The sequence below is a fragment of the Phoxinus phoxinus genome (assembly GCF_949152265.1).
Source record: "Phoxinus phoxinus genome assembly, chromosome: 12".
Classification (NCBI taxonomy): Eukaryota; Metazoa; Chordata; class Actinopteri; order Cypriniformes; family Leuciscidae; genus Phoxinus; species Phoxinus phoxinus.
In genome coordinates, this window is record NC_136887.1 from 8,807,507 (window position 1) to 8,951,685 (window position 144,179).

Here is a 144,179-nt window from a genome sequence, read left to right on the forward strand (position 1 = left end):
TATGAACAGCTCGTGCTCGTGCAAGCGTGCGTGTGCGTGTGGTCCATGAGCGTGCACATCTCTGGCTGCAGTTTTGCTTGCCGCCAGAGGTGGCATAGTTCTGCAAAAACTCAGAATCTTGCGCTATGCACCTTTAACTAAACTAAACTAACGTTAACTAAACTTAATATTTTAAGTCAAGCATGAACACATACTTTTTAAATTTGAAACAATGTTGGATTTTAAGTTGTGATAAATAATCGCAGCAATTTTGTTTTTACAGTGAACCAGTAATGTTTCTTTTTTAAAGCATGTTTATAAAAGCTACTTAATTGTCCTAATTGAACTAAGGCCTAATCCTGGCTTAATCTAAGCCCTGTCTGTGAAACCAGGTCTATATGGCCAAAAGTATGTGTACAGTACACCCTTTTCTGATTAGCAGGTTTGGTTTTTCTGGTAATTCAATTGAAGCCTAAATCATTAAATATACACCATTCAGTTAAATTCTAAATAATTCTTCCAACCTTTTCAGTAAGATCATTTAAAGATCACATGTTGAACTCACATTCACTTGTCCCTTGATAACCCATCACAATATGGCATTTAAGCAGTGACTGTCATACAACTCTGACAAAAATGTAATCTGTTTGAGAAAACCATAGAAATGATTGGGAAGTGTCATAAACTAGGTCCTGTCTGATGCCAAATGTTCTGTTGCTTCTTATAAAAGATTATTTAGGTGTAAACTACAAAACTATTTTTTTTTCTTTTTTTTATAAAGTAAAGTAAAAAAAAAAAAAAGTTGAAATGGCAAAAATGCCTCTCCTCCATTGACATCCATTAAAAAGAGTCTCTTGTCTCTTTTCCAGTAACTCTGAGGCTTGCCTAAAGGGGGCTCTGGTATTAGTGTGTTGTAAATTGTTGAATTGTTCTATATTGCTAATATCCTAGCAGAAACACGTGCCACAGAACAAGCTATAAGCATGTATAGAGCATCTGCTGCTTGAAATTCTGTATTCTCTGTCAAATAAAACAACAATAATATCCTGGCCCTAGTTATATTATAGTTTACTTTGTCAATAATGACACCTAGTGGTCATCAGACATTTTGGATTTTCAGAGCTGAGCTTTGTCATGGTGCAGAATATAGAGGTGAATCCATGTCCATCCTTCTTATTTTGCTCTTGAAAATGCACAATCTGTAGTTTAACGATGTGCATTTTATAGGTGCGTTCACACCATGTTGTAATTACCGTAATTAAAATGAGATTTCAACTTGTAAAAAGTTTTCACGTCCTTGTAGAGCTCTTAATTTGTAGTGTATAAGATCATGCAACAGCTGTTTCAGTCCAGCAACGCCAGACCTGCAGCCACAAGACGGAAGCCACAAGATTTGCTCTGCAAGTCAGTCTGGCCAAGAGCCCATTTAAGCCCATTTCCAATTTTTCCAAATCGAGGCAGCAATCGCAAACGCTGAGGCGGGCTTTACACGATGACTGGTTTTAGGTCTATCCAATTGCGCCCAGAGGCATTTGAGCAACGTCCATTGGTGACGCCCCTTTGGAAATGGTCTGTGAATGAACCTTCCCCAGACCCAATCTTACGACTGAGAAGGTTCTGGTCTCAACCAGGCTAGTGCTAGTGAATATGACCTGTTTTCACATATTTATCTATATGTCTACAATATTTAACAACAATAGGCTACTTTTAAATAAAGTTTTCTGTTCATACATGCATAATATACAGAATCATGATGTACAAAGAGCAATATTTTAAAACATAGCCTATTAATAAAGTTTAAAGTTAATGGATACAAACACAATAGTTTATTGTTAGTTCAACTCTGTTTAAACAGCCCTTGTATTCTCTGGTTCTCTGTCGGTCATTGTTTGATGTCATGCAGGGGCCTGTACCATGAAGCCGGTTTAGGTGGCTAGCCAGCTATGTTTCAGCTTAGTTTCCGCCAACCCTGGGTTTTAGGTACTATGAAAGCAGCTCGGCTTTAATCGGTGTTCGTTGCCATGGTATCTTACGCTGCACGGCTAGCCTGCTCCGGGGCAGGTTAAGTTCTGGATTCGAGATCTCAGACTGAAGTTTGACCAATCAGCTGTGAGCAAAGAAACATATAGGTGACGTAACTAATTCCCAGTGTCTGTTGCAATGGCTTTACATTTTCTTCCAAATCCTGTCGACATCTCAGCGCAAATTGTTAGACGAGCACATCGTAGAGAAAGAGTTTTTAGCCAGACAAAATCCCTTTGCCTTTCCTGATAGTTTGTATGAAAGATACAGATTTTCTGCGGAAGGAATATCTTATCTTTGCGAACTTCTTGCGCCGCACATAAAGAATTTAACACGTCGAATTCATTACTGTACCGCAAATGGTATTGTGTTGCGTTTTTTTGCAAGTGGTAGGCTACATACTTGCACGATCGGTGATGCACAGAATCTAGGGGTTTGTCGAACTATTCGCAAGGTGGTCCTCGCTCTGCAGGAGTGATAGTTTCATTAATAATGTTCCCCGGACATATCGACCATGTCCATAAAAAAGGGCTTTTATAAAATTGCGGGTAAGATATATTGATATGGTGACATCACATTAATTTTTTTTTTTTTTTTCAAAAAGCTAATTTCACAAATGTAGGCTACTACAGTACATAAGAATTATTTTAAATATTTTGTATTAGGGCCTATTATTCAGTTAATCTTATGGATTCCTTAGAGTGATTGGAGCAATAGCCTGCACACATGTTGCAATCTCCCCTTCTCTAAGAGAACATTAGGCAGATTATGTTAATAGAAAGTCCTTTCACAGCCTTAATGTTCAGGTAGAGATGATGTGAACATGTGAAATTATTATTTTCTGTGAGATGAATCTTTAAATTAATAGTAACATTAATATAACAAGGATCTACTTTCTGTGAGTCTGTGTTGTGTCAGCACTTTGAGGAAAGCAAGTTAAATTTGGTACAGTACAAAACACTGTTAATTTGCAACCTACAATATAACCATCATGATGACCCTCAGACAGGGCCACTTGACCACCCAGCTGGTGCCGGTGTAGATGCAATCACCATACAATATTACACTTAATAAAAGCACATTGAAACTGCAGATAGGTCTCAAACTTTTTATTGGTTTTGTGGGATGGGGGGAGAAAGAGACAAGATGAAGTTGCATTAATAAATATTCATGCTAAAGTGTTACTTGGTTAAATAAGTTCACATACTGAGATCAGTTTAATCCAGCTGTTTGATCTCCAATTTATTTATTATTTGAACGTGGAGCCTCCTCAGCTCACAGTCAGGCTCCTTTAGTGTGCAGTCTCTATAGGCTCCTTTAGTGTGCAGTCTAGCTCCATAGGCTCCGTTTGTAAAGGGCCCTGACTGAGTCTGTTTCCACCTGAAACATAATTCCACCACAAAAAAGTTTACAAGTTTACACCACGATCATTACAAGTTTTCTGGAGGCTAATCAACTCACAAAAAGTTCCTTGACAAACACCTGTAATTTATGTCAATGGTTTTAAATCCTTAACTTGTTCACATTTCTTCTGAAGCCTATTGAGGTAGAGGCTTCAGTTTCTGGGACAAGTTGTGAAAAATACTACAATAAAAGAGATGTGTAAGGGCCAGTCCCTGTTTTATGCCACACATTCAAATGTTTGCCTTAATAAAAAGCCCAGTACATTCACCTCAGCAACTGTCTCAGAACACAGACAGAGTGTCTTCATCATTTCCTCCACCCTAATAAATAAAGGTAGGGCAATATAAAGCATAACTGTTATAAAGCAGGTTATGTTTCTGGTGTTCTGTCTGCTGCATACTGACCTCTGTGTGGGGGACTGTGTGTGTGTGTGCTGGCTTCAACAGGGACACTGCATTTCCCTCTACTGCAGAACATACAGTCAGCCATATCTAAAACTTAAAATAGTAATGTATCGCATTCGCACACGTACCCAGTGTTACTTGCTTAGAGGAGCCAGCACCAGGGTCAGATTGTACAGCACCTGTAATCCCATCCATAATCGGCCGTCCCTTATTGCTACTCAGAGCAACTCAGTGTATTCTGGAGGAGTGGCCCTCCACTGGTTTTCTGAATTTCACTCTTTTTTCTAGAACTAGAAGTGTTTGTGATCAAATGTTTACAAAAAATAATAAAAGGTTATGTGTAAATACTTACTACTTTGAATTATATTTTTATATTTTGTCTTTATCTGCTGCCAAGAACGTTTGGAGTTGCATCTAAAAATCAATGAATATTAATCTTTATTAGTAGCTATATACATGAACATTTTTATATATTATAAAAATATAGGCTATATTTCACACACACATACATTCATAGCCTACATATATAGCCTACATAATTTTACATTAATATAGAACGTAGCCTATTTGTTTAGCACATTAACGCAATCAGCAATCTTTCTCCAACTGTCTTCTCTTGCTTTGGCAGCAGAGACCGTATTGTTTCGAGCTTGTAATACATATTTAAATGAATCGTAATTCTGAATGATTATCTCTTGCTCCTCCGCGGAAAAAATATATCGCTCTCGCTCTATCCATATCGAACGCGATTGGTTGTTCGGTGCCAACGTCACTTTGGTATGTGCACGCGCTCGTGGATTAATCATAGTTTAAGATCAAAGCCTGAGTTGACAGAGAAAGTTGATGAGCTGCGTCATGGTACCAATAAAGCCTGATTGCATCGGTTTGGTTTTGTCAACTCAAAACTAATCCTGTAACCCCGAGTTTGTTCAGCTACCTTCATGGTACAGGCCCCAGGTGTCTGCGGTTCCCGTGTTTTCGTTGTTTTTCTCAGTGTTATTTTGTTCCTGATTTGTTATAATTGTTTATTTTCATTCAAATCTCCCTCATCTCTGCCTGACGTCTTATTCCCCCGTTCCTTGACAGCACGACCGACCCATGATGGATCCAGCAGGGAGAATTGCGCGTCTCCGTCAAGGAGATTTCTGCATTAAGGATTATGGTCTGGATTTTATTGTGTAGGCTCATTTGACCAACATGAGCAAGGGAGGCCTGATTATTTTTATTTTGGGGAGGGCTGTCTTTATGTGAGTAATTCATGACAGAATTTTCATTTTAAAAACATAGAGTATGTGATTTAATGTGAAATATACTGTAGACCCACTCAATAATATAACATTCTAAATAAACATTTAATACAAAGCCTTGAACAGGTGAAACGTGCATTTTTCTGTATGAAAAGCAATAGAACATTTGAAAAATATAGCTAAAATAACGTTTAAAAAACATTTAAATGCATCATAATTTAAAAACAACAAATAATCAACATAAAACACAAAAACTGTTGACTTTTAAGCCCATCTCATCTGCATAAAGACCTTAGTCATCCCTGAAAACGAAATTAATATGATTATAAATAATATATTTACTTTGACAAATGCCAAAAAAAAGTGCTACCATTCTGTAAGATTTAATACAAACATACAATAAGTTCATCGCAAAGGCCATTTACAACAACCGTTACAACTTCTGAAAAGTAATGGAACTGACCACAGATGGTTTTCACGGAGCATTGTGGAACTTTTTAGGCAGCGAACGTTTCAGTGCACTGGAATGGTTTTGCGATTGAGACTCCCTGATGCCGACTACTGAACTAGAGAGCTGATTGATGCCTTGTCCACACTAATACGTTTTTGTTTTAAACAAATATTTTTCTCTCTGTTTTAGCCTTCTGTTTTGAAAACACTTTCCCAAATGGATACATTTTTAAATTTTCCTTTGTAATGTGGACTATGAAAATGGAAAACGCTGACGTATGTTTAATCATGTGACGCATATTGAACCATAGATATGTTTATACTGCTGTTGTGTCTGTTATGTGCTATTCACTTTCACACTGTTGCTAAAGATATGTTATTTTGTGTACGCTTCTTTTCACAGTCCTGCAATGATGACAGAAAATGTACTCGCAATTTCTGCGGCAAAACATGAGAGCAGTTGCTTTCTGGTTAATGAGTGCAACCTAGATGCATCAGTAAATGGTGTGAAATGAAAGTAAAATGATCCTGCAAGAAGAATAGTATGATAACTTTATTATGTCTGTTCCTTTAAGTCTTTATTATGTTTGTTATGAGGTTTTATGCATGCTTAGTTAGGTGAATATAGAGTTTGCAATGTTTCAGGGAAGAGAAACTTTTGGATAACGCTTGAAAATGCTAGTGTGGACGGAGAGTGTTTTTAAATGAAAACTCAGTTTTCAAATGTATCCGGATTTATTGTGAACGTAGCCTAAAATGCACTCATACACTCACACACTTTCCCAAGCACTTCTTCTTGGGGGAATCCCCACCACCATTTTGAAGTGTGTTCAACTCTGTCAAGTGAATGAGGGAAGTTTATTTGGACAGACCCTCAACTCCTTGATTTTGACAGAGGGAGTGAGTCTACTCAACATGTACACTTCAGGCAGACCCATAGACCACAATGCAACATGATACTATATATATCTTTGGCATACTTTCCTTATGCGGGCTTCTAGGTTGCTAGCACCTTTATTTGACACTAACACATACGTGTCAGCTTTGCCCGACCGGGACGAAAACACTGAAATTTTCTCTGTAAATAACCTCACTCCGTTCCCACGGCTCTCGGCCTCGCCCTGCTTGCCACATACCCCCATAGTCCCCCCAGGGGGCAGCACCTCTGTGTAAGGAACGAAGAGGCAAGAGAAAGGGATGAGGAGAGACAGAGATGAGAGAGAGAGAGGAGAGAGGAGAAAAACATATTTTGCGGGATGATCTGAAAAACCTAGAACAAAAAAAAAAAAAAAGATAAGATTATGGGTGAAAAGAATATATCAGCACACGTGAGCAGGATTGTCTGTCTACAGATAGAGTTGGAGGTGAGTAAAACATGTTTATAATGGAAAAGTTGCTGCTGCTGTTTTTCTTCCAGTTACCTCAACCTATGCCTTGCTCTCTCATTGGCTGTAGCTCGTCACGACACTTGACACCACATGATGTCGAGTCGTCCAACAGCTCCAGATATTTATTATGCTATATTTGTCTGGTGTTTGTGAGGTGTCGGCGAGCCTCTTTGATGCGTTGTTGAGTAGTTCACACATACAGTAAATATTGGCTAGCGCTGATCACCCGCTGATTTACCCCTGATCACAGTCCAACCTGTCTGCAAGCTCATTGACTTGCAAATCAGGCTTAAATCAGGCTTAAAATCCTGTAGTGTGAACTTGGCAGTTTGTTTCTCTTTTTTTTGTTGCACATAGAGGAATTTATTTGGTATCATGGTTTATTTATGTCTTCCTATCGGATAAACAAAAAAATATCCTCCTTTATTGAGTGCATTTATTTTTATTCATTTTGAGATTTTATGCATCTTGTTATTTCCATCCAGCATTTATGCTATATCCCAAAATATGCATAAAAATATATGGATGGAAACATAGCTAGTGATAGGGGAGACCGGGGACAGTTGCAACACTTTTTGCATTTGGCTCTGTTACTCAGAGACGGTTTGGATTAGGCAAACCAACTGTTTATACAATAAACTTACATCTGTCTGTTAATAGTCTAAACCATTTAAAGATAATTACAGAATCTACATTTTTCACAATTTACATTTGAATGTAAGGAGTCAGATGTTGTGCCCGGGGACAGTTCAACATTGTTTGGGGATGGTTGCAACATGTTACAAATACAATATATTACAATATATGTCAGCGTTAGCAAAATTATTATTATCAAAAATGTAAGTTATAATAATATTACAGTGTTATTTATTCATCAGCTTTGATTAGATGATAATTATATATTTGTCTAGATGAGTAGGCCTTATGTGCAGATGTCAAATATTCAAACTGATATAAAATACAGTATCCAACTGAGCATGTGCAGTGTGAGTGTCATCACTCTAGCTTGTTTATGATTGGAGAAAAATGACATGTTGCAACCATCCCCTGATGCAACTGTCCCCAGTGTCCCACATCAAATAGCAATTAGGTTCTCACTAAGCCATATTGCTATAACAAAACATTACAGTCATGTCAAATGATCCTCCATTACACTAAAATACGTAAATCCAACTACTGTACCCACAAAGTACACTCAAAGCGATATATAGGCTTTTAGCAAATCTCAACTGCTTCATTGTTTATATTATCGCCATGTTTAAACTATCAGCGCCAAACTTTTCAGTGTGGAGATAGGTATATAATATAACTATTAAAGTCATGAATTTCTATAAATCTACTTTAAAAACAAGTTTGTGGAAAACACTATACAGTGTTGACTAGCATGACAAGAGTTTATGTCCAGTTGTAACAAACTAAATGCAAATCAAATGTGGTAAATGATTGTTATAGAACAAAATGAATGACAAATAGTATCTGAAGTGATGTTTTGAGGCATGACATCATTTATTATGCAAAAAAGGCAACTTGAAGATATTCTAGAGGCAGAAATAAAATAAAATACAATTATTAACTTTTTCATATAAAATAATGACATTTTTAAATAATTAAAAATAAAGTAATTTTTGAGTTTGACAACAAACACAGCACAAACACAGCTATACAGCATAGTTCAAAACATAATGATAATTCATAGTTTCTGAACATTGACTCTCAGTCTTTATTCACCTTTTTCAAATGGTTTCTCAATAGAACTCATAAAAGTATGGAATAGAATGGCGTAGATCTGATAGGGGCACATTGTAACGCAGTGTTACAACGTTCCCCACCTGCGCAACTGGGATCCATAAACCCGGCTAGTGTCTTCTGCAGGTGAGATCATTAAATAGGCTAACTATCTCAACTGTTAAATAACAGATATATGATTAAAATAATATCAGATTTCTCTAATTTGAAATAAACACAAAAAAAGAGATATGAAAAATTTACTTTTGCTATGGTCAGTGATATCTTTCAAAGATTTTGTTTTATTTTGGCACAATTTTTCCTCTATATGTTGAGAACATATAATATATCTACTAGTTGATACGTCAACTGATCACACTAAGTTTTGTCATGCTAGCATGTGTGGAAAGTTTTAGACCATGTGTGTTACCTAACCATGCGTTATATTGTGCCCCGCTCAGCCCTGCAATATAACTGATACTTCATAAATAGATTTTAGTCTTACTTGTTGGATTTTTTTCTGATCTGATCTACTTAAAGGATAATTCTGGTATTTAACACCTTGAGTCTATATTGTAGTTTGTTTTGGATGAACAAGAGTGGTGGACAACATTTTTTTGACAATGGTTCCTCTCTCGAGTTTTTGACTATAAAAGAATTGGCCATGGACCCATTTAACATTGGAGTCAATGGGCATGTCCGAAAATGTCATTAAAACAGCCAATAATGTTCGTTTACAAAACTGTTAAACTCACTGAGTGATTAGTGATGTTAGTTGATGTTCCAGAAACAAAAAGTGTTGCGAAATACAGTTTCTGTCGTGTTTTATTCGTCATTTTGTAAAATACCATTGAATTCTGTTGAAGGACTGAGTGCTCGTTAATATAAATGCGCTACCGGAAACGGAAAGGGGGCTGTTTACATTTGGTCGATGTAGTCTTTTTGCTCGCTTCCGTTTCTCATAAGGCCAGCGAGCAGAGCAACTGTGCTCCGGGAGAGTAAGCGAAATAAACAAACAAAACCTTGAAAATATTGAAAGACGTGACCACTGACCAGTGCAATATGAAGTTGAACTCGACTGTGACCGTGAGTGTCCCACGAGACATAAACATCGGTTATCGCCATCAAGTGGTCGGGAGTGTGCTAACGCTTCAGATTCAAATATTGAGCGGAAGTTACACAGTTGTGAAGTGTCTGAAAAAATAGTTCCACTATAGCAAAATAAACGGATTGGAATCATATATTGCGACGATATATTGTTTATAATCATCAACGAACACCACTAACCACTCAGTGAGTTTAACAGTTTTGTAAACGAACATTATTGGCTGTTTTAATGACATTTTCGGACATGCCCATTGACTCCAATGTTAAATAGGTCCATGGCCAATTCTATTATAGTCAAAAACTCGAGAGAGGAACCATTGTCAAAAAAATGTTGTCCACAATTCTTGTTTATCCAAAACAAACTACAATATAGACTCAAGGTGTTAAATACCGGAATTATCCTTTAAGTCCTTATACTTCAGTGCAGAGTAGACTAGGGGTGTCAATTCTGTCAAACTCCGCTTGTGGTGAGCGACAGTCCTGCAGCAGAGGTCAGAAGCAGCTCTGCATTAAAGATAGTTCACACAAAATTCATACAGGGATTCATACAGGTTTGGAACAACTTCGGGGTGAGTAAATGATGACAGATTTTGGGTGAACTATGCCTTTAACAAACCTGCCACTAGCCAGAATTAGGAAGTTTACATGCCTTGGCAAGCTGATTCAACCATGGAACAGAAACCATCTTGTCCAGGGTCACCACAAGACAGTAATCATTTTAACCATTAATGCTGCATTACATCCACAAAACAAGAACCCAACCTACTGTGTGAACAAACAAATTTGAAACTCTTTTCATTTGTTGTAATAACCAGATATTTATAAATTATTTATTAAAAATAATAAAGACATTCCTGTATAAACCATTATAGAATATTTAGATTTCTTAATACAGAAAATATTAAAAATATTAAAAATCACAACATTTTACAAAAAGAGAAAATAATATTAGGCAAATTGTAAGTTGTGTATTCCACATTAGAAAGGAAATGTAGGGAAATCAGGATACATGATTCAAATAGTTCTTCAGTATTTTTGGAATGTCCAGACAATCTATGGAGCACATTTTGTTTTCCATGGGAAGAAATCTCCATAAAGCAAGTCGCGCCTGAGACATCAGTGGTTTTGGACAAACTGTATGTAGAGAGGATTTGGTGTTACAATCACATAAGAATGAATGACAAAATAAAAACAGATACACACAAACACAAACAAACAAACACAATCTTTGAGGCTGTATTAGTGAGGACCTCTCATAGAATCAGTGGTTTTCATTCTTGGCTACATGCTAATTTCTACATCTCTGGTTTTCAACTTCGTCCAAGGGATCCACCGCTCACCACAATTTTTACTGTATTCTCTCTTATATGACACACTGGCTCTGTCCCAAATGGCACACTTCATATGCACTTTAGGTCTAACAATGGCCGCCGCGTGCGAGTGTCCGTTAAGTCAACCGTAGGGTGTCCCATTTGATTATTTTAGGTCTAAGAAGGGTGCTCGCGAGGATGCACTGCCGAAATGCGCCCTCGATGCGCACTTTTGCCGAGCCCGCACTGAGGAAAGCTCCACAGCAGACTTCTTCCTGACAGTCAAAGCGCCGTTACGTCACGAAAGTGTGGACTCGTAGGAAGACCGCAGGCATTTCTCAATACAAGTACGCAAAGTTTGGACATGTCAGGTTTACTCAGGAGAATGAACTCCTGAGGAAGGAGTTCTCAATTCTGTCGGCAAAAGTCCGGCAATTCTGTAAATGGTATAGCAGTGTACTTGAATACTTAATATTAAACATATTAATGTGTGGTTCAGGCAATATGTGCATATGTACTCTGATTATCTTCACTGTAAAAAAAATAAATATGACATAAAACACAACCCTGCCTCTTTTTGTCAAATGTCAGGTTTAATGATCAATAATAGCCATTATAAAAGTATAAAAGGTATAAGAAGCAAAGTCAGCACTCTAGTAGGCTACAACGGTATAGCCTAAATAAATATATAAAGCTATCCAACTCATCTTTGCCCTCAGCCAAAACAATTTGATCGCGAACAAATTATAGATGAGATTCAAAGATCGTCCGTTATACACAAGATTAATTATATCTCATGTTTAAGCACTACAGAGACATCAGAGCCAGCGCCTCGACTAGCCGAGGAAAGGCAGTTCTAGACGGGGTACATGAGTGCTGAACGCCCGGTGATCGCCTGGATCTCACAAAACGAAAACATCACATCAAATTTTCAAATAGGAGTCGATAAGTTTTAAACGATTGCATCCTCACTTGAAAACTCTTAAACTAAATATTGTGACACAATAACAGTAGTTTTAAATAACGTGGGTTTTCTCCTCTGCTATTGACGCTTGCTGGTTAGTGCGAGATGCATTCTGGGATACCTGTCTTTCTCAAGTCCGCACAAGCCACCTCTCGATAAAAGCTGCGGATCCAGAACACATACAGGGATCTGAGCTGTTATTGGCTAGATGTGAACTTTGAATTGGAACAGGACTTGGGCAGCGACTGATGACGTTTCACAAGTCCACAAGAACACAAGTACAGACAAGAACGCATATTGAGAAACGCTCGCGAGTGTTTATGGTGTTATTTGGGACAGGGCCACTGGCTGCATCCGAAAGCTTAGGCAGCTGACTTGTTGCAATGACTGCAGGAACCGTTTGTGCACAGAGACACCTCACAAAGCCACTTTCGGACAGGCTTCTGAGGCAGGCTAATGGTTTATTGATCTACACCAACATAGAGAGAGCTTTGGTGAAAACAAAGTGAATATGTATTTATAAAAATAGTAATTTCTCATTAGAAATTACATCAAAAGTGGAAAACGTCAGTCAAAATGTTCTATATATTTAAACACAAACTGACCAGCAACCGCAACTTTCAGATGCCATCTTTAGTTTATGTACTGGAATGGAATGCACAGGATTGTGGGATATTTGCTGCCTTTAGAAATCGATCAGATGAAGGTATCTCAGGAGACAGGAAGTGAAGCTGTGAATTTGGATGTGTCTTGATGCCTTCCTACCTTTGAATGCATCCTCCAAAGACATAATTTTTAAAATTCAAGATGCAGCCACAGTTCAGTTCGTGGAGCTTTTCCCTATCGAGCTGATGATCATAATCATGTGTGTTAACTGCTTTACATGTTGTTCAACCCTAAACTATGGGTGGCTGATTTTTGGTCTGGGAGGGTTGGGTGAATTACTGAAAAGCACAAATTCTATAAAAAAGCATGTAAATAATTAATGAGGCAAAAAATAATAATAATATATAATATATAGCCTATATATTATCATCAAATCATTATGCACAGTAAAGCTTTAGCACAAAAACATACCACAACATTTTTTTTAGGATACAATGTGGTGTCCTATCTAGTTATAAGCCTTATCTTTAAATCTATTTATGCACCACAACTGTCAATCAACAATAGCCTACTGTCTTGAACTACCAAATCAGATTCAGCTTTAATACACAAGCATGCAGATTTTTTTTGGAATATTTTTTATTATTATTATTTATTTATTTTTGACATATGAATTAAATTACTTAATTTTGGAGTTACAAAATTTGTTTTTTATTTATTTATTTATTTATCTTTAGTAATATATGTTGGCCTTCCCACAAGTTACGTCCATGCACTAAATCTAAACCTACCCCTCACAAACACGTAAGATCAGATTTAAGTGCATATTGAGTGATAACAGTGAACTTAAAGGATTTCTTACAATGTTGAAACAACAGGTCTTAAAGGGATAGTTCACCCAAAAATGAAAATTTGCTGTTTATTTACTCACCGTCGGAGCATCCAAACTGTAGGTGACTTTTTTTTCTTCAGTAAAACAGTAAAGAAGATTTTTAGCTGAAATAGTTTGTCATTGGTGATTCATAAAATGCTGTCAACGGCTACTGTCACTTTGCCTGCCAAAAATCATTGGCTGAAAACTGTGTTAACAAGAGAGAGGAAGGACATATACGTGTTGCTGTTATCTCACATTCACCACTATGGAAGTTTACCCTATTAGTGTTTAACTTCCGCATAACAATGAAATTTGTTAAAAGGGTACATTATATATACATACATGTACGTCATAATGCGATAGGAAGCAAGAGCTCCGGACTGCCGTGAACATGCTTAGGACCATTGCCAAGGCTAAATAATGTTGTAAATAATGTTCAGTCTTTTAAATGGACCGATCGTTTCTCTTCTTAAGATCTTGATGTATTATCAGGAGCCACGGGTATTCATTTTGACTCACCAAGGACCATGGATTCAGCTAAAAATATTCTTTACTGTCCTACTGAAGAAATCACTTGAAGGGGAGTAAATTAACAGCAATTTTTATTTTTTGAGTGAACTAGTGAGATATCACAGGCGAATGTATTACAGACTTACCTCTCTCTTTCAGCAGAAGCATTACTGCTTCATTTTGTCTGGTTGTTTTGTCAACAATTAAAGTGGGTAGAAAGACATTTGCTCCAAAGTCTATGAGCAGCTGAATGTATTCCAGCCCACAGCCGTATCTCAGACACATCTCCAGGACAGTTTTAGGCTGTTTGATCCTGGTCAGCATCTTCTCCTCAGTGCAGTTGTAGTCTGGGTTCGCTCCATGCTGCAGTAACAGTTTGAAGCAATCCAGATGGCCATAAACAGCTGAGATGTAGAGTGGTCCTCGGCATGTCGTGGCGTTCGAGGCCCAGTCGGGCATTTTGGGCTTGACGTCTACGTCAGCTCCGTGTCGCAGAAGCTCCCTCAGGATGTCCACGTCACCCTCTCGAGCCGCGGTGAGCACCGGGGAGCAGTTGTTATACAGGCTACCGTTAGGGTTTGCACCAGCTTCTAATAAAGCAACAACACAGTCTAGGTGTTTGGCGGCGACGGCCGTGAAAAGTGGAGTCTGAGCTTTGACGTCTAGGCTGTCCACCTCTGCCCCGTGAGCCAGGAGGACCTCGAGACAGTGCAGGTGACCCTGAGCCGCGGCCGTGCGCAGTGGAGTAACCGGGATGCCCCAGCCGCTGCGGTGGTTGATGCATTTCCTGTACTTATCCTGAGACAGGAGATCAGTAAGGAGTTTGTCGTCATCTTTAAATACAGCTTGATTCAGTTCCTGGCAACAGTTTGTGTCTTCTTCCTCATCCTCTTTGGGTTGAAGAAGAGAAAAGATCTTAGAGATGTCCATCAAACTCATGCTGGTGGACTTATCCAAAAGCATTCTTCAGAAAACTGCTCAAGTCTCCATTCGACAACAGGAAAGAAAGAATTAAAATTACTCTCAAGCTCTACAACATAAAAAAATATATCAAAATAGTTGTTACATTTAATGCAAAGCACACTCAAAATCATGCTTTTGTTTCCTAGCCCACACACTTAATAGCCTTGCTGATATTCATAGCTTGACAGCTTTCATAAACAAAGTTAATATAGATTAACTGTATTTTTAGACACAATATTTAATTGTCTGTCTGTGCTTTAGTTCCAAACGAAACAGGATCAACCGTTGCATGTCTCTGAGCAGCAAAGTATTGGTGTTTCGTTACGGAGACAGTTTTTTTTAGCAAATCGGTTTAGTGACAGTCACTCGTTGCCACCTGGAGAAGTGACTCGGTCACATTTGTCCTTGCACAGCGAGATTCTGTGGGGGAAATAATCAGTCTTCTACAGTCATCTGGACTTCTGATAGCGGAAAAAGCTAATTTTATATCGCATTCAAGTTTGTTGAACTTTTAAAATCCCTCCACTAATGCAGAGACTGATTGTCTATCATCTGGAGTATGCAAAACACAGATAAGTGAAGTGATAGCAACAGTTAAAAGTCCCAGTGCTGTTGGGTTTAATATCAGCAACCGAGTAGTCAAATGTGGTATTTGGGTCTACTGTTGGGTATATTAGGGTTTGCCCCAACTCATAAGGATGCTTTTGTTAGAACTGTTCTCATGCCTGGATTTATATATCTCTTAATTATTTTTATTTATTTATTTATTATATATGATTATTTTACTCTGATCATTTTTAAAAATATTTCTAATGTATGCTTATATATGCTTATATCAATCCCGGAACTTACAATGCAACTAATCATCCACATATCTGCCAATACATCCTTTTTACATATATATTATGACACAACAGTGAACGTTATTATTTATTATAGTGCTGCTGCATTATTGTTTGTACTTTTTACCATCATAATATAGTTTTATCTGTTTTACTATGAACAGTGTTTACAATTATTTTGTAGAACATTTCGTTGATGTGTACTACTGTGTGCAATGACAATAAAGATGCTTATTTTATCTTATATCAGCCAATATGTTTTTTTTTGTGTGTGTGTGGAATTTATGCTCTTAATCATTTTCACACTGGCTGTGTCCAGAAACTGAAAAACGCTGCCTCTGCAGGCAGGATACGGAGGTAGGATGTCTCCTGAGATACCTTCATCTGATCGATTTTTGATATCCCACAATCCTGTGCGTTCCATACTCTGACTGTTGAGCTTTAAAAATAAAGATGGTGTCTAACATTTGGGGTTGGTGGTCAGTTTGTGTGTAAATTGTACATTTTGACCAACTTTTCCCACTTTGGATGACTTTTCCACCGTTCACTGTTATCGATCATTAAATCGTTACGCTGCCTCAGAAGTCTGTCTGAAATCAGTTTTGTGAGGTGTCTTCATGCATAAACGCTGCCTGTTAAGTCATTGCCTGACAGGGCAGGGAAGCAACAAGTCAGTTCCTGGCAGCTGCCTATAGGTTTTTGGATGCAGCCTTTGTCCCACCACCAGAGCAGTCATAATGGGAGCACATATTATTACAGTGTTACTGATCACACTGGATATTTGCCTGATTTTCTTAGCTTTCAAACATATTTGCATGTCCCAAAAGATAATTGTTCATTAGGTGAATGAAAAATGTATATTTATAAAACAGACACAGTTGATGATTTCAAAGAATTTCAATCTATTCACAATAAAAGAGGATTAAGTCAATTTAAAACATAACGTCGGCATTAAAGGAACACTTCACCCATTTGCATTAGACTTTGTATCTTTAGAAACCCAGTCACATTTTCGAATGGTCATGGTTTATTCCCTTATTTTCCCCTGAGATGGGAGAAATAAGGATTTAAGTGTTCCACTTCCTGCTTTTTATGACGCAAAAATCGTCAATTTGCGTCATAAAAAGCAGGAAGTCAAATTTCTTTGAATAAGGGTAAGACTACAAACACTAGCTCATCATTTATCCAGTAGAAGGCGCTGTTCCGCATGTTTTCAACCCGCCCATAGAGGGATCTCACTCACAGAATGTAGTGTCAGCCATTCTTTATTTGGAAGCTAAGCTAACAGTTTCTTATTCTGTGGAGAAAGCTGAGTAGTAGCGGTGACCATTCTCTTTTTCCCGGACATGTCCGGCCGTCGAGATCGTCCAAAATGTCCAGGATTCGGCTTTTGCTTTCTGCAGTCGCATTCATAGTTTACATGCACACCTTTTGTTTCAATCTAACTGAATTTATTCCGATTGGTGAATCTGAATGTAGTGTTTACATGAACGCTAAACAAGTGATCGTTTGATGTGCGTTTTAACATTGCTAGGAAAATTCCCGCTCCTCTGTGAGAGATACGAGACCGGTGCGTGCGTCTCACAGGCGCCGGCGCCACTCATCAGTAATCACGCCACCGGGCTCGCATCGTTCTCCGCGGCCGTCAGTCTCGTTCCTGCTCGTCACAGTAAACATGAGGAATGGCGACTGTAGAACGCAAAAGCCGAATCCTGGACATTTTGGGCGACATAAAAATACTGGGCAGACTCGGCAGACTCACGGAGACTCACTAGTAGCATAGCCTTGTTGTTTACTGCGATCTCTTACCGGTAGGCATGGCCTCCTAAGGCAGCGAAGCAAGTGCATTCTGGGAGTTGTTGTCTTTCATCCCCATAAGCCAAAAATACATTTTCTGGCTTTTCTCAGTCTAGAAGGCACCAAATTCAAAAATAATTTCACATTTCTTCTACATAAATGACCCATTTTAAATACACATTCATCTTTCCAGAGGTGAAGTGTTCCTTTAAAAATGTTTTGCAGGTATTGTGGACTATGCGCTAATGTGAATGTCTGCACAGAATATGAAAATGACTGTCAATGACACTTTTACATCTGTTGTACTCGGTAACAACAGTACTCAGTCTACCCTTTATACTTAATAAACAACAGCTACTGTTTATAGATAGTACAGTACAAGCCTATGCTGTTGTAAATATCTCAAAAACAAAATATTTTTATTTGTGGGGGGTTGGGTTTAAGTAACAATTTTTTTTTACTATTTTGTTTTAATTTGGTAACCTGACATTAGATATAATAATAACAAGTATGACGTACAAAGCAGTTGATAAAAATTATAATTAAATATTGCCCTGATCTGACAATGAAAATATTCTTGTTTTGAAAACTGTTCAATTCAAATCTACATATTGACTTGATAAAGTCAATATTATTTTGATGTTAATTTGTTAATAAAAAGATTTAGTTGATTATAGTTATGATAGAGACAGGATGGGTTTTCATTTTTTGCATTGAACTGGCAAAACATATCATAATTTAAGACTAGCTGTTGGAAATCATTGCTAGAGAAAACTAAATTTGTGTAATTGGACATTTGACTCAAAACCAAATATTAACTGAGATATTGCCCTCTGACCACTAGCTCTGGTGTCCATTATATTTAGCATGTTTGAGTGCAGTCACAGTCTACCAAATGGCACCCATGAGCAGAAATCTCCAAATTAAACAAACTTATTTATTCCAATATACGTCACTGCTGCTGTAAATACTTCAAAAACAAACTGCCTATGTAATTAGTTTTAAGTGAAGTCACAAATGCCATCGTTAACAACAGTTCATATTTACTTTAAATGACACTTAATGCAATGCTTCTGCTAATAAAGTACAATTTCGAGTGTAATTGTAGCTTACCTGTACAGTGTGTAGTATCCACAGAGAGAAACACATGTAAGCTTTGCAGTACTGAGGGTCAGTGTGACACAAACAGATCTGAGCAGCCACAGGGGCTAAGTTTAGGCCACAAATGGATCGGACCAAACTTCCATTCTTGGAGGGCCAGAGGATGGAGTTATAATTAGAAAGGTGATAGACCTGTGACAGTCACAGACAGCTCGAGCTGTTAGTGCAAGTTTGGAATGTCATTGGAATGTGGTCTATAAATGGATAATAACCATTGAGAACAATTGCAAAACAACAATGTTGTGTTGAAACTATTAAGGCTGTAGTAGTTTATGTTATAGTTGTGTTATAGGAGTCATCTGGTACTGATAACTGTCATTGAGCTGCAGCTGTCCGGGGCTATAGATGACGTCAGCTGCTGATGTACCTAAGTCCCTGAGAGACAAATGCTCTGAAGTTATTTTTGTTTTCTTACTGTTTTGGAGATCAGATTTCTGCTAAGCAGACTATAAAGAACTAAATTAATTGATGGGGAGGGGTTGGGTGTCACTGGACGAATTTGGCCTAAATTGAATAAAAAAAATCTAAATCCACCACTCTCGCATAGTTTTTTCAATAAATTACATTAAAGTTGTCTCAAATCATTGTGAATGTAAAATGAACAATGTTTCTATTTAAATAGCCCTGTTGCACTGTATCATGATGAGGCCATGTAAATACTGCTGGGTCAACAGTGGAATATTAATCTAAATACTGTAGGTCTACATATATGAATATTGACAGTAAAAAGGTGTTGCACAGTGTTGAGATGCACAGTAAAAACATTTAAATATTCATAAAACAAGTGATTTATCTATTGATCAACCATTCATTTATAACAAAATAATGTGTTCTCTTTAATTCAAAGATAAATACCATTGTATTGTGTGTGTGTGTGTGTGTGTGTTTGTGTCATGTCTGTTTTTGGTTTAATTTCATGTACTTGTTTTCATGTTTTTTTATTTTGAAATTTAGTCATGTTTCCTGGTTCTTGTCATGTGATTCCTTGCCCTCATATGATCATGTCTTGTTTTTCCCTAGTCCGAGATTGTCTTATTATAGGGAGATGAGAGGGTTTGGGGTTTTAACATTGGAGAAAGCGTAACGGCTAACTTGGATCACATGAGACACCTCAGCCTATCTTGTAATGTCAGAGACGTTAGTGCCTGCAGTTCAAAGTTTTACGACAGTCACTTACAGCTTACGTGAATCACTTTCTTGTGGATTATTAGCGCGTTGGTCTTGTGAACAAATGTTCTATATTTGGTGTTATATCGCTAGTAAAGGTACAGTAGGACTGCATTGTTTGTGGAATGTGTTTACTGCAGAAAAAAAGCGCAAATATCTCTGTTAGCTGCAAAGTACTTGTCACAATTCTGTAAGAGATAGGATCCAGACGCAAATGAGAAGACAAGCGTTTTTTATTAACAAGTCAGAGTTAACAAGCGTGAACCACAGTTTAAACAGTAGGGCAGGATGGGTGAGCACTGAGACCGTCAGCAAGATGGCTATGACGTGAGTGCAATAGAGGCAGCTCCAAAGGAAAGACCAGGCAGGAACACAAGGCACTCGTAGCTTAATGTAGATCTCAGATGCACGGTAGCATCAGTCTTGCCGCCAGGTAGAGGCTCACAGAACCAGAAGCTTGACACAGGGGTTAGATAGCCCCCGTTAAGCAGTTAAGAGTCAGTGGCCAGGGAACTCAGGACACAGGGCAGGAACACACAGAAGAACATATAAGACGAGACTCAAGACAAGACAGACAAGATAAAGCAACAATTAAGAGAACCAAAATTAAACTGATAAGATCAATGACTAGAGAAACAAAAAGTAGAGAAATACAACAAAAGCAAACTAATGAGAAAAGCTAAGGTCAAAGATAAAAAAACCTGACAGGGAAAATTAAATTCTTAAACAAAAGAGAACTCAAACTAGATTAAATAAAGCACAAGAGCTAAAGCAAAACAGAAGCGGAGAAATAAAAAAATAACTACACGGATACTCTGTAGTTATGTTACGTATGACACTGAAGCTTTGAGGCGCGTATCGAGCATGCAGCATAATCTCTAGTGAATGTATTGGTTTCACAGAGTCACGTGATCGACGGCAAACAGAGCCTCACTTTCTGTCCAATCACGTGCGCGTTACGCTTTGCGTGTCAGAACGGACAAACTCCAGATGTTACTTTAAGAGTCCTCGCTGGCTCAGTCTGGTTGGTGGGTTTGTGAGGAGAGTACTGTGCTTTGTGATAAGGGTTGCAGTTTGTATTTTATTGCACTTAAGTGTTGTGCTGTCCAACAGCTGGCTTCTATTTCTACCATTTTCGGGATATTTGCTTTTTCTGTGCTAATTGTATGGGCGGCCACAGTTGTCCTCCCTCAAGCGTTTGAAAGCATTGTATATAGTGTGCGTGGAAACGTTCAGCTCTCGTGTTCAGCCTCCTCGTGTGAAGACACCTGTAAGGCACTTGATTATTTTATTTCCTTTCCCACTTTTATCTTATTTCCCTTACTCAACATGTGCTTTTAATACATTCCTGTTGTCTCTTGACAACGCTCTCTCATCAACGCACCGAAGGTAGTGCAATACTGCTAAGCTGCGTCCCATTCTCATCCTCACACACACCTCTGTCTCTCTTTCTGTGGGTCTATGGAATTGTCAGTCAGCAGTCAATAAAGCTGACTACATTCCAGCCTTTGCATCTCATATCTTGGGCTTGACTGAGATCTGGATCCATCCAGAAGACTCAGCAACCACTGATACTCTCTCTAACAACTTCTCTTTCTCTCACACCCCTCGCCAGTCTGGGAGGGTGGGGGTACAGGTCTTCTCATTCCTAACAGTTGAAAATACTCAACTCTCTCTTCTCTATGCAATAACAACACGTTTGGATATCATGCTATTACACTTACAACTCCCATTAAGACCAATATTGTTATTATTTATTTACTTGTGTTTCGCGTTTGATACTTGCATTTCAGATCGTTAAAATAGGGCCCTAAATGTAAATGTAACTTCTCGCAAGCAGATGGTTGATGAGGCATTGGTCAATATGGTTACAAAAGACTCTCAACCATTTGCAGTGGTTGAGGATGAGGGTTTCAGGGGGCTTATCCAGGCCCTGGGTGTCACGACACACACACAGGAAAAGGTAAGGTCAAGGCGCAGTATTTATTAGGGGAAATCCGTACTCACAAAACCAGTCCAGGCAAGGGTCAAAATCCAGTAGAGCAATCCAAAGACACAAGACATGAACAACAAACGGGCAGCAACAGGAACGGAAGTGTGGGGACATTAAACAAGGACTCCGTGACAAACACTGAAACAGACAGGGTATATATACACAAGTGCAAACAAGGTGACGAGAAACAGCTGAAGGAAATGAACATTGATGGGTAACAGACAAAGGATTATGGGAAATGTAGTTATAATGTGGATGACACCGTGGGGAAGAGGACATCTAGTGGACACCAGGAATACACAAACCAGACACTGTGACATAACCTCCCCTCTACGGAGCGGCTACCAGACGCTCCAAGACCACAAGAAACAAAGAAAACAAGAGTCCAGGCGGGAGGAGGAAAGGTGGAGGATCAGGGGGTGGGATGGGGGGCCAGGTCCATGGAGGGGAACAGGAACAAGGGGGAACGGCTTAAGCGGCAGCCAGGGCGAAACAGACAGTCCATCGGGCGGCCAGGGCGAAGCAGACAGTCCATCGGGCGGCCAGGGCGGAGACGACCCCTCGGATGGCCACGGTGGTGAAGACCCCTCGGGCGGCCACGGCGGTGAAGACTCCTCGGGCGGCCACGGCGGTGAAGACTCCTCGGGCGGCCACGGCGGTGAAGACCCCTCGGGCGGCCACGGCGGTGAAGACTCCTCGGGTGGCCACGGCGGTGAAGACTCCTCGGGCGGCCACGGCGGTGAAAACTCCTCGGGCGGCCACGGCGGTGAAGACCCCTCGGGCGGCCACGGCGGAGAAGACCAGGGTGAAGAAGACCACTCGGGCGGCCACGGCGGAGACGATCAGGGTGAAGACGACCACTCGGGCGGCCATGGCGGTGAAGACCCTGGCTCAGGAACAGCAACAGACACCACCGGCTCAGGAACTGGAACAGCAACAGACACCACCGGCTCAGGAACAGCAACAGACACCACCGGCTCAGGAACAGCAACAGACACCACCGGCTCAGGAACAGCAACAGACACCACCGGCTCAGGAACAGCAACAGACACCACCGGCTCAGGAACAGCAACAGACACTACCGGCTCAGGAACAGGAACTGCAACAGACACCACCGGCTCAGGAACAGGAACTGCAACAGACACCACCGGCTCAGGAACTGGAACAGACACCACCGGCTCAGGAACTGGAACAGACACCACCGGCTCAGGAACTGGAACAGACACCTCCGGCTCAGGAACTGCAACAGACACCTCCGGCTCAGGAACTGCAACAGACACCTCCGGCTCAGGAACTGCAACAGACACCACCGGCTCAGGAACTGCAACAGACACCACCGGCTCAGGAACTTGAGGCGTGACGTGAAGCTCAGGCTCGCCAGGCATGCTGTGTGTCCTCCAAACACGCAGAACTGCTACTGCATAAAAAAGGAAGACAGCCTTATAGGCCGTGGCAGGACTGATGGTGGACAGCCCCGGGGCGACCTCCAGACCAACAGCGGGCTGTTCGAGGACGGCCTCTGGGACAATAGCGGGCTGTTCGGGGACGACCTCTGGTACTGGAACGGTCTCTGGACCAGCAGTGCTCACGTGTCTCCTCCATGCCTGCAATACAACCCCCACATAAAAAAGGAAGACAGCCCTCTTGGCTGTGGCAGGACTGATGCTGGGCTGCTCCAGGACGACCTCTGGGACGACAGCGGGCTGCTCGGGCACTGCCTCCGGGACAACCGCGGTCTGCACAGGCACGACCTCTGGGATGACAGCGTGCTGCACGGGGACGGCCTCTGGGATGATAGCGGGCTGCACTGGCACGACCTCTGGGGTGAGATCAGTCTCCGGACTGGCAGACTTGCCAGGAGACCTACCCCCTCTCCGTCTATGACGGCAAGACGGTGGCTCCGACCCGTCCCTCACCAGCCCAGAGTCGAAGGGGGACCATGGTGGAGAGTGGTGTTGGATTCCTTCTCTACCAACCACTCCTCTGCAACCTCCCCAGGTCCCACGAAAAATGACCAGACGGGTTCCCTCAAAACGCTCTCTCCTCTCCCGCTCGGTGGCTGGGGCAGAGAAGTTGGCGAACATACTGCTGGATCCTTGTGTTTGACGGAGTCCTTCTGTCACGACACACACACAGGAAAAGGTAAGGTCCAGGCGCAGTATTTATTAGGGGAAATCCGTACTCACAAAACCAGTCCAGGCAAGGGTCAAAATCCAGTAGAGCAATCCAAAGACACAAGACATGAACAACAAACGGGCAGCAACAGGAACGGAAGTGTGGGGACATTAAACAAGGACTCCGTGACAAACACTGAAACAGACAGGGTATATATACACAAGTGCAAACAAGGTGACGAGAAACAGCTGAAGGAAATGAACATTGATGGGTAACAGACAAAGGATTATGGGAAATGTAGTTATAATGTGGATGACACCGTGGGGAAGAGGACATCTAGTGGACACCAGGAATACACAAACCAGACACTGTGACACTGGGCCCTTCCTACATTATCCCAACCAGGCAGGTGAGTATGAATATAGCAGAGGCATAATTAGGTTGTGGTCATCTTTATTTTACTCTTATTTTTGTTGTGTTCTTTAGGCTTTAAAGAAAATGATGGCTTCTAAATATGAAGAAGCAAAGAGAAAGGCCAAGGCTGAGATGGAAAATGCTACTGCTGTGTCTCTAACATCAGATATGTGGACTTCAATGAACATGAATGCATATCTGGCTATAACCTGCCATTATATTGATGACAATGATAAGCAGACCACAGTCTTGTTGGACATTGAAAAGTTCCCAAATAGACAAACAGCGGAAAATATAGCCTTGATGAAAAAAAAGTGTTGTGGAGGAGTGGGCAATCAAGGACAAAGTGAAGTGCCTTGTCACAGATGCGGCAGCAAACATGATTGCTTGTGCAATTTTTTTTGCCTCACTTAAAACTCATGTCTCTCCAGTTCATGCACTGGATTATGAAGCCATAGAGCAAATTCAGTTTGTTCTCTCTCTATTCTATCTGGCCACAGTAGAGCTGTCAGAGGAAAACAAGTGTCTGGCTCCAAAGTCATTCCTTTGCTGAAAATGATAACCAATTCTTTACAGGGTGAACAAAGCCGGTATTATTTTGTATTTATTTAGTGTACTCATTAGCAAAAGTAATCAACGTTTAGATTGTCTTTTTTTTTTTTTTACCCTTTTAGTAACTCGTTTTGTATTTCATAGGTTAACAATGAACATCTCTAAAGAATTAACTGAAAACCTTGATGCTATTGCAGAAGTTGATGGATATCTTACAGAGGCAAACATTCAAAGAGCTGAAGATCCACTAAATACTGGAAAATGCAGAAATATTTATACCCCCATCTATACACTTTGGCATTGCCGTTTCTTTGTACACCTGCCTCATCTGTACCACGTGAAGAGTGTTCTCGAAGGCAGGGGAAGTAGTGTCAAAGAGGAGAAATAGACTTAGCCCCAACACTGTGAAACAGCTCTTATTTCTCAATAAAATCATTAACAACTTTTTTGTCACTTTTCTGTCATACCCAGTTACACAAGCAATATCACTGTCAAGTCTCATAAGCACATTTAATAACCAGATGATCTCATACCTTACTCTCTCTCTGTATAAATATGTGTGAGTGTGTCAAGTTGAATCATATTAGCTTATACTGGAAATTATTGCCACACTTTAATGGGTAAGTAAATTAATTTATTAGATATAGCAATTCAATACACATACAGAGAGTGTGTGGTGGCTGCCTGCTTCATACAAGGAATATTCTTCCACAGACGTTTGCCTGCTATACTTTTTAATAACCAACATTTACCATTCATTGAAAAGCATTATATTATCATTATTAGGCAGACAGCAGGCATATATCATTAAAGTGCAATATTAACTTGGCAGGGATATAAGGGACCCTTCATGTTATATTTTAATTAAAAAACATACAATATAACACAATATTTATAATAAACACTTTATAATAACTGCATGCTATGAATCATTAGTTAAGCATTAGTGAATAATTAATTCTTAATTTATAAAGCATTAATATACATTAATGAGCAGATATTAAATACAGATATAAATGTTTTATTCTTGATGTATAAGCATATCTATAATGTGTTTAATAATTGTAATTTCATACTTTATTAATGATCAATTTATTATTTCTAAATTATGTATTACATTATTTACAAACCAGTTATTTAGGAGTTGTCAGTGGTTCACAAGATCACTTAGAAAGTGCAGGTAAATGATTAATAAACTATTTAAATGTACATTTATACATCTTATTATTTAGACATATAGTAATAGTTACTCAGTGTGTTAATAAATGGGAGATTTAAAGGCTCATTTATCTTCTGCACTGCTTTTCTCTAATGTTTTAAAGTTAGTACTGAGGTAGTTTTGACACTGTGAAATATGTTATTATATTATTATTGTTTTATAAAAAATGTATATGTTGTATTTTGGCATCCAGTGTTTGCACTGGTAAATTTTTATTCAGCAATGTTTACACTTTAAAGAAATGTGTGCTTATAAATCCTATGCTTAGAATAAAGCATTCATAGCTGTATTTATAAACTGCTTAATCATTTCTATTAATGCTTTATAAATGATTAATTAACTATTTACTAATGCTTAACTAATGATCCATAGCATGCAGTTATTAAAGTGTACCTTATTCATTCTCTCTTTATTCATTAAAATGCACAATATCAGCGTCATATTCATACATGCAGTTATAATAGTCATTACAAGTCTTATCATGACTGGTAAAACCTGAAAGCCAAAGAAAGAAAACATCTGTATTTTTTTACTTTCTTTACTATGGTAATGCCGTAAACGAGTCCTTCCTGTCGTGATATTCCTGTCTCTGCCTTCTCTTAAAAAAAAAAAACCTTTTTTATCTCAGTAAAATCTACATATCGTTCCCAATAAAAGTATTTTATAGCGTAAAACATGTTGAAGATTGGTGGACAGTAGTGATGGGACGGTTGATACCGGGGCTGCGATGCTGCGACGCAGTTTTTAAAGCACTATTGTATCACAAACTGTATCGATGCTTATATCGCAATGACAATATCACGTGATTTATGAGGTTTGAAGCTTTGAGCGTCATGCTGTTTCGGAAGGTCAGAACAGCTGGTTTGAAAAAAAAAGAGAATAATTTAACACTTTACTTCCCTATAACATAAATTGTAATAAAAACAAATAAATAATAAAAACAGACCACCTACAACATTTTTTTTCAACTACTCACGTCAAATTACTAACATTGATCACATACTTGTGTCATGATTCTGCCTTAGTGTCCTTGAGTTTCCCTGGTTGTAGGGCAGGATCATGACAGAATCATGTTTTGTGTACAAGCGCATGGCCAATTGTTTGGGTCATGTGCTTGTGTTGTCTCGTTAAGTAACCCCGCCCCCCTTGTTATCCTTGTCTTGTGATTATTGTCTAGTCAGTTTCACCTGTCTTCGTCATTAGTGTTCCTTATTTAATCCCCATGTGTTTGCTGTCCTTTGTCGGTTCATTGTGATTCTTTCCTGTGTCTACTTACCTGTGAATACCTTGTGAGAGTCTTGTCTAGTAAGTGCCTTATCCTGATCCTGTTGTTAGTTTATTGTCAAGTTTGTCTAGTGTGTATCAAGTTTAGTCATCCCTTGTCAGTCTTGCTCTCGTTTTACCCCCTCGTGGGTTTTGTTTTCCCCTGTTTTTCTGTTGTAAATAAACCTTGTTTGAGTTCATACTGTCTGCGATTGGGTTCATCCTTCCACCTCGTGACAGAATGAAACGACCAAAGAAGAACCCAGCAGACTGTATGTCCTCCCTTGCCAAGTGACAATTGGAGCTCCGGGAACAATGGTGGTCGTCGGCTATCTCCGATACGAAGAGTGGCAAGAGTCTTTTCCCCCCTCCTCTGTCTGAAGGAGAGGAGCTGTTTCTTCGCCCATTACGAGATTTGGTGGACCGTTGTTGTCGGGAGGAGCTGCAGGCTTCCTCCATGAGATCTCCACCTGCCACACTGCCAGTGATCCAGGAGAGTCGCATCTTAGGTGTTGTTACGCTGGAGGAACAGGGGTGCCCCACTTCGACTCCTGAAACGTCATCCGCACCTGTAAGTCTCCGCGGCAAGCGAGGGAGACGGATCTCGTGGGAGTCTGCTTCGGAGTCTTCAGCGACGGAGTCAACCCTGCCAGAGTCTGTCCTCCTAGCACCAGTAACGGACCCCGCTGAGATTCTTCAACCGGTCACTAGTCCTACTGAGGTCTCGGCACCGCGACCTAGGAGAAAGAGGAGGAGGAAGGGAGCCCCCCGTCCTTCGTCTCTGCCTGTCCCGGAGCCCGCTGCAGCAGTGAACGCCGTCCCAGAGCCCGCTGCAGCAGTGAACGCCGTCCCAGAGCCCGCTGCAGCAGTGAACGCCGTCCCAGAGCCCGCTGCAGCAGTGAACGCCGTCCCAGAGCCCGCTGCAGCAGTGAACGCCGTCCCAGAGCCCGCTGTGAGTGCTGCAGAGAGGGCCAAGGCCGATTCAGCTGCCGAAGAGGTTTTGCGGTCTGTTTCTGCCCGTCAACGCATGCCTGTCCTTGTCGCCACAGAAACTTTGTCAGAATACCTAAGAACCCTTGTCAGGATCCTAGAGGTCCCTGTCTGTCCAGTCATGTTGCCCTGTCCCGAGTCCACACCTGCTGTGAGCACTGCACCCGATCCTGTCCCTGTGAACACTGCACCCGATCCTGTCCCTGTGAGCGTTGCACCCAAGCCTGCCACAGTGAGAGCAGCACCCGTATCTGCCACTGAAAGCGCTGCACCCAGTCCTGCCCCTTCGCCTGTCTTGTCCCCCGTCAGGAGTCCTGTTTCCTCATCCTCTGTGTCCTCTATGTCGGAGTCTGTTGCTGCGTCCACTAATGCAGTACCCCAGTCTGTCTTCCCGGTCGTCCCTGTCTCCACTGGTCCCCGGACTGTTTCCCCGTTCGTCCCTGTCGCCACTTGTCCCCGGACTGTTTCCCCGTTCGCCCGTCGCCACTTGTCCCCGGACTGTTTCCCCTGTCGCCACTAGACCCAGTACTGTTTCGCCCAAGTTCCCTCCTCGTGTGTCCCCATCCAAGCCTGCCCGGATTCCTTGTCCACAGCCCTCGTCCGGAAGACCCAGGACCACAGTCCCTCCCACCCACCCTGGACATTCCCCCATGAACTCTGTTATTCCTCCACCTCCTCTGCCATGTTTGTTGTTTTTATTGTTCCATCCCAACCCTGTCTTTGTATATTCTTGTCTGCCTTTGTTAGTTTTTGTCATGTATTGTTGGTTTATGTCTTTGTCACAGTCTGTCATGTCCCGTGTTTAATGTCCCATTGAGGAGCGTCTGGAAGCCGCTCCTTAAGGTGGGGGTTCTGTCATGATTCTGCCTTAGTGTCCTTGAGTTTCCCTGGTTGTAGGGCAGGATCATGACAGAATCATGTTTTGTGTACAAGCGCATGGCCAATTGTTTGGGTCATGTGCTTGTGTTGTCTCGTTAAGTACCCCGCCCCCTTGTTATCCTCGTCTTGTGATTATTGTCTAGTCAGTTTCACCTGTCTTCGTCATTAGTGTTCCTTATTTAATCCCCATGTGTTTGCTGTCCTTTGTCGGTTCATTGTGATTCTTTCCTGTGTCTACTTACCTGTGAATACCTTGTGAGAGTCTTGTCTAGTAAGTGCCTTATCCTGATCCTGTTGTTAGTTTATTGTCAAGTTTGTCTAGTGTGTATCAAGTTTAGTCATCCCTTGTCAGTCTTGCCCTCGTTTTACCCCCTCGTGGGTTTTGTTTTCCCCTGTTTTTCTGTTGTAAATAAACCTTGTTTGAGTTCATACTGTCTGCGATTGGGTTCATCCTTCCACCTCGTGACAACTTGTATATTTTATATCATTGATCAATATGTGAATCCGTTGACCAGGCTACACATGACATGGGTTGTTGTCTCATTGGCACAAATCTGTGGTGATTTGTTAGATATGGTGGAGAAAACAAGTCTGACCTCCAGATGTCGCCAAAGCGCATTGTGTTAAAAGCTTCGAGTAATAATCCGCGTTTTGGCACAGTTTGAGGAAAGCCTCAAAAACGTCAGAAAGCTTCGGTTTCCCATCGCTAGTGGACAGGCATGTCGATTAATTAATTATAAGCACAAAAGCAGTTTATTCAGTGATGTGAAGCCTCTTCGTCATTGACATCCATTAAAAGAAACGGCCTCTGCGTTAGCAGAGTGAGAAAACATGTGTCCTGTTTTCTCATTGGTTCATTGTTTAATTGTTCCCACGTGTTAATTGTTAGTTTAGTCCTTGTGTATAAGTGTATAAATTATCGTTCACCAGTGCCGCTGCTAGCCATTTTGGTGCCCTAAGCATAATTGCATAATTCCTTTATGATGCGCTTTACCCTGAGAAACTTCGGCGGCGGGGGCGGGGATGATATTACATGCGCTCGCTTCATGAGGCACACGTGCGCGGTCTCATGCTCTCTCTCTCTCCCTCTCTGGCGTGCACGCGCTCAGACTGTTAAATTGGAAATTAACATGACTAAAACAAAAGAACTTATAATACAAATGAAAGCAACAGGGGCCAGTAACATAAACCCTGTTGTACTTAACAGCCGGCCTGTGGAAGTAGTGGAACATTTTAAGTTGAAGTAGTGGAACATTGTTTAAAAACTGTTATCACATCCCCTACATCAAAAGGGACACAAACATTCTCTCCATTTGTCCAACACTTATTTTTCAAATCCTCAATTTCTAATTTAAAATCATACGTATCAAATCTCATGTAAAAATTATTAAAATCCTGCGATAACGCTGCATCTGAACTGAATCCGTTCAAACTAATTATATTATTTATTTTCCTACTATCCTGACCTGTAATAAATGCATCCCTTCCCAAACAGAACCTAAATTTCCCTTTTTCATTTTAAACTCGAGATCTTCCTTATAAACTGCTTTAGCCCTCTTTATTTCACACTTAATTTCTCTTTTTAGCATATAATGCTCTACAGTATTTCCCTCTTTGAAAGCCCTATTTCTTTTTGACAGAAGAATCTTGAGTGATTTTGTAACCCACGGTTTACTGTTTGGAAATTTCTTAAACGATTTCACAGGTATTAACATATTCTCAAAAAACATCACATAGCTACACATTTCATCTGTTACTTGATCAATGTCCGAACCAGAGTCCATAAAAACCGTCCAATCTGGGACACCCTTTTAAACATAACGTAGCATCTTCAGACCAGTCTTTCGTCTTAATTACCTGTGCATTTTCACGTTTCAGAACAGTTTTGTATATAGGGACAAGTAATACCATATTATGATCTGAGGTTCCCAAAGGTGGTTTACCAAATGACTTATTAGCTCCTTTAATCGATTCATAACACAAATCCAGAATTGAATCCTTACGTGTCAGGCAAGTTACATACTGATTAAAATGGCAGAGTGATTTCTTCACAGTACACTTATTAAAATCTCCCAGAATAAAACAGGGTGCGTCCGGAGATGCAGATTGCAGTTCATGCAGTTCAATCTCCCTTACCGCATTATCCTCATTTGCTCGGGGGTGGATGTAAACAACCGTGATGAACAGCTGAGGAAACTCCCAGGGCAAGTACTGAGGTCTTAGTGCCACAGTCAGTAACTCAATGTCTTTCGTGCACACTCTCCCCTTAAAGTACACAGATTTGCACCAGTTTTCTCTAATATACAGACATACCCCACCTCCTTGAGCTTTACCGGTTACCATCTCATCCCGATCCATGCGAGCGAGCACTCCAAAATCATCCAGTCATAGGTTCGAATCCGAATCCCCCTTGGAGAGCCAAGTCTCCGTGAACGCCATCACGCAAACGTTCCTGAAGTCATGCTGGAATTTCACCATAGCTTGAAGCTCATCCGTCTTTTTTCATAGAGACTGCACATTCATAAACAAAATTGTAGGGAGAGGAAAGAATTTGTTTTTTCATTCTCTGACGAACACCTCCTTTCCGTCCTCTCTTCCGAATTTAGAATCCTTTTGTCCAGAGCGATTTTGTTTTTGCCCAACAGGTGAAAAACTTCCCAAATCAGGATAGCCACATCCCGCGGGTTGCTTCAGCTGTTAGGCTTGTACCATTTTAAAAGAAACTCCCGGGAATATTGGATTCTTGCCGACTCCTGAGGTGATTCGAACAAACACAAACTCAGGTGGATCCTGTTCGCCAAGCCATTATTTTGTATTTGTTCTCTATTGGACTAAATAAACTGCATTTGGGATCCACTCTGCTCCAGTAGACTACCGTTACAGAAAGTTAGACCTTAATCATGAACCCAGTAGTTTGTCTCCTTCGCCTCCGTCAAGGTATACAGAGTATTGAAAACAATGTTAAAGTCCCACTCCGATCATATTTTGAGCTATTTTTAAACATTCCCAGTGGTCTTTAAATTATGATTATGCCATTTTAGCCAAAATCTCAAAACATGTGCTGTTTTCTGGGACTTCGCTTCAGCAGAGCGGCAGTAGCTCATTAGCAATTCTCCTCTGCGTTGTGGGCAGAGCCGTTGGCACGGAGACGACCCTCCCTCTCCCCGTTGCTGAGAGCTCTGATCACCGATCATTATTTCACTCCGAGACGTCGCGGTAAAAAACAGCTCGACTTCGCCTCGATATTTCATCAATAAGGACATATTTAGTATCAGTGGATTGCTCGGAATTTTGGGATTATTATGATGCTAATGTCACCGCTCTATCTGAAAAACTGACTGACTCTCTCACGAGTGATGGGCTTGACACACGAGGGGACAAACGACTGCAACAGGCGAAACTCGACGGTTATTGTTACAGTATGTGTTCCAATTTCAGCGCCACTATCGGAGCTCTGTTCACACTTGTGTGTGTGTATCTGACCCTGCTGCTGAGTAAAATTAAACACAAAACACAACTTCAAAAAAGCCCCTGTAAAACGCATTACATTACATTACATTATAATCTACATCGCTTTAACACAGATGAAGTTAAGTTAACAGAGAGTTAACTTTTTTTAACTAAATAGCCCCGCCCAGTGGAGTTACTACGTCACAATTCGTCTATTTTAGATGGCATTTTAGCGTCTGCTACTGATTCACAGTCATTTGAATGTAGAAATACTCAGAAATACAACTTTGAGCTTATTTTTCTCAAGATATGTTCTCTAACATCAGAAAAATACCACAAGAACATGTTAACACCTAGAAAAACATGATTTTCATCGGAGTGGGTCTTTAAGGAGTTTATTGGACTATCTTACCAAGTTAATTTTAAGTGCTTCTTACCAAGTGCTCCCAAGCCAGTCTGCCTCAGCGCTTCCTAGTCATGTGGTCCCAGAGTTAATGCCTCTTTCGTCTCCCTGTGATGGCAGTATCCATAATGTGTGTTCGGCTGCACACTGCTTTCCATCTCGTCCTGACGTCATCCGTAAACTTCCTGTTTGCTCTGATGCGACCACAGAGATCATCCTTGAACTTGTTTGCCCTTACACGACCACTGAGGCCGTTCACGAATTTCCCGTTTGCCCTGATACGACTATGGAGATTGTTCATGAACTTCTTCTGGAGTCTTCTGCTCCACCCTGGTGGTCCTCAGCTCAGCCAAAGTGGCCTTTAGGGGGGATATGTCCCGTCTGTTTTTGGTTTAATTTCAGGTTCTTGTTTTCATGTCTTTGAAATTTAGTCATGTTTCCTGGTTCCTTGCCCTGTAATTCCTTGCCCTGTAATTCCTTGCCCTCATGTGATCATGTCTTGTGTTTCCCTAGTCTTATGTGTCATGTTCACATTGGTTGTTCTGGTCATGTGTCCTGTTTTCTCATTGGTCCATTGTTTGTTTGTTCTCAGGTATACGTTGTTTAGTGATTAATTATTGTGTATAAATAGTCCTCATGTTACAATTGTAAATTGTCTAGCTTTGTTCCCTGTAAACCGCTGTTTCTGTTCATGTTTAAGTTCATGATGTCAAGTCAAGTCTTTATTTTGTATCGGTTCACTTTTGGATTCAATAAACTGCATTTGGGTTCAACTACGCTTGCCTTCAGTGGACTACCGTTACTGTGTGTGTGTGTGTGTGTGTGTGTGTGTGTGTGTGTGTGTGTGTGTGTGTGTGTGTGTGTGTGTGTGTGTGTGTGTGTGTGTGTGTGTGTGTGTGTGTGTGTGTGTGTGTGTGTGTGTGTGTCCTATCATCTACATTTGATTTGTGCTGGATCTGTTTAACTATAGCGATTACACATGCTTGCATGTAAAATGCTACAGATAAATATTATTCTATTCCTCATTAATAATAGTAAATAACTATTCCTCATAAATAATTGCATACTGTAAATTTGATTTCTATTAATTTCCTTTGTATTGTTTTCCTGAGGTTATTTTCAGGGTTTAATCTGAAAAGAGATTCCAGGGCTGCTATTGGATTAGAGGTACAATGGGCCACATTAACTAGGGGTAATCCTGGCAAATATTGCAAGTCCTTTCATATGACTCTGACGAGAGCAGACCACTACAAGAAGGACACATTCAGGAGCTCTAAAATATAGTCAAATGTCTGTGAGTAAACATTATATATTTATTATTTGCATAATACAGATAAGTTTCCTATTTAAAAATCTTGACCTCATGTAGTACACAACTTTGACTTTGTTAAAGCAGAGTAATTTAATTTAAATAAGAGTCATTTATTGTATATACTTTATCTGGTACCACTTAACAATCAGGTCTATTTTTTTTTACATCAATTAACGTATTAACTGACATGAACTAACAATGAGCAATACACATATCAGTATTTATTAATCTTGTTAATATTAATGAAAATCCCAATTAAATGTTTTTGTTCATGTTAGTTCACAGTGCATTAACATTATCTTAACATTTTATTTTAATGATGAATTAGTAAATGTTGAAATTAACATTTACTAAGATTAATAAATGCTTTAGAAGTGTTGTTAACTCTTAGTTCATGATAAATAATGAAACCTAATTGTAGTGTTACCCTTTATCTTTTAAAATGCTGTCATTTAATAGCCTACATATATTTATACACATGCTGAAGAATATGTGTGTATATATTCTCAACTCACAAGGATTTCTGCCCAGTGTCCATCATTGTGTTAATTGTGATGCTATTGTGATCCAAATAAGGCTAAAATCCTAATCATAATATACTCCAGGTGTGGCTGTAACAAATTGTCCTAGATCTTAATGTGCCTTCTTTGAATAGTATAGTGTATAATGTTTATAATGTAGAAGTTGTAGTGTACTATTTAATTGATTAAATGCTTTTAACCTTATCCATGGGATATTTGCTCTTTTCAGTTAAATGTACGGGTCACTACAATGGATGCTGAGCTGGAGTTTGCCATTCAGCCCAGTACAACTGGTAGACAACTTTTTGACCAAGTATGTATTTAACATGGAATGAAGTCAATAAATGCAACATGACATAGACCCTAAAGAGTGAACCATTTTTGACATCATTACGTTTGTCCTTTTGAAGGTTGTGAAAACTATTGGACTCCGAGAGATCTGGTACTTCGGACTGCAGTATCAGGACAGCAAGGGCTTCTCTACTTGGCTGAAACTCAATAAGCGGGTTAATCTTGATCACACTTGCATATTTGACCATTTTTTTTGTCATAATCTGTCTTATAAACAGGGCTCTGAACTGTTTCAAGAAACAAACAAAACTAGCATAAGATTGTTCTTTGTCTTTTAACCAGTTAACAGTATTATTTTTCCACTCTGTTTGATATTTTTTAATTAGCTAACTATACGTGCATGTGACATTAGTGGCCCTCTTTCATTTGAGGTGTTTTTGTCCTCCACCATGTGCTGACTGAGACAATCACAAAGCGACATCAATCAAATGGAAGATATTTTTAATAAAATGCATTCCCAAATTGATGTACATCATAAAATATATGTGACCCACTCCAAAAGGTCAAAGACCAAGGTCACTTTTTTTATTGTTGGAGTGAAATACAAAGAAATGCATCAGTAGACAAGAACTTAATACAATTTAAAAAAATTAAATAAATCAATAAAATGTGAAAATTAATTAATCTTCAAAAATGGCACATATAGCATCATTAAAGCTCCAAATATTTTCAAAAGAAAGCAGATCATCAATACTTTTATAATAATGAAAATAAATTAAGATTCTAGATTGTACCAAGTTAAAAAACAATACAACAATGTTTTGTATTATATCCTGTTAAATTTTTCTCCTGCTCAAATACATGGCCATTTTTGCTTGTCGCACCACAAAATTAAGCAGTTGACACAAACTTTTTCTTTAGGACATATTTACATCCTAAAATGAAAATCTCTTGTGAAAATACCTCATTACATTTTTTAAAAAGATCTTTTAAAACAGAAAACAGTGGTTCAAGTCTATAACAGTCTAAGAAAAGCATGAAAAATAGTTTATCTGTCATCACAAAAAGGACACTTATCAGTGCTTTCAGGATTTAAAACAGAATTGGTCAATGGTGGTTTGTAAAAGACTCTCCATTCTGTTTTTTTTTTTTTTGTCTTCATTCAACTTAAAAAAACACACGCCAAGGTGTATCTATCCTATCAACCCGATCTCACCAAATGCGTCTATATAGCACGCAGTGTGTTTATCGTGTAATATATACGCGAAAATTAGTTTTTACGTGCATAGTATACGCATGGATAGCACATGGTTGGGTTTAGGGTGGGGTAGGGTGCGTGTGTATTATACGCTTGGGTAGGATTAGTGGTGTGGGGTGCGTGTGTATATCACGAAATTAAGTGCGTATCATATGCACGCGCAAAACTGCGTATCATATCCACGTAAAAACTCATTTTCGCGTATAAATTGCACGATAAACACACTGCGTGCTATAGAGACGCATTTGGGTGAGAACAGGCTGATCCTATTATTCAACTTTTTCTTGTTAAAAACAATTACACAGTACTTATACAAAAGCTTTCTGTCACAGGAAAAAAAATAAACACTTAAAGAATCAACTTGTTCAAGATAAAAACCAGTACACCCATCCAACTTAAGAGAAAAAACAAACCCGGAAAAAACTCATCAGAGTCTGGATTACACAGTTTGTTTTTATAGTCCAATAGCAAAAGTCTCTCTTGATCACTTAGAGCAGATTCCCATCTCTGAAGAAGTTGTGCTATAACGCAAATAGAACTGATTCCAAGACATCGAGATGTTGCATAATAGTTTTTAAACTCAAGTCCAGCTACTTCCAGCAAACGGCCAAGAGTCACTATTGTGTTGTCAATAAGTGCTTTGTTTAGTCCGGGAAGGAAAACAATGTTTTGTTAAGTCCAAGCGCTTCCCATGGATTAAAGGTTCTTCTAATAGCCAGTAAAGAGATTTTGAGTCTTCCACTTTTTGAAAAGTAAAAAGATTCCACACTTTAAAAACATTACTATAAAAAACAGGTATCATAGGAATACTTAATTTCAGTGGATCCATCTAAAAAAATTGTCCTGCCCAAGTTAAAAATACCCAACCTGTTCAAAATCAACCTTGCTACAGCATTCCAGTTAAAAACATCTGAAACAGTTAAAAGTCTTTGCACAAATTGTAATCTGACAGCAGCTATTCTACTTTGCAGATGACCACCTACTTCTTTGGACAGAAATAAAACACTTTGCGGGACCCAATGCAGCTTATCCAAAAAAACAACAAAAAACAACAACAAGCAGTGCTTGTAGTTTTGTTAACAAAGTTAATGGGGGATCTAAACAAGCAAACTCGTGCCACAGCGAAGAAGCCACTAAATTATTAGCGATTAAAACTCACCCTCTAAATTACATTTTTGGAAGCAGCCATTTCCATTTCTCAAGTCGACCTTTAACTTTCTCAATTATGCCCTCCCAGTTTTTTTTTGTGTAACTACTTCATCTCCAAAAAAAACTCCTAAATATTTAAAACCAAATTTTCCCCACTCTAGGACCATAGGAAGTTTTAGTTTATCATTTTTCCAATCCCCTATTAAAAAAGCTTCACTTTTTTCCCCCAGTTTATATTGGCAGAAGATATCTTTTTAAAAGTTTTCAACAAATTTAACAAAGCCTGAATATCACTTTGTCCATTGATACACACACAGTCACGTCATCTGCCGACAGTGTGAATTTATTCCTACTTTCTGGTAAAATTATACCTTGAAGCTTACACCTTATCTGATTTAACAAAGGCTCAATCGCCCCTTGTCAGACTAGTATTCAACACTTCTAGGAGATCTTCTCCTACTGTTGACCAAAAAGACTTGTAAAAGTCCACTGGTATACCATCAATGCCCGGTGTTTTTCCAGACACCATCCCTTGTATTGCCTTCTGTAGCTCACTCATACTCAGAGGGCCAGAAATTCCTGTGTTGATACTTTCAGGCACCTGAGGTAAGTTTTCAAAGAAGAACTCACCCTCATTTTCTAGCTCTACAGCAACTTCACTTTTATATAAATTCTTATAAAAACCAACTGCCCTCTGGCGAATATCTGAAGGATCTGTCAAAAGAATTCCAGATTCAGATCTCAAAGCATGAATGGTTCTACTTTGAACATTCTTCATTTCTAAATTAAAAAGACACCGAAAATTCTCCGGCCAGCAGCATGTGTCCAAATTTTAATCTTAACCGTTCTATTTCATCAGAAACCATCTGAAAACAGGGCTTTAAGTGTAAAATACCGAACTTGTCCTTAAATGTCTTCTACCTCATAATCACGACTGGATGAAGCTCTTTGAGAAAAACTGAGATTTGAATCCGAAGATTTATTGCCACTTTCCATCCCTTCCTTGTCGTCATCATCATCATCATCATCATCAACAGCTTCATCAACAACATTTGTTTTTTTCTGTTTAACACTTTGAACTTCACTTGAACTTTTCCTTTTACCTGGAATTTTTAACTCAGTTGTATCTGATTCTAGATCAACATCACACAGTTCGAACGATTGACACTTCACATTGTCACTTTTATCCTTCGTCAAAAGGTGGTATCACTGACTCCTTCACTCACTACAGCAGTAGCATTCAATTCATCTTCCTGCAAAGACACTACTGGTTCAGTGATATCAGCAACTGCAGAAACACTACCATTATTCTCTACAACAGTCACCTTTTTCACACTCAGAATAGGAGCATTAGAAGTCCCTGCTACAACCTTTTCCTCATCATCACTGTTTAGACTAACCTCCATGTTTTGCCCATCAGTTGATGTATTATCCTCTTTATTCCTTTTAGGGCAAGTCCGAATCAGATGGCCTACCCCACCACAGTTAAAACACTTCATCTTATCCATTGTGGCATAGAAAACATAATCAAAGTTGTCAACCTTAATGTTAAAAGTCAAGTCAAGTTCTTCACTATCTTTCAAAATCATGTAGGCAAATCTTCTAAAAGAAACTACATGTTTTAACAGTGGTGAAGCAGTTCCAATGAGGATTTTCTTGATCGGTGAAACCAGCTTTCCATAGTGGGAAAGGATCTCAACCCGTGTATTATCAGAAATAAAAGGTGGAATATTAGACAAAGTTACTTTTTTTGAGGGTGTTGAAAGCGGAAGAACAGGTGTGAAGAGATTATTTACAACAATTCCCTTTTCCACTAATTCGTTTGCTTTTTCGACTGACTTAAAAAAAAACACAACAGCACAATTCATCTTAGATGCCGACAAAATACTGTCGTGGCCAACAACTTCTCCCATTGCCAAACAACTATCTTCAACACTCAGCACGGCTGCCACTTTAACACCGTGACGACGCATGATATTCTTTCATTTTTGTACTACTGTAAGGGGATACCAGACTCAATGAGAGGAGAACACAGGGGAATATTTGAGTCGTCGCTGGAAATCTTTGGAGAAATACAGTATGTAAGAGATCATTGGATAAAGATGTTGGATTCAGATGAGATCTCTGGAGTAATTGCAAGACAACAAGTAGCAGAATTTCTCAGGTATGTCTTTGGGGTAAGTGAGTCTGTGTCCAAGACAAAGCCAGATGCCAACTGACTGGAGATGTATGCTCTTGTAGTCCTCTGATTATGGCAGTGATGAGGAAAGTCTGTAGGTGATTAGTATTTGGGTGAGAGGAATGGCTGTGTGTGTGTGTGTGTGTGTGGAGGGAGAGCCTGGTGTGACCATAACATTAATGCTCCTGAGGGCCGAGGACCCCAATGCTGTGGCCAGCGTGGAGCTCGACAATGGGGATGACTTTTTAATGGAAGCTGACAGTGAGGGCCAGATCTAGAATGTCGTCCTGAGCAAGCCATGATCTATCTGCAGGTGCATAGACTTCCCAGTCGTTCAAATACAGCGTTCAAATACTAACGTTACAGATCGCTTGGCGGAGAGCGTAACTCTCAAGCGCTCATTCAGTGTTCAGCGAGTGGTAATATATCTATGCTAAACATATACTTGGCATCTAACACACACACTGGCGAGTAAAATCTACGAATTGATTAGCCAATGGCTAATGATATACATTATTTCGTCGCCCAGAGTGAAATTCCCTCGCATATGCGATTGATTTCCTCGCATTGTAGAGGGTTGCACTTTCATTTGAATTTGTTGTTGAATGCACGACAACAAAGCACAGCAACAAGCGCCACTTTGTGGATGCAATACGCAAATGTAAATTATCAGAGTAAACTCAGAGAAAACCAGTGGAGAAACCCCGAAAGTAAAACAGATAATTTTATAATGAAATATTGCGATACTTTGCGCTATTGTATCGATATAATTGGGTGTGCACTGCAAAATATTGCGAAACTGAACAGAATCGATTTTTTCCCCCACCAATAATTTATATATATATATATTAACTACACTATGGGAATTAAAATGGTAGGCCTTATTGTAGCCGATGATGTGCTGTTTTTAAGTCACATGACATTTGAAATTCCCTCCAAAACTCTCTTTCACTGTCAACCTCACATGGAAGACGTGACTGTTGAAGTGCTCCAGAAAATGTTCTATTAAAGGTGCAGTGTGTGATTTTTAGCAGCATTTAGTGGTGAGATTTACGAATTGCAAACAGACAGTCAGTTACGGCCTATCCCTCCCTTTTCAAACTCGAAGGAGAAGCTAAGGTGGCCGATGTAACCAGCACATTTCTCCCCACATAGCACACCCACAACACAGCGAGGGAGAGGATTAGTAAGGATTAGTTCAGCTGGCTAATATGAGCTGTAGGCTAACGTTAGTGTTTTACGGTCAATAGTACTAATCAGCTGATTGTCTCACGAACGTAACCAGCACATTTATCCCCACATAGCAAAGCCATACCACAGCAAGGGAGAAGAACTAAGTTACATGAAACAATATAACTACATATTTTGCACCACTGATAAGGGAAAAGTCACTATGGCTAGCTTCTAGGTAATGCTAACATTATGAAACAACAGTTTTCAAAGTTGGAATACCTTAACGTTACCTATCCAGCAGAAAAAAGCCAACTTCGGAGTTGCTTTGAAAGCCTTTTTCCCCTCATAAGACCCTTCATCTGTGAAAAGCCACACCAATGTTGGCCCGTGATTTTTGCTTTCGTTTCTCCCTTATTTTTCTGGCTTCATCATACTTCCTCTTCTTCGAAGCAGATATACCCTCCATCGGCTCTTGTCCTAAACAATATCTGTGGTCATTCATTTTCGTGGAATTCTCATTCAAGTTAGTGACGAAACGCGCTCTGTAGCGCTGTTTGTTCGCTGTCGGCTACGGTAGAAACATGATGTCACAATATGTCGACCTGTATTTAAGGGGGTGTCCGCGCTTATGTAGATATAAATGACTCATTCTAAGGTAATAAAAACATAACGGTTCATTAAGTAAGGTCTTTATACACCACTGAAAACATAGTTATGGATCTTATATTGCATTTCTGTCAATAGATCCTCAGAAATAATACACATTGCACCTTTAACCTAATTTCTAAACATCTCATCTCAAGGGGGATTTTTTTGCAGCACCTTTGATAAGTACATTAGATATTTGTATTCACAAATCAGCTTTGTCTAACATAGTTTTACTGTAAATTGAGAAAATATCAATGTTTCCATATGGCAACGCTGTCCCACTATGGAAAATAGGTATGTTTCCAAATGCTAACGCTGTACCCCAGTGGAATTGCACTAATGTATTTCCCCATTGGGATTTTTTTTGTTAAAAAAAAGTAGCATCAACAAAAGTAGCATCAACAATATGATTGCACTTATTTATTTATTTCTGTTTATTGTAGTATAGTTGTATTTATGTATATATAACAAATTGATTTCTTAATTTCAGAAAATGAAAACAGCAATATTTTACATAAAGGGCAATAGGAAGAGTATAATCAGCTCTTCCATGTGATGAGAGTGAGGATGAGTTAGACAAATGATTGGGAATGATAGGGATCTACTTGATCCATTTGACTTTGGTTTGCATGAGTTCTACCAGAAAGACTCGAGAGATAAATTGATATAACGAGCGTATATTTATTAACAGCCCAGCAAGCATAAATGTATAAAGTTTTTTGGCGTAGGCCCCGTAATTAGCGAGCAATGCGAGGGTAGCGGAATCTGCATATCCTGCCTGAAGACGAAGGCAGGGGCGCAGCCGACCCCCCTGGTGGTAAAGGAAGGGACCATCCTGGTGGTGGTTGGGGAGGATGAAGGGGAAGGGACCATATTGGTGGTGGTTGGGGAAGGGACCATCTTGGTGGTGGTTGGGGAGGATGGAGGTAATTGGCAGCGTCAGCATCTGCAAACTCAGACAAATGTAAGTACCAATCTTTTATACTGTGAGTGTTAGCACATGATTGGTTAGAAGTGAAGTAATACGTGAGGCGTTGATTGAGTCTTCCTGGCAGAACTTACACTAAAGCTTTAATTTCCAAGTATATAAATCTATCAATTTCTAATTGACATTATCAATGTTTTGAACACTTTCCTATTTGTGTTCATAATCTAAGTATCATTTAATGTAGTAATTTACTCATACTTCTATATTAAAAATGTAAAGATTAATCTAAAAACATTATGCAATTGTAATTGCTATGTCAATGCATTTATGCCCTCTAAGCAGCATTAAACTGTGTAAATGCATACATTTAAATACCACTTTAGATGCAGCTTCTGTGGCACCTCTGCAGTGCAATTGATTATTTTGTTGATATTGATTTCATTTGATTTGGTAACAGCTACTGTATTATTATAATCATTTTAATTACTTATTAAATTTAAGAATTGAATGTACCATGCCCTGGGTTCCTTATTATATTATTATAATTATTCACTTTTTTCAATGTGTGGTATTGCAAATAAAAATAATAATAATTGAGAATATCTGAAAGTGACAATCTAATCTCAGTCACTAGTCAATTTATGTTTTGGGGGCAATTGCTGCCTTTTATTTAATCAATACATCTACCACATCATGAGACATTTAATTCAGTAAGGACAACAGCAATGATTAATAATACAACATTGCTCAATAAATGTGTTCTGGTATTTTGAGAGGCATTTAAACTTATTCACTAAGAGAAGGAAGAAACTTGACTGCACTTATTACACTTCTGCTACTGTCATGTTCTGTTTCATTGCAAATACTTTTAGTTTGAAAGATGTTTCATTGCTTCTCTTTTCTTTTCCTGAGTTTAATTCCCATGTTTGAATAAGTTTCCATGGCTCCTTATTATGTTCAACTGATTATTGTTTAGTTCCTTATTAACCTATGTATATGTTGCCCTGCGTTTGAGTTGCTCTTTGTCTGTGATTGTCTGTAGTGAAATGCTAGCTGTTGCATTTGATTATTCCCTTTGTTGTCGTCTTCTTCATCTTCATGAAGCCTCTTCTTTTTTTTTTTGGTTTAAACTAATTAAAAGCACTGCTGCATTCTGATCATCTGCTTCCTTGCTAAGACTTGACAGTTTCACCACAACATAAATGCTTCTGTCCAGTGGGTCGTGCAGTTTTGCCATGCAGATTTTGATAGCTGGACAGATAAATAAAACAGGCAGTGAGCATAAGAAGTAGGCTAAGGGGTAATGTGTGTGCAGATGTTAAGGACATTAATATTTCTCTGGCACGCATATGTTGCCGAACCTATGCCTTCAGAGAAGAAACCCTAGTCTAGGACTTGCCTCGGAATGTTATGTGTCAAGGATTTGTTGGGTGAGAGAAAAAAATGATATATAGTTGTAATAAATCGGTTCAACTATAGCAGCGGATGACTGTTATTTTGTTGCATGGAACTGAGAAAGAACGGCACAATGACATAAACTGAGCTGAGGGAAATATAGGCCACTGTAGTTTGTCATGTGGTTTTCCTCTGGGTTCTCCGGTTGCTCACACATGCAATATAAGTTAATTTAATTGACAAATTTGCCCATAGGTGTGAGTGAGAGTGTGAATGTGTGTATGCCTGTGTGTTAGCCTTGTGATGGACTGGTTATCAGATTATCTCAACTGTGCCATAGCATCAACATAACACCTCATAGCTTTTAACAAGACAAAATAACAAATTATCTTTCGACATCAGATTTAAGAGCTGGAGACTGACTGCACAGCTAAATGGACTGATTCATAACTGTTTGGAAAGTTGGGCTGGGACAGAGGTTGACAATTGTAACCCCTGGCTTCCAAATCATGCTGTACTACATCACAGACAATATATGAAGCTCATTAATAATTTTTGTATAAGAAACTGCCAGAAGGAAGTCTGCTTTCAAACGCTTTTACTTAAGGTCTGCATCCTTCAACGAATCAAAAGAAGGTAGACAAAGAAACTCCAACACCAGAGGAGAGTCCAACACTGGGGACACACATCCTTCAAAAAACGGCCACCCTTCTCTCCTTAGTCTCAGCCATCACAGTCAAAGTGGCTGAGTCCCTCTCCTTTGTCAAGACCATAGTAGTCCTAGTCCCTCCTCCTCTGGTTGCATCTGCTCTACCATGGTCCCCTTCCATCCCGCCATGGTAGTCCCCAGCTCCCGCTGCTGCTGTGGTGCACTACTCCACCTTGGCCTTGCAACACCCCGGTCACACCCCAGTCCTCTGTCCCTCATGTTCTGTGGCCTTCTGGGGACTTTGAGGTATCAGGTGTCGCCTTTAGGGTGAGGTTCTGATTGCACATATCTGGACATCAATTGTCTGTTTATCCTGGACTGAATTTATACTCTACTCACACACACACTTTGTCTGGACTCGTCATTGTTCATGCAAAGACTGTTCAGACTCCCTTATCAAACTCTCCCTTACCTGCCTCTGCCTCCGAGTCTCATGACAGAGACTGCTTTGAGAAAAGCTGCACTTAATCATGCAGTTAAATACTCCTACATCTGACCTACATCATAACACATATTTATCCATGTGTTTTTATATATACAACTTATTGATTTTAAACTTTGTTTCTGCTATAAAATTGTGGAGAAACAAGTTATATTGTACCATTTATGTACTACACATTTTTACAGCACAAATTATAAATAAATCTGACTGGCTGGTAAATTAACTGTTATTAATCTGTATTTCAGTTATGTTTGAAAATGAAAGCAAGAACAGAAAAAATGAAAAAGGAACCGCTTATGTAAGAAATGTATTTCAATTAATCATAAAATGGCCCTGATATGTCAGTAGACATTAAGAAATCATGTTCATTTCAAATACTTATATCACTGACAACAGTAGTCCGGCCAGGATATTGTCATTTAAAAGTGAAGTTGCAGCCCTCAACTGATGTTGATGTTGTCATGTTGTGTTTTGGCCTGATGCGCCACCCTCCACCTATCTACCAGTCACGAAGTCAGTAGTGTTTCGGCATCCGGGTTGCCAGCTCTGCTCTAGTCTTGCCATTGGAAGCTCTTTGTAGCAGCCTACGTTCCTGCTGGATCCTGCAGCCTATCTGGCAACCTCGAGTCAGGGGGAGGGGGAGGGGATACACCGCTCTACAGTAATTTGAAAGTAATTGCACTACCAGTTTTGGCCACAATCTTACATACGGTTCCTTTAAGCTCTGCTTATAAACAGTTCTGTCAACTCTTGGAGAGATTGGAATGGCAATGGATGTGGGAATGTTAATGTATTTGGTCTTGGCAGAATACGTCTGCTACGCTGCTGCTTCTATTGTTGATTATGGCTTCTACTGCTGCTGAGAGCAAGTACAGAGACTGTAGTGCCAATACATTCACAAACATTGCTGTGAGCATGTAAGACATGCTACTGCTGCACATATAACAAACATGGAATAACAACCCCTAATAAAGCAGGGCAGACGATAATAATAGACAATATAAGCCAATATATGCATGCTGCTGAATGAAGAAAACAAGCTGCTGCATCAGCCAACATGCATACATCTGCACAATGGACAAACATAGGACGGGACAGGACAAAACATCTGAATTTGTTATATATGCTGCTGCTGTTGTACAAAAGTACTAAGAATTGCGATAGCTCAATCTGAAATGTGATACGAAAGCCTATTTCACTTTTAAAGAGTTGACATGCCAGCAATGCTTTGTCTCTGTATCCTTACGGTAGCTACATTGTCTGCTTGCTGCTGCTGCATAAACACAATACTGCATGTTCACTAGCTGCTAAAATACTTAGTAAATCACTCTAAGCATTAAACAGGACTGTTAACATGACATGAGTTTGAACTTATTGTATGGAACTTCATAAGGAACTGACAAAGCAAACTACACAAAAACGCATAGTGCATAAGAAAGACTGTTCACTTATATTAGATGTTGAACATAAGACGATTTCTGAAAGTGTGCTGCAGTTTGCTGACAGCAAACAATGTAAAGTATTTGAATGTTTGAGCAGCAAGCTCATTGGCTGCTGATGCCACTGCATCCAAGCAGCTGTGCTATGTAGATAAAGATGTGATCGCTACAAATTTAATTAAGGACCAGCCTGCGCCATCTAGACTTTCATGACAGAACGTTGTATTTAACATTCCCAACTGTAAGGTCTCTTGACAGTGGAAATTTTATGTGCAAAAAATTAGTTCCTTTGGCTCTCTGGCGAGATCCCAATTTGTCAGTCCGACATAACATCTCTGTTCCCTCCATCAGGGGACGGCGGTTACATTAGTAACATAGACGTTCTTAATTATTTATGTACAGTATATTACAATACTATATGAAGTTTTATGTAACAAAGTTTGGGGGGAGCACGTTCAGGTAATCAACCAATCAGCACAAGAGGAAGCCGGTATAAATAAAGCCTTTCCTCACCTCTGTCCCATAACAGTTTCACAGCATCCCTCCACCACCCCATCACCTCACTCTTGGCTGGTTTCTATCCCAGTTAAAAGGAGGGGAGTACTCTGGGTTCGGGCCAAATTCAGAGCTCGGAGCCCTCTCCCGGACAGCACGCCAAATATGCATAAAATACTAATAATACTAAAAATCTGATTTCATGTACGTGTGAACTCATGAATCTCTGTTCACATTATTCTGTAAACCAAAAAAAAAACTCCCCCTGATACTGATTTGACCATCAATTTAATGCCACTGGAGTAAGCAACAGGGTACTCGAGGCTGTGCCGTATCGTAAATAAGTCACGGCTGAAGGCCATGACTTATTCACGATACAGCACTAGCCTCGACTTCTTGGATGACATGGGGGTGAGTAATTTATCAGGAATTTTTTTTTTGAAAGTGAAACTGATAAAAGGACAAGATATCGCTGCGGACATTCAAACTGATTTTTTTATTACGAATATAGGACTGAGCTGAAGGAAAATGAAGGAACACTCACTTACTCGATCTCTCACAATACTCTACTCTATAAGCTTCAATGACCAATATTAAAGAGAACATGTCTAAGTTGCTAAGCGTGGTTGCTAGGAGTATTGTGTAGTGATTTATAGAACCGTTGGGTGAAGCAGTCATAGCCGTGTTTTATCATGAATAAAACACAGCTATTGACCAATCAGAATCAAGGACTGGAACAATGCTATATAAGCATTTAAAGAACATATTGAAAAACATCTAACAAAAACATTTGTGTTTATATGTTAGGTGACAGCTCAAGATGTCAGAAAAGAAACCCCATTGCTGATTAAATTTAGAGCAAAGTTCTACCCTGAGGACGTGGCTGAAGAGCTGATTCAGGAAGCTACACAGCGCTTGTTCTTCCTCCAGGTGAAAGAGGGAATCTTGAATGATGATATCTACTGTCCACCTGAGACGGCTGTTCTACTGGCCTCATATGCTGTGCAGATGAAATACAGTGACTTCAGTAAAGAATATCACATCCCTGGATATTTGTGCAGAGACAAATTGCTGCCACAAAGGTGTTTCTCTATTCTTTTAAGACCTTAACACCAACTCTGTTCTATTCTTTAAACACTAAGATTACTTTATAGTACTTTATTATGTTTTGAAAGTTGCTGCTTTATATACTAATACATTCTTCTAGAGTTCTAGAACAACACAAACTGACTAAAGAGCAGTGGGAAGATCGAATTCGAGTGTGGCATGAACAACACAAGGGCATGATCAGGTACAATCCATATGACCTAGAGTATTTATAAAATTAAAAAACAACTTCACAACTATGTCCTGAACCTAAACCTAGTTGTTTGAGTATAGTCAATACAGCTTTATCTCTACAGAGAGGACGCAATGATAGAATACTTGAAGATTTCCCAGGATCTGGAGATGTATGGAGTGAACTATTTCAGCATCAAAAACAAAAAAGGATCGGAGTTGTGGTTGGGTGTTGATGCTTTGGGACTCAACATATATGAGCGTTCAGACAAGTATACCATCTATATTTCAGTTTTAAGTCTAAGTGTTTTGTTGAAAATTCTTAGCAATGGACTGTGCCATGTAAATATCGCTGTTTTTTAACAGGCTGACACCTAAGATTGGATTTCCTTGGAGTGAAATACGGAATATTTCTTTCAATGACAAGAAATTTGTCATTAAGCCCATAGACAAAAAGTCACCGGTAACTTAAAATAATAAACTTAATCCCAAATGTATTTCTTAATTTATTTATTCTTTCATTCACTCATGTTTGGAGATGTGGAGGATTTCAGTTGTCTTACACCTGTTGTATTACAGCTGTATTATTCCTGTCTGAAATGTTATGACATGTCCTCTGCTCCAACCACAGGACTTTGTGTTCTATGCACCTCGCCTGCGCATTAACAAGCGCATCCTGGCTCTGTGCATGGGAAACCATGATCTTTACATGAGACGACGCAAACCAGACACTATTGAGGTGCAGCAGATGAAAGCGCAGGCCAGAGAAGAGAAGAACAAGAGACAACAAGAAAGGTGAGAACATTAATAACAAACATATCTGACAGCACAGATAGAACATACACAATGCTATTTTTTTATGATACCAAAGGCACAGTCACTATCTAGTGCAGAAATGAGATTCTGTCTTTCATGCAAATGTACTAATTGTGTATTTTTTTATGAAAGTAAATCAATATCAGAGGAGCGCTGTTCTAAAACCTAGTGAGCTGCCTAGCTACAGTTGATATACAAAGTGTCACAAACTGCTCTGAGACACAAAGATTGAGATCCAAATGCAGTATTTATTGAACAGGGTAATCCAAAAACGTAATCCAAAGTACAGTCAGGGTCAAACACTGGCAGGCAGTCCATACAAACAAACACAACAAGGCAGGGAACATGGGCAAAAGAGTAATCCACGGAACAGGCAAGAAATCTAAAAACCAAGAGACATGAAACCATGGCGAATGCTCGGAAAATCTACAGTGTAACACTCTCTACAGTGTAACACTAAACAAGACTGCAGGGAATAACAGAAAGAACGTCTCGGTTACGGATGTAACCCTCGTTCCCTGAGTAGGGAACGGAGACGTTACGTCGAAATGACGACGAATGGGGTTCGCTTAGAAGCCTATCCTCTTCGAATATTAATAAAACGAGCCAATGGCAAGCAAATGCCATGGGTCTGCTGAATTTGCATAGCGTAACTCCGCCCCACAGTGTGGGTATATAAGGAAGTGAGCCGGCAACATGCAGATATGTTTCTTCGCTGAAGGAGCCAAGCTGAACTCAGGCTGTTCCAGCGGTACAGCGGAAGTGGCAGGAAGACGTAACGTCTCCGTTCCCTACTCAGGGAACGAGGGTTACATCCGTAACCGAGACGTTCCCTTTCGTAGTCACTTCGAGTTACGTCGAAATGACGACGAATGGGGTTCCCAGTCCAATCACGCCACCTCGGCTGTCTTCCAGTGCCCTGCGTAAGTCTGAGCTCCCTGTCGTGAGACTAGCACGGACGAAGGACTCCTACTTAACACAGGAATACCAAGGTACACTGGGAAGCATATCACAGTGGAAATATGCAATCAGTGCCCGCCCGAAGGGGGGGGACTTAAGAAAACACATATGACCCGGAGGGGGGTGCATACGGATAACACTGGGGTGTCCAGCCCGTAGGGTGGAGTATTTCAACCCCAGGGGTGGCAGACTGGCTTGCCAAGGGAAAGACACATGCTCGAAGGAGGCTTACAGTGGAAATACACACGTGGGGGTCGCCCAGCGGGGGAACCATGCACATGGTGGCACCTAGCCAACGCGAAAGCTGCCGGAGGCATAACTCTGGCGTTGACGTCAACAGCGCTGGAGGAACTCAGGGCTTATCAGGCTCACCTGAGGAGAATATCGCACGTATCCAGTCCGTGGAGTGGAATGGCGAGCAAGCGAAGACACCTGAGCGGGTCCTAGCACCGGCTGGTTGAAGCGAGTACTCGGGAGGACACTGGCTCCACTCGGAGATTGTAGAATCTGGCGAATGTGTTGGGTGTCGCCCAGCCTGCAGCTCTGCAGATGTCTGTTAGCGAGGCGCCATGCGCTAGAGCCCAAGAGGAGGCCACACTCCGGGTGGAGTGGGCCGTCACACCAAGGGGGCACGGTCGACCTTGCTGCTGGTAAGCCAAAGCAATGGCGTCCACTATCCAGTGAGACAACCTTTGCTTGGAGAGAGCCCTTCCCTTCAGCTTCCCACCATAACAGACAAAGAGCTGGTCTGAGGTCCTGAAACATTGCGTTCTGTCTACGTAAGCACGGAGGGCGCGTACTGGACAGAGCAATGCCAAGGCTGGGTCTGCCTCCTCCAGGGGCAGCGCTTGCAGGTTCACCACCTGGTCCCGGAAGGGAGTGGTGGGAACCTTGGGCACATATCCAGGCCGGGGTCTCAGGATCACGTGAGAAAAGGCCGGCCCGAATTCCAGGCACGCTTCGTCTACAGAAAATGCGTGCAGGTCCCCTACCCTCTTGATGGAGGCCAGAGCAACCAGGAGCGCTGTCTTAATTGACAGGAACTTAAGCTCCACTGATTGCAGAGGCTCAAAGGGAGCACTCTGCAGGGCAGTTAGTACCACTGAGAGGTCCCAAGAGGGAACGAGAGGAGGGCGAGGAGGCTGTAGTCTCCTCGCTCCTCTCAGGAACCTGATGACCAGGTCGTGCTTTCCCACGGACTTACCATCAACTGCGTCGTGATGTGCGGCGATAGCGGCAACATATACTTTCAGGGTGGAGGGAGACAGCCTTCGCTCCAACCCATCCTGCAGGAAGGAAAGCACGACACTGATCGGGCATGATCTGGGGTCTTCTGAGTGAGAAGAGCACCAAGAGACGAAGAGGTTCCACTTCAACGCGTAGGCATGTCTAGTGGACGACGCTCTAGCGGAAGTGATGGTAGCCACCACCGCTGGTGGTAGGGTACTCAAACCTGCCTCGTCCCGTCCAGGAGCCACACGTGGAGGTTCCAGAGATCGGGACGAGGGTGCCAAAGGGTGCCCCGTCCCTGAGAAAGGAGGTCCTTCCTCAGAGGAATTGGCCAGGGAGGTGCTGTCGCGAGGAGTACAAGTTCGGAGAACCAGGTTCGGGTGGGCCAGTGCGGCGCAACCAATATGACCTGCTCCTCGTCCTCCCTGATCTTGCACAGGGTCTGTGCAAGAAGGCTCACTGGGGGAAACGCATATTTGCGGAGGCCCCGGGGCCAGCTGTGCGCCAGAGCGTCCGTGCCGAGCGTGCCCTCGGTCAGGGAGTAAAACTGGGCGCAGTGGGACGAGTCGTGGGAGGCAAACAGGTCTACCTGTGCGTCCCCGAACTGATCCCAAATCAGCTGGACCGCCTGGGGATGGAGTCTCCATTCTCCAGGAAGAGGCTGAAGCCGTGAGAGCTCGTCGGCTGCACAGTTCAGGTCTCCCGGAATATAAATGGCTCGAAGCGACCTCAGATGCTTCTGACTCCATAAGAGGAGGTGGCGGGCGAGTTGCGACATACGGCGGGAGCGTAGACCACCTTGTCGGTTGATGTACGCTACTGTCGCGGTATTGTCTGATCGGACTAGTACGTGCTGGTTCTTGAGCAGCGCCCGGAAGCGGTGCAGAGCGAGACGTACTGCCAGCAACTCGAGGCAATTGACATGCCATAGGCGGTGGGGTCCTGTCCAGGAGCCCGCGGCAGCATGTCCATTGCACATGGCACCCCAGCCCGTGGAGGAGGCATCCGTTGACACAACAACATGCCTGGAAACTCGTTCTAAGGGCACTCCGGCCCGTAGAAAGCTGAGGTTCGTCCACGGGGAGAAGGTCTGACGGCAGGTCGGAGTAACTGGTACTCGGAGCTTGCCCTGGTGCCATGCCCACCTCGGGACTCGATCGTGAAGCCAGTGCTGAAGCGGTCTCATATGAAGCAATCCGAGCGGCGTTACCGCGGCTGCAGATGCCATATGCCCCAGGAGCCTCTGAAAAAGTTTCAGTGGAACCGCACTCTTGCTCTGGATTTGTCTCAGGCAAGTCAGCAGTGACTGCGCGCGCTCGCTCGTAAGCTGCGCGCACATGGCGACCGAGTCGATTTCCATACCGAGAAAAGAGATCCTCTGCACGGGGCAAAGTTTGCTCTTCTCCCAGTTGACCCGAAGGCCCAGACGGACTAGGTGCCGGAGCACTAGGTCCCTGTGTTCGCAAACCTGGTCCCGAGAGTGAGCTAGGATTAGCCAGTCGTCGAGATAATTCAGGATGCGAACCCCGTGTTGCCGTAGCGGCACAAGGGCTGCCTCGACGACCTTCGTGAAGACGCGAGGAGACAGGGCCAGCCCGAATGGGAGGACCGCGTACTGGTATGCCTGCCCCTCGAAAGCAAACCGTAGAAACGGCCTGTGTCGAGGAAGAATGGAGACATGAAAGTAGGCGTCCTTCAGGTCGATCGCTGCAAACCAATCCTGTGGCTGCACACATTCGAAAATGCGCTTGGCCGTGAGCATCTTGAACGGAAGCCTGTGAAGGGAACGGTTCAAGACGCGCAGATCCAGGATTGGTCGTAACCCACCGGTTTTCTTGGGGACAATGAAGTAGGGGCTGTAGAAGCCGGACCTCATTGCGGCTGGAGGGACAGTCTCGATCGCACCCTTCGCCAGCAGGGTGGCGACCTCCGCTCTCATGACAGGGGCATTGCCACCGACCATAGTGAAGCGGACTCCCCTGAAGCGGGGAGGAGACCGCGCGAACTGAATCGCATAGCCGAGCCTGATGGTCCGCGCGAGCCAGCGGGACAGGTTGGGAAGCTCTAACCAGGCTCCCAAGGACTGTGCCAGCGGGGTCATGCGGACGACAGACGTCCCCGCGGGGGTGCAGCGAAGCGGAATGACCGGCCCGGACGTGGGTGGCATAGCGGCCCGGTGTGGGGGCACGGTCATTAGCCGCGTCCTGCCAGAGGGAGCCAGGGAAGGACCAGCGTTCCACGGGGGCGTGCTCTGGCAGGGGTCTGGCGACAGAAGGGGATGAGAGCGGCGGGGCCCGTGGGCGGCGCGCACTGTCATTCCCTTCTGGGGGCTCAGAGATGGGGATATCAGTTCTTTCTTTAACCACATTAGGGTGCTGCCCACCCGTGGGTGAGCAGCGGGGAGTGGAGAACAAAGGATTCTCCCCCGGCCCTCCACCGGGGGAAGGAGTGGTCCTGCTACCATCTCCTGAGAAGAACTGATGGCCATCTCTGAGCAGCCCGTCTCAGGAGCGCCGCTTGGCCTGGCGTTTAGCGGGGCGCGGGGCTGGAGAGGGCTGGGGCGCCTGCCTGCGGCGTCCTCCACGACGCGGCCCGGGTGAAGGCTGCTGCTGGGGCCGTGCGGGAGGGGCGGGAGCCGCGGGAGGGCGCCCTCGGCGGCGAGCAGGCTGAGGCGTCTGAACCGACGGCTGGGTGGAGGCAGCAGCGGGCCGTCGGGGCAGAATATGACGAATAGCCTCAGTCTGCTTCTGGGCGGTTGAAAACTGTTGGGCAAAATCTTCAACCGCTCCGCCGAAGAGGCCAGCCTGGGATATGGGGGCGTCAAGCAGACGAGTCCGCTCAGCGTCCCTCATATCGGCCAGGTTGAGCCAGAGGTGTCTCTCCTGGACCACACTAGTGGACATCACCTGGCCCAGGGAGCGTGCGGTCACTTTCGTCGCCCGGAGAGCGAGGTCAGTGGCGGCACGCAGCTCATTGAAGAGCCCTGGGTCAGTCCTCCCCTCGTGCATGTCCCTGAGCATCTGGGCCTGGTAGACCTGCAGAGTGGCCATGGCATGCAATGAGGCGGCTGCCTGCCCCGCAGCTCTATAGGTCTTCGCCACCAGGGTCGACGAAAACCTACAGGCCTTGGAGGGGTGCTTAGGATCACCACGGGAAGAAGCACTCTGTGGACACAGTTGCATCGCAACAGAGCGTTCAACCATAGGCACCCCAGTGTACCCGTAAACAGCCGCCTGATCGAGAGGAGGAAAGGCGGAGGAGGTCGCCGAGCGATCACGGGAAGACAAGGGTGTCTTCCAGGACCTCGAGACCTCCTCATGCACATCCGGGAAGAAAGGCATTGGGGTTGGACGCCGACGTGAATCGGCGGCCGCGCCCAAAAACCAATCGTCCAGACGCGAGCGCTCGGGGCAGGGTGGCGGATTGCACTCTAACCCGATGCTCGCGGCTGCCCGGGAAAGCATGGCCGTCAGCTCGGGATCAGGATCGGGCAATGCTGACGCGCCCGGAGGCGGCAGCACAGCCGACCCCTCATCTCCCGAGGACTCCTGCCCACCTTGTGATGCTGTGATCGACATAGCATCGTCATTAGGAGCGCCAGACGGCGCACTCGGTCCGCCGCCGACCGTTGGCCGGGACTGATCGAGCGCATCATCTGGTCGGCTCGCGGGTTGCGGCACTTGAGAGGGGGATGTGGCCCGAGGACGAATCGTCGGTTGTTGTTGCCACACCGTCACCCTCAGGTCACCCTGGCCACCAGCCGAAGTACCAGCTCTATTACTAGAGGGGGTAGATCGGGGTGTGGATGAGGGGACTCTCACTCTTTCGAGATCACTGAGTCTCGACCGTAGTGTCGCGATGGTCATGTTTCCGCAATGAAAACATGAGTCATCCACAAGCGCTGCTTTGGCGTGCTCTAAGCCCAAACACGCAAAACAGCGATTGTGCCCATCTAAATCAGACAGCCAGTGACCACAACCAGAAGGGCACGGGCGATGCATCTTTAAAAAGACGTGCCACGCGCTTTGCTCTTTTAGAGAGAAGGAGAAATCCCCGCAGATGCTGAAGCGACCAGGGAGAGAACACACACACACTGGCAGATCACTGCTCAGATCGCAGGGAATGTGCACTCGCTGGAACTCGCTGTCACACCAACACCTGGAGGGAAGCTCGTCTCGAAGAGGAATAGAGATGATACTCAGGATGGCTTGTGGAGTGAAGGATAAACTTGGCTCCGAAAGCGAAAACATATCTGCATGTTGCCGGCTCACTTCCTTATATACCCACACTGTGGGGCGGAGTTACGCTATGCAAATTCAGCAGACCCATGGCATTTGCTTGCCATTGGCTCGTTTTATTAATATTCGAAGAGGATAGGCTTCTAAGCGAACCCCATTCGTCGTCATTTCGACGTAACTCGAAGTGACTACGAAAGGGAACCACGTTTATATAGGGTGAGCAAACAAAAAGATGAGACACAGGTGAAAACAATGAGTGCTAATGAGTCCAGGCAGAGAATTATGGGTGTTGTTTGTGTAGTTTGTGAGGGAATGACAATAGTCTGTTGTGGAGTTCCCTCTGGTGGCTTTCAAGGGCACTCCAGCTGGTGACCGTTACACAAAGTCTGTTAAAAACACTTGGAATAACTAACTTTAAACTGTCACTGTTACACCTGTCATGGACTTTGTTTTGCCTTCTGTGTTTGTGCACCATGTGTTTAATTGTTAATCAGTTTCACCTGTCACCTGTCATCATCATCATCACAGACATCATCACTCACTTTGTGCAGCAGTTGTCTCCATTTGTCTGTGTATATAGTCTCCCTAGTTTCAGTTCTCCCTTGTCGACTCTCGTCTACACAGTTTGCTAACTTTCTTGTTTGTAAATGAATAGTTTAATCCTGATCCGTCTTCTTGAACGTGCAGCCTCACTAAGCCAAAGCGTGACACAAATGTGTGCAGGCTTTTTTATTATAGCACTCTGTTTGGATAGTAGTCTATCAGCTTGGTACATATTTTCCCATTTCTCTTTGCAAAAAATATTCCAGATCTGTTAAATTTGAAAGGGCCGCACAGGTCACCACACAGGTTGTATGCAGGATTGAGGTCTGGGCTCTGGCTGGGCCATTCCACAACATTCATATTTCTTTGATTTTCAATTTCATTTTTTAGATGTGTGTTTTGGATCATGATGAAAGGTGAAAGTTCTTTTCATTTTCAGCTCTAGCAGACACCAGAAAGGTTCTGTGCTAAAATCGTCTAGTACTTGGAGCTATTCATGATTCCCTACATCTTCACTAAAGCCTTAGTACGAGCTGAACAAAAGCAGCCCCAAAGTGTGATGCTGCCACCATCATGCTTCAGCATAAGTATGGTGTTCTTTTGCGGATGTGCTGTGTTGTTTTTGAGGCAAACATGCCTTTTACAATTTTAGGCAAAGTCCAATCTTGGACTCCTCATACAAAAATCAAATACATTTTTCACATGGCTTGGGAGACTGGATAAATGTTTTTGCTAAGTTTAGCCAGGGTTTGGTGTGTTTCAGTCAGAAATGGATTGAGTCTTCCAGGCCAGAAAATACAGGAGATAGTTGTCACATGTAGGGGGCAACTCTTTTAATGCTGCTGTAGGCCAGTCTTGACATCCTCCATGACCAGTTTTTACTTTGTCTTCTTGTCAATTTTGGAGGGACACTCTGTTCTTGATAACGTCACTGTTGTGCCATACTTCCTCCTCTTGTTGATGACTATCTTCACTGTGTTACATTTATATCTAATGTATTAAAATTTTTATTGTAGCCCTCACCTGATCGATACATTTCAACAATGAGACGTGAAGGACTATAATGCGTTAAGAGCTCGCTCAAGTACTGCAGAGCTAAACCATTTAGAGCATTGTAAGTAATCCGCAATATTTTAAAGTGTATATGATGTTTAATAGGGAGCCAATGCGGTGTTGACAGAACGGGGTTAATATGGTCATACTTCCTGGTTCTGGCAAGAACTCGAGCTGCTGCGTTTTAAACAAGCTGTAGTTTAAGCGTGCAGGGCAACCACCCAGTAGAGCATTACAATAATCTTGCCTTGAGGTCATGAACGCATTAACTAATTGTTCTGCATTTGTCAATGAGAGCATATTGCGTAATTTAGATATATTTTTTAAGATGGAAAAATGCGGTTTTACAGATATTAGACACGTGACTTTCAAATGAAAGATTGGTATCAAAAGGTACCCTTTCCTTTGGGGTACCTTGCACAGTGGAACGCTACTAAAAGGTGGAGCTAGATCACTGCAGGACGTTGATTGGTTGACAGAGAATCGTCACTTGCGCGTGCTACAAGAGGAATGACAACATAAGAAGCGCCATTTTTTAATATAGTTTAATATAATACTACTGTTACTGTATCACGAAATGTAATTTTAAGAGTTTTTCAGGCGAGAATGTAGTTGTTTAAAGCTCAAATCTGTGGTTTATTTATAAAGATGATTATTTTTTCCCCCGGTTGTGAGATCCATGCGTTCAGCGGGCGCTCGGCGCTCATGTTTCCCGGCTGGATGAGCCTTTCCTCGGCTAGTTCGTTGCTGACTCCGACGGATGGTAGTGGTTAAACATAAGATATAATTCGTTTTGTGTAGACCTAACGGGCGATCTTTGGTCTCGTAAATATATAATGGGTTCCCTAGTCAATCGTTTTGGCTGAGGGCTAAGTTTAGTTTAATATTAACGTTATATTTGTGTTTACTTGTAATGTTAGACTAGAGCGCTGCATTTGGATATTTGACTGAATTGTTTGCTTTATTTCTTATTGTATAGCTTCTTGTACTTTACTTAAACTTGTATATAGGCTATTATTGATAAAAACTGAAATTTTACAAATTTTAAAAAAATTTATTACAAGATTATCACTGATGTTTATTGCAACATTTGTACAAATGCATATATTGCCTGGAATATGTTTATTTTATTTATTTTTTAAACGAAAAGAGGTAACGTTAGGGTTGTGTTTTAAATTTCGTTTTGTTATAAATAGAATAACGTATAACATGCAGTGAATAATCAATATGCATTGCGCATGAACCACATTTGTGTCCCTATACGTTTAATTTATGTAAACGAAAACGAAAAGAGGCAGAGTGGTGTTTATAACATATTTCGTTTTATTGTTGCTTAAAATGTACATACCAAGTGACAGAGATAACCGGAGTAGCAGCGCGAGCTGAGTCCTGAGTGACGCTTTTAAGAACGCGCTGTAGCCTACCATTTGCATGTAGTACAAGTACATGGCAAGTACAAACTTTGCGTACTTGATATTGAGAAAAGCCTAATGTCGGCGCTTGTCTTCTTGTGACAAACATCATACATGTCGAGGAGCAAGAACTAGATCTGCTGTATGTCATCCATTGTAGTTTACTATGTTCTTCTTCGCGCGAAAATTACGTAGATCGAAACACCACGCCTATCAAGTAAGGGTACTGTTGGCAGTGGAAACGCTAGCCAGATCATGGTTAACAGACCCGAACCGTACCGTACTGTCCCGTACCGTACCGTACCGCTCAGTGGAAACAAGCCAAAAGAGCACACCTAGGTTCCTAACCGACGACGAAGACTTAACAGAGCAGCCATCAAGTGTTAGACAGTATTCTAGGTTATTATGTGTGGAAGTTTTTTTGTCCAATAATTAGAATCTCTGTTTTTTCAGAATTTAGTAGTAGGAAATTACTAGTCATCCAATTTTTTATATCAGCTATGCATTCCGTTAATTTTGTGAATTGGTAGGTTTCGTTAGGTTTTGACGAAATATACAGCTGAGTATTGTCGGCATAACAGTGAAAGCTAATTCCATGTTTCCTAATGAGATCTAATGGTAGAATGTACAGAGTGAACAGCAGCGGTCCTAGTACTGAGCCTTGTGGTACGCCATACTGAACTTGTGATTGATAAGACATCTCTTCATTTACTGCTACAAACTGATAACGGTCAGATAAGTATGATTTAAACCATGCTAGTGCAATTCCGCTAATGCCAACATAATGTTCGAGTCTATTTAAAAGAATGTTGTGGTCAATAGTGTCAAATGCAGCACTAAGATCAAGTAATACTAATAGAGAGATACAACCCCGATCGGATGATAAGAGCAAATCATTTGTGACTCTAATGAGAGCTGTCTCGGCACTATGGTACGGTATAAATCCGGACTGAAAATCCTCGCAGATATCATTTCTTTCTAGAAAGGAACACAGTTGTGAGGATACCGCCATTTCTATTATATTTGAAAGAAAAGGCAGATTCGAGATCGGCCTGTAATTGACTAATTCTGTATGATCAATTGGCTGTTTTTTTACAAGCGGATTAATCATAGCATATTATCTTTAATCTTCTTTATTCTAACTTCTGAGTACAGTTACTGTACATAATCAAATATAAAAGGGCATGCACACTTAAGTTTTTATTATTACTATTTACCTATATTTCACAGAGGTTTTCAGTGGTATTGCATAGATTGCAAGAGTCCTAGTATAATTTATCTTTGTTTTATTTTGAAAAAATTAAACGGGTGTGTAGACTTTTTATATCCACTGTACTACAGTGTCGTAGCGTTTTAAGTGATCGTAGACATGCTCTTAATATGAAGGCTGTTCCATAGTCAGTAACATTAGGTATACCTAGTTTTGGAACATTTGAAAAAAAAAAAAACATTGAGTCCTAGAATTTAACAAAATTAATGGTAACACTTTACAATAAGGGTGCACTAATAAGCATTAATTCATGCTTAACTAATGCACAGATAATACTGAATTAATGTATTACTAATGATTATCTAAGCTATTCATTAATGATTGCCTAATTAGCAACTAATGAAGAGTCTGTCTGGTTAATATATTAGTTCATATATGAATTGTTATTAATTAAATATGTAATTGTGGATTAATTCCATAATCACTTATTTTATTAACTAATAGTGTTCATTAATTTGTTAATTACCACAATCAGCCTAATATGCATTAATAAATTATTATTAATTACAGCATTAGTAGTGTGTCAATTACTACAATTACTAGATGATGAGTTAATAATGATGTGCCTCAACAAGTAAAGTCACAACATAATGATTGTTAGCTAATGATTAATTCATCATTAATGACCATCACTGGAGTTTATAAAAGCTGTTGATTAAACACTGGTTTCCAAAAACATTGTAGTAATTGACACACTACTAATGCTGTAATTAATAATGTATCAATGCATATTAGTTTACCTGTATTATCTGGAAGTTGAAATAAGGCTTTGGCTCATTGTGGTAATTAACAAATTAATTAACACTATTAGTTAATAAAATAAGGTATTATGGAATTAATACACACTTACATATTTAATTAATAACAATTCATATATTAACTAATATATTAACCAGACAGACTCTTCATTAGTTGCTAATGAGGCAATCATTAATGAATAGCTTGCCTTAGATAATCATTAGTAATACATTAATTCAGTATTATCTGTGCATTAGTTAAGCATGAATTAGTGCACCCTTATTGTAAAGTGTTACCAAATTAATAGATGTTTAGAGAAATGGTGATTGTATTACTGCACTACAAAATCAAACTAACAAAAAAACTGTTATTTACTCAACCCCATCATTCCAAACTATTGAACCTTTTCTTGAAGCCAGCTATGTTGGCTTTCTAAATATGCAAGCAGTATCACAGGTTTGAGACTTGCAGTTCATGTAGCTTAGTCTGAACCGCAAAGAGGTTAAGTTTGAGGTCACTATATTTGCATGAGGTCTGACCTTGAACACAATCAATATTAGCTTGAGGACTCTGCAATATTCTTCCATGAAATCGAGTTCAACTATTTTGAATGGTAGGAGTTATCAAATGCATGCATGAGTGCTGTAAGCTTTACCCTAAGAAATGCAAACAGTCATAAAGAGAATTCTACCTACACATGTAGGCTGTCTTGAATTTCTGGTGAGTCAATTCATGAAGTATTTTCAGCAGATTTTGATCTGCCAGAAGTATGATAGTAGGGCAAGTGTTCACATAGTTTCATGGGCCAATGTGAATAAATCGAGATTTAAATTAAAAGAGAAGAGATAGTCTATGCATGACCTGACATTCTATTATTATCCAAAACAAGACGGTGTGAACATTTTGGAGCACTGAACACTCATGTAATGTCTGTTTCATTTATATTAGAAGCCAGAGGGTGCCCTCGCGCTGAAAGTCTGACTCATAGAAGTAATAACTTATGATGTTCCTGGAAAACCCTAAATAGACAAAAGCATCCATCCATCGCTGTAGCTGAATAAAAACGTTTTGACTGATGAAACGTAAAGAAAATAAACACACAATTGCGACAATATATCATTTATGTTTTTAAGACTTTTCTGTATATGAATAATGTAGTACTAATTATGTTTTAAACATATTTTCTGCCTTATATTTTTTACACTTGTTGTTCAACAGCGTATTTGATTACTTAGCCAGATCAAAGCAAAGATTAGACATGTCAATTAGAAAAAACCTTTATACTAGACAAAAAAAAGATATTGCACTTGACATTTCTGTCCCCCTCACTTCTGAAATGATGGCTAGGCCCCTGGCATTATAGTGCCAAGCATTATGTTGCCAAGCATTTTGCCATTAATAGACTATTCCGAGATGGGCCTAATGGGTTTTCTTTAAAGGGACAATAAGTATCTTTTTAGGTATTTTATTATCTAAAATCAATATTTTTATTCATAAATATGTCCTCAATGGTGTACAAATACCTCGGCCAATTATCTGACTTATCCTTATAAATGAAGAATTTATTATCTTTATATACATGGGACGGGTAGGTCCACGGAGGCTTCCATGTGGTTCCGCCATCTTGCAAAACTATAATAGCAGAGAGGGACAAAAAGTACTAAACCAACGCTTTTCCACAACGCGTTTTCGTTCAGAGCCAGCCGAAACCAGCAGAAATGCAGGTGCAGAGCAGTGAGAGGCGCTTGAAACTGCACCGGCAAGTTTAAAAGTCTGGATTGCATTGTTATTATGGACCATACATATGCCAAGCCACAGGAGAAGAAAACATCGGGAATGCGTGGGATTTCCCCCTTTCGGGTCAATGTATCCCTGCCTCTGCTTAATTATTTTAAAATGTATCCTCCCCTCAAAGTGATGATAGTGCTACTACATAGTGGCGAGACGGATCACAAAACTTATCACGGATCCGTGGTTTGATTAAAGTCAAGTTTATTTTAAAATGATTAGGCAACTCACTCACTCTTGAGCGTCTGGCGCGAGTGATTTCAATGTTGACGCAAGCCTCATTCTACTCCAGTTTGAGCGAATGAGGCGAATTGCTATCACAGATAATGTCTTTCTATCATTTCACTGTAGTTCAGCATCGCGATGTAAAGTTAACGTTATTGCATGATCACAGTTCATATGTGTGGGGAAAGATAAGCTATTAGAGTAAAAACATTGCGTTAGGCTACTTCAGTTAATAAGAAAAAATATTTTAAAATTCCTGCAAATGCAGTGATGAAGTTCATGTTCTCATGATTTATTTTTATGAATAACAATGTTTCAAAACACCCCCCCCCCTACAATATTTCATATAACTACAATATTTCATGTTTTTCACAGTCAGTAATTTATACTGTAACATTCGTTTGTTTGTTGTCATGTTGCAGTTTGTTTGAAATAACACACCTGTTCACCTGAAGGAAAACTCGACGAAGTGCTATCAGAAGACATCCTGTCAAAGCTTTTTGGTACATATCGCCTACCGTAGATGCAATGCACATTTGAAAAAGCGAGGCGCTGGAGAGCAAAATTAGTTTGAATGCAAAATACTAATTCCTACTTATTGTCCTTTTAATTGCTTTTTTGACATCAGTAGTTAAAACCAAACTCAGTGTGTGTGTGGCAAACCTGATGTGGTGTGGTGAAATCTGAATTTTTTTTAGAAGATGTGCATATAAATTGTTCTTAAGTATGCTCTTAAGTTTCTCCTTTAAGTTTGTTGTTTTAGTATTAAAATCTTCATCTTTTCTTCTTCTGAGTGTTATTTTATATTATATTAGCACCCTTGGAAAGGCTATGTACTAATTTCTATGAATAATTAATAACAAAGAATGTAAAAGAGTTGACTTCAATTGGTGTCAATGGTAATGGGTATAAATACGGAAGTGGATGCACGCACTACATCCTTTGCCTTTCGCTTCGGAAAACTCTCCCAGTGCTGGTGGTTTCTACAGTGAGAGTGTAGCGGTGATCGCGAGCTTTGAGCTCTCGACTGTTGTTTTAACAGCAACACATTTCTAAATGTTTGTGTTGTGGGTGGCTGGTTAGAGGGTGGAAAAGTGAGTGCGTCACTGTTTCAGTTCACTGTTCAGTGTTGCTGCGGTCATTCCCCTGTGTGCTCTGGCACTGGTGATGGGTCTTATTTCCTGAAAGAGCAACACAGGTGCGTTTGCATCTTTTTCAAGATCTCATTCCACCCGTGCCTTTCTGGATGCAGTCACTCCCCTTTCCTCTCTGACGGTCACAATTGTTGCATCGTGTTTGGGCTTACAAGCATGCTGAAGCAGTTTTTGTGGACGTTCATGTTCCCATTGAGGGGATATGACTGTCGCGGTATTGAGATCGAGATTCACGTTCGTCTGCAAAGCTGGAATCCCCATTACCATGCCCCACCCCCGGGTGCCACGTGGAATGGGTGATTGGAGGATAGTGATGGATGTCTCGCCCGGTAACCATTTCTTGTGGGCTCCTCACTCCTCCATCACACCGCAGCTGGTGGAATTTCCTGTTGAACGTGCTGGTCCCTCTGTAATGGACCGATCAGCCATTCCCCCAGAGGACAGGATGTCGATAGCAGCATCGGAGGGTGAGCTGGCCTCTGGAGATGACGACTCTGCTGCGTTATCTCCCTCTGGGAGTGTAACATTGTGTAACCCTACCGTCGTAGCTCTGCTTATAGGCAGGCTAAGAACCTACTGCAGGACTTATCTAAATCTAGATTCGATGAGGAGGTTGGTTATGTACTAATCATATGGTCAAAAGACTCATAGATTCCACTCCAAAGGAAGCACGAAACAATAGATTAAAGTTTGAATTTCTTATCCAATTTATTTTCCTTATTTTCTTATTCAAAATTCAATATTTAGTTCAGTTCACACAGCATTAGTAACATTCATGTTAGCAAATCAGCCACAACTTTTGAGATCTCATGAAACAAAACAAAAGGGAAAATCTTTCAAAGAAAAATTAGTTACCCTTGAGTGCACTCAAATATTTTAACTGTCCAACCACCCCTTCAATACTTAGCGTCCATATCAAACACCCAATGGAACCGTTGCAGCGCTGTTAGATGAGGCAGTGGACCAGAGAACCAGGCACCAGGGCGAACAGAAAATAATCCAGCTTCGGTGGAAAGAACACTAGGGATCCGGGACCAGAAGAAACCTAAAAAAAACCCAGTCTACACAAAAATGTGCAGAAAATTAACTAATGTTCAGCTAAATGTCCTTTTTCCATCTTCTCATCATTTAAAAGTCCATATGTTCAATAATACAACTTAAAATAAAAATCAATGAAATGAAATTGGACAAACAAAAAGTACAGTGTAACATAGTAACTCAAAATTGACATACTTGACTCAAAACAAAATTATTTCCTTTCAAAATGCATTTTTCATTGTACCAAAATTAGAATGCAACAAAATGTACCTGTGGGGTAACATCCACTGCTATTGTAGATAGACAGACTGTTTTTTTTAATCCACTGTAATCCACTGTAACATTGAAATGTAAACCTTTTTAGTCATTTCACCATTTTAGCTTCAAGCTAATCAACACAAAATTATAGTTTTCACTCACCGAGATAATTTTGTTTTACAACATGTGTCGTCTAATTTTCAATGTAGTTCAACCTCGAGGATATATTTCGTTTTCTAAATCAATTTTAATCTTAATATTTACTTCTGCTCTGGCTCCCGTTTTTCCAGGCTTTTTTAAGGCAAGGCGAATGGCAGAAAACAGCTGAAGAAGAACGCTTCATTGTGCACTGCCACCTAGTGGCGAACTAGATATTGCACTTTACTCTAGTTTTAAGTGTTTGCATTAAAGGTCATTTCAGGACTGTATTGAGGCAAAATTGACAGGGTTACAATTGCCCAAGCTGGATCCAGAGTTGTCAGCTATGCTGAAACGTGCCTGCCAAGGCTGACGGGCTCGAGTGGAATCCTCCACCTCTTGGTTGGTGGATTGGTATCTCGGGGCGGGCTGCACTGGTTCTCAGCTCGCCGCCCCAGTGCCTTTCTTTCTCGAAGTGCATGGAGAGCTTATCAGGTTGTGGATGGCACCTTTCCCTGCCAGAAACTGCCTTAATAGCTTTTACCCCCTCACTACCCTTGACGGTGGAGCGATGAACGTTTGTGAGACTATCCCTCCAGTGGAGTGGTCTGTCGCGCCACAGGTGCACCTGTGTCCGGTGGCAGCTGCCTTTTGGACGGGGAATCCTCGTCTCCCCCTAAGTACTCTTCTAGTCCGTTCCAACGGGCAGTGTTCAGTTCCTGGTCTCCCCAATTTCCCAGGTTGGGCTGGTCTGCAACGCGGCAGAGAACTGCGCCCAAGCGCAGATGGAGGCCATTCGGCACATCCTGCCCCTGCCGCCCGCTGCTGCCTCCACCCCACCGCCTGTGGCAGTTTCTCCGCCCGCTCATCACCTAGGGCGTTCCTCTGCCGTCTTTCTTACTGTACAGTACTAAGAGCCTGTAGTCAAAATCTAAATCGTAAAGTAAACTTTGTATGCAAGCAGAGAATCAGAACCAAATACATATTGTGCACAAGTTTTATTAACTAAGTCACAAACACATAACTAACATACAAACAATTACACATACATGGGTAGATGGTTAAAGTGACAGAATGGAACCGGAAGCAGGGAATGAAACTATGGAAAAGATACATTTAACTATGAAAAGAACCATCAGCTTATCATTTTCAGAGCACCACCACAATTGATACTTGCATGGCTTTTGCGGTGGAAACAATTCTTGAAGTTGTTGAATTTAAGTTGTTGATGGTTCCGTGAGTGTCAGATGTTGAATTTGCAATCGTTTTCTTCTTCGTTGGATGAAGAAGAAATGATAAACTTGCATGGTTAGTTCGACTCTTTTCTCGTGGCTGGAGTGCAGATTGTGGACCAGAGAGAGCAAATGGTGGGAGTTGCGATTCTGGATTGAATGAAGGCGTTGTGCCAAACTCCTGAGGTTGTCCTTGATTCTGTTGTGGTTGAGAGAGTCAACAGCAACCCGAACGTATGAGAGAAAGCCAAGAGAGCGAAGGGCTTCTGTTAGAAGCCATTTATACGCATGGGAAAGGTCCCACCTTTTAGGGTTGGCTCAACCAATAAGAAAGGGGGAATTTCTAAGTGGGAGATTCCTCTGTTGGGAGGATTTATGAGTCTTTGTTTTAAGCGTGTTCATTTGCATGTGCAGCTGTATTGGTTGCTGATGAAGAAGCTCTGAAAGATTCTTGTAATACTAATATGTTGCGCAGTTATCGTCAAGTCATCTTCATTTATATAGCGCTTTTAACAATGTAGATTGTTTCAAAGCTGCTTTACAGAGATAAACTTATAATTTAAGGTAACAGATTGTTTTGGCTTTATAGCGGTTCTTGAATAATGTTATTTTCCAGCTAAAGTTAGATTTGATTGATTCACTTACGTTGAAAGGATAATTTGTTATTAAATTAGGGGCTGCTAAGACAACACCGTTCTCTCTACACAGAATTTAAACGCGAACCTGTGATAAACACTGATGGCGCTCACGTGCGCAACAAGAATGAATTTTATAGTTATGTGCGTTTGAATATATGTGCGCATGTTTGGAATTCTCTACAAACCAAGCCTAAATAAACTACTTGATGTACACAATGTATGTACTTGATGCACATCATGTACACAATCATTTTTATCTTCAAAGTACCAATTTATAGAGACCAAACATGGTATAGGTGAGGTTACATTGACCCTTGGTTCTATCATAAAATACACAGTATTAAAATAATAGAATTAAAAGATACTACACAAGACAGTAAATCATTCACAAAATGTTCTGGGATGCATGCTCATTTATAGATCAGTTCATAGTTAAATTAATGCAGGGAAGTCTGTAGGACCTAATGGCAGGGGCCCTGACCACATTTTTAACAGCAATAAAACCAACTTATCTGATCGTAGCCTTTGGTTGAACAGGCGTATAATAATTTGGGTAAATATGTAATCTAAATTTATGCCTATTTGTTTCACATCTTCACGGACACACAATGATTTCCCTTGTGTGTTAATAATTTTCCTTGTAATAATGTATGATTTGCAAAAATAAAAACTGCTGCGTCTGTTTAGATTAGAGAATTAAAGTGTATGCGCGTTGTTCATATGCTACATAATGGCCAAGCACGCGCCCTTAAAATACTATATGACTAACGCACAACGCGCCACTGTCTTTAGACTAGGTTTTTCCTGGCCTGTGGCGGAATTGTTTTCTCAAACTGCAAAATAGCACCAGGGAACATTTTGCGCCGGAACACACCTCTTTTCGCTGAACCGCCCCCGGAAGCGCAACTTCATACCCTATTTTACCGACGTGCATCTGGAGGGAAAAGTCCGCTGTGCGAGGGTGAAAAATAGGATTGATACATGCGTCGGTGTACAAAGTCAATTGCGCTGGGTGCAAGATAGGGCCCTCTATGTGCGATTATACTGCAGGTTCACTCTCGCTCATATCCAAGGTAAATCATAACAACTGTCATCCCTTACATTTGTGTTATTGAACTATTGATGTTGTCCTTGGCTAACCCTAGTCCTATAGTTAATTTCACAATTGCGCAAACCACGCCACATTTCCAATTTTTCACATTAACAATTTTTTTTATGCAAACCATGCTTAATTTCAAACTAAGCTGACAGTGTCAAAGCACCCTTAAATTACGTTGATGGTAAACTCTGCAGGAAACTGGCAGGATTGAACATAAGAACTATAGGAACACCCTTCAGGCTGATTACCCTCCAGAAGTATGGCCAATTTATGCAGCAGTATTCCTTACATAGGGATTGAGGTTTACATGTAACCTGAGATGTTCCGCTTAATCGGTTCACTCAACTGTGCATCAGTAGGTGACACTATACCACAGCACAAAACTACAGAGTGACTTCCAATATATTAGCCTGGTAATAATATTTGCTTTTGGTGCAAAAGGACCTTTAGAACCTTTAGAAAGACAATAGACAAGACAGCTCACTAGGTTTTGGTACAAAGCATTACATTCTTTTAGATGTGACAATGTTTATTTATGCATTTTAATTTTAGAGCACTTCTGGAAAATGAGAAAAAAAGAAGAGAAAATGCAGAGAAAGAAACTGAGAAGATTGCCAGAGAGACGATGGAGCTCGTGGAAAGACTTCGACAAATTGAAGAGCAGACCAAAAAAGCTCAAGAGGGTTGGAACTACAAATGTCTACCTAGAACTACAAATGTCACATTATTAGTTTATGGGTTTAAAGGTGAAGCTTGTAATCTCTTCACCATTAGTGTCATCAGATAGATTTGGAAAAGTAATTCAATTTTTTAAATAGGTTTTCTAAATGTCTTACATTAGTGCCATCTGCCATTAGCCACACAGTCCTGCCACACATTAAAGGCATCAACACACTACAAGATAATTGGGTCGATTATTTTTTTTTTGGACCCAATTCTCCCCTTCCGACAATCCTAGCTAAAGTCTAAATTATCTTGATGATTCTACAGATTCTCTTGTCAAATGTATTAATAGTGGTAGAATCTGCTGAGAAGAATGTTGGAGCCGTACCAATCGCAAATTGTAAATATCCAACATGTTGAATATTTACGTACGATCACAAATTCTGTTGTGTGGGGAGAACCTGTGGACAAATGCTCACACACTCTTTAGATTGTCACCTGGAATGTAACGACACCCAATCGGAAAGCAGGCAGACGGAAGACGGAAGCAAAACACAAATTCATCCAAACTATTTTTCCCCACAAATTTCCTGTAAAAAGCAGTCCAAACACTACTATCGCCATTTCTTCTTGCCCTTCGTCATTTGTTTACTCCAAAGTCACACTTGACCACAAGAGATTTTGCAAACTTTTCCCATGTTCACAGTTGGGAATCTGGTTGTTTGTGAATGGACTCTTTTAGTGTGTGGTGTGGTGTTGGTGTGCTGTCTTGGGTCACATCACGACACTCAACACACTATAGGAACAAAACTGTTAAATCTATGATTTTTTTTTTTAACATGTTTGTGGTATCTCACATTCTGAAGATCTTTTAGTGTGGACCAGGTTGCTCAAAGAAGCAGAAACACCATAAATAGGTCTATCATATTTTACATTTCAGAAAAGTTTATTTGTGTGACATAATAGTTCTGTTGTTCAGAGCTAGAGGAGCAGACCAAGCGAGCATTGGAGCTAGAGCGGGAGAGGAAATATGCTCAGGAAGAGGCTGAGCGACTGGAGAAAGACCGCAGGATTGCAGAAGAGGTTAAGTCAGCATTACTGCAGCAATCTGAGAACCAGGTCAAGAACCAAGAGAATCTGGTATGAAAGAAAAAGTACTCAAATCTTCTAAAGATACATTAAGATCTTGAAAGATAATGAAAATCATGACAATATTTACTCACCCTCATGTCATTCCAAATACGTATTGATTACTTTATTATTCAGAAACACAAAGAAAGTTATTTTGAAGAACCATGGTTTGGAATAGGGATGTGCTATGTATCCAATAACCTTATTCTTAAAGGCATGGATAATGGATTAAAAAATAACGAATTCTACTGAATTACAGACAAAATATTTGGCAGACAGTCACTCCTCGTGTTTGCTGGATGACAGGTGAGCCAGGAGATAGCACATTGTACATAAACATCTAAAACCACTACACAATGAGTATGTGGGAAGTGAACGAGTGTAAACTCTGTGAATAAAATGAGCGCAAATCAAGTAGCCACGTTGCCATCTCCATGCATCGCTCAGAAATCAAAGCTTGGCAGAAGTAATAACTAAATCCCCAGTGTTCTTTATTCTAGGTTTTTTTTTTCTTTTTTTTTTTTCTTTTTTCTTACTGTGTCTGGTTTTCATTTCCTGTGTTTAGTTCCTGTTGTAATTTCTCCCATAGCTACCCTTGTGTATTACGATGACAGCTAATCACCTTCACCTGTTAATTGTTAGCCTGTGTATATACCTCTGTGTTTGTCGGTTGTTGTCTTTACATGTCTTGTTAAAGCTGTTGCGTTTCCCCATTTTGGATTATTGTCTCCTTCCCTGCCTGGATATATGTCACTCCCTGCTTTCTTATCGGAATTATCTTTGTTTTTGTGTTTATATAATAAACTGCTGCACATAGATGCTCACTTTTCCTCTTCCCTGCACTCTTGACAGGTATCTCTATTTAAATTATTTAAACATTGTACGATATGATATACAAATTAATGAAATAAGCATATGCATATATCTCTGCACGTCTCTCAAAAACTAGCTCTCTGTCAAGAGTAATATCAACTAAGCTATTGAATCAGACACATTTTCTACTACTAATGTCTATTTAAATGTTTAAAACCTTGTACGATATGATAGGTTACATGATATTTCTGTCTCACTCTCATAAACGGCAAGATGTGGATGATTGCTCCGACAATTAGAAGATATTTAAATAAATTCTATAATAAAATATTTTAAGAGTTATACAAGGCATATTTCTCAATTGATAAATATGAAGGGCACAGATCTAAGTTTAAAACGTTTTTCTCATATAATGTAAAGCTGCAGTCATGCGGAAGAACATTGTCGCCGGAGCTGCTACTCTCTGTTTATATCTATGAAGAGTCACGCAGGTAGTGGTCTATTCCGCAGCGGTGCCGACCTGACCGGTCTAAAATAGTCTGAATATATAAACACTTATCATAGGTGTACCGCAGTGGTTCAGGATGAAACAAAAACATGGTTTGGAAAATGGATTCATGATGTACTCGCATATTATATAATTTCTGTAAATTTTGGACACAAAAAAGGTTATGGGCTGCAGCTTTAACACACTTTCTATTACTTCTGATTTTATCAGATACAGATAATTTTGAGATTGTTACAGATACAAATATTGGCTCCGCTGCACACCCCTAGTTTGGAATGACAGGAGTGTGACAAAAAGAAAACTGAAAATTATGTTATTATTTACTTTCCCTTATGTCATTCTAAACACATATGAATATCTTTCTTCAGCAGAACACAAAAGGAAAAATGATGAAGTATGTACCTTGAGCTCTTTTCCATACAGTGGGAATGGATGCTTTCAAGCTCCATAAAAGCACTATCACAAAAGTAGCACAAAAGTAGTCTGTATGACTTGTGCACAATACTCAAACTTTACATGATTTAAAGCAAAACACGCTATATTTTTCTAATTTTGTACATTGCTATAGCAGCTCTTTTCACCCACTGCCTGAAACACACTGTTTTAGTTCCTGTCTCTTTAAAGCCCACCTTTCCGAAATGACGGTACAGATTAAGCCACTCACTCAGTAACTGCACCATTCCACGGAACCACGGATGGCTCTGCCAGGGTGGAGCCACCAGAAGAACCGACTGTCAGGGCCACCAGAGGAAAGGCATATAAGCTCTCTCTACTCGTGGGTCAGCGCATCCTTCTCCAATGAAAAGAATATCAGACAGAGAGTCTTCTCCGTCTGACTGAAGAGGTCTGCTTGCTTGAAGACACTCCAGATCATCTTAACCACCTGGGAGTGAAGTCTCCATTTTCCTGGACTCACACCACACCAGGACAGCATGTCCGCACCCTGGTTCAGCCTGCCCAGCATGTGCACTGCTCTCACTGACCAGAGGTTGTACTGTGCCCACAGGAGGAAGAGTCTCGCCAGTCTGTTCAGTTGGCACGATCTCAGGCCTCCTTGGAGGTTTATGTATGCGACTACCATCAGGACATGGCTGGTCTCTCAGGTCTGGCAGAAAGGACTTGAGTGCCATGCGCACCACCATCATATCCAGACAGTTATTGTGCCAGAGTTTGAACCTGACAATGTGCCGATTGCTGGCCTGCCATAGCAAAGAGCGCTTCAACCTGTGTTAGAGGTATCTGTTGAGACCACTTTACTTTTGGAAGGCAGCCCGAAATCCACTCCTGATTGGTACAATTGCAGAGCCTTCCAGGTTGCCATGGATTTAACAGAGCCATGGATCACCCTGAGGTTCAAGCGTCCCAATTGCAAAGCTTGATGCGGGACATGGGCTTTCAGCCAGAACATGGGCTGCCATCAGGCACAGCATCCTTTGAAATGCCTTGAGGGTACAAAGACCCCCGGATTTAAATAATTCAGAGCTCACTGAATTTTCAGCGAGCGCTCCGGTGACAGCCAGCCCCGCATCTGGACCAAGTCGAATAACGCACCCAGGTTGATTCTGAACCCCAGACACTCTAAGTGGCTGTGGAGCATAGACCTGTGCACACATAGCTTTTCTCTCGACTGGGCCATGGTAAGTCAATCGTTGAGGTAGTACAGGATGTGCACCCCATTCCAACACAGGGGGGAGAGTGCCGCATCCATGCATTTTTTTTGTGAATGTGCAGGGTGCCAGTGACAGTCCGAATGGCAGGACAGTAAACTGGTAAGCCACTCCTTTGAATGTGAACATCCTAAGCGGTCTGTAAAGAGAGGCTACCTGGGTATAAAAAGTATGCGTCTATTAGATCCACTGATAAAAAGCAATCCCCTGGACGAATCTGTGTGAGGGTTTCCAGACCTTAAAATTGGGGGGTTCTGCGAGCAAACTAGAGAGAAGACTTGTTTGATCGTGTTCAGGACTCAGTCTGACACTTTCTCCATAACCTCCTCTAAGGGCTGCCTTCTCTTCACTCCTGACTAGCCAGGAAGACTGCTTGGGCTGCTGACCAGGGTCTAACACTACCTGGGGGCAATGGCCCTGATGCTTTGGGAAGGGGTAGCACTTAACAATCCGGAAGCGATGCCGGTCTTCTGGCTCTGCTTTGGGAGATCACTCACCAGATAGCCAAAGGGGAGAGGTGTCGTCTCAGCCGAGTACGCTTCTTCAGCATCACCAAGTCAACTGCTGGGTTCTTCCCGTGGTCAGTGAGCAGATGATCTCCGCTCTAAAGAGAAAGATTGGGTGTGCTGAGACGCCATTTGTCAGTGTAGTTTTTCCTTCAATCAGGCTTCAGTATTTAGAAGAAATTGACTTTGCCCATAGCGTCAGCCACTGAAGTAATGTCGAGTGAAATGTTATTGTAAGGGAAACAATGTCTCCTCAACACAGTAAAAACACTCCAACTGTTATTTGAAGGTGGGTCAAAGCAGTCAGTAGGTGACGTAGTTAAATTATGGAATTAATGACAACAAACAAGGCGTTTTTTGTTGGAGAGATTAACTATGACGTGACTTTGCAGATTGTTTACATACACAAACAGCTATAGCCTATTACACACTAAAATAAAAGCAAGTTTTAAAAAAAAAATTATATTTTTTTACTTGTTTCCAGGTTTGCAGTGCTTTTATGGTTATTTATGTGCTTTTTGAAGCTTTCCAGCCCCTGGTTACTGTTGTTGTTTTATTGTATAGAAAATAATTTTCTGCAAAATAAATATATTTGCTTCATTATATCTTTAAAGGCAACAGAGCTGGCTGAGCTAACATCCAAAATCACTCTTCTGGAAGATGCCAAAAAGAAGAAAGAGGATGAAGCCAGGAAATGGCAGAGAAGGGTGAGAGTGTAAATATACTGTTTTATCTGTTCCACATGGTTAACCTCAGGAAAACACATTAGCAGTCTCACAATAGTTTACTGAGATTTCTCTTTGAGTATGGCAGGCGATTATGGTTGAGGTAGACCTGGAGAGGACAAAAGAGGAGTTGAAGAGTAAGCTAATTGGGGTCCACATCCAGGCAACGTCCCAGACTGAGAATGACCATGATGAGAATGATGAGAGCAGTGCTGAGGCCAGTGCTGAGCTCACATCCACTGGAACTTATCAGGACCGCAGTGAAGAGCAGCGTATAACAGAAACTGAGAAGAATGAACGTCTGCAGAAGCGCCTACAGGTGAGTATGAGAGACAGCAATGATTTTTTATCAAAAAGATGTCATAACCATGGCCTAGTGCAGAGGTTCTAAACTCTGTTCCATGAACTTCCCCCAACAGTGCACATATTGTGAGTCTTCCTAATCAAACACATCTGATTCAACTCATCTGTCGAATTATTTACATATAGATCACTATTAACTATATAAAACAACTCTATCAATTGACATATCACTATCGATTGAATTTCAACTGCTTCCGCGCATCCCCTGACATGCTCTCTGCCGCACACTTTGAAAACCCCTGGGCTAGCCAGAGCATATGATACGGCACACTGACTAGTGTTTATCACACAGCGTTTATGCGAGTAACACAAATTCAAATCCTACTTGCCTCATTTCTCAGTATCATTCCTCATTCCAATTTGTTATGTAGACAACAGTATACAGTACATACATGTACAGCAACACAACACCCACAATAACACATTTTACAATAAGTTTTTTTTTTTTTTTACTTATTAGGAATAAAATAATTATTTTATCTATTGGATTACACAAAGGCAGTTTAAATTTCCGGCCTGAGAGAAACAGTTGAAATTCAGTACACAATGGACGGGTAAAATCGGAAGGAACTGACTAGCCCTTCCTTGTCGCCCTTTCGTCATAAGCTGAAGAGCTTTCCCTCTAATGAGATCCCTCACCCCGGATTTCCACCATCTGCGGATTGACTGCGGATCCATGCTCCGCTGTCCTTCAATACCCACCAGGTCCAGATTTGTTGCGGAGCGCCTGCGGCCATGACTGACAGTCACGAGCCACGTATGACGTACTGTATGATTGCGTGATATAACCTGTCCCGCATTATCTGCCCTGTGCTGAATTGCTGTGGAGCTCTCCGGCATCCGGCAAAAATAGAAGCTCTGCGTATCTGCTCCGGAGGGCTGCGGATCGCCAGAGTTGGAACGCAGCCGTTCTGCAGTCAGTGAAAATACACACATTGGCCCTCATTTATCAATCTTGCGTCGAAACGCGTGTATATGTTGGCGTAACATCTTGCTTACACTCCTCTCACCGCCTGATTTATGAAGCTGTGCGTACCTTTGAAATTCAGGTGTACGCAATACCTGTCTCTTGATAAATGCCGCGGCTGAAAACGATCGTCATTAGATTAACACGCCCCTATATATTCACGTCTCCGCCTCCCCCACGCCCTCATTTTACGCCATGGACACACGGAAGACGGCAAAGAGGAGAAACTTCTCCGGTGGAAATCCAGTTTAAATCGCTGGTTGGTTGAGCAAATTACCTATCACAACAATGCATTATTTTATAGCACGTGTTTTGAAACTATTAGCGTTGAATTTCGCATGACGTCAAATGTAATGGGGTGTACAATAGTGATGACGATGTGAATAATTGCATGACAATTCGTAATATTCTTCTAATTAGTATTATGATTTTGATTATTAATGATGCTTATTGTTATTTAGAAGAAGAATGTCTTTGTTATTATTATTATTTGTATTATTATTATTATTATTTAAAAGAAGAAGAATGTCATTTTAATTATTTTGTCAGTCTGAATAATTTTTTGGTCATTGAAAGCCTTTCATTACTGAACCCAGTCCGTGCGCACCTGCCGGGCTTAACTTACAAAAATAAACACTGACGTTTATAATTTCTATGTTGTTGTTTTTTTTACAGTGGGTCATAATATATCATATTTTTAGTTTGTCAGTGCGTTTTGTGGTGTTAGGAATTGTTTTTCTGCGCATTTCAGCACTAACTCAAAACGTGCGTACATGTACACCACCTCCTGAGCTGGCGTAGGATTTGAGCGTGCCGTACGCCAACGTCCATATTGATAAATCGCAAAGTCACCGTGGTTTTGGGTGTACGCTGAAAATTTGGTGTACGTACTTTTCATAAATAAGGGCCATTGACTTTAATGGAAACCTATTGACTCCGCCGCCATTCTGGAGCGGATCCGCAGCCGTTCCGCAGTTGGTGGAAATTGCCCGTTACAATATTTGCCTCAATTTTATTTATCATCAAGTACTGTCCCTAAATATTTAAATTGCTTACCACTTCTACCTGTTGTCCCTTTATGACAGCAGGCAACACCAGTACAGAGTTAATTTACAGAAAGCAATGGACATCTCTTTTATTTTAGAAGCATTCATATTTAAAAATGAAGCATCACACCATTGGATAAAAATGATCTATCATCTGACTCTGTGAGGAGACTCCTGAATCATTTACGAATGTATTTAATAATTTTTTAATTCCCCTCAAAAAAAATCAGTAAGGCATATAAGGAAAACAAACGATGGGACAAAACACAACCCTGTGGTGTGCCAATGGAATAAAATCCAAATGAAAAATGTTAATTTGCAAATGCTCATATTGTTCATATGCTTACTGGTGGGGCTGTATGCAATTGAAAAGCAGAGGAGAAGACCATAAAAAGCAAATGAACATGTTTTTTTGTGCCTTCCAAATGTCTTAAAATCTTAAAATTTTCACAACTGCCACTACTATGAAGTCTTTTCAATGACGAGGGAATTTAGAATTTATTAGAAATAAAAATAAATGAATAAATATCTGAAAGCTGCTCTGCACAGTTCCCCAGCAGTCAACCATCAATATGATCAGGGCCTAGACTCTTTCTAACCTTAACCCAACTAAAACACTTACGTACATCAGTTGTATTAATTTGAAATTTGTCAGGAGTGTGTAAAATAAAATTGTGTATAAAATGAATTAGAATCATCTGCTAATTCATGACTGAGTTTCCCTCCTGAATGAATACTTTTACCCCAGTTTCACATACTTTTTTTAAGCCTAGAACCAGAATAAAATGCAGGTTTGAGCTGTTTTAACTCAAAGAAACATATCTTTAAATATGTCAGTGCCATTGTTTTGTTTCAAGATGCACACCAGTAATGTTTTTTATAGGCACATATATAAGATCTATTTAAATGCCCTAATTGAACTATGTCCTAATCCTGGTTTAATCTAAACCCTGTCTGTGAAACCAGGCCTTAGTCTTCTGTTTAGTTCCAAATATAGACATCACTCCATCTCAAGCTAGATGAGTTTTCCCATTTGTAAACATATTTTCTACCTTTTCCTTGTATCGAAATTTCACAAATTTTACTTAATTTCACACTAGTTTATGAGCCTCTCTATACAGAACACTATCTACTTGTTTAAAATAAATATTCATTTAATTAATTGCATATTTAACATGTGTGAATGTGTGGTTCCCCTTCAGGAACTATCGCTGCGTGGAATCGCAGTGGGAACGCCCCCCAGCGTAACACGTCTGAAGCATGAATGAAATCAGTCAATGGAGAGATGGAGCGTCACAGCGAGTCGACCAGGAAACTATAAATATCTTCTGAATACACAAGCCGCCAGCTTTTTTCACTTCAGCAAAGCACTCTGTGTGTGTCTGAAATCTTTCGATTGTGTTTGTCTGTTTCTAGTTTTCTAGACAGGAGTTTTTCACTATATCTATATATATATATATATATATATATATATATTTATAAAAAAAAAAACAATATGAGTGTGACGAGCGAGCAGCAGTACAGCAAGTGTGTTCCCCCCTGTACACGATACATCACGGGTGGGGATTCACACCAAGTGTGTTGCTTGTTTGGGAATGCAGCATGCCCAGTCAGCTCTCGAGGGGGCTGATTGTGAGCATTGCGAGCGTTTTCCCTTGAGAACTCTGCGCTCGCGGCGATCGCTCTTCGAGGAGAGTGGTTTGCTGCGGGCTCCCCAAGGCTCGGGTCCCGCTTCTGTCGAGGCAGAGCGGTGGCGCTTGACTTGGGGTTCGCAGATGGATCTCACCGGCGACGTTGAGACCGGCCCCGCCCTATCTCAGCTATCTCCGGCGGGATCCAGTGCCTCTCACCCGGCTCTGGAAGCACACGCGCGGTTACTTCTGCCCGGGTGGAGGCACATGATGTTCAATAACTTAGATTATCCAGTTCTGAGGAGCTGGATGTCGAAAGTTTTACATCAGAAGATACTGGAGACTCGTCACTCCAGCATACTGCTGAAGTAGGGCTGATGGATGTATTATCTCGTGCTGTTGAAAAGCTCAGCATCGAGTGGCCAACTGACAGGCAGGAGTCTAGAATTAAAAGCAAACTTGATGATAGATTTCTGTCTGCACGACCTCAGCCTTCTCGCCGGTGCTTACCTTTCTTCCCAGATTTTCACACTGAGGTGTCAAAGACCTGGGCTAGACCAGTTTCAAGTAGGATTTATACCAACATTTTTGGGCAAAATCTTCAGGGTATGTGACGATGCCGAAGGCGGAGGAGACGCTAGCGAGCTATCTCTCTCCTGCTTCATCTTCTTCACTTAAAGCACCGGCCCTTCCCTCTAGACCACTAAAGAATACTTCTGCGCTAGTGGGGAAGGCTTACTCGGCGGCGGGGCAGGCGGCTGCATGTTTGCATACTATGGCCATTATGCAGGCTTATCAGGCCGACCTGCTTAAAGATGCGTGTGAGGGGGGTGAAATTTCTGAGGAAATGATTAACGAGCTCAGGCAGACTGCTGATCTCACTCTCCGTGCCACCAAGGAGACCGCTAAATCGATCGGCCGGTCTATGGCAGCCATGGTGGCCACAGAGAGACATTTATGGTTGAGTCAGACCTCAATGAAAGAGAAAGACAAAACTCTCCTTTTAAATGCTCCCGTTTCGCATGCGGGCCTCTTCGGTGACGCTCTTCACTCTGTCACCGAGAGGTTCCAGGAAAAGAAAAAGCAGACGGCGGCCTTTCATAAATGTATTCCTCTCAAAGTGCGTATCACTGGGGCTGCTGAGCGAGGGCAGTCCCAGCAGCCGAGTACATAAAAAAGAGAGCAGCAGAAAAAGAGCGTCGCGTGCCCCCCCCCCCCGCAGAGAAACTGGAGGGACGAGGCGGGGCGCTCTCCGGTGCGGCCTTCTAGTGGCAGGGCTGATCTGAGGACAGTCATTTTCGCTAAGAAGGCCGCGTCGAAAAGGTCCTGACGGTTTCAGCGCAAGGGTTCTGAGGGTGGGGAAAGTGGTGCCCTGTCTCTCCAGACGCCCTCAGGGGCCCATTCTACTAACCCTGCCAAAACAGGGTGTAGAAGGGTCCGGCGAGTGCTTTCCCGAGGGACGCTCGGTGCCTCTAAGGAGGGTTCTAGTGTGTTCAGACCAGTCGTTCCCTGCCGGTGCGCCGTTACAGGGCACTGTGTCTGTCACTCAGAATGTTCAACCAGAGGCCAGCCCCGAGAGGCTGGTACCCTTAGTAGAATTTCTGGTAGAGTGGAAAAACCTTCCAAATGTGTCTCGTTGGGTTCTGCACACGATCGAAAGAGGTTACGCCATACAATTCAGGTCTCGTCCGCCTCGGTTCAGAGGGGTCCTTCCCACTGTGGTGGGCCCCGAGCAGGCTCTGGTAATGGAACAGGAGGTTATGACTATCCTTCAAAAAGGAGCTATAGAGCGGGTTCCTCCTCCCAGCAGGGAGTCAGGCTATTACAGCCGGTACTTCATTGTTCCGAAGAAAGACGGGGGGTTGCGTCCAATTCTAGATCTGCGTATTTTAAATCGCACTGTAGGGAGACTCAAGTTCAAGATGCTTACTCTCAAACAGATCGTGTCACAAATCAGGTCCAAGGACTGGTTTGTCACGATAGACCTAAAGGACACCTACTTCCATGTATCTATTCTTCCTCAACATCGGAAATTCCTGAGGTTTGCGTTTGGGGGCCAAGCATACCAATATCGGGTCCTTCCGTTCGGCCTAGCACTGTCACCCCGAACATTCACCAAGTGTATGGATGCGGCGATAGCCCCGCTGAGACTTCAGGGCATCCACATCCTGAACTATATAGACGACTGGTTAATCCTAGCTCAGTCGGAACAACAAGCGGTTCGGCATCGAGATGTCGTTCTCGCTCACATCAAGAGATTGGGGTTGAGACTGAACACCAAGAAGAGTGTGCTTTCTCCAGCACAGAGAACCACTTTTCTCGGTGTGGTGTGGGATTCGACGACGATGCAGGCACGGTTGTCACCTGCTCGTGTTGCTTCAATTCTCGCCGCAGTCAGACAGATCAAGCTAGGCCAGCTATTCACTGTAAAACAGTTCCAGAAACTGTTAGGTATCATGGCGGCAGCGTCCAACGTTATTCCTTTTGGCCTGCTGCACATGAGACCGTTGCAGTGGTGGCTCAGAACCAGGGGATTCTCCCCGAGGGGAAATCCGCTCCGCGCGATTTTGAGTTTGCGACGCTGTCTTCGCGCCCTGATTGTGTGGAACGATCCTTGGTTTCTGTCCCAAGGTCCTGTGTTGGGGGCTCCTTGTCGTCGCGTAATGCTAACGACAGGGTCTGTGGCAGGACCATCGTCTCCTATGGCACATAAACTGTCTAGAAATGTTGGGGGTGTTTCGGGCTTTAAAACACTTCCTCCCAGACCTAAGGGGCCACCATGTCCTTGTCCGGACAGACAACACATCGGTGGTCTCTTATATAAACCATCAGGGGGGTCTGCGGTCGCGGCCTCTATGCAAACTAGCCAGTCAGATCCTTCTATGGTCCCAGGGGAAACTTCTGTCTCTGAGAGCGATTTATCTCCCGGGGTATCTATATCAGGGGGCGGACATCCTGTCGAGGCAGGGGCCGAGGCCCGGGGAATGCAGACTTCACCCCGAGGTGGTGGAGCTCCTCTGAGAGCACTTTGGTCATGCCAAGGTAGACCTCTTTGCTTCCCGAGAGACATCACATTGTCCTCTGTGGTTCTCTCTCAGCCATCCAGCCCCGCTGAGGTTGGACGCTATGGTACAGGCGTGGCTGAGGTCTTGCCTGTACGCTTTTCCCCTGATTGCTCTGCTCCCAGGAGTTCTGGAGAAGGTCCGCCGGGACGGAGTCAAGCTACTCCTGATAGCCCCGTTCTGGCCGGCCTGAGTATGGTTCTCGGACCTTGTGTCCCTCCTCGACGGCTCTCCCCTGAACCCAGAACTGTGGAGGCTGTGGGCTTGGCCTCTGAGGGGGCCCAGCTCGTAGATCTTGGTCTCTCGACTGAGGTCATTGAGACCATCGTCCAGTCCAGAGCTCCCGCCACAAGGAGGCTTTATGCCGCGAGGTGGAAACTTTTCACCTCCTGGTGTAGTGAGCGCCAGCAGGACCCAGTTAACTGCCCGGTCGGTACAGTGTTGGAGTTCCTGCAGGACCGTCTCTCTACAGGGTTATCCCACTCCACACCGAAGGTGTATGTGGCGGCCCTAGCTGCTTTCCACGCCTCTTCGAGTGGAGGCTCTCTCGGGAGACACCCACTTGTATCTCGCTTCCTTCGTGGCACTTTGAGGCTGAGGCCAGCAGTACGCACGAGGGTACCATCATGGGACTTGGCCATCGTTTTAGAGGGCCTCTCCTTAGCTCCTTTCGAGCCCCTTGAAGAAGTTTCTGAGAAGTTCCTTACTCTAAAAACTATGTTCCTGCTTGCTATTTTGTCTCTCAAAAGGATTGGAGACATTCAAGCACTTTCGGTTGCTCCCTCGTGCCTGGAATTCTCACCTGGTATGGCTAAGGCTTTTCTCTATCCGAGGCCAGGCTATGTTCCAAAGGTTCCAACTACCCTAGTTAGACCTGTCATTCTGCAAGCTTTTTGTCCTCCTCCATTTCTGACGTCGGACCAGGAGAAACTTAATTTGCTCTGCCCTGTTAGGGCTCTAGATGCGTATGTCCACAGAGCTGCCCTGTGGAGGAAGTCTGAACAGCTGTTTGTTTGTTTTGGGCCACCTAACAAGGGGTGCCCTGCATCTAAGCAAAGGATGAGCAAGTGGGTGGTCGAGGCCATCTCACTTGCTTATGAGTCAGCAGGTCAGCCTTCACCTTTGGCTGTACGGGCTCACTCCACCCGGAGTATGGCTGCTTCTAAAGCTCTCCTTTCAGGAGTCTCTCTTCAGGACGTCTGTGATGCGGCAGGCTGGTCCTCACCGCATACTTTCGTCAGGTTTTATAGTCTTGACTTTGGCTCCACTCCCGGGGCTCAGGTTCTCTCGTCAGCTTGTGCTCTCTAATGCACACACTACGGGGTTTTTGTTCGTATGGGGACGTGGGTATTGCGTTCTCACTGCGATTCCACGCAGCGGTAGTTCCTGAAGGGGAATGTCCCGGGTTACGTATGTAACCCTAGTTCCCCGAAGGGAACGGACGCTGCGTGTCCTGCCATACTTCCTGCATCCCCTGGATCGCTTGCTTCAGTGACTTTAAGCTGGCGGCTTGTGTATTCAGGGGATATTTATAGCTTCCTGGTCGATGACGTCACTCGCTGTGACGCTCCATCTCTCCATTAACTGATTTCATTCATGCTTCAGACGCGTTACGCTGGGGGGCGTTCCCACTGCGATTCCACACAGCGTCCGTTCCCTTCGGGGAACTAGGGTTACATACGTACACATACGTAACCCGGGACGTTCAGAATAGCCTTACGATATCAATAAACTGAGGCAAACAACAAAGTGCTGCATTCATAAAAAAAAGTCCATGGCTTCTGCGTAAGGTATGATTTGTATAGTTATGTGTAGCTAATAGATACGGGTAACAACTAAATAAATAAATAAAAATCTGTCTATAAAAAAAAAATAAAAAATAAAAAAACATCAAACCATCAGATAACCTACAACCCTTTATTTTTCTGAAGAAAACTTTTATTTGGGTACATACTTTCCCAATACTATAGGTGGAGATTTAGGTCTAAATTATCTCATTTATAATCTCTACTGAGCCAAAACCTTATTGCACTGTTCACATTTGCCATTACCATGCGATTCATATTCAGATGTTTGTTTTTAACCCAACTGCATTTACACCTACATTCCAGTATACGGATACAGATCTTGTCACACTTACCTGCACAAAATGTAGATCACCACTTAAACAGGGGAACAAGTTTTAAAGGGCTCTCTCTCTGGAAAGAGAAATGAGAGTGAGAGTCCAAGTGTAATTTAGTAAAATAATTTGATAAATAATTGAATATTGTTGATTTTAATAAAATAATTTGATAAATAATTGAATATTGTTGATTTTAAATAACTGTGTTAATTGTAGGAGTTCACTATCTACTATATCTTCACATTACAAAAGAAAAGAACAATCCAAGAATAGCCTCATTACATACTAATTTGGCAACACTTTATTTAAAGGTGTCATTTTTTTACAGTAGTACATTTAAGTACTAAGTAATTAACAATGTACTTACTATAGAGTTGGGGTAGAATTGCTTTTTTTTAGGGTTGGTTATGTGTAATTTACTGTTAGTATGGTGTAGTAAAATTCTGTAACAAGGACAAATAAAATAAAAGAGTAAAATAAAACCATTAATTTCTAGCTGAATCTGAATAACAAAAATCCATTAAACAAGATTCAAATAGAAATTCTGAAGAACAAATTTCTTGCAGAAACTATTCTCTGCAGCTTTAATTCTTGTGCTAACTGATTTGTTTCTAATGTTTTTTAGGCTCTGAGCTCGGAGCTAGCAGATGCCCGTGATGAAAGCATGAAGACGCCAAATGATCTTATCCATGCTGAGAATGTGAGGTTGGGAAGGGACAAATACAAAACCTTACGGCAAATACGACAAGGAAACACCAAACAGCGCATCGATGAATTTGAGTCCATGTGAATTCCCTGTTGCACAGATTGTGTGTCTGTTAGCCAAGTTTGCAGTCATTGTCTGTGTATGGTAATCTGTTACTTAGCATTTTCAACTGCTGTGTGTGTGTCCAAATCTGTGGCAGGAAGTGATCTTAGTCTTTTGAGGTGAATTAAAAAAATTAACATTAAGTTAAAACAATGATAAACCTATTGATTGTTTGAATGTATCAAATTAGACTGTAGTGAGTTTCATGTGAAAATTAAACAAAACAATTAATGTACTCATACCCCTGAAATATAGTCTCCAGTGTGCTCATTGTAGGTTATAAAATAATTTGACAAGTTTTAACCACATCATCCTGGTGTTTTGGTGAGGAAATGTCCTTAAAGGTTGACATTCAGTCACTGATGGTCACTAAAGTCTTTTAACTAAGGTCTGAGTTTGGGTTGGTGTAGGGATATCTTTCTTTTCATGCTGCAAGCATCAAGCTTACATGTGCACACACTCATATTATATTCTTAAAAACTGGATCAAGCCCTGGGAGATGGGAGCTGTTGTTCAGTTAAATTAACCCTCTGGGGACCAAGGTGTTTTTGGGGTCCTTGAGATGTTTTGACATGCCCTGATATTTGTATTTTTTTCAGTTGCTTATAAACATATTAATGGCAAAGGTGTAATTACACTCTATTTAGCACGAACATGTCTATCATAATATGTGAGCAACATGCATGTACATGTTTGCATTTTTGAGAGAATATTATTTATGCGTGGTTATTCAAAAAACTCAAACTTAAATTGTCTGATATAAGACCACAAACGACCAACTTCACATATTCCCACAATACTTTTGACTAATGGATGTTGTCGGCTAGAGTTTTTACTTCAAAATGATCTGAAAATCATCCGGGCTAATCGTTCACATTAAACAATAGATTGATTTAAATTTTGTAAGACACTTTTTGTTTGTATTTTTCCACAAACTTTGTATGCTTGCAAATTGTATAATATCCAAGGTAAACATTTCTAGTAATTGTGCAGTTAATTCTCATTCGTATTTTCAGAAAGTTTTGGATGTAGGCTATCCTCTCCCCAAATTTGTCACTAATAAAACACAAAAATAATTTAAAGAGAAGGCTTATATTGATCATTTAAGATTTTGTTTGCACCTTGTAAATTAGGTTTTGATGTGGCAGTAAAAACTTTATAATCTATCCAAAACTAAATGTTGTCTTTCATATTTCGTCTGTAACATATCGTCTTTTATAATATATATTAGGGCATAAATGTTAATTTATAGCAATATAGTTTGGTAAAAGCGTTTCATTCGTTCACACACAAAAAGCTATTCATATTTAAACAGTCTTTTTGCGAGCTGTAGTACAGAACAGCGCACATCTGTGCCGTTCATTTATTCACACACAGAAACGCGATTCATATTTAAACAGTCTTTTTGCGGTTTACATACACCATACCATATTGTGATTAGAACATCTGGTCCTCCACCAGTTGGATGGCCTGATCCAGCGACAATGGGCATTGCTCACAAACTGCTCCAGTACCACCTTGTTGATGACCTCCTCGACGTCACTTTCTCCGGCCATCAGCCATTTGCGGCATGAGTCCCGGAGCTGTTGCACCATCATAAAGGGTCGACCGGTTTCTCCAAGATCCAGTGACCGGAACCTCTGTCTGTGTTGTTCCGGAGTCCGGCCGACCCGCTGCAGGAAGGCGCGCTTCCGGTCTTCATAGACCAGGAGGTTCTGGATTGGCAGTTGCTGTGCGGCCACTTGCGTCTCCCCTGAGAGCAAAGGGACAGACCAGTCAGCGATGGCCCACCCACATGCCTCAGCCGACCTCTCAAACAACTCTATGAAAGCCTCAAGATCATCCTGCACCCCCATCTTGTTCAGAGGCATGTGAGTGGGTGATACTGCAGGCGATGGTGTAGCTCGAACCTCCCGGTCTATCCAGCTCCGGAACAGCTCGCGGTCTTCCTGCTGGGCTTGGATCAGGGCTTGAAAGCGTCGTTCCTGGTCGTCCCTTATACCCAGTGCTTCATGATGTTCCTGATGCAGACTCGCGAGCGAATGGATGATGTCCGCAAATGGCGTTACCAGCGGCGGGGACTGCATGATGGCGGCGGGCCCAACGACACCAGTGTGATGAGGTTCAATGTTTCGGAAGGAAGAAGACGGAGTCGGCGTGACTGGGACTTGTACTTTATTAACTTGTTAACAAAAGGATAAACAAAAGTCTCGCACACAGCTGGATCAGCTCTCAAACTCTTTCCACTTCAGATGCACACTCTTTCCACTTCAGATAAACACTCTTTCCACTTAAGATAAAGCACTCTTTCCGTGTGCTGGGTATTCAAAATGATCTGAAAATCATCCTGACTAATCATTCACATAAAACAATACATTGATTTACATTTTGTAAAACACTTTTGTTTGGGAAGGCAATATGCGCAGGGGCGTGACTGATCCAACACATCATGTATAGTAAGTGGTTCACACCTGAGAAGACAATGGACCGCATAATGACTCCGCATAATGAGCTTGCATAATGAGCCTTTCATTCAGGTGTGTCACACAAGAAAGAATGTGAGGACAAAATAAATAAATATGTATGTATATATATATATATATATATATATATATATATATATATATATATATATATATATATATAATCCAAATATAAATTAAAGTCAAAAGCACATTTTTAGTACATAGTCATACCTGGAAACAAATCCTGTTCAAATAGGCTATGTGAGCCATTCTACAGAATTGGTTCAAAGTTAGATTTGGAAACTTTTCTTTTTTTTTGCACACATTTTTTTTATACATGCAAATTGTATAATATCCAAGGTAAACATTTCTAGTAATTGTGAAGTTAATCCTCATACTGTATTTTCAGAAAGTTTTGGAATACATCCTATGCCCAAATGTGTCACTAATACAAAACAATAATAAATAATTTAATGAGAAGGCTTATATTGACCTATAAAGATTATTTTATCTACCTTGTAAATATATTTTTTGCTATTTTATTAAAAAGTGTTCACATGTAAATCAACAACAATTACAATTTTAACAATATTTCAAGTGTAATATTTCTTTTTTTAAAGTATCATACATATTTCAAAGTTAAGGATTCATTAGTTTGATATAGCCTAACGTTACATTGGAACAAACACTATAACATCTATAGTTTATGAGTTTATTTTTGACAAAACATACTACATATTTAACATACAGTATGAGCAGAAACTGGCTAAAAAAAGCTTATTTGATGTCTATTTTACAGTAAAAACGTTATAGTCTATCCAAAACTAGTCACAAGTAGCAACAGCGCGCATATATGCCGTTCATTCATCACACACAAAAACGCGATTCATATTTAAACAGTATTTTTGCGGTTTACAGGCACTGTTCCATATCGCGATTACAACAAAGCATATAAGAATAAAAAACGTACTACTAATCCTCAACTGGATCCATTGCTCCTCAAAGTGAAACCAGCACTTCTGAGGTAAGTTTCCCAGGAATTATTCCTCACAGCCTCGCAAGATGACACACAGTACATTCATCTGATTAAACTTGATGTGTTTTATCGAGCTGATGTGGCCGGTTTGCATGTTTGCATGTATTGCCTCAGATCATTTGCGTTTGAATAGCGCGCTCTCCGTTGGCGTGGTCACATTAAAAGACAAAGAGCTATAATGAGCTAAAATGAGAACTCGCTCTTTTTATATAGATTACATAAACAGAGAATATTTGTTTTAGTTTTGAATTAGATAATTTAAAAGTACACACTTAGATCAGGGACCTGGATTTTTTGGCTGGCCCAAAAAAGGTTGAGAACCATTAAAGGAACCCCCCTCTAAATTCTAAAAACTGTGGTATCCATGCCCTTGAGCTGGCTCTAGGTCAAGTCATTCGTGTGAAAGCACAAAGTTACTTCCCCTAGCGCTTTGACACAGTGCGAGTTCCCTTTCGAAAGGGAACGTCTCAGGTTACGACTGTAACCTATGTTCCCTGAGAACAGGGAACGAGACACTACGGCTTTCCTGTCCCGGGGGTACCTGCTGAACAGTCCCCTCAGACGATAAGTCGTTGACATGTTCTCCAGGCTCCCCTTATATACTTCTGGGTCGCACTAGTGATGATGTCATAGGCTGTCGCTGGCTAATAGGATTGCCGTGATTAGATAAGCGTTTCAGACACCGGTTCGCGCGAACAACTATGCAAGCCCTAGAGACAGATCCCATGTAAAGACCTTGTCGACGCAACATCCATTGGCACAGATCCTCAGCAAAGACCACAAGAACCAGACCCAATGGTCAGTTCGACTTCTCCCCACCATGCATTTGTAAAAGTAGAAATTACTTTATAAATATGTATACTTTCATATATATTTTAGAGCACCCAACTCCACCCCTGCCCTATACCTACCACTTTTCAACTAATGTACTTGTTCCAAGTTTCAATTCATGCTCAGCATTTTTAAGTCTCTGTCCCCTGACCTTAAAGCCATTGGAAATCTTTGGAAAATTATAAACCTGAATTGTGATAAGTCATGCAGGTCTTCAAATAAAGCTTAACTTTGGGAAGGACTTAAGGAGGATTTGAAAGTAGTTAAGAATGACATATGCGTTAAGTTTTTTTGAGTCAATGCCCAGAGGACTGCTGTAATCAAAAACAAGTGAGAAATTAAGCTCTAGCGTTAGTTCTGCCGGGAAGACTCAATTGTTACGTAACTTATTACCTTCTCATCTATCCAATCATATATTTTTGGTATAAAAGGTTGGTACTTACACTCGTCTGAGTTCGCAGATGCTGTCGCTCCATTCACCTCCACCCTCCCCACCACCTCCAAGATGGGACCTTCCCTCTTCCTACCACCTTCAAGATGGGACCTTCCCTTCATCCTCCCCAACACCACCAAGACTGGTCCTTCCCTCCATCCTCTACATAACACCAAGATGTCTTTCTCCTCCATCTACTCCACCACCAGATGGCCCCTTCCTTTACTTCGCAGGGGGTCGGCTGCGCCCCTGCCTTCGTATTCAAGCAGGATATGCAGAGTCCGAACCCTAGGATTGCAAGCTACGGACGAGGCCTACGCCAAAGAACTTGATTGCCTGCTGAGCTCTTAATAAATGTTAATTGTCACAGTATTTATTCTCCCGAGTCTTTCTGGTAGAACCAACAAAACATTATTAACTGCTTACTTTGTAGTCGATTCATGCTTTATTTCCTGCAAACGTTTTGTTTTTTCTATGCCTTCTTTGCATAATGCAAAAGAAAGAAAAAAACATTTAATTAAATGCTGGATCATGTTTAGTGTATTCTTCTTTACAATATAACATTCTCCTCATATTTTGATTGTTTAATTGAATCTGAAGTGTCATTAAATGCAAATATTGTGTAAATACCCTCTCCGGACATAACTTTACTGTACAAATGGGTAGGTTTAGGGGTAGGTGGCTGGGTTATGTGCTCAAACATGTGCACATAATGTGAATACAATTATTGTGGCTGTATAAATTGAAAACCATACCCCAACATAAATTTGACAAAATAATATATAGGTAAAATATATTGTTGTAGTGTTAGTTAAGTATACGTTTGAGTTACAGTTATTTTATATGTATGACTAATGAGTTATCTATCAGTAAATCAAATTCGACGTTACAGCAGAACGACTGACGAACTGGGATCTTATCTGAGATCACCTTCGAGTTGTAACACAACAAGCCAATGGATATAGGCGAGTGAGATTTGCATCACAAACCACTCCCCGTGGCATGGGTATGTAAGAAAGTGTGCAGCACACAGAGCCAAGCGTTTCTAAACTGATTCTGCTCTTCAATCATCATTCGTTTGGAACAAGAAAACCAGGAAGAAGATCGACAGAGTCGACACAAAATGAATAGATGGTATACAGTATGTTATCTTATATTTTACATAAACAAAACAACAATATTTATTTGTGATGAAGTGGATCTTTTGGATCCTTTTTTATTACATGAACAAAAACTAGCCACAGCAAACAACTACATTTGACATCAACACAAATAGCATGAGAAAAGGAGAAAATGTACACCTGAAAAAAAAAGAAAAAACCTGATGGCTGCATTTACAGGAGTGTTGTCCTTTCTCTCACCTACTTTACAGCTTTCTCCTGCTCATTTAGGCACTAATGTTTTCCTGCAAAAATAATTTTGGTCATATAAACAGTTTTAATGATTTCATGATGGGTGTACATCATCTTGGTAAACAATTTCAGTCTAAACCTATTTCTAACCACAGTGTTACTACAGGTTTTGGCTGCATTTCATAGGTAGACAATTACATAAAGGTAAAACTTAGACAAGAAATCATCAGTCAAGCCAATACTTTACAAAACTGCAGGTCTGCACAGGAAAAAGGAACTCCACAAGTTTGAATAGCTATACCAGTGATGAGATCTCTGTAACATCTATTAAACTTTTGCATTGTAAATAAGGTCAGGGTCTAATGTATGCTAACATATGCATGTTAACTATATTTTCAATATAACCTAAAAATAAGAAATTGTATTTCTTTATACAATTTGAATATAGCCAACATATCATATAACTTGTGTATATTTTCTCTTGTTTCTGAAAAATTGATAACTTAGGCAAATCTCTTTAATACATTTTGAAGACAGTAGTTTTCATGGCATACTGATGTCCCAAAATGTACACTTTTATAGTTTTGGTCCTGACTTTATAGTTATATCTGTGTATTTGTGTATACTGTGTATATATGGCTGGTGCAATATTTCATTTATGCTCTAATACAGTACTACACATACATTCTTGGAAAAATATATGCATTTTTGTCACAAATATGTAAAAAAGAGTGGAAATGTATTTAAGTCTTAAGCACCACTGATGGTTCTGTTAAATACAAAGAAATATTACACAACATCATTTAATGTCCTCGCATGGATTCTTTTTAGGCTAAATTTACAATATGTAGGAAAGAAAAATAAAGAAGACTGCTTGTTACTCTCCATGTAAAATCAAAATTTGCGTACCATAGATTTTTATTTGTGGTCGTTTTTCTTTTTTTGTACTTGTCCATGTTTGGAAGTAACATTTGCATCTCACTCTCTTAAACTTGTGATTTTCCCTATCAATTCAGTTCATTCCAAAGCACATTTTACATGTTGGTCAAACAAACAAACAAACAAACAAACAAACACACATTCAATCAATCAATCAATCAAACAAACTATTATTTTTTTTAATTAAAAAATAAAAATAAACAAATAAATAAATAAATAAAATGTGCAGATCACTTCAGAAATTAGAAAAGATGAAATGAAAATCTCTCGTGTAGTCATAGTAAATAAGAGCAATGAGGAGGAATGGGGCACTTTTTTAAATTCTGAAGATGTATGATCCTGGTGAAATAATTAAATGCATATGAGTTTCCAATCTTACTCCAGGAGGGGCCACCTTCCAGGAGAGTTTAGCTCTATAGTCCTAATTGAACTAAAACTTTAATCAAGGTCTTTAGGGTTACTGGAAACTTCCAGGTGTGTTGGAGATAAATGCTGCAGGAAAGTGGCCCCCCGGGAGCAGGATTGGACACCCCCGATTATACATCATTTGTAATCTACTAATAAGCATATATTATAAATGAAAAAGCAGACACCCAGTAGATGTACTAAGAAATATCACAACATATAAAATAATTCAAACAGAAATCAGAAAAAAAAAGGAATGGAACACTGATCTTACTAAACTTTCTTAGAGCAAAACAAGACAGGAACAATTAGTTTAATTGTTTCAGACAACAAAAGTACTTTAATATGTAATATAGCATTGGCTGCATGCTGATTATTTCTCTTGCACTTTTTGTCATGCCAATAAAGCACTAAATTACTGAAAATATTTTTTTTCTAGCAAAAACATTAGTCTTCTTCAGTGTTTTTGTTTGTTTCTGTGTTAAAACAAGACTTTTCAGCAACCTCAGATAAGAGAAGAGCAGGCCTAGCATAGTTGTTTTCCTTCTAATTTTTTATAGCCACTATATATTGCCATCTTTTCTGTCTTCCCGTTTTTAAACCATTTAACTTGTCATTGTTGTTTTCAATTAAATGCATGAGACAGATGTTTTAACCTTTATATTGCTAGTGCAAAAGCTCCAATGTTTGTATGTATAATTCTCAGTGGTGGTCATCATCAGTTATTACAGTTTTTTTCAGTCGCTAACAAGCGTTTGTCCAGCCAGTTGTCACATTTTCAAAACTCTAAACACAATTAGCACAGCATCGGTCTTTTGTGGCCATACCATTCACACATTTCATGTCGTTTTCAAACAATATGCAGTCAGTGAACACATTTCCATAATGCTTACATTTTCTTAACAGACAAGCTATACCTCCCAACAAAACTATGGATTGTTTTTGTAGTATTTACGAATGTTAACACACAACATCCCAAAATAGCAAAAACAATATTCCAAACCTTAGATACAGTATAAAAACCTCTGCTTCTGCAATGATCAATTCAAAAACAATATATCTCAGCTGATAACAAACAAACAATTGAATAATTGACACAGAGCTTATTTATGTTGGGTAAATTGGGCCAACCACAGCTGATTCCAGTCTGGCTTATGGCGCTTTTCCACTGCATGGTACGGCTCGGTTCGGTTCGGTACGGTTCAACACGGCGCGGAGCGGTTCGGCTCGCTTTGCTTTTCCACTGCGTGGTACGACTCAACTCGGTACGGCACGGTTCGGTTCGCTTTAGCTCGGTTGCTTTTCCACTGCAGTTAGTACCGCTTCAAAGTGGGTGGGACTGATCGTTAAGTTGTATGTCCGGTGATATTTTTTTCTATTACATTGACACTTATACAGTAAAAGAAGGACTGTGAGGAGTGATGTTTTTGGAAACAGAAATAGAAAAAGACAAACACTGTAATGTCTGGAAGAGGAAGAGTAAGAGCAAGGGGCCCAGTGAGAAGAGCAGGCCCAGTGAGAGATGCAGTGAGAGATGTAGTGAGCCAGTGGACCCTATAATACAGAGCGCATCCTTGCCTTTCTCAATGATCTCCACCAGCGCCTGGGTCCAGAGCAGGATCAGGAGGGTGAAAACATGAGGACCTTTGTAATTACCTGGGACAATGTGGCTTTCCATCATTCGCAAGCAATAACAACATGGTTTGAAGTCCACCCAAGACTGGTAAGTCTCTTCCTTCCACCCTATTCACCTTTCCTCAACCCGAGAGAGGAGTTATTTTCTGCATGGAGGTTGAAGGTTTATGACCATCAACCACATGACCAGATGTCCCTCCTTGAAGCCATGGATGCTGGTGCAGGGACATCACAGTTCATGATTGCCAAGGGTGGATCCAACATACCAAGTGGTTTTATCCCAGGTGCATCGCCTTGGATAATATCAGATGTGATGTTGATGAAAACATGTGGCCTAACCCTGAAGATCGCAGAGATTAGATACAGTAATTTTGTGCTTTTTGCTGTTGTTTTTTGTTTTGTTCAGAATGCTCTTATGTGTTTCATGGATATTTTGTTCACTGTAAGCAATACTGTAAAACTTTTTCCTTTCTATCATACCGTGTTTCTACTGTACCTCCTGTAGTAAAGAGTAAAAGGAAAAAAACTGATTTGCTATTTTCTGGAATGCTTTTGAATGAGAACATTACTGTACATGTGGACATACAGTTCCCAACCAAGACATTTAGTGTAAAAACGGTGGATTGCATGGTTTGCATGCAAATACCTGTAAAACTGAAACATAAAAGTCTATGCAGTTTTTGTAATGTCAAGAATAGCCAGTATTCTGAAACCTGGTGTACTTTGATTGACTGCATGTACCTTGTGAAAAGAAATCAAGTGTTATTCTTTGACAGAATAATTTCATTTTGAGTCAGATTTTCAGTGTTTTGGTAAAGTTAGTGTGTGCAGAGAAAGATGTGTTCTATTTTGAAATGAAGAGTTAGTATATATTTAACAAAATATGTTTTTGAGAAGAAAATTAACCATTTGGCCAATTGTGTTTTGTAGGTGTGAGTCTGTGTTAAGAGTTTAGAAAAAATATCTGAAGTATGGGTAAGCACTTGTTAGCGATTGAAAAAAACTGTAATTGAGACATCCCGTTGTCCAACACTTAGGTACTCAAACTGTTTTGTTTTTTTCAGTTAAGTGTTTGGACCCAAGCTCAAGGGTAGATTGTTTGTGGAAATGAACCTAGACTTAAACTAGTCCAGTCTGCATGTGTATGTGTAGTGGGTAGGGGTGGTATATAAGTGGGGACTGGCCATTGGAAATGTAATAGTTACTGAAGTTGTGGTCTGTCATGTATGGTGCAGGCTGGTAGTAGCACGTAACATTATTGGCATTAGGAATGATATTCTGCTCACCCAGGACTTTTAGTGCTAGAATGGTAATCATATTGAGAGTCTGACGGCGCTCATGCCCCATCAAGCACACGGTGCTTTCATTGACCACTCTCCGAAGTGTCATCAAGTAATCATATTTGCTTTTCTCTTCTCCAATAAAATGGTTGCGCAGATATGATTCAATCTTGCGCTGCTGCTCGTTCACATCAGGGAAGTCAATAAAAAAACGTGAACACATGTAGCGCTCAAGTGTCTTAATTTCAGTTTCACAGGCAGGTTTAAAGTCCCGGACAAGCAGATTACTGTACTTGAGCAGGCCTCCACCCCTGATCTCTTCAGGGTTGCGTGTTGCTATTAGCCGGTAACGTAGGTGATCCATAGCCTGCTCAAAGTCACCATACATGCTCTCAGCCATCACTGTAATGCAAGGCAACTCTTTGGAAGGGAGTATGGGCATGTTAATGTCTGAAGCTGATGGATCTGATACCTTGGAAACCACCGCCTCACTTACTGAGGACATAGACGGTTCTAACGTATGTGACATTAATACTGCAGAGGGTTTCAAAACCTGTGAAAGTTCTTCAGATGGTTTTAGAACTTCGAGGAATACTTCAGAGGGATCCATGACATCCAGAGATACAGCTGATGGTTCTAAAAGAGGTTCTGAGATTCTAGGAGTCTCTGTTGCTGTTGAGGATATAGAAGGTTCTAGTGACTTTGAAAAATGTTGTGCTGATACAGTGAGGCTTTGAACCTCTGGTAAAGAAACAAGTGGTTCTAATACATATGATAATAGTTCTGGAGGTTCTTTAGTCTGTGGACTTGGCACAAGAAGTTCCAGAGTCTGCAGAGGACTGGGCATGGGGTAGTTGTGAACTTGAGGTGATACAACATGTTCAGAACACAAATAATTGGTCCCTGCCACTTGTGAATCAACAGTATGGTCTGCAGACAGTGGTTTCAATATCTGAGAGGCACAATTTGTTGCCTCAGAGTTCAACTTAGCGACTGAGGGTGAAGTAAACATTTTTGGAGATGTGGGGTCATCAACTTGGGCACATGTCTCATTGTCTTCCTTTTTGGGAGAGGATAAGTTGAGGTGATAACTGTCATTTGCCTGAAGTAAAGGCTCAGAATTCACACTAATGAGAGGTACCATTGCCTGACACTGTGCTGTCTGAACAGTTTCGGTAAAAGGCTGGTTAATCCTGTTTTGATCTTTGGGGAGATCACTGGGATTGGATGAAGGGATGACTATATTGACATGTGTAGCTTCACCAGTTTCTGGTTCTGAGCTTTGCACTCGACTTTGAAGGCTTTCTTCTGGTGGTAGACTTGTGCACGGTGTCTCTTCTGAATGCATACCACTCTCTGGAGCTGCAACAGCTAAAGTACAAGTGGACAGTTCTTTTGAGTCTTTTTCTGATGAACTGGATAATTCAAAGCTTTTTGTGGTAAAACCTGACAATTTAACCTGCATAGTTAATGATTCATTTGGGCAAGCTTTAGGTGGAGGCAAAATCTGACAAGTATTAACATCCAAATTATTTGACACTGATTTTTCTGGTGAACATGGCACAGGAGTTGTCTTTTTGGACATTTTCCGAGGAGGTTTGGGTGAGGAATGCTTGAGAACAACCATTTGTGAATTTTGGCTGTTTTTCTTGGCAGGGGGTGGCAGAGGATACTCAGCATATGATTCTAGTTCTGCTTGTGTAAGAAATGTAATGGGAGCAGGTTGGAATGGGCATCGCTCACCAAATGTCCCTTTTGTTGAAAGACAAGAGAAGTCAGTATGTACCATTTCAAGCCACGGTTTGGAATTAACCGCCTCTATGTCTAACATGTCAGAATCCATTTCACTAATATATGTTTTAACTGGGGGATTTGTTTCCTTGACAGACGTGGTTTTTACTACTACAAGTTCATTCCCCCCTCCTGAGTCAATACATATTTCGTTTTTATTTACCTCTAGCAGTGTCTCTGTACGCAAAGACACATTTTCATGAAGTTCATTCTTTTCCTCCACATGCACTGTTACAGGGTGCTCTGATGCTTGCTCCATAGGTACAGGCATAGTTGTAGTTTCAACCATCTCTTTTTCAACATCTTTGTCTATTTCACAAGTTGGTTCTCTTTCTGAATATTTAGACTGTTCTTTCTGACTGACTTTACAATAACACTGAGAATCGTAGAAAGTCTGCATGTCTTCAGTTTTGGAGGACATGTCAGTGTCACTTTTCTGGTGATGGCTTATGTCACAAGAGCTGAGGAATGGTTCATCAATTAGGGCTGACTGAATCCCTTTTGTTTGAGTTGAAGGAGAGTCCTGGCCCTCTTGCTCTTCTTCAAACTTCCTCCTTTCAGCATCCAAATAAGATTGTAGCATGCTGTCCAGGATGATCTGAAAGGAGTCTACACTGAATTCAAACTGTCGTCGTAGAGAGTTGACAAACTTGAGCTCTACGTTCTTCCCGCTATTATTTGAGAGGGAGATAAGGCTCCAACGGTCATGCTCAGTGAACACCTTGACCATTTTTTGTACATATGCCTCTTTCATGGTAAGAGCTGTAATTTTATCTTTGTTGACTCCTTTAGGTAGAAAGTCCAGCAGACAGCCCAAAACCACCTCCTTAATAATCTGGAAGTCCTCCGGTTTGGGAAGCTCCACACCAAAGATTATATCCAAATCTTTATAGCTGGTGCCGTTTTCTTTCACCAGCACATGACTTGCTGTAGAGCCATTGAGACGGACATCTCTAACCTTGATTTTCTTCAAAATCAGTCTGTCTCTGACCACATGGATTATGTCTTTAGGCTTGATTTCAAGAGTTGGGAAATTGCCCCTGCCATGAATGGGAATGACCTCTGTAAGAACTTGGTCCAAAGTCTCCACCTGCTCTTGTGTCAGTTTGTGAAAACGGCGGTCATCTTCCATCTCTATCACATTCGCTAGATCTGGAAAGAACACAGATAGAGATCAAATTGATTATAGATGTGCAGCTCTTATAACATTCTAGTTATTTTTAATTAAGAGCAAGTTGTCAAATTAGATTGTTATGCTAAATTAAAATGTTTTCATGTACAAAAAAAAACATATCATGCATGTTGGTGCACATTTAGTGTATACATATTTTATTGTGCAATTTAATTAGCACAATATTAGTACTAAACATACTAAAGGTGTTAAACTAGGGTTAGTAAACTGGAGAACGCTTCAAGTTTTCAACGCTTTCACGCTTTTGTTTGTTCAGTAAAATTTGTCATTCCATATGTCAAAATCTGGCACCAAAATTTGTTGAATAGGGAGTAAGATGCTGGATCAGTCACTGACATTATGCAAATTAGGGGATTAGCACTGGCTAAAAAAAAATTGGTGAACTATACCTTTAAGGAGTAAGAAAAGCTGTGTTTTAACTTAACTGCGAGGTTTCTCTGAATAACGCAGATATACGTGTATGTACAGCTGGCTAATGAGAGGTCTGTAATCTGGGTCTGTATAAAAGGTGTTTATCGTGAGAACTGGTGAGAATCGCACACTTGGCATTGCTTGAGGATCGGGCAAGAGCGTGGCTGCAAACAACGGCAAGTTTGACGAGAGTGACGAAATGCTGTAAGGAAAGCGTGTGCGGAAAGCCCTTATAAGGAGATGGTTTGGACGTGTTTTATGCAAATGACTAACCTAGTGCACAAGGCTGCTCATTTAGAATACTCCAAATTCACTAACATCAGAACGATATTAAGAACAAATTCATGAGTGTACGAACGTGTTGTGAATTAGGCAGAGATTTTTCATGAGAAGTGTGTACAAATACAAAATAATATGTAATTATTAGTGAATGAGACCTATTGTGATTACGCAATATGATAAACATTAAATGTATGTTGGATCAAATCATTGCATGGCTTGGCTCCTAGCTATCTGTGCAATCTACTTCTCCCCTACATCCTGACCCTATCACTTCGGTCATCTGAATCTGGCCTTCTCTCTGTTCCTCTGTAAGGTGCTAACCATAAGCTGCTAACACAGTGCAGCACTGACATGCAGAATGAAATACCATGTATTTATATAATGTGATTATTTAAGCATTTAAGGGACAGTTGACAGATCCTCAAACTTTTGGCCAAATACAAATACATGTGTAAATGGGGTCTAAAACGCTAAAAAGCTTGTCCACTTTCAATCACTTCCAGATTGCTTTCGTAGTGTAAACACTCATGCAGTCAAATGTGTTCGAACAGCCACAAAAGACCACACTCTCCGCCTACTGACCTAATGCGTAAACCAGTGGTCGGCAACAGGCAGCATGCGGGCCAAAACTGGAGCCAGGAATAATATCTGGCCCGCGCACGCAGCAAGATTAATTTGATAGTGGCTGTTTTATGAAATAGATCTGTCATGACAGTAACAGGTACTCACAATCACTTTGTTTTTAGTGATTTTGCCTTCAAAAAAAAAATGATGAGAACGTTTTTTCAGCAATGTTTTATTTTGAGATGAATTGAGAGCTTTTAATTTGAAAAGTTCTGAAAGACATTCAAAAGTGTCTGTGGATCGCTTCATTGCAGATTAAGACACACCGGTTTTGCATTCACAAAACTAGATCAGATGAACGCATGTCTTTCCATTCTTATTTGTATGCCCTATTTTCGCTGTCAACTGTCCTCTTTATACTCTTTGATAATGCCATTTAGTACCAGCTAGCTTAAATGTTAACATCAGGATGCAAACAATTAAAAAAAATGCAGTTTAGTATGTGAGGATGCCAAGGAATAATTCTGAGTGTAAAAGTAAACTTCGTCAAATAATTATTGCAATAAGTTAGGCTCCATTGTGTAACAAGCTAATTAAAATGATACACATTTATTATTCACAATATGAAAAGATTCAAGTCCTCTTTTATTTTATTTTTATCCATTCCGCATCTACCATATGTGTGTTTTAGCAAGGCGGTCTGTGTTGCGAGTTGGTGAATGAAGATACTTGCCAGGTTACATGTCACTACTGCTACATTAATTTATCCAGTGTAAAACCCAGACACCGCCACACAAATGTGGCTTTTTGTTAATGACTGTCCTACTACAGGATTTAACACTGAGTAACAGCTCACTACCAGTTACAAAATACACTGTAACAGTCAGTCACAGGCAATTCTAGTTGCATTTTTCATCAATTCATTTCTTAAATTATCCTTTGACTATGTTCTGGCCCGCCAATGTTTTTTAATTGTTTTGAAATTAAAACTTTACTTGCCGACCACTGGCGTATACATAGTAGGCTGGCCAGACAGGGTTTTACCCAAATTTAGTTTGAAGACAAAATGCTTACCAAGCTCTATGTTCTCTCAGCATTCCTGATTTCTAAAACGCATTCACAGCGTTCAGCCTGGTCTTGCGGCTGTCAGAGCAGAAGCAAAAGCTGCTGCTCTCCGTATGTTTTTCCGTCGTCTCAGTGTGCATTCACATGTAAATAATGTTAGCTTATTTTGTCTGTTAGATCAAAAGATCTGACAAAACCCATACATGTATCTGCCCATAGACCCTTCCCTCGAAGATATCAGGACAAAAGTGGTTGAAAGTGGACAAAAGAGACGGATTTAACCATCGGCAATCACGCCGGTGTGATTTGCGCAATTTTTTTTACATAGCAGCTAAATAAACTTACTTATAATACTCCGTCATATATGGTCATACAGACTTAATAAATATGAAAAAAAGAATCTGTGAGATGTCTACTTTTGTATGTGTCCATTACAATCAAAACAAAACGTTGTGCTTTTGTAAAATAAAGAAATTAAACAGGGTGTGCTTTCTGTCTCGTGAACTTTTTTTTCTTGAGGACGTCTCTAAACATAAACAAAACTCAGCGAATACTTGTCACACATTTACGAGCTCTAAATCTTTATATACATTTAAGTGTGTAGTTTTAAATTATCTGATTCAAAACGAAAACAAATATTCTCTGTTTAAGTCATTTGTATAAAACCAACAAGATATCCAGTTTCTCAAACCCTTGCTCATTAGTTTTAATGTGACCACACCCACACGCGCAAAATATATTGATATGCAAATCTTCCACGCGTGCACGACAAACGCGCTCATTACCTCAACAACAATGCACCTAACCTCATCAGTCTTCTGCTGTTCGTCGAGTTTGGAAGACACGCTGTGAGATTACTGGATTTACATCAGAAGAAGAAGAACGCGATTTGAAGACAAGAAAGATTTTAAGGTAAGAAATAATTCTGAATTATATTAGTTAGTATTGTTGCATAAACTACACATTGCAGTCGAACTGTTGCTCGATGCTTCAGTGAACGTTCTCAGTCGCGCTGAGTGTTTGAAATAGAGGATGGATACCCGACCTGAGCCCACATCAGCGTGGCATTGAACATTTTACATTTAAAACAGCTTATTATGTAGGTAGCCAATGTGCCTGATGCTTTCACTTGATGCAAAAGTTTGTATTTGTGATTAAAATACATGTAAAATATTACCATAACATCTGTCTTCCTGTGCGCGTAAATTTGTGCGCCTGTGTTAAGAGCCTTGTTGCTCTGCGCGCTGATGCGCTCATCTGTTGACATTTCCGAATGCTTTCCACACAAATAAACGTACATGTGTAATTAGTATGAGAAACAAATATAAGTGTAGTGTTACTGAAGTGTTCCTTTTTAACGATGCCTGCTATAGCCTACTATTGTTATTATTATTTTATGCAGCCCTGCACGTACAGTATGCCTGCAAGGCACAACAAACCTGGTGTTAAATTTTTATATATATATATATATATATATATATATATATGTGTGTGTGTGTGTGTGTGTGTGTGTGTGTGTGTGTATTTTATAAATTTTAAAAAGCAATTTTAACCAGAACAAATCTAATATGTATTCCCAAAATCGTGCAGCCCTAGTTTCTCTTGATATCAGCATGTTCACAGGTTTTTTTTTTTTTTTTTTTGGTATAGTCCTGCTGACTTCAACACGAGCAGAACATGGTCAAGTGAAAAATCAAACACCTGGGAAATGACAGGTATGCACTATGTTTCAGGAATGGCACAAAGGTGTGTGACTGGTTAAGTCTCTGTCTTTAGTTCAGTGTGTTAAATAATGGGCTTTTTTTTGCCATTTGTTGTGTATCTTTGGATTACGTTGTGTTGTAAATAAATCCAAACAATCAAAAAGCCATTCTTTTTTCAATCTCCTCATTCTTTGTTCAAAGTTCCTCATAGGCCCTGAGAGCTCCTAATAGGCCATTATGGGAGGGTCTTTGTCTTTCTCAGGTGTGAAACACAAATTACAAATTTTCAATATTCAATATCAATATTGCCTTATCTGAAAGAGTAGTCAAGGTGATTTTCACATAGTTTTGGAGCAAATATTCTAGGCTACGTGATACAATTTTCAAAAGTCTTGCAAAGAAAAAATCAGTTTGGGTTTCATGACCTTATTTCAGTGACTTTTTTTGTTGTCATTTTCACAAACCACACAAAAATTGTATTATCTCAAAACTACAAACTTTTACATACATGCTGCTGACATATTATTGTAGCAGAGTTTGTGCTGAATGCAGTGTAATAAGACTTTAGCCATGAAAATGTCACAAGTAACAGAAATAATCACAAATGTTAGAGCATGTCAGAACACCTCCAGGACCCAGAAAACACCTCAGACACCAGAGGGTTAACATCAGTGCTGCGTCTCAATTTGCCTATTTATACTATGCCTTAAAAGTATACTCTTTTTGTGAAGAAAACTATTGAGTGTGTAGCAAAAGAGTAGACAAGCCTTGGGACAAACTATCACGTCATACAATTGACAGTTCGCAAAAGCCACGTGTTGTGTCTACATAAACTGTTATTACAAGAACTGAACACTAGAGGGAGATAGAGAAGGGCGATTGATCAGTGTAGATACAAGAGAGACTGTGAGATGTACATGTGAGTTCGATCTGGATTAAAAGAGTGAGCATCTAAGAATTCTTGTGCCATTGCATCATTTATTGTTTTGTAAAATTAAGTAACAATACAACAAATTGGCGACGAGGTGGTCTGCATCTATATTGCGTGACGATGGCTGCACTGAACGCTCCATTTCCAGAGTTATTTCTGCCTTGTCCGGGTGAGCCCAGCATTCCATTCACAACGTGGACCAGGATGTTCCGCAACTATCTTCTCGTCGTGGGAGCTACAGGTGATGCTTGGCCAGAGGCAAGGAAAAGAGCCTTGCTGCTTCATTGCTTAGGAACCGAAGGACAAAGGATTTTGTATACTTTACCAGAGACTGGAGATACACTGGAGTCTGCTATCACTGCGTTGAGTACACATTTCACCCCTGCCATAAATGTTGTGGTAGAACGTCATAATTCCCGGAAACGAGTGCAAGGTGCTCACGAGTCTATAGTGAATTATATTGCTGCACTGAGACAGTTAGCTGCAACTTGTGATTTTCCTAATACAAATGATATGATTCGAGATCAACTCATTGAAAGTGTTTCGGATCCTCGAATTCGCGAGAGACTGCTCTTAAGACCTGACCTTACATTGGCAGAAGCTATTACAACTGCGACCCAAGTCGAGTCTGCATCGGAACAAGCAAAGGTCATCGGGGAACGGAGTTTTCCTGTGCAAGCTGTCCAAGTTCAACAAAATGCCGTTTAGCGCAAACAACAAAGAACCACGTTCACCGCAAATACCTTTTCAAAATCTTCTGCACCTGCTGCGCATACACGCGCATGTTTTCGTTGTGGTTCTAGTGGACACTTGGCTAATGCAAGAGAGTGCCCGGCTACAAGAGCAATATGCAAAAACTCTCAAAAAGAGGGAAACTTTGCACGCGTGTATCGTTCGGCTCCTACGCACACAGTTAGAGAAGTTGAGTTACCCGAGTACACGTTACTGTTAATTCAAGGATCCAGTGTGCTGTGGGCATCCAGACGCCTAAGTCCTGCGACAGGTTGTGTGAAAGGGTTCATGCATAAAGTGAAAGTCTTACACAGCTGTACCTGTGCGACAAAAACTGCGACATCTTCCTTTATCAGTACGTGTTGCTGTGTCTGATGAACTGAACCGCCTTCTCAGCGCAGGTGTAATAGAGAAAATTGATGCTTCATCGTGGATCTCACCGATTGTTGTAGTACAAAAAAAGACAGGAGGAATTAGAATGTGCGTTGATTTGCGGGAGCCTAATAAGGCTATTATAGTGGATGCTTACCCTCTGCCACACATGGATGAGACTTTAGCTGCCTTGTCAGGTGCAACTGTTTTTTCTACCATTGATCTGGAAAACGCTTACCACCAGGTTCCACTCCATCCAGATAGCCGTGACCTCACCACGTTTATAACGCACGACGGGCTGTTTCGTTTTTGCCGTGTTCCGTATGGTCTCGCATCAGCTCCGGCCGCATTCCAGAAAATGATGTCAATAAAACTCAAAGATGTTCCCAATGTACAGAATTACTTGGATGACATCATCTGTTTCGGACGTACACAGCAAGACCATGACGTTGCTTTGGATGCTGTCCTCAAACGTCTAAACGAGGCTGGTCTACGAATGAATGAGAAAAAGTGTAATTTCCGTCAGTCCTGCTTGCGCTTTCTTGGACACATGGTGAATGGAAATGGTATCCAACCTGATGAAGATCATCTGCAAACAATAATGCAGGCCCCAGCTCCAACTGATGTCACCAGCTTGCGCTCCTTTCTGGGTATGTTGTCCTGGTATAATAAGCTTAACCTAATTATGCCACTCTCGTTGAGCTGTTGCGTGCATGCCTGCGCCAGGATTCTGAATTTGAATGGACTGATGATGCCCAACAGAGCTTTATGGATGTTAGGAAATGCTTAGTGGACAGTTCAGCCCTTGCCCTATTTAACCCAGAAATGCCAATCATTGTGTCCACTGATGCATCAGATTATGGTCTGGGAGCGATATTATCGCAGGTGTACCCAGGTGTGGCATTTGCGCCACGAACCTTAACCTCAGCCGAACGGCGTTATTCAACTGTGGAGAAAGAGGCTTTAGCGTGTGTTTGGGCCGTCGAGAAGTGGCGCACATACTTCTGGGGCAGACGTTTTACGCTGCGCACTGATCACCAGGCGCTGACAACACTGCTGTCTACGCGGGGAGCTGGACGTGCCGGGATGCCCATTGCTCGGTGGTCAGCTCACCTTCTGTGTTTCACTTACGACGTTGTGTATCGGGCTTGCTCATCAAATCATGTTGCTGACTGTCTGTCGCGGTTCCCTCTTCCTCTCGCTTCTGCTTCTACCCCTGATGATGAGCCAGAGCTGGTCGCTTTACTGTCTACTCCCCTGACTGCGATTTCACCATCCGAGGTCAAAACTGCTGCAGCCTCGTGTCCTGAACTGACCGCTTTATGCACCCAAATCAAAAAAGGATGGCCTGTTTCTGTAAAAGCTGTGCATGCCGACCTTCAACCCTACTACAATGTGAGGAATGAACTTAGTGTCAAGGACAATGTGGTGTTCAGGGACACCCGTCTTGTAGTTCCAGTGACATTGAGACATACATTAATAGCTCTCGCGGACAAAGCAGCGCTTACGCGAACTATACTGGTTCCCTGGAATGGATCAGATGATCCAGACTCAGGTCTCCTCGTGCGAGTTGTGTCAAAGGCTGGATAAATCTACTCGCACTGTTACCGCGCCCCTCCAACCGCTACCTTTTCCAGATGCACCGTGGAGTAAACTGGGAATTGACATTGTTGGCCCGTTTGACACTGCTGGTTGGGACTGAAAGTACGCTATTACCTTAACTGATTACTATTCCAAATGGCCAGAAGTTGCCTTTACATCGTCTGTGACGACAGGGGTTGTTATTGACTTTCTCAATGGCATTTTCAGTCGCCATGCTTACCCGGTAGAGTTGGTTACAGACAATGGGCCACAATTCACGTTGGATGCGTTCACCACCTTTCTGCGAGAAAGAGGCATTGCGGCAGTTCGCACGGCTGTCTATAATCCAGCCGCGAACGGGGCTATAGTACGTTTTAACAGAGTTCTTAAGGACTGTGGACAGTCAGCTATTGTACAATCTAAGCCATGGAAACGTACTGTTACAGACTTTCTTCAAGTTTATCGCTCTACTCCACATGCCACCACGGGAGTTTCACCCTTCGAATTACTCCATGGGCGGAAGATGAGAACAAAACTGAACGTTGCCCTTCATTCCCCTGCAAGCACTCTCCAGCCAACGGATGTTCGCAAGCGAGTTGTTCTTAAGCAATCTCAAATGAAGCGTTATACTGATGCAAAATGTGGAGCACGACGGCTTATCCTCAAAGAGGGGGACAGGGTGCGAGTGCGCAAGCCCTTTCATGTGCCGAAGGGACACTGCAAATTTTCTGATCCTGTTGAAATAGAGAAACAAGTGGGTCCGAATTAGGGGTGTGCCAAAAAAATCGATTCACAGAAGAATCTAGATTCTCATTTGCAACGATTCAGAATCGATCTGAAATGTCCAAGAATCGATTTAATAAATAAATAAAATCAGCTGGCTGTTCGCCTCCATTTTTGTAACTAGCCTATACGGGACGTGAGCGGCAAATCACTAAAACAAAAAGGAAGCAAATGGATGAGAGGGAGATCTTTCGTTCCTACCATTTGCATGTGTTTTAAGTCCTGTCAGTTTAACAGGGCGCGCTTGACAGGGCATAAGAACGAGCAAAAAGAGAGAGCCCCGGCCGCGCGCGCGCACTCACCCGAGCGCTGTCTGCTCTCTCTCTCTCCGGCCGCGCATATTAATCAAAATCAATTAATACGATGGTGTCGGGAAAAAAACTCTCCAGTGATGAAATGTTTTCTGTGTTGACAAATCTTGTGCGATATCCTAAACTGCCGAATGCATTGCTTGTTTTTTCTGTTTACATTTCATTGTGAATGCTGCTACGTCAGAGCGGCCAAAGCGCCAACAAGATTCCCCGTACTTTTTGACAAGCGTCCTTGACAGGGCGGCTATAGCTTTTTTGCAGCTCAAGTCGGCGGCGGTGTGAACGTACAGTCAGCCGCCAGCTGCAGACCAACGCACACTGCAGTGCTTCACGAAACTCCCTGCCAACTCCGAGAGGGCAAAAAAAAAAAAAACTCGGTCTATCGCTGCTTCATCGCCAGGTAGCTTAGGGGTAGGACTATTATTCATTTTGAAAGAAGCACTTTATTTTCATAACTTGTTATTCTTTAAGTTACTGTGTCTGACTGAGAAATATAGATGTTTTTTTGTCTTCACCTGTTGTGTTCTACATGATAATCGAATCAAATCGTTTTGAATCGAAAATCTTTTTGAATCGAAAATCGATTTTGAATCGAATCGTGGCCTCAAGAATCGGAATCGAATTGAATCGTGAGATGGTAAAAGATTCCCACCCCTAGTCCGAATACCTACTTGCTAGAGGATGGAAGGAAATGGCATTCCTCACGATTGGCACGAGCTGTTCAGATATCTGATCCTGCAGCTGAGCTTGCGGAGAAAAGTTCCTTCTGTAATGAAGCTGATAACTTTCCGCGGGCTGAGGAACGTCCGTCAAGAATGCGCAAACCTCCCTCATGGCTAGAAGATTTTGAGACGTAAATGTATAGTTATACATTGCATAGCCTATATAGCTTATACGTTCTGTTCCTGTTATAATTAAGATAAGCTTGTTTTTTGTGCTCAAGCAATATCCTGAAAAAAAAAATACTGTTCAAACAATTTTACTTCCTTGGGTTATTGCTTAATGTTGTAATGAAACCTCTTTTGTTTTATGGTAATTACTGATAGATTAAGTGGGAAGGAAAATATCTTACGTATTGGGGGGATGTTGTGTCTACATAAACTGTTATTACAAGAACTGAACACTAGAGGGAGATAGAGAAGGGTGATTGATCAGTGTAGATACAAGAGAGACTGTGAGATGTACATGTGAGTTCGATCTGGATTAAAAGAGTGAGCATCTAAGAATTATTGTGCCATCGCATCATTTATTGTTTTGTAAAATTAAGTAACAATACAACACCACGCCCCTTAGTTATTGTTACTACGCCCGTCAAACCATTGAGAACATAGCCATGGCTGGGTTGAGCTCCATACATTAAGTGATTGGTTTTGGAGTAATGCAGCAGACATATCCTCCAGGGCACAACAGAAAGTATAGACAGAATAGCGCACGGGAGCACATGCAGTTTTGTAAAATTATATATAAATCATTTTTATTCGATCATATATCATTTTACAAAACTGTTTTGCGCATGTGCTCCCGCGCGCGCTATTTCAGTCACAACACTGCAATCAGAGGACGCGCTGAAACCATCAACTCTCGATGCTGTTCTCTTTATTCATAACTCGTAGCCTACTGAGAAGGATATATTTGTGTAAATAGTTGTGCAACTGCACAAACTTTTGCACAGTTTGCTGACTGATGAGGGGGCCGCAGTGCCGTAGTGAAATGGTGTTTGTACATGTAGCCTATTTTTTAATTATAGTTGCAAGCAATCATAAAATACAGCATATGAAAAATAAAAATAAAATAAAAAGGTGAGAAACGGACCTCGGGTCGGGCTTAAAATATAACCGTAATGTTCGGGTCGGGTCAGGTTAAATTATTTCGGGTACGGGCCGGGTTCGGGCTTAAGTTTTAAGCCTGTGCAGACCTCACTGCCATAGGCACATCGTTTCACTATCTTGCTGAAATCGCAATGTTTGACGGAGGTCCTTCTCCTTAGTTACAGTTGATGAGCTAGGATTGGACGAGAACCGTTCGAGGGCGGGGTTTTGCGAACAGTCAATTGCGTCTCTAACGGTTGCTCTCCGTTCCCATAAACTGGCCTGTCAGTCATCTTGTTACAGTTAAAATCTTCCAGATTTCTTTTCATTTTCTATCGTATCGGAGAGAAATGCAGAAGCACGTTGATCTGCAGTCGCGGGTCTTTAATGCGGAGACTCTCTTTATAATAATGCATAATGATGCATTTAAAAGTTAATGGCCTAACATTCATTTAATTTCAAATTCAAATTTTATTTATAAAAGTCCACATTGTTGTTGCAGATGAAATATAACAGGGATAACATTAAATAAATATTTTTTATCATGTTAAACTTTGATTATGATTCACTCAAACCTTTATCTAAACCTGTCACTTGTCAGTTGTGCACATCTGCCATGTTTTGTAGGTTTTTTTAAACACTTTTTACTCGTCTTTGTAGTTCTGAACTGGATCCTTACTCCAAAGCGCAATGGGTTGTGGGTAATGTTAGACTTTTCTAATATTAGAATATTAGGCTGATATTAGATCCACATTTCGAAAATCTACCGGAAATAGTAGATCATTCTGGGACTATTGACATACTCTTTTCAAAATACAGGACACACTTATTCTAATCTCATATACTATTGGGATGAATAGTATGGACATTGGGACGCAGGACAGGTGTAAACGGGTATGTGTCTCTCTCATTTACTTGTGACTCGATCTACCAAAACGTCTCGGGTTACAACTGTAACCCTTGTTCCCTGAGAAGGGAATGAGACACTGCGTCGGAACGACATTTAGGAAAACGCCCTTAGAGTAACGCATCTGAAGTATGAATGAAACTAATCCAATCCTGATTGGTGCTGCGTCATGACATAATGTGTGACGGCATACACGGAAGCTACAAAGGGAAGCCGGCACACAAGAGAGTTAGCTTCTGCCATGAAGCAAGTCGCTCCTAGTCAGGGGGAGGCATGGCAAAGGGACATAGTGTCTCGTTCCCTTCTCAGGGAACAATGGTTACAGTCGTAACCCGAGATGTTCCCTTACGAGGACACTCGCACTGCGTCGGAACGACACTTTGGGGAATGAATACCCACTATGCCACAACGAACCCCGTCTGTCCTAGTGTGAAGCTGTCACAGGCACAACTTAGCACTTGTGCACCCGGCGTAGAAGGGAGATCCAGACTAACAAATCCAGCTGCATCACACACTTCCTGGATAGGGGCCCCTGAGAGGAGGGCTCAAGAGGACGCCATACCTCTGGTTGAGTGAGCCCTCACGGCCAAAGGTGAAGGCAAACTGTGCACCTGATAGGCCAGGGAAATGGTCTGAACTATTTAGTACTATCCAGCCAGGTGCCCCCTCTTAAGTGACCCGAAACACACCAGCAACTCCGACTTCCGCCATTGAGAAGACCTCTGAACATAAATATTGAGAACTCTGACAGGGCAGAGCAGATGAGGTCTCTCATCTTCCGCCGTCATGTGAGGTGGAGGATGAAAAGCCTGGAGAACCGTTGGCTGTGCCGTATTAGAAGAAGGCACTTTAGCCAGGCCAGGATTCAAACCTTAACTCTTCCAGAAGTAAACTCCAGGCACTCGGGAGATATAGAGAGGGCCTGAAGATCTCCTACTCTTTTAAGAGAAGTCAAGTCAAGTCAAGTCATCTTCATTTATATAGCGCTTTTAACAATGTAGATTGTTTCAAAGCTGCTTTACAGAGATAAACGTATAATTTAAGGTAACAGATTGTTTTGGCTTGTAATGTAATGTTATTTTCCAGCTAAAGTTAGTTTTGATTGATTCACTTCCGTACAAAGGATAATTTGTTATTAAATTAGGGGCCTCTAAGACGACACCGTTCTCTTGTAGGTGACATTGAAGTGTGAAGAAGTGATTGCTAAGAGAAAAGCTACCTTGAGTGAAAGGTTCTTGGCCTCAGTCGACTCTAAAGGTTCGAAGGGGGCCTCGAGAACCACTGCCAGATCCCATGTGGGAACTCTGATCTGAGTCACAGGTCTCATCCTCCAAGCCCCACGGAGGAATCGTACGACCAGCTGATGTCTTCCCAAAGGTCCATCACCCAGAGGAGTGTGGAAAGCCGCAATGGCAGCCACATACACCTTGAGTGTGGACGGGTTATTTCCAGCAGAGAAGCGATTGTTAAGATGTCCTCACAAAAGCTTCTAAAGCCTAAAATGACAAATGGGACACCCTAAGGTCTCATGGACAAAAATTTAAAGGAGTATTTCGCCCGTGGGAAAATGTATCTTTATTGAAAGTGGGTCATATATGTAGTCAAAATTTGGTGCCTTGACCGAGGAAAGACAGAAAGTAACTTTAGGGCGCGTTTGTATGAAATACAACAACTCCCACAATGCACCACATTGCAAAGCTCCGCAAGCCACTCCCACTAATCCAGAACGGCGCGTATGAGGTATCCGTCTACAAAGCTAGCTAACCACCAGAGCTTGAAATTAATTTCACACAAACTTTAAAGTTAGTTTGCGAACTCATTAGTGAATTACTCATTAGTTTGTATTTCTTTTGAAATGGTGAATTATTGCATGGTACCGGGATGTTCAGACAGAACATATGCGGTGCGGAACTAGGATGGTTCACAACACAAACTTCCTTGTCCTCGTCTGATTCAGAGATTTTGTCCAGGAGAAATTGGCATTGTTGAAATTATTTGCAGCAGACGGACTCTATCTCTGTGTCCGTATGCGCACAGGCACCACCAGTCCGCCCCAGCTCAAGCCAGTCCGGGCTTCTCGTCCGCGACAGGCAGGTCTCTGCCTCGGCTGCAGAAGCTGCCGGCGCCTCCTGTTCCTCCATCAGCCTCAGCTGCTCTTTGCTATATTGCGGCTCGTAAGAGTAGCCACAAACTTTCGAAATCCTCTTCTTCCATATCATATTGAGTAAGTTACCTTCCGCCATTGTCGTAACTTCACATCTGGCTCCACAGCGGCTGTTAGCTTAGCTTCCAAACAAGATGGAGGATATTGCTTTTAGTTTCAGAAAGTGAAGTCCCACCCACTGATCTGTAATAGGTCTATAGCGTGAGTGGATCCCACCCCCTGGATAAATGAGAAACGAGTGTTTGTAGTCTCAACCACTCTACAAAGATATGGGACTTCCTCTGAAAAATTACGATTTTTACATCATTATAAGCAGGAACTGCAACACTGAAATCCGTATTTCTCCCTTCTCAGGGGGAAATGAGGGAATAATGCATGGCCATTCAAAAATATGACTGGGTTTCTAACGATACAAAGCTTAATGCAAATGGGTGAAGTGTTCCTTTAAATCAGCCCATGATTTACTCACCCTGAAGCCATCCTACAGTAGCTGTACTGTATATGACATTCTTCTTTCCGACGAAATCAATCAGAGTTATATTAAGCTGGAGGCTGACGAGGGCGTGGCCTATTTGGAGCAGGAAGCCTCCAGGGCGGGGCTGGTTTAGGCGGCCAGGGCGGAGCCGACCATTCAGGCGACCAGGGCGGAGCAGGCCATTCAGGCGGCCAGGGCGGAGACGGCAGCTCAGGAGACCCGTTCGGAGCCAGAAGTTCAGGTATATGCGGGGTGGAGTGTGGAGAGGGTGGAGACTGGAGTCACTTCAGGACTTGGGATGAGCACGAAGACTGGAGTCACCTCAGGACTCGGGACGATGACGGAGACAGGAGTAACTTCAGGACTCGGGATGAGGACGGAGACTGGAGTCACCTCCAGACTGGGGATGAGGACGGAGACTGGAGTCACCTCAGGACTCGGGACAAGGACGGAGACTGGAGAATCATGTGCGGCGGTAGCCATCTTGCATAAGGGCTCAAGCGCGGCAGCGGCAGCGGCCTTCTTGCATCGCTGGGATGGCCGATGGTGAACAGGGACTGGCCGATGGTGAACGGAGACTCACCGCTGGCCAACACCCACTCCACAAAAGCCTCTAAGTTCTCTCGAGGCCCCACACCAGGCAGGTGTGCCTTTGTCTCAGCATTGAGGCTTGTGTGGTAAAAGACACTCAATGATCGGTCTGGGTAGGAGGTAAGGCACGCCAGATCAAGGAACGCCATGGTGTGTGCCTCGAGAGAAAGCTGGTCCTGGTCGATGCAGAGGAGCTGCACTGCAGGATCCATTTGCGGTATTGGACCGACCTTCTGTTACGGTAAGTAGACACAAGAAAGGAAGATGGATGGTGAATAGTGATTTATTGATAACTAAGGTGCAGGGATGAGGTGAGCAGGGTAGTGGAGTCCAAAGGGTGATCTTGGCGGAGACACAGAGACGCTGGAGACAGGGAGAATAGTCCACTTAGTGAAAACGAGGTCGGACCAGGAACTGTGGTGAGGAGTGTGCCTTTATGGTGGCAGATGAGGGTGATTGTGAATGATGTGCAGGTGGGAGCCAAGGAGGGTGATTGGAAATGTAGTGCAGAGGACGTTGACTAGTTGATATGTGACACTGGTGTTCTTTATCTTCTTTTTTTTTTTTATCACATTTTATATCACAATTTTAACCAGAAATAAAAAACATTTCGCAATTAACCTTCTTGCTAATTAATCTTGCTGCCCTAGTTGGAAGTCATATTTTCGGTCCTGTCTACCTCAGAAGAAGAACTGAATGAACTGGTCCTAACTGAAGAACATTTACGAGAATTTCCGAAAGCCTGAGGTAGGCTATATGCTGGTAATATACTTATTATGACTAGTATTATTTATAAAACTTGCAAAACCCTTTCTGTTGAAAGATGTAAATTAATTTTACTATAGTTTTGTGCATGCATATTATAAAAAAGCTTAAATTGTTAAGCTAAATCCTGTAGTGTATAGTTTATAAGACTACCGTAGTTTATTCTTTTCATATACAAGTATAACATATACCCACATTTGTACATCAATGCCTATGTAATGTACTGTATTAGGTGCAAAAATGTACTGTTGTAAATTTGTCAAAGATGCAGACTGTCAGGTCAGTCATACAATATGCTATTCGACTTGCAGGTTCACAGAATGAAACCGTGCCAACAAACAGCATTAACTTAAGCGAATGAAAATAAATCAATATACGAGTGACGTCATTGTGTGATGACGTAGCTGCAGAATGTTTTTTTATATATATATATATATAGTTAATGGAAAAGAACCATCTGAAAGGTTTGCGGATATTAATCGTTCTTGCCATCACTATTCTGTGTTATAAAAATGGCACCACTGGAAATACTTTAGGACCAGGCATGCGCAATTCCGTTGTAGTTCCTTTGTCATTGTTTAGGTTCTTGACAATTTCTATGCTGCAGTTTTCATGGTGTGAGAAGATCAACTTAACTTGTGGAAGCATGCTTAACAGACAACCAATCAAAATGAAACATACTGCACTTAAATAAAAAGTGCGTTGTAGTCTATTGACTCTAATGTTTGGCCATTCATATTGACTGAGGGGGCGTCGCCTCGTGACGTCGGTCCTGTTATGACTATGGCGTCATTAACGACACGTCACGGCAATTCAATTGCAAGACTGACAAATAAAGTGAAATCTCACTGTCTGTCTCGCTTTAACTGTTCCTGTCGTGATTATTCACTTCGGCAAAAGAGCTTTATTAGTATTTTGGGGCCATATCTGTCTATAGACACACACATGAATGTGCACATTGGCCGTGACGCTGCAGCACGATGATGTTTTCCTCCCCCGCCCCTCTCGCGCGCACTCTCCCGCAAATAAACCGCTGTGAGTCATCGAAGTACTTCTGCTCATCCATTCACAGATACACGCCAGCAGGTTCCAGAAAACCAGCCTGTTCTGTATGCATTTAAACGCGCATAGTACATCCCAAACTTCATTGTCGAATCAGTTTGCCTGTATTGTGTTGAACATATAATTATCTTACAGACCAAGTAGCCTAGGCTATATTTAAAAAAAAGTTCTGATAGCATAAATGAGGACATTACATTCTCAAATCAAAGGAAGACAAACGAATGTATCTTAAACGTTAAACCAAACATGAATCGACAGGTCAGAGGAGGTGTGCGCGTGTATTATTATTAGCCTTTGTGCGCGCGTGTATGTTAATACAAAATATATGTTGAATCGATATAACAGTTAAAATGCTGTCGTCATCGCTAGGCTACCATAAAAGTATTCACTTACTACTCACTGTTTATTTCACTGATATTCACTGGTAACAGTTGCGTTGCCAGTCCAACGTCATAAGGTTTTTCAAACTTTGGCAGAGAACAGATATTGTAGCGAACTAGTGATTCGTAATTTAAACTTGACAGTGGTCAAATAATGAAGTAGCTAGAAAATATAATAATAATAACAATAATCAACAGTCGCCAATGCATCATTAAATTACAAATATGTATATAGCCATGTGGCAAGATTAGAAGTCAAAGTCAATACGAATGAGTTCAAGTCCACACAAAGATTGGAGTTTTTCAACTCACCACTCGATGTGCAGAAACGTAAGAGTGTCGGCACGTCAATGTTGATTTCCAGGGTTAATCCGACAGTGATTTGGTCATCGGGTCAGTCGTTTATGGTTCATTAGCTGAATTCCAGAGCTGGGAAAAGCTGCAGGAGCGCGGTCGCTGTTCAAGCAGATAGTGCTTCTGAAACTCTTAAATATCCCACACCTTCTGCTCTCTCAGAGCCCGGAGCTTAAAGCAGTTTCCATGGCGACCTGGCGTCAGAGTTTTGAGGTAGCCTAGTCCACGTAGTGCGAGTCACAACAATGGCACATATCAAAAGCCCGCGCAACGAGAGTTAACAGGTGTCAAGAGCGCGCACACGTATGTGCATGTAACGTTAGTGATGTTAGACGATTATCTATTCTAAACAGCTTTTTCCAAAAGAAAGAAGAAGAAACATTAAATAAAAGAAGGTTTATGTCATTAAAGGCATCTAAGTGAAAAATAATAAAGAAAATCGCAGTTTACATTTGTTGATTGTTCATCGTGTCAGGCTACAAATCGGCTACAATGTGCGCATACAAGATGATTACACTTATTTCTGTCTAAGACTCTATTTCATTACTGGTAAACAGGCGCTGTTCATGAAAAATTATATTATTAAGACTTTATCTTTAATCTCTGAGCATCTTGTTTAATTGATGCAGTTAAAATGTGTAATTCATAATTCCCACAATGCAATTGATTCTTCTGCAATACAGATAACTTCCTTTTTGGGAATTCCACTTTATTTTACTTAGGCTATCTCGGTATTTAAGCTAAAGCTGAATGATCGTACATTTAATATGGTCAAATACGACGAATCTACCAAATCGTGTATTGTTCACACACATAGGCTCGTGGTGTGGTGCTTTACTGGCAGTGAGCTGCTTGGATGCTCTGCACAGGCGCTGCAGTGCTGTGTTATATCAGCCAGCGAGTGACTCATCCCTCTCTTGCTCTCATGATGGAGAGAGACGCAAACCCAGCCATCAATCAACCCCTCCCTCCTGCACACGTCAAGGATAGATCTCTGCAGAGACTTGTCATGTCCAATACATTAGGCTCTCCTCACTGATTTAGTTACATTTCTATGTAGTTATACTTTTCTATATAGGCTAGTTACATCCCAGCAGAGTATCGATGACAGTCTGATAAAACACGCTTATGTGCAATACTGTAATGCAATTTGAAAGAAAAAAAGTGGGAAAAAGTGCCATTTCTCCCCATAAAGAGAGAATATAGCTATAACTTAACAGTAATTTAAAAGACTTATAGCCTTTTTGTGAATAATATGAATGTTTCAAGCAAGCGCTCAGGGTAGATGATGGCAATTTGTAAATTTCCATAAATAAATCCGACGTCACAACGCATGTACCTAAATGGACTCCGACACAGTAGGCTATATATATTAAAACTGTCTTGTTGGCGCCTGGGTTTCGCTAAACTCCCGCCCCTGTGCGCGTGACGTCAAGGAGGACGCCGCCAGTGACGCGGATGATGCGTGACGTGTGTCTGCTGCTTCTCTGGCTGGATGATGCGAGCTACATTTTGCTCTGTGATTGTGGAAACAAAACAAGCGTTTTTCTTGTTTTTGGTAAGTTGCCTAATTGTAAATAAGGAGGCTCAATGGACACCCCAGTTCTTTCCCTGCTTTTTGACGGTGTAATTCGTTGGGATTATAAGAATGTCTAGAGTGGCCAGAGTTTTGATTTGAATCAATGTGAATTGGACATTACAAACATTTAAAAGCTCAATTAACCGTTCAAATGTGTAAGTCTTTTGTGTAAGTCATAAACTGTGTAAGTCATAAACTGTTAGCTATCACAAAGCTCTTATAGGGTTATTTAATTAATAGTTTTAAATAGGCTCTTTATTTATAGCCTATCATCATGAGTCATGGTCTGCACAATAAGAGTCATAAACAAAAGATTCGCTTTTGTTCTCTACTAATTAACATGTAGTCAAATCTATTTAGGTTCCTCCATATGAACATAATAACATCTGTATGAAAAATCATATAATAGTAACAACAACAAAAAATTAAAAGATTACAATATTCCTTTTTTTTCATTTTATATGGATGCCAAATTAGCCTATCACAAAATGTAAGAACAGAGCAAATGTAATAAATGATAATGAAATTTAAAACATCAACTATAAATAAAATACAGCACATGATAACCCAAACTTTGGCAGAAATAAATGAAAAGGGTAGAACAGGATTTTTTTATTTATTTTAAGAGCTTCCAAATTCTCAGATGAAATAGCTTTATTGCTACTATTATTTTATAAAAAAGCAAATAAGGGATTTTGACGAGTTATTTTACTGTGGTGATTATGAGATGTTGCAAGCTGCAATTAAAGATTAATAACAAAGTACTCATTATTATTTTAGCTTGTTTCATGTTGCCTTTAAGTATACGTCAATAATAAAGGATGTGGAATAAAAAGCAGTTTATCTACCCTACTGGGGTTTCAAGTGTGTCTAAAGCGATAGGCTATAGTGCTAGGTGTGTGATTTAAGAGTCTCTTAAAAGCAAAATAACTTAGGAAGAATTGTCCTTGTGAGTTACAGGGAAATTTAATTTACATAACTCTATACACAATGCCATTTCCAGAAATGTAAATTCAGAACATTCAGAAATTGTAAAATGCAATCAAATCTGGGATTTGTTCATTCTCTTTAATCTTTTAATTTTCCAATGTTTTCAATGACCAACATAATTGAATTTTGTAAATATCAACACATTTTGATATTGATGGCTGCAACACACTACAAATAAGTTGGGACAGAGACTAAATAAAAGTGAAAAGATTATCCAACTCTTTTGAAACAGTCCACAATGAGCAGGTGAATTGGTAATAGGTGAGGGTATTGTGCTTGGGTGTAAAAGAGCTTCTCAGTCTTTACAAGCAAGGATGGGTCATGGGCCATGGCTCACCAATTTGTGCCAAATACCATGAGAGAATTGTCAAACAATAAAAAAATCACATTTCTCAATGTAAGATTGCAAATAATGCATGTATTTCACCATCTACCACACATAATATTGTGAAAAGATTCCGACCTTTGACCCCTCAGATGGCATTGGATGAGAAACCATCATATTTCTGTGTTTAATACAGCCACATGGACTCAGAAGTACTTTAGAAAACCGTTTTCACTTAACACAGTCTGACATTGCATCAAGTCAAGTCATCTTCTTTTATATAGCATTTTTAACAATGTAGATTGTTTCAAAGCGGCTTTACAGTGATAAACGGATAATTTAAGGTAACAGATTGTTTTGGCTTTATAGCGGTTCTTGAATAAAGATATTTTCCACCTAAAGTTAGTTTTGATTGATCCGTCGGAACAATCTGCACTTGAATGCACTTGAATCTCTGTTATGCAAGGAGAAAGCTATACATCAGTTCTATGCGGAGATGCTGGCGTGTTTTCTGGGCCCAAGCTCATCTCAAATGGTCTAAAACACAGTAGAAATGTGTGTTGTGGTCATGTTTCCACTTATTTTTGGGAAAAACAGACATTGAGTTCTCAGTCCCAAAGATGAAAAGACAACTAGACTTTCATCAGCAACAGGTGCAAAAGCAAACATCTGTCCTGGTTTTGGGGTGCATCAGTGCAACCTGTATGGGTAACTTGCATTTGTGTGAAGGTACCACTGACATGGAGGTATATATTTGGATTATACAGAGACGTAAACTGCCATCAAGATGACATCTTTCCTGGGAACAAAGACAATGTCTGGCCTCATTCTGTACTAGCTAAAACGGAGTGCTTTTTGGACTTTTTCAATTCCCAAATGATTAAAAAGTGTAATTAAAAGGAGTGTGTAGCAGCCATCAAAATAAAAACTAAATTTTTTCATATTTTATTTTTACAAAGTAAAATAAAGTTGGTCAGTGACATTGGACATATTTTCTTTGTACATTTGTCAGTTAAACAAAGGTTCAAGAGAATTAACAAATCACAAATTCTTGATTTTATTGCATTTTACAAAATGTCCCAACTATTCAGGAAATGGGGTTGTAGTTTAAAATAAGACCTTCTGAATTAATTAACTGGGAAACAGTCAAAAAGTTTCTCAAACCAATTGCTGAAAAAAAAGATGTTTTGGTCCGATTTGCAATAAATATCTGCGACTGTAGGCTACTTTTATCTGCCTGTAACTGCCTGTTTTGGTTAAGAGCTTAAAAATTACAGATGCGTGAATTAAATGCATAATAAATGTTACTTTCCAAATAATCACAAGACCTTTTAGCCAGCAACATCAAAATTTAGGAGAAGCGTAAGGCAAACTACTGAAAACTGTGGAGTTTTAGTGTGTCAATATAGCGACATCTAGGGGTTCCTTCAGGTCGTGTGTCATGTCCATCAATATATATTTTTACTTTTTAGCTGACAATGCCAGGCGTTCTTCTGCAAACACCCAGCGGGGGGCGCTTTGTATGTACAACAGGGTTTTTCTTTTCAGCTGAGACGCTTAGGTTTCAGTGACTTCTGCTTACCTGGTAGACCCATGGTGAACTAAATGTCAATCTCTGTTTAGCATTATTTTTCATATTAGTATTGTGGTGTTCCAGGCATGTCATTTGGCACGTGGATGCTCAGATGCCAGCAACAGCTGTTTATCTCACTCCACTGTTATTGGCTGGCTGAGTGAAAAGTGACATTTTACCCAAAGTTTTTCTTTGCTCTCTGTTACCAGTAAAAAATGGGAAGAGCACAGCACTCAGCTCCTCGATACACTGCTGGTTTCCCATTGCAAACAAAAATTGTAAAAATATGCTGGCCTCAGGAAAAAGAAAACGCTTCGGTGGATATGTGGTCTTGAAAGTAACGCTCTAAACTCTGGCCCATGCTTCAGTTTTTGAAGCCTTTGGAGTGAGAGCGTATTATTAAAAAAATAATTTACATATTATTCAATTTTTTATATAAAATTATTTTGTGTCATGATTGTGAAGTTCATACATTATGTAAACTATTTAGGTCAAGATTTTTTTTAATTTTTTTTTTCTATTTATCTTTCATTAGCTTATATAGAAATAAAATAATAATGCTTGGTAGTATTATTTTTAAAATGAGAAAAATCTCAGTCGCCTATCCAGAATTTAGAATGAATACAAAATGCAGTTTCACTTTTTCCATCTGCAGAATAAAGTGAATAAAACATTTTAAATCGCATTGTAACAACATAGAAGAAACATCAAATCAGTTATTTTGTGATCAGTGGTCCTGTTCTACTGGTTCCTTCTGTTGTGACAGGACTTCAGGCTGACATGTTCTGACCATTTACAAACGGAAACAGATTTTAGGCATCGTTGTATTTGCTCATCCAATTTAGAATGTACAATTGGTATGCCTGTGGATGCTAGATAGCCTACAGATGGCACCATGGTCATGACAAACCTCAAAAGCATAACTGAGTCTGTTTATATCAAGGTCAGCAACATTATTATAATGGAATGGCATTTTAATTTAGCTAGTTATTCATCATGCCCTTGCTCATGATATTTAAAGTATTTTAAATTATCATCAAAATGTGCTGCTATTGTTTCTTTTTTTTTCTTTTTTTTGAGAAAAGACAAATAAGGGTCAGTATGGCAGATTCCAGTTATTCAAGGTTCTCACGGTTGTGGACAACTTGGAAATACCAGGGAAGTTAAAAACATTGAATACATTTTTTTTTGTGACGGCTTCCCATTAAGTCATTGGAGTTGGTAGCAGAAGTGAGCAAGTATTTAAAGGGGTAATGAACTGGCTTTTTAAAATTGTTGATATTGTTGTCTGAGGTCAACTTATGACGTTTGCTTGGTTTTTACATTCAAAAACATCAAAATGAATATGTAATACTTTCTACCCTGGTTTTGAGCCTAGCTCCTGAAACGCTCGGTTTTTATGGGTGTGCCGCATTGAAGACTTGGAAGTAAACGCCCACTGCTATGATTGGATAACAGTTTTGCATATTATAATGAGTTCCATGTAATGCGCGGTGGGCGGGGCTAAACAGGCAGTGTTGAAGTAGGTGTTGATCTTCTTCTGCGGAGGCGGTGTTTGATACCCTTTGACCTCATAGATCCCCACTTTGAAAAACCTGTCGTTCGCTGTGCCTGGTGTCAATAAAATATTTTATTGGACTAACAAGGAAGTTTTCAGTTCTGAAACTTACAGGATGTTCTTATAGTATGATTGCCTCTTATATGTAAAAAAAAAAGCTCAAGGAAAATTTAATTTCATCACCCCTTTAACACATGCCTCTAGGAATCATGCATGCCTGGCCGAGCCATATGTAGCCCTTCCTCATTCTGACTGAGCAGCTCTAGTTAAATTAGGTCACAGTGCCACCCAGGGGACACAAAAAATTACAATAATAGAAAACAATAATTGTCTCCTATATTATTTATCATACCTGACTAATTTGAGAAGGATATGCCACTAATTTGTAGTTTTTTTTATTCCCTACTCACTGCACAAGGGATATCTGTTTAGTTTACTTCACGTGACAAAATGCATTACCAACATGGGTCATCAAACTCAGATGATACTTGAATCGCGCATATAATTGTTTGAGGTATGATGATGACATAATATACTAATGTAAATTAATATAAATGTATTCACTTATTACATTTATAATACTGTATATACCCATGGATGTATTCATTTTCACATTCTGCATAGATTAACGAGCAAATTGCTCAAATTAGAGCAAATTACTCAACGACCAGCCCGGAGAAGCAATATCACGCATGTGATGGGGTCTATCATGAATAGGTCGTCACTCTGTCTACAGTCAACCAAAGGATTTTAAAACATGGATGTGGCTATAATAGTTGCTAGTAGCTACACACCTGATTATAGTCTACATAAAAATCTGTCTTTACACAAGTAAAGAACTTCATGTAACTTCACCCATTCACAGTACGGATATATGATGAAGAGTTGTTATGCAGTTCACTTGTCAAATAAATAGAGGGACTTATTTTATCTTACATGGAGAGAATGCAGATTGATACATGACCTTGTAAAAAAATGATAATAATCCTGAAAATAGGTTAAAATAAATGTTAACGTGAGCCCTGTACGCACATGCCCCTGCCTAGCCCTCAAAGTGACAATGATCTCAGACTGCCACTGATAAAATGTTTTGAATTCTGTTCAATTATTTTTTCTCCCATCAAAACCAATTATTAGCATTAATTAACATCCAGACTTTATTATTAGTCATATAGAACGACTTTTATATTTGCAGGCAGAACGGTGGCTCAGTGTGAAGCATGGAGAGAGTCCTCTGTATTTAAGTTCTACATACTAGTGTAGTCCTCGGGAGTGCGACCCCCCTGGGTGAAGAAGAGAATCTGGACTGCTGCTGGTACTATAGATCCATGTTCACGGTATTGTTGCAGGATGGAGGAGGAGGAAAATTGAGGCTAGGATCTATGTGTCAAGTCAAGTCATCTTCATTTATATAGCGCTTTTTACAATGTAGATTGTTTCAAAGCAGCTTTACAGTGATAAACGGATAATTTAAGGTAACAGATTGTTTTGGTTTTATAGCGGTTCTTGAATAAAGATATTTTCCTGCTAAAGTTAGTTTTGATTGATTCACTTCGGTCGCAACGATCATTAGTTATTAAATTAGAGACCACTAAGACGACACCGTTCTCTCTACACAGACTTTAAACGTGAACCCGTGAGAAACGCTGATGGCGCATCAAGAATTAATTCAATAGTCATGTGCGTTTGAATATATGGCGCAGGTTTGTAATTCCCTACAAACCAAGCCTTAACAAACTACTTGTCTGGCCTTAAACATTTTTAGACAGAATTGTATCACTTCGGGGGAGATACGCGAAACCGAAATTATGTACAGAGGTCTTTTATTTTAAATGAACCAGCCACGGCTCGTCTGTATGGGCAGGTGGGACAGCATTACGCTACAAACATTTTCCAATTTTCTAGACTTTCTAGAAAGTGAGCAGGATATATTAATATTTAGTGCATGGCTTAGACAGGCATGTATCATGATACTAAGCGGCCCGAGGGTGCCTGAGATGTGCATGTTGCGTGTGCTTAGAGCCTGTTTATAAACATTACAGTAGAGCTGCATGATTCTGATCACGATTCGCTCACAATTTTTTACAAACCCTGAACATTAGGTTACCAAACAAGATAGCATTAAAATAATACATAATACTCCTTTCCCAAATGCAATTTTTGTTAAATATAAACTTTTTTTATATTTAAATAAAAAAAATAACCATTAAACTTGAACAACATTCATAGGTATTATGCCGGACTAGACCTTTTTAAAAATTCTTAGGAACACTAGCCTTTCAACATTTTGTGGCTTCAGTGCAGAACGGCGACAAGAGACGATGTGCTGGAAACCCTTTCAGAAGGGGAACTGGTTGCAGGAATGGAAAGGTATTTCCTGGCCAGTGCAGATAATCTTGGATACTGCTTGTGAACATTCCAACAGACTAACGGGCATCTTCACTGTCAGTGTTGCTTGAGAACAGGTAAGACTGTAGCTCCAAGTTGACATCTTGTTCTTGCTGTCTCATTTCTTGCTGCTTTGAATAAACTACCTTTTGCAGGGGTGGTACTAGTTGTTGGGAGACATTTCCTGCAGAGGATGAATTAAGTTTACTCAATCACAGTTTACTCAGGTTTACTCAGGTTTACCTTAACTGTTGCCTTGACATATCATCTTTAAGTCTGTTCTTGGCATCTTTTAGTTTGTCCTTGTTTGGTTATCCTCATTGATGTAGGTCATCTTAAACTTGGGATTGAGGGTTGTGGCTATGTGAAAGAGGTCTTGTGTTTTATTGGTCATGGTATTTTTCCTCCAGATTCCCCAGGATCTTGGATTTGATTGTGCGAATAAGATCAGAGTCATCTTTTCTCTCACAGCCAAAACAGAATAATGAAAAAGCAGAGACAGTAACATACTGCTCGCCTGAAAGAGCATCTGTGGTCTGCCAGTGGGGTGAGAGTCTTGTCCACAGCTTCCAGGACCTCTAGGTCTTATGTTGGCAAGAGGTGCTTAGCATTGCGGTCGGAAGAGGGGACATGGGAGATGGCAGCTTGCTGCTCAAGGATCCTCCTCATCATAGCTTGCCTGGATCCCAACCTTGTGCGTCACTCGGTCTTGGACTTGTGGTCCGGTAAACTGAGTTGTTTTTGGGCCTCAGAAAGCTCCTCCTTTCTCCTTCACCTGTAGCTGAAACACCCAACAAGCTTCATTGCTTTCTTTAGAAAAAAAGTTGATTATTCATGTAGTGTATTCAGTTAACAACTGTGTAGTCTTTTTCACACATTTCCTAATGGTAGTCCTTTGGAGATGTACAGTGGGGAGAACAAGTATTTGATACACTGCCGATTTTGCAGGTTTTCCTACTTACAAAGCACGTAGAGGTCTGTAATTTTCGTCATAGGTACACTTCAACTGTGAGAGATGGAATCTAAAATAAAAATCCAGCAAATCACATTGTATGATTTTTAAATAATGAATTTGCATTTTATTGCATGACATAAGTATTTGATCACCTACCAACCAGTAAGAATTCCGGCTCTCACAGACCTGTTAGTTTTTCTTTAAGAAGCCCTCCTGTTCCCCACTCATTACCTGTATTAACTGCACCTGTTTGAACTCGTTACCTGTATAAAAGGCACCTGTCCACACACTCAATCAAACAGACTCCAACCTCTCCACCATGGCCAAGACCAGAGAGCTGTGTGAATCAGGGATAAAATTGTAGACCTGCACAAGGCTGGGATGGGCTACAGGACAATAGGCAAACAGCTTGGTGAGAAGGCAACAACTGTTGGCGCAATTATTCAAAATGGAAGAAGTTCAAGATGACGGTCAATCTCCCTCGGTCTGGGGCACCATGCAATATCTCACCTCGTGGGGCATCAATGATCATGAGGAAGGTGAGGGATCAGCCCAGAACACGGCAGGACCTGGTAGAGCTGGGACAACAGTCTCAAAGAAAACCATTAGTAACACACTATGCCGTCATGGATTAAAATCCTGCAGGGCACGCAAGGTCCCCCTGCTCAAGCCAGCACATGTCCAGGCCCCTCTGGAGTGGCCTAGCCAGTCTCCAGACCTGAACTCAATAGAAAATCTTTGGAGGGAGCTGAAAGTTCGTATTGCCCAGCGACAGCCCCGAAACCTGAAGGATCTGGAGAAGGTCTGTATGGAGGTGTGGGCCAAAATCCCTGCTGCAGTGTGTGCAGACCTGGTTAAGAACTACAGGAAACGTATGATCTCTGTAATTGCAATCAAAGGTTTCTGTTCCATATATTAAGTTCTGCTTTTTTGATGTATCAAATTATTATGTAGTGCAATAAAATGCAAATTAATTACTTAAAAATCATACAATGTGATTTTCTGGATTTTTGTTTTAGATTCCGTCACTCACAGTTGAAGAGTACCTATGATAAAAAATACAGACTTCTACGTGCTTTGTAAGGGGGAAAACCTGCAAAATCGACAGTGTATCAAATACTTGTTCTCCCCACTGTAAATCAGGCCTTGGGCTATATCTAGGCTAGCCTGGGAAAACCCAGACCACTTCCGGCAAATTTAGATTTACTCTGCAAGTGGGTCTGGCAAAGAGCCCATTGAAACCCATTTCCAATCCGTCGAAATCGCGGCACCAATCAGAAACGTTGGGGCGGGCTTTACACGATGACGACAGAGCAGAGACGGTGACGCAGATTTTGTACATTACAAAGATGGATGCCGCCGTGGAACATCACAACATCACTCGTTCGAATCAGCTATCGCGTCTGTTTCAATTGTCAGTACTAGTGTTGTCACGGTACCAAAATTTCAGTATTCGGTACCAATACTACCGAAAATTAATTTAGATTAAATGTTAATGAATGGTTATTGTAGTGTTACCAAACTATACAGGAGATAAAACGTGTTTTATTAGACTTGACTGTACTTTTATTTAATCCTAAACTGCGTTCACATTTAATTTTAAAAGGGCTTTTAAACTACCCAGGTACAACTGCACACGATACCACTTTAGGGGCCGTTCACATATCGCGTAGCCTATATTGTGCGCCTGTAAATTCGTTTATTTCAAATGTAGGCGTGCGGCTTATAATAGAAGCGACCGTAACAACATCGAAAGCTCGGCCAAACAGCTGATCATAGCTGTACAGGGCGGCTTTTTATTTCTCATCTCCATGAATATATCTAGCAGTAAAGCTAATGCAAGGGCTAAAAATAAATTAATTATTTGATGATTAAAATAAATTAATTATTAAATTAATTACGTCCTCGTCACCATGGAGAGTGCAGTTTGCACCGCTTTCTCCTTTCCACAAGCGCGTGCTCTCCCGTTGCGTCTGTCGTTGCTATGCAACCATGAACAGCGCATGCCTGGAAAACGAATTTGCGTGAACGATTCATTCCTCCTTTCTTGTCAACAAGTGGATTCAGAGCCACCGCATTAGCAGCGTCGCCGGTCGTGTCGCAGTGTGTTTATGAAGAGGACGCAACTGTGCACCTTTCGGACAGCGCGTCAAGAACCGGATTAACCCGATACTTCGGTACCACCCTTTTTTAGTACCGACTTGGTTCCGAAGTACCGGGTCTTTTGACACTAGTCAGTACCTTTGATTTGCCGAATTTCAAGGGCATATGATTGCAGGAAGAGGCACCAACGAGTCAAACGTTTGGGCACCGCAAAGAGTGTAAATAAATGCGCGGATTGTGGTCAGTATAAACGACCAATGAATCTGACACTGATCCCACATTGCAGGGCCCAAATCAGCGCTAAGGCCTCTTTCTCAATCACAGAATAATTTAACTGATAGGAAGAAAACTTTTTAGAACGGAACGGTGAATTCCCTCATCATCAGTTTGTAACTGTTCCAAAGTTTTGGTGCTAAATAGGAAAAGGATCTACCGCCAGCAGTCGATTTTGATATTCTAGGTATTATTAACTGGCCGGAATTTTGAGATCGCAGTAGACGTGAAGGACTATAATGCGTTAAGAGCTCGCTCAAGTACTGCGGAGCTAAACCATTTAGTGCTTTGTAAGTGATCAGCAATATTTTAAAATGTATACGATGTTTAATAGGCAGCCAATGCAGTGTTGACAGAACGGGGCTAATATGGTCATACTTCCTGGTTCTGGTAAGAACTCGAGCTGCTGTGTTTTGGACCAGCTGTAGTTTGTTTATTAAGCGTGCAGGGCAACCACCCAGTAGAGCATTACAATAATCTAGCCTTGAGGTCATAAACGCATGAACTAATTGTTCTGCATTATTCATTGAGAGCATATGACGTAATTTAGATATATTTTTAAGATGGATGAAAGCGGTTTTACACTCTAGACACATGACTTTCAAATGAAAGATTGGTATCAAAGAGCACACCCAGGTTCCTAACCGACGACGAAGACTTAACAGAGCAGCTATCAAGTGTTAGACAGTACTCTAGATTATTACGTGTGGAAGTTTTTTGTCCAATAATTAGAATCTCTTTTTTTTCTGAATTTAGTAGTAGGAAATTACTAGTCATCCAATTTTTTTATATCAGCTATGCATTCCGTTAATTTTGTGAATTGGTAGGTTTTGTTAGGTTTTGAAGAAATATACAGCTGAGTATCGTCGGCATAACAGTGAAAGCTAATTCCATGTTTCCTAATGATATCTCCTAATGGTAGCATGTACAGAGTGAACCGCAGCGGTCCTAGTACTGAGCCTTGTGGTACGCCATACTGAACTTGTGATTGATAAGACATCTCTTCATTTACTGCTACAAACTGATAACGGTCAGATAAGTATAATTTAAACCATGCTAGTGCAATTCCACTAATGCCAACATAATGTTCGAGTCTATTTAAAAGGATGTTTTGGTCAATGGTGTCAAATGGTGGCTAACCATCTTTTGTGTGTCTCCAGGAGCCAGTAGGATTCGATGTGGAATGGTGGAGGCCGGTTGCCTTAGAGGCGTGTACTTCACAGTGTGTGATGTGTATTGACACTTTTGTCTAGCAGTGCTTTGCAGTCTGATTTGGGGTGAATTTAAGTAGGGTTGGACGACCTCTCGAGTGCGCCCGTGACAAAAATCGCCAGTGACGTGACGCAATCTGTATTTGAAAATACGCGTCTTTTAGATCTATTGACACAAACCAGTCTCCCTGGCGAACATGCGCAAGGATTTTTCTGGTCGTTAGCATCTTGAACTGGCGCTTCATAAGCGCTTTGTTCAGTTGCCTCAGATCTAATATGGGTCTCAGACTCCCGTCTTTTTTGGGTACCAGGAAGTATCTGCTGTACAGCCCCCCTTCGCTCTGATCCTGAGATAAAGGTTCGATAGCCCCTTTTCTCAGAAGTTTCTGAATTTCGGCTCGAAGTAGGTGTGCTACATTCGAATCTACCGAAGGCGAAACTGCAGCGAATAGCCTTCTTTTATGATGTTTAGCACCCATTTTGATACCCCGGGAAGCTTCTCCCATGCATCTGCACGGGCAGCTAGGGGCTGAGCGAAAAGCGCGCTCTGATCGACTCGCGATACAGCGGCTTCTATGAGCTGTGACAGAAATGTCTCGCTCGCAACATCCGAGGCCGGGGCCGCGCCGATGACAGCGGGCAGAATGTCCGCGCTCGACCCCTCGACAGCGTTTAAGCGGGAGAGGGAGGGCTGGACGGGCTCCGTAGGAACCGTGGTGCTTGTGTGGGAACGTGGGCGCGGGGGAGCGGGCACGTTTACCACCTTTATAGCATCGCTCGCTGGAGCGGAGCGCCTGCACGCAGGTTTCGTTTTTACAGAAACCGTGCGATAAGCAGGAGGTAGCGTTAGTGGGCACTGGGTAGTGGGCACGTGTGCTACTTTTAGCGCGCAATCGAACTGGGTCGATTTTATGTGCGCGGGGTGTGTGGGGCCGTGTTTGAGTGTAGGGATGGGCACATTTCAGTGGGCAGTCTTACTACACATGAAACACCATCGGCCGTGGCCGGGACATTATTCGTTTAGTTTTTACAGAAACGTGGGACATGCAGTGATTGTGCACTGAAAAGCGGGCACGTTCACTACATGTGATGCACAATTGACATGAGTCAATTTTATGTGTGCAAGCCCTGTATTGTGTAGGGCTGTGCTTGTGTGTACGAATGGGCACGGAGTCGTGGGCATTACAGCTACACACATAACACCATCGGCCGTGGCCGGGACACCAGAAAATACATTTTTCAGATTTACCTGGGGCGTCGTAAAAACGACGTTTGTGTGCAGGCAAACGGGCCATGGTGCCGGTTTGGTGACTGCAGAATACACTGGCACGGTCGCGTGTGTTGGGACTGTGCAAGCGAAAAGTTTTGGTGAAAATCCGGCCGCAGCGGGACTTGAACACCGTCGCTTTCCTAGGCGGGCTAGGAAGGAGTGGCGACTGCTCAAGCTGAAGCAGAAGTACGCATCCTGGCTGAAATGGGGCTTTCCAGGACTTTGCGACTTCTTCGTGAAACTCAGGAAGAAAAGTGCGAGTCGTGAGGATGGTAACGTACGTCCCCCTGCAGAAAAGCAGCCATCCAGCCGGTAAAGCGCAGGCTCCACGGGCGCCGATCACTCAAGGCCGAGGCTTCGCGACGGCCTGCGTGAGCAATGCTGGCCTTTGTTCTTCGACGCTCGCGAGCGGCGGGGGTGGGGAGATCCTCGGAGCTCGCCCATCCCTCGCTACCCGAAGCGAGGAGAGAACAGCAGTCGTCCTCCACAGACGCGGCTTCACCTTCCTCGTTCATGACGGACGCGCCGGCATACAGCGGCCTTTGTCCGTTAGTTAGAGAGTCCAGCGAAGCGGGCGGAGAAGCTGGCGGCAGCAGCGGCGAGCTCCTCGTGGCGGAGGGAGGTTCCGGGATCCGCTGAGCACGGCACTTTTTACGGCGCGGCACTGCAGCGGGCGGAGGTGCAGCTTCAGCGAATGACACCAGGCGAGTCCTCAGAGTCACCGTAGGCATCAAATCAGTGATGGCAGCCGCCATCGATGAGAGCTAAAGCTGCGTGATCCTCACCCTGGCAGGAAGCACAAGCACGTGGTCCCCGTCGCTGAGTGGGGCTCTACACGAGCCACAGGAGGTGCGAGGCATCTTGAAAAAGACGCTCGGCTCTTTTAGTGAGTGGGAAAAAATGTGTGACGCAGCGGCGAACACACACACAAAACACACACACTGCTTTAAAAGGATATAATTCCACGCCGGATAGCGATGCAGGGAACGGCAGCTGAAGGCGGTGAGATGTCAACCAGCAGCTTCAGAGAGAAGCACGTCCTGCAGTGATGCTTCTCGACGGCTGGCGGATGCGCCGGATAGCGCAGCTGGAAGGCGATGAAGGCGGCGAGGCCAGCAGCTTCTCGACTCTTTCCGCTGAGTTGCTTCTTCGACGGCGCAGCTTCTTCTCGGATCAGCGATGTGATGTCTTCGCTTGAAGGATTTAAAAATCAGATATTATAAGCCTGTGTACAAAATTAAGGATAATTTTTGGCTTCAGTATTCTCGTGGAAAAGGATTTTCCCGAATGCGTTGCTAAGACAACGCAGTACGAGAGTATCTCTCGTAAGAGAACATAATGTATTATGTAGTATTTGTATAGGAGCATACAATTATGACCACATTGGATATGTTTTTAAGATTGACATTTGAGTTATTCTTTTTAAAAAAAACAATTCAATGGGTTATGCAGCTGAATACTGTAAAAGGTCTGTATGAAAAAGAAAGTAATATACAAAATAAAAATATACTCAAAACCTATATAAACAATATGAAACAAATAAAGTAAAAAAAAAAAAAATAATAATTTGAACAATCTCTAATAACATGAAAAGTGAATTGTACTGTTTTGAAAGTCCGTATATGAGAATTAGTGGGACTAAAAACGTCACAATGAAATTGAATCGCACATCATCTGTGTCGTCAGTGAATCCAGCCAATCGTGGAACAGCTGTAACACACAGTAACACACATCTGAGCGTTCAAAGGTGATAAGAGATTTAAACATTGGCCAGATTTGTTGTAAGCAAGAGTCATTTTCAAAAGGTATTCATGTAAATATGATCGGTTGTCGCATGGTGAAAATGAAACATTCCTACACAAGGTGCATTGAGATACATTTCTTCATCATAGAAACAGAAAATAACTGCCAGTGTGTGATCATGGTAAAGTACACATGTTTTTTTAAACAGTAGTCACAAACACATGCTAGGTACAGTGATATGCATAAGTTTAGACACCCATGCTAAAGTTGACTAAAAAGAGGAATAAAAAATCATCTTTTGGAAATTTAACTTAATGCCTTAATTTAAAAAAATAGGAAAAATCCAACCTTTAAGGACACCAATTTTCTTTGTGAATGAATAATGTATCGTAAATAAATTAATTTTCTTCCTTAAAATACAGGGTGCATAAGTTTGGACAACCCTATGTTAAATTCCCATAGAGGCAGGCAGATTTTTATTTTTAAAGGCCAGTTACTTCATGGATCCAGGATACTCTGCATCCTGATAAAGTTCCCTTGGCCTTTGGAATTAAAATAGCCCCACATCATCACATATCCTTCACCATACCTGGAGATTGGCATGGTTTTATTTCAGTTAGCCTAACAGCTGGTTTGATTTGCATTGAGAGATGATCTTATGGAAAGTACTCCATGCCAATCTCCAGGTATGGTGAAGGATATGTGATGATGTGGGGCTATTTTAATTCCAAAGGCCAAGGGAACTTTATCAGGATGCATAGTATCCTGGATTCATGAAGTAACTGGCCTTTAAAAATAAAAATCTGCCTGCCTCTATGGGAATTTAACATAGGGTTGTCCAAACTTATGCACCCTGTATTTTAAGGAAGAAAATTTATTTATTTACGATACATTATTCATTCACAAAGAAAATTGGTGTCCTTAAAGGTTGGATTTTTCCTATTTTTTTAAATTAAGGCATTAAGTTCAATTTCCAAAGGATGATTTTTTATTCCTCTTTTTAGTCAACTTTAGCATGGGTGTCTAAACTTATGCATAGCACTGTATATATTGTAAATACTTCCTAGTTGTTGTTCTGTTTGCTTTATTTTATTCTGAGGAGAGCTTCCCCACACGTAAACTAGACATTAAAAGACCATGTCTTAACTTGACGATTTTGTGCTTGAAATGTGTCAGATTTTAAGGCATTTAAATGCTTGTGCTTGTATCAAAAGTCTGTTATATAAATGTAAAAAGTTAAAAAACCTCATCAGACGTGTGTATGGTCCCTTTTGCCTCATGATGGTGCTATAGAATTATGGAACAGAATCAGAAAAAGAAAAAAGTTTGTAAATCAGTTTTAATGTGACACCAATGCATGCTCTTTTATCTTATTACATGCGCTTTAATTTTCTTTAAATATATACTTTTTTTAGTAGAGCTGTTTTACTCATTATTAAGCCTTGCTTGGAGCAAAACATTTTGAATGTTAGATTTGTGTCTAAAATTGTGTATTTTGCACTTTTGCTTTTCCAACTGTTATATCTGTTCTCACAAATCAAGCTATATTTCCTCTGATGAGCTCAAATGGTCAGATTTGATAGCAGTTCAGCAGTTCAGTACCTCTTTCAGCCATTCCTTCCTCCTCAACCAGAAACAGATGGAAAATCAAACATCCAATGTCGGACGGAAGCTGTCTTTTGCATGCCAAGCCTTCATTACCATTATGCTCTATCTGCAACCAATTTTAGTTAATGCCGCCTATGTGCATACAGATGTTGCCAGGACAGAGCCACACAACCCCCTGCTCCAAGAAATCTTCTGTCCAATCAGTTTATAATCAAAAGTCTCTGACAGTTGCATGGTGAGCAGACCTTTTAAACACATTGCTGTGATGATTTTATTAACTGTTGTCATGCCTGCAGTTAAGTTCTCATCCTCTGGGCCAGTTGTGCAAAAGAATTTGATCAGATTTTTTCAAAAGCAAAGGATTCTGAAATCTGATTGATTTTATAAAACAGAACAAATAATACAAACGTCCCCTTTCATGTTCAGTCAGAACCCTTATCTTACAAACGAATAAAAACAAATGGTAACACTTTAAAATAAGTAACTAACATACAGTGATATGCATAAGTTTAGACACCCATGCTAAAGTTGACTAAAAAGAGGAATAAAAAATCATCTTTTGGAAATTTAACTTAATGCCTTAATTTAAAAAAATAGGAAAAATCCAACCTTTAAGGACACCAATTTTCTTTGTGAATGAATAATGTATCGTAAATAAATTAATTTTCTTCCTTAAAATACAGGGTGCATAAGTTTGGACAACCCTATGTTAAATTCCCATAGAGGCAGGCAGATTTTTATTTTTAAAGGCCAGTTACTTCATGGATCCAGGATACTCTGCATCCTGATAAAGTTCCCTTGGCCTTTGGAATTAAAATAGCCCCACATCATCACATATCCTTCACCATACCTGGAGATTGGCATGGTTTTATTTCAGTTAGCCTAACAGCTGGTTTGATTTGCATTGAGAGATGATCTTATGGAAAGTACTCCATGCCAATCTCCAGGTATGGTGAAGGATATGTGATGATGTGGGGCTATTTTAATTCCAAAGGCCAAGGGAACTTTATCAGGATGCATAGTATCCTGGATTCATGAAGTAACTGGCCTTTAAAAATAAAAATCTGCCTGCCTCTATGGGAATTTAACATAGGGTTGTCCAAACTTATGCACCCTGTATTTTAAGGAAGAAAATTTATTTATTTACGATACATTATTCATTCACAAAGAAAATTGGTGTCCTTAAAGGTTGGATTTTTCCTATTTTTTTAAATTAAGGCATTAAGTTCAATTTCCAAAGGATGATTTTTTATTCCTCTTTTTAGTCAACTTTAGCATGGGTGTCTAAACTTATGCATAGCACTGTAACTAACAATGAGCAATACATTTGTTGTAGTATTTATTAATCTTTGTTATTGTTAGTTAATAAAAAATACAGTTGTTCATTGTTTGTTCATGTTAGTTCACAGTGCATTAAAGGTACACTGTGGAGTTTTTTAAAGTATTTTCTTAGTTAAAATCAATGTCTTTATTCATAAATATGTCCTCATTGGTGTAGAATTACCTCTGCCAATGATCTGACTTATCCTCGTAAGCGAAGAATTTCTTATCTTTATTTACATGGGACAGGTAAGTCCATAGAGGCTTCCATGTTGTTCCGCCATCTTGAAAACCTATAATAGCAGAGGGACAAAAAGCACTAGCCTACACCTCAACGCGTTTCCAAAAATGCGTTTTCGTTCAGAGACAGCGTTATGTGACTGAAACGGACAAGGAGATCAGTAAAAGGGCACGCTTGTCACTGCCCCGGCAAATTTGAAAGGCTGCAGTGCCTCATACTTATGCCGAGCCACAGGAGAAGGAATCCTCGTCGCCAAAAAAAGCAAAACATTTAATTTCAAAAGGAAACGTGACCGGCGAATTAAAAAAACGAAGGTAAATAGATAGCTTTTCCCAGGTGTGAAGAGCTAATGAAGGAGAAAGACTTTGAAAGGGACGCTGAAGTTGCCTACGTTCTTCTGGACAGGTAAGTCAATGTTATGGTCTAAATTACAAGCTTTTTTTCATTGCTTAGTTGTGTAATTCATTATATATGCAGCATAACAGGAGAACATGTATAGTTAAACCCGATGAAGTGCTATTGGAAGACGTTGTCATAGCTTCTTGGTACATAACGGCTACCGTAGTTGCAACACGCATTTAAAAAAGCGAGGCGCTGGAGAGCACTATTCGTTTGAATGCAAAATACAATTTCACCGCTAGACGGGAGAAATTCCTACACATTGTACCTTTAACTAATGTTAACAAATACAACCTTTGATTTTAATAACGTATTCATAAATGTTAAAATTAATATGAACTAAAACTAAAAGTCCAAGAGTCCCAAAAATTACTGAAGGACAGGATGTTGATGGCGCGTATGGTTTGCCGTCTGCAGCTTGTCTGGCTGTTTGAGATTGTTTTATGTTATCTTTCAACTTGTCTCAACCTCATTGGCAAACATTACTCACTATTCGAAACTCTGTTGAAAAACTGATCAAACAGGATCTAAGAGAAGCAAGCAAGTACCTTTGCTCCTCCATTTGAGTTCTCTATACCGGAGAGTTTATGCCGGCTGTCTTATGCCGCTCCCGGGAAGAAACGGCGACGCAGCGAGACGGTATTTCTACTAGATGGAAACTGTACCTGGCGTCTTTGGAGGTGCTTCGTTCCTATTTGTTTGTCCGCCGATGTGGGCTGGTTTCGGATAGTTGTTCCTCCTGTCGCTGCTTGGAGCCACGGTGTTGCTGGATTCAGCCTGCTGTGCCTGATCTCGACAAAACTCCTTCTCAGGTACGTTTGCCTCGTCTCCGTGGAGGTGGAGTAAATCCTATGAATCTTCGCCCGCTGTGTTATGCATCACGGCCGGCTTATTAATCAATCTCGGGCAGGATGGCCCTGGTAAACTCGAGATTGGTAATAAATAAGACTTTTATATTGAAGAATTTTTTTTCACCTTGCAATTCTTGGATTTTTTATTTTTAACCGAGACTTGGCTCAACGTTGGCGACCTCAGCCCTTTCACAGAGTTTAACACCGGACTGTGATTTTCTTAGTTCACCCCGTACCACTGGTCACCGTGGTGGAGGTATTGCATCAGTTTTAAAAAGAAATTTGACTGTCGAAGTATGAAGACTGACATCTTCTCAAGCTTCGAAGTGCAGTTGTGCAAATTGACTTATTAAATCCGATGTTTTGTGTGTTGGTGTATCGACCACCCGAAACAAATAAGAACTTATTTCCTGAGTTCACTGAGTTTTTAGGGGGAATCATGACGAAGCATGACAGACTCTTGATGATTGGATCGACTTATACATATTCATGTGTGTTGTCCCTCAAATGTGCTGGCAAGAGATTTTTTAGATTTTAGATTTGTTTAATCTTGTCCAGTCTGTGACAGGCCCGACACATACACATGGACACACTTTGGATCTTGTTTTATCTTATGGTTTAGCTGTATGTGACCTTGAAATTAATGAAACTTGTTTCTCTGATCATAAGTCTGTTGCTTTCAAAATTTTTCTATCATACCCTGTTGGGAAATCATGCATGTTCCCTTGCAGGTGTCGTACTATGAACTCTATGATTTTTGTAATATGTATAATGAGGTTGCCTTTTCCAATTTGTATTATGAAATTTCACCATCGCATTTGTGTGCGGATGAGCTACTATCTTCTTTTACTTTTGCATGCACCAATATTTCAGATTCTATTGCACCTCTGAAGGCCAGATGTGTTAAACCAAAATTAGAACCATGGTTAAACGATTCCACTCGTGCTCTCCGTCGGTTGTGTAGACGTGCAGAGCAAAAGTGGAAGAAGAATAAGCTTCAAGTTTCTCTCTATATATTTTAGGGTCTGTTGTCAAATTACCAGGAAATGGTTGAAACTGTGAGGGCCAAACATTATTCTGATCTTATTGAAAAGAATAGTTTTATTTAGTACATTGAATGCTGCAATAAATCCTCCTGCCTCTGATGGTATTGATGTGCAAACCTGTGAAAATTTTCACACACCTTTTATGGACAAGATTGCAGGTATTAGATCTTCTATTCAGCCATCTGATCATTACATTACATTTACATTACATTTAGTAATTTAGCAGACGCCTTTATCCAAAGCGACTTACAACTGAGGACTACAACAAGCGAGTCATCGTGAAGAAGCAAAAATAACGCAAGAAGTGCTCAAAATACTAAGTTCTGGAATTGCTCAGAGTAGCATAAGCCAAAACAAGGGAGGGTAAAGGAGAGGGTTTTTTTATTTTTTTTTTTTTTATTTTTTTTTTTTTTATTATGTCAAGTGCTCACGGAAGAGATGAGTTTTCAGTTGTCTTTTGAATGTGGTCAGGGATTCTGCATTCCGGACGAGGGTAGGGAGATCATTCCACCAGCAAGGAACCGTGAATGAGAATGTTCTGGAGAGTGATTTTGTGGCTCTCTGTGATGGTACCACGAGCCGTCGCTCATTGACCGATCGCAGGCTTCTGGTAGGGATGTAGACTCGTAGGAGCGAGTTAAAGTAGGAGGGAGCTGAGCCTGTGGTCGATCTGTACGCAAGCGTCAATGCCTTGAACTTGATGCGAGCAGCGAGTGGTAGCCAGTGCAGAGAGATGAACAGAGGAGTGACGTGGGCCCTTTTGGGCTCATTGAAGACAAGACGGGCTGCAGCATTCTGGATCATTTGTAGAGGTTTAATTGCACATGATGGAAGACCAGCCAGAAGAGCATTGCAGTAATCAAGCCTAGAGATAACCAAGGCCTGGGCGAGAAGTTGAGTTGCATGCTCAGTTAGGAAGGGCCTGATCTTCCTGATGTTGTGCAGTGCAAACCTGCATGATCCATCAATTCCTCCGTCGACTGCCTCTGCTGTTTTTCACCAGTTTGAGCCTGTTTCTATTTCAACCCCGGCAAAGATTGTTAAACACATGAAGCCTTCTACTAGTCCCTAAGATATTATTCCGACCCGTATTTTAAACAGATTTTTGTCATGATTCTGCCTTAGTGTCCTTGATTTTCCCTGGTTGTAGGGCAGGATCATGACAGAATCATGTTTTGTGTGCAAGCGCATGGCCATTTGTTTGGGCCATGTGCTTGTGTTGTCTCGTTACGTAACCCCACCCCCTTGTTATCCTCTTCTTGTGATTATTGTCTAGTCAGTTTCACCTGTCTTCGTCAGTAGTGTTCCTTATATAATCCCCATGTGTTTGCTGTCCTGTGCTGGTTCATTGTTTGACGTTTCTCTTTGTGTGAGATTCTGCCTGTGAGTACCTTGTCTAAAGGAACGTCTTGATCCTGTATTTGCTGTTTGTATTAAGTCTAGTTTTTGTCTAGTGTTCTCTAGTTTAGTTATCCCTCGTTTGTATTGTCTCTGTTTTGCCCCCTCGTGGGTTTTGTTTTCCCCTGTTTTTCTGTCATATTAAATGTTGTGTGAGTTCATACTGTCTGCGATTGGGTTCATCCTTCCACTTCATAACAATTTTTAATGTCATCGGCCCTAGTATTTTTATCCTAATACATTGCTGTCTGGATTCGGGTTCCGTGCCAGTCTATTTAAAACATGCTATAGTGCAACCTCTAAGAAATCAAATTTGGATCCAATAGATTTGTCTAATTTTAGACCAATTTCAAAATGACTTTTTCTCTCTAAGGTTCTAGAGAAGGTAGTTTTTAGTCAATTACAAACTTTTTTGAGAAAAATTCAATATTTGTTGAATACGTTTTTCAATCAGGATTCATGGAAAAACACAGCACAGAATCTGCTCTTTTAAAGGTTCATAATGATATTCTTTTTAAGTGCTGACTCGGGATCCTCAACAATATTGGTGTTATTAGATCTTAGTGCCGCATTTGATACAGTGGATCATAACATCTTGGTCTCTCGATTGGAACACCATGTTGGAGTGCGAGGAATGGCCCTTCAGTGGTTTAAAGGGATAGTTCACTTTCAAATTAAAATTCTGTCATCATTTACTCACCCTCAAGTTGTTTCAAACCTGTATTAATTTATTTCTTCTGCTGAACACAAAGGAAGATATTTTGAAGAATGTCAGTAACCAAACAGTAGTCTGTACCCATTGACTTCTATAGTAGGAAAAAAAAATACTATGGAAGTCAATGGGTACAGACTACTGTTTGGTTACTGACATTCTTCAAAATATCTTTCTTTGTGTTCAGCAGAAGAAATAAATTAATACAGGTTTGAAACAACTTGAGGGTGAGTAAATGATGACAGAATTTTAATTTGAAAGTGAACTATCCCTTTAAGTTCTATCTAACGAACTGTAGTTTTGTAGTTAAACTTGGCGAATGTTTGTCGACTTCAGCTCCACTTACTTGTGGTGTACCTCAAGGGTCCATTCTTGCTCCCCTTTTGTTTTTGTTATACATGCTCCCCTTGGGATCTATTTTCAGTAAACATGGTGTCTCTTTTCACTGTTATGCCGACGACACGCAGATTTATCTCCCATTCAAAAAGAATAACAAGAATGCTTTAAGTCTGCTTTTGGACTGTATAAATTACGTAAAAAGCTGGATGGCTTTAAACTATCTGAAACTTAATGATAATAAAACAGAAATTATTTTATTTGGACAAATTGAAAAATCTGTTTCTCTAAATACTAATCTTGGTCCGCTGGCTGTGTACAGTAAGGCGTGTGTGAAGAACTTAGGCGTATTATTTGACAAAGAACTCAAATTTGATAAGCAAATAAATAATGTTGTTAAATCCTGCTTTTTTAATCTTAGACTTTTATCCAAGGTAAAAGGCTTTCTTTCTTTTAATGACCTTGAGAATGTTATTCACGCCTTTATCTTTTCACTACTTGATTATTGTAATACTCTCTACACAGGAATAAGCCAGAGAGCGTTGGCGTGTCTCCAGAAAGCCAAAAATGCAGCCGCTAGGCTATTGACGATTTTGTATTCACTCCAATGGTTGCCAATCTGTTTCCATATAGAATATAAACTTTTAATGTTTGTTTTTAAATCATTAAATGGTCTGGCACCAACATATGAAATGTGTATAACTTAGTGAAACGTTATACAACTAATAGATCCCTGAGGTCTTACGATCAGTCACTTTTAATGATTCCAAGATCTAGATTAAAATGTTGTTTTTGTGTTGTCTATGTATTTTTTATATTATATATTTTTTTTTATCTTTGGAAAGCACATTGGGCAACTGCAGTTGCAATGTGCTATATAAAAATAAATAATAAGATTAGATTAATAAATGCTGAAGAAGTATTGCATTCTTAGTTCATGTTATCTTAGATAACATGAAATAATGAACAATACTTATTCAGGTTCCAGAAAATCACTGGTAGTGTGAATGAACCAAAATCAAACAATTCTGGGACAAATCCCAGATTTCAACATTAGTTAACTGACATTAGGTTACCTAATAAACATTTTTTCTGTTTATTATTAATAATATTATTACTCCCTATAATACAATTCCAAAAAATGTCTGTCAGTATACAGTAAAATAAAAATATTTATCACTGTATATTAATGACGATGATACAATCATCATAGATTAACTAGTCAAAAGTAGTTTCTAACAATTAAAATAAAAACTAATAGTAATCAGTAAGCATGACCCCATACATACTATTCTAGTTTGAATCTGTATAGGGGTGATTCAATCTAATGTTGCATTGAAGAAGAAAAAAACGGCATAAATGTAAGATCCATTAAGGTAAACCTGAGTAAACATGAGTAAACTGTGATTGAGTAAACCTGATTCGTCCTCTGCAGGAAATGTCTCCCCACAACTATACCACCCTGCAAAGAAGATCCGGAAGACTTTAGGTAGTTTATTCAAAGCAGCAAGAAATGAGACAGCAAGAACAAGATGTCAACTTGGAGCTAGTCTTGCCTGTTCTCAAGCAACACTGACAGTGAAGATGCCCGTTAGTCTGTTAGAATGTTCACAAGCAGTATCCAAGATTATCTGCACTGGCCAGGAAATACCTTTCCATTCCTGCAACCAGTTCCCCTTCTGAAAGGGTTTCCAGCACATTGTATCTTATCGCCGTTCTGCACTGAAGCCACAAAATGTTGAAAGGCTAGTGTTTTTCTAAGAATCTTTAAATAGGTCTAGTCCAGCATGTATTATTTTATGTATTATTTTCATGCTATCTTGTTTGGTAACCTAATGTTCAGGGTTTGTAAATCTTTATAAAAAAATATATAAAACGTTCAAAATTGCGAGAGAATCGTGATCAGAATCATGCAGCTCTACTACTGTAATGTTTATTGACAGGCTCTAAGCACACACAACATGCATAGAATTATACTTTCATTCATTTGATATGCTACTCCACATCTCAGGCACCCTTGGCCCCACTTTGTATCATGATACATGCCTGTCTAAGCCATGCACTAAATATTAATATATCCTGCTCACTTTATCTGAAAATGTTTGTAGCATACATGCCCGTACAGACAAGCCGTGGCTGGTTCATTTAAAATAAAAGACCTCTGCACATAGATCCTAGCCTCAAATTTCCTCCTCCTCCATCCTGCAACAATACTAAATAACCAACCGTTAGCTTAAGTTCTGCCGGGAAGACTCAATTGTTACGTCACTTATTACCTTCTCATATATCCAATTATATTTTTATACTTGTGGTATAAAAGATTGGTACTTACACACGTCTGAGTTCGCAGATGCTGATGTTTCCATTAACCTCCATCCTCTCCACCACCACCAAGATGGGTTTTTCCCTCCATCCTCCCAACACCACCAGGACGGTCCCTTCACATACCTCGCAGGGGGTCGGCTGCACCCCTGCCTTTGTCTTCAGGCAGGATATGCAGAGTCGGGACCCTCGGATTGCAAGCTACAGACGGGGCCTATGCCAGAGAACTTGATTGCTTGCTGGGCTGCTAATAAATGTTTAATTGTCACAGTATTTATTCTCCTGAGTCTTTCTGGTAGAACTTAAATACAGAGGACTCTTTCTGTGCTGTGGATCCTCTAGTGACTTTGTTAAATTGGTGGGTCAGGATGAGGGACCAGAGCCCTATGCCTGGCAGAAACCCCAAGCTGGCATATATGACCACCACAGAGCCTTAAACAGAGGACAAGCCCTGGCCTCAACCTTTCCTCCATTCTGCAATGTTAGACACATTCATACCTATGGACAATTTAGGGCCTAAAGTTCACCTATGCTGCTTATCTTGGATTGTGCGGGGAAACCGGAAACCCACACAGACATCATGAGAATATGAAAACACACAGAAAGGGCTTCTAGCTCATACCAGGATTTGAACCGGGTTATCCAAGCTATGAGGCAACCATGCTTCACACGTGAGCCACCGTTCTGCCTGCAAATATAAAAGTCATTCTTTATGACTAATAATAAAGTCTAGATGTTAATAAATGCTAATAATCGGTTTTGATGGGAGAAAAATGTATTGAACAGAATTCAAAACATTTTATCAGTGGCAGTCTGAGATCATTGTCACTTTGAGGGCTAGGCAGGGGCATGTGCGTACAGGCCACACTTTAACATTTATTTTAACCTATTTTCAGGATTATTATAATTTTTTTACAAGGTCATGTATAACAATCTGCATTCTCTACATTTAAGATAAAATTATTTCAACTCAAATTAATGTCAACTTCCTCTATCCAGTGCTCGAAGTGGGGCGGTACTCACCGGTACGCAGTACCGGCACTTCATTGTACTCTTAAGCGCACCTGCACCTGTGAAAAGTAGTGTTTTCTAAAATAAAATAAAAATGATAAACTAGTCAGAACACACACACACACACAGACTTGTTTAACTTGATCCTGGATAGCAAAACCAGATTAACGTATTTGAACAACTGAGCCCATGGTTTAGCTAGATCATTCAGAGCAGTGATAACTTCTTCTCTGCATCACTCCCCCATGAGTTTCAAGCAAAATGCAAGCATGCACATAACAGCAAATGAAATGTTTACGTATTCAGCATGTTTAAGTATGTCATCAACCCCCCTCCTCCCCAATCTCTCTCTCTCTCTCTAGAATTAACATTCTCTACATCCTGGCTGTGATAGCTCTGCAAATAATGCATATGTAAAGCTTGAGCCACCATGGATAAACTGTGTGATTCTTTGAACAGGGGGCTAATGTTATACTTCCTTACTTAAGTGTTTTACTGTCTGATGATACAGCTGTCCTGTTGGCAGATGGTTTGAATCCTCATGTTCCTACTCCCCCTTGTTGAAGCTTTCAATTTTCTTCAGGCTGACGGCTGTCAGACAGAGCAGGAAGCAGAGAGCATTGGTTCTGGTTGATCTGGTGGGGCATGTGTGTCCAATCAGTTCAGTAAAAGGCTTTCCCCAACTTCCATCATTCACACACACAAACGGTCATCTGCCTAAGCCAGTGTTTCCTCGCATATGTGCTAATGCTTCTAATTTGTTTTTATTGCTTTTTGCAGCTGGCCCTATCACTTTCCCACTTTCAAAGCGTCTGGAGTAAACACTGTTATTCTGAACACATCCCTGCACCAAAGCCCTGAGTGCTCATTCTGCTCTCATGTCTCAACCTCAGAGACAGAGAAACTTTGAAAACTGAAAACAGTCAATGCATACAAATTGACTTTGACTAAACTTTGACTAAAATAAATTTGACTTAAAGGAGAACTCCGGCGCAAAATGAACCTTTGGTCTAATTACACATTGTTACCTAGTCAACCGTTATCTGAGATTTGTTTTCATGATTATCGAATGTAAATAGTTTTATCTCTAAAAACAGTTTAGCCTATAACGCTAGTATATGGGGCATTGAGTAATGACAAATAAAAATCGCTTGTTAATACCACTAACAAGGCTCAAAATAGCCCCACACTAACACGGTAGCATAATGAGGGTCCCTACATGCAAACCGAAGCATTGAGAACTGTGTAAGTGTCCAGACAGTTTAATAAGAAGATATTTTATACATACAGTCAACTTCGCGAATACAGGCAGAAGCCATCTTTGAAAAACAGTCTCTATCAATCGATCTACGAACCGCCGATCCAAATGCGCTGAACTGTGTAGAATCTCATATGGTCCAGCGCATTTGGATCGGTGGTTCGTTGATCGATTGATAGAGACTGTTTACCGTGTTAGCGTGGGGCTATTTTGAGCCTTGTTAGTGGTATTAAAGGGGTGGTTCGGGATTTTGGACATCGGACCTCATTTTCAAGTTAGCCTAGTTGTTATTCATCAGTGGAGACAGTTTTCAAAAATGTTCATCCAGTCGTTCTAGTTCGCCGATGCTAGGCTAGCGCGAGTCAACGGTATAAGCTAGCCTGCCATTAAAAACTGTTTTACCCACTCCACAGTACACCAAAAGCAAATAAATTATAACGCCAGACTGTCGATGTAAATGTCTATTGAGAGAATAATGTTAGAAATCAAACTACCGGTTCTCTTACATCTCAATGATCGCATTACATTTACAGGAACTAGTTTCTCAGCAGCGGCGGAATTTTACTTTGCTCCGGTTAGTAGTACTGCGCCAAAAAGTAAACACAGAACAGAAGCGCGCACTACAGACGGGACGTCTAGCTAGCTAGTAGTAGCCATGAACAACGATATTGAAAAACATTCGATTGTAAACTAAGGAATTGGCAATATGGTGATTCGTTGTGCATTTCGAAATTGTAAAAATAAACCAAATAGATGGTCATGCAAAAAGTTTCCACAAATTTCCATTGAGAGACCCAGAAAGGAACCAACTGTGACTTCTTTCTGCTGGCTTGGACAACGAGACACCGGCAG

General features: G+C 41.0%; 3 protein-coding genes across 3 annotated transcripts; 1 reads left to right on the top strand and 2 right to left on the bottom strand.

Moving 5' to 3' along the window:
- Positions 1–10,087: 10,087 nt before the first annotated feature.
- Positions 10,088–18,770, bottom strand: asb12b (ankyrin repeat and SOCS box-containing 12b). Its single transcript, XM_079630280.1, has 3 exons — positions 18,706–18,770; positions 14,137–14,974; positions 10,088–10,860 (listed from the first exon to the last, which is right to left on the bottom strand). Exons 2-3 carry the CDS (start codon positions 14,951–14,953, stop codon positions 10,727–10,729), a joined length of 951 nt encoding a protein of 316 aa, XP_079486406.1. The 5' UTR covers positions 14,954–14,974; positions 18,706–18,770; the 3' UTR covers positions 10,088–10,726.
- Positions 18,771–34,419: 15,649 nt separating this feature from the next.
- Positions 34,420–85,315, top strand: msnb (moesin b). Its single transcript, XM_079630398.1, has 13 exons — positions 34,420–34,492; positions 35,261–35,344; positions 35,442–35,537; positions 47,945–48,219; positions 48,345–48,428; positions 48,541–48,687; positions 48,782–48,878; positions 49,047–49,210; positions 68,798–68,928; positions 69,888–70,048; positions 74,148–74,240; positions 74,347–74,577; positions 84,075–85,315. Exons 1-13 carry the CDS (start codon positions 34,487–34,489, stop codon positions 84,237–84,239), a joined length of 1,734 nt encoding a protein of 577 aa, XP_079486524.1. The 5' UTR covers positions 34,420–34,486; the 3' UTR covers positions 84,240–85,315.
- A 9,069-nt stretch (positions 85,316–94,384) lies between these two features.
- Positions 94,385–114,953, bottom strand: tent5d (terminal nucleotidyltransferase 5D). The gene is made up of 3 exons (XM_079629876.1): positions 114,816–114,953; positions 96,989–97,576; positions 94,385–95,098 (listed from the first exon to the last, which is right to left on the bottom strand). Exons 2-3 carry the CDS (start codon positions 97,554–97,556, stop codon positions 94,473–94,475), a joined length of 1,194 nt encoding a protein of 397 aa, XP_079486002.1. The 5' UTR covers positions 97,557–97,576; positions 114,816–114,953; the 3' UTR covers positions 94,385–94,472.
- Between the last annotated feature and the right edge of the window lie 29,226 nt (positions 114,954–144,179).

What these genes read in the sequence shown, in the direction of transcription:
- asb12b (XM_079630280.1), bottom strand. Translation starts at nt 14,953, where the DNA reads ATGCTTTTGGATAAGTCCACCAGCATGAGTTTGATGGACATCTCTAAG. An exon ending in GCTTCTGCTGAAAGAGAGAG is followed by an intron (nt 10,861 to 14,136) that starts GTAAGTCTGTAA and finishes CTCTACATACAG; the next exon opens with TTTGTCCAAAACCACTGATG.
- msnb (XM_079630398.1), top strand. An exon ending in GGCTGAAACTCAATAAGCGG is followed by an intron (nt 35,538 to 47,944) that starts GTTAATCTTGAT and finishes TTTATATGTTAG; the next exon opens with GTGACAGCTCAAGATGTCAG. An exon ending in CCATAGACAAAAAGTCACCG is followed by an intron (nt 48,879 to 49,046) that starts GTAACTTAAAAT and finishes CTCCAACCACAG; the next exon opens with GACTTTGTGTTCTATGCACC.
- tent5d (XM_079629876.1), bottom strand. Translation starts at nt 97,556, where the DNA reads ATGGAAGATGACCGCCGTTTTCACAAACTGACACAAGAGCAGGTGGAG. An exon ending in CATGCTACAATCTTATTTGG is followed by an intron (nt 95,099 to 96,988) that starts ATGCTGAAAGGA and finishes CCAAGGTATCAG; the next exon opens with ATCCATCAGCTTCAGACATT.